The sequence below is a fragment of the Delphinapterus leucas genome, chromosome 2, assembly GCF_059928025.1.
Source record: "Delphinapterus leucas isolate spDelLeu-1000000601 "Yukka" chromosome 2, BTC_Dleu_Yukka2, whole genome shotgun sequence".
Lineage (NCBI taxonomy): Eukaryota > Metazoa > Chordata > Mammalia > Artiodactyla > Monodontidae > Delphinapterus > Delphinapterus leucas.
In genome coordinates, this window is record NC_143130.1 from 83,256,896 (window position 1) to 83,401,074 (window position 144,179).

Here is a 144,179-nt window from a genome sequence, read left to right on the forward strand (position 1 = left end):
TCTGAAGAAATTACTATCTTAAGTCACAGTAGAGGTTTGAATATTTCCTTCTGACTTTACTTTTTTGCTGTTACTTCCTACTTTGTATACCAGCCTCTCTCCTTCCCTTACTAGTCTTTTTCTCTAATAACTGATATTACAGAATTCAAATTAAATATAAAAGCAAACAAATTTACTGAGCACCCCCCTTTTATATACAAGCTAGTGAGCAAGATGAACATAATTACAATTAAGAGTAGCCAGTATTCCTTGGACATTTAATCTATATTATTTATTTAATCTTCATGAAAACTCTATGAAGCAATACTCTTTATGGTGCCATTATTTTCTAGTTGAAAAGTTAAGATGCAGAAATTTTAAGTAACTTGCCAAAGTTTACAGATACTTGATGTGTTTATAGCCTTGCTAGGAATTTTTTTTGTTTTCAAGTTACATGCAACAAAATAGGTTTAAACTATAGGTCAAGGCCAAAGGTGAAATCTCATGAGAAAGTATATGATGCATTAGTAAATGAATGATGCAAATAATTTAGTACTATGGAATTGTATAAAATTTCAGTATGTGGAAACTCTGAGTAATCTGTTTAATTGGGGCAGAGACTGGGTCAGGGATCAGAAGGTAAAGCTGAAAAAGGCAATCTGGGATGTGCTTGGGAAACGTGTCTTTTTTCCACACTAAGTAGTCGAGGCTTCATTTCATATACAATGTGGTGTCCTTGAAAGTTTCTGAGCAGGGAGTGAGCGACATGTGCCATGGTCAAGGCATTTTTTAGGACAATGAATCTGGCAGTAGTATGCAGAGCAGATGCTCAGAGGAGAGGCTTACCACAGACAGAACTGGAAGATTAGAGCAGTATTCTGGTCATAAAGGGATAAGAACTTGAAGGTGGTGACAATAGGGGAAGGAACGAATACATGCCTGGAAATGATATACAGAAGAGAAAAGAAGATTTGATGAGTAATTGAATATGGGTCATGAGGAAGTATAAGGCAGTGACAATGACTTGAGATTTGAGCCTGAGAGACTGAGGAAAAATCAGGAAAAGGAGCTGTTTGGGGGAAAGCAGAGGAGGTGAATCTCTTGACTTTGGTGGGGCACCTTGGTGTAATTCCCCTCAATGAGGTAGTACAGGCCACTAAATAAATTCAGCTCACCGAGACAGAGAGTAGAGAGAGAGGATCAAGAGAACACTCCAACTCAAGGCTAAGTGGAGGAAGACAGCTATTGATGTTCTGTGTTTATTGTAACCTGTTGTATTTATTCATCAAGCTTTATATGTCTCATTATTTACTATTTGAAAAAAATGTTCTTCACCTGCCGTCCAGGAATATTGTGGCACTTGATTAGGTATTTAACATGGTCTTCTAATCCTATGGATTGCTTTCTAAGAAGTAGCTAGAATTGAATTTTAATTTTTACATATATGAAATTAATTTACATATTTTGCCTCCTGCCAATCAACCTTTTTGGAAATTAAGAAGGAAATATAAATTCTCCTGTTTTCCCTTCAGCCATGAGAGAGCACCACAACCCCCTTCTTTCTAGCATGTTCTCAGGAGTATGCCCATCCAGAAGGGAAGACAGCCGGAAAGAGAGAGAGTAAATCTATTCAAATGTTTAAGTAGAGTATGTACACTCACTTTATTTTTAAAACCTCTCAACAAAACTGTTCTATGAACAACTCAAAGTTGTTCTAAGTACCCAAATACCATTTGTTTCTCGTACAAAATGGCAGCATTTCAACGTCTATCAAAGCTGCAGCAAATATTTTATGACTCACAAATACAGGGCCTTATACAAAATATGCAGTTACATGGAATATGAATAAGACAATACTTATCATTGCCTAATTGTTTGAAGGAAAACAAGCTGTCGGACTTCTTAGAAGTCCTAAAAGGATTCGTACCACTTTTTCAGCTTATCAGGCAGCTGGATGATATTTATAAGCCTCTAGCCTCAGGAGAAGCACATTAGAATCAAGTAATTCTGTAGCTACATTTCAAATGGAGTCAAACCTACAGAGTTTGCATTACATAGCTTCTGTAGAATTTCTAAGTCTGAGAACTGAGTCTTCAGGAGCATCAAATAAGTCTTCCATTACAGATGAGGAAACCAAAGCTAGGAAATGACAGCCCGAGTTTACCCAGCCAGCTGGAGGCTGAAATTGGATTTGACCAATACCAGTATTTTCTCCTAGATAGCAAAAAGCAAGGGACTCTCGTTAGAATGTGTGCATTAATTCTCTATCTTTATCTGATTAGCAATTTTTACTAAGTAGTTCTGGTAAACAAAGCAGTTGTTTAGGTTCTCTCAGTTATGTGCCACTTCACAGTGACATGATGCAAATCACGTTTGCTCTTCTCCCAGTTTTTCTAGGATCAGGTCAACAGTGTCCTGTCTTAGAAACACGCCTCAGTGATAGTGCCTAAGTCATCAATTCTTCCCACCTGTCAGTACGATAAAAATAGTCATCCCTTTCTGACAGCTTTTCTTTTTCTTTTCTTTTTTTTCCCCTTAGGTATAATAAGCCTGGAAAAGATACTTCTAGAGTAGGTTATTTCAAACTTCTACAATACATAAAACAAAATATTTCCATGCAAAACACTTTTTGTCTACCAACAAGACATGTTGCACCCAGATCTTCAGGAGCCAGAATGCTCAGGAAAAAAAAAAAAAGTGTTTTATGTAGGAATTGGGCCAATGGAGATTGTCTATTGGGAATAGAGACAGACCAAAGATGAGCTTGTAAAAGTCTAAGGGAAACAAGCTATTTTAGAGAGAAACCCATCTTCTCTGATTACTTTTTTTTAATACTTTGAGAATCCTGACAATTTTGACCAAAAAATTGACCAAAAACTCAACAATTTTTAATGTTGAGTTTATTTCTTACTAACCAGCATTTATATCCACCAAATATTTTAATTCTCTATATAGAAAAAATAATACAAAATATTCTCCCATATCAAGATTACAATAATTTGTACATGCTGAGGCTAAACTATACAATATAACTAGGATATGCAAAAGATAGGAAACATATATACCCCTAGTATCATTTTCACAAGAGAAAGAGAAATGACTGTGTGTCTTCATTTCTACTTCTCCTCTGGAGGACTTTTGATATTGAGGCTAGAATACCACCTGTCCTCCTAACTCTGCCTTAAAAGACAAGTTGAGCAAGCACTGCTGTGGCATCATTATCTCCATAGAGATTACGGAACTGGGAGCTCTGCCTGCTCAAAAGCTACAGACTGAGAGGGCTATTAATAAACCCACCCCCCTTTTTTTAAGCTAGAAGGGAATTGGAGCTTAGCCATCCAAGCACAGAAAATTTAAGATCCAGAAGGATTTGTAACAATAGCAATAATAACAACAGATACAAATGCCTTGATTTTACAATTATTGTCTGAATGATGTTTTAAATTGTATGGTATCAAACAAGTTGATATTAGGTATAAACCATAATATCATTAGAAAGTGACTTTCTATCTGTAAAAGTGTGTTTTAGAAATAAATTTGGCATGTATTTTTCAATCCTCAAAATTTCTGGCTGAAAATTTTTTTCTGGTGGGAAGATGATTCTCACGTTTCAAAGATTCTGGAGAGAGTTTTTCCATAGTGAAGAGAATGGGTTGGAAAGAAAGAATAACAGGTGATGGTATTAAAAGTGTAAGACAATGTACAGGGGGCAGAATGCCTCAGAAAACTCACAGTAGGTGTACGAATTGCATTAACCGAGTAGGTCAATAGAAATGAAAGTGCATGGAGTACTGGGAAAAAGATATTTTCATACCAAAAATGTACTGATATTCAAAATCACAGATTTGCCCTAAATCAGCTAAGACACAAAGGCTACTCTCTTCTCCACTGACCCTTACACACACACACACACACACACACACACACACTTCACATAATCTGTCTTTGAAAAGGGAATCACCACAGTTGTCATCTGTTTACAATGTTCCATGGGCTTTGAAGCAAGTAGGTCCGTGCATCACACACTTACTTTATTGCTTCAAAGACTAGCCACCACAGAAAGGGGTTAGGTGGCCTAGAAAGGGAAACACTTTACTTTGTTAATAATAGGCACATGGAAAGTGGATTCTCTAGGCTTATCTAACACGTTTACCTCATATTTCATGGGGGCATGGATTTACTGAATCACTTGCTAATGACAATTTCTGGAAGAAGTTACCAAGTCTCTGTAGTCTAACAACTAATAATCAGACGCTAGGAAATAAACCATACCTGCTTATCCATTTTCAAATCCAAGTCCACAATTCTATTAAAATTACTTTCTCAAAAGAGTTCCATTGTAGTATGAAAAGGTAACTTTGTAAAGGAAAAGTTCAAATATTCTTTTAAATTATCTTAGTTTATTCATTAGTTTGAAAAATAATCATTTAATGGACTCAGTAAAATTACTGTTGTATTGTTGCTATAGTGTTTCATCTACAGATATTATAATGCTCCCCATATTATAAGATGTCAACACAGAAGAAACACACAATTTTTTCTACACCTTACTAATGAACATAAATTCAACTTTTTGTCCATCTTCCAGATCACTCTTCTGGCCCAGGAATTGCCGGTAGTTGCTTACCATGTTTTGATATTGTTATTATAGTAACGTGTGGAATTTCAAAACAACTGATTTCCTCATTTTGCTATATGGCCCAAGTCAGTGCTCCAGACAGCTACGATTTGGCAAAAATGAGATTTTAGTTTTAAAAGAGCAGGGTGGTGATTTACTTTACAATATGCATACATTATAATTTAAATCCCATTTATTTCTATTCCATTTGTACTTTTAAATCATAATAAAGTAGGACCAATAATTAAAAATCAGTGTCCTAGAGCTTTGGCAGGAACCCTCTGTATTAACAAAACACTTAAAAATCTATAAAATACTTTGATATATAAAAAATGTAGCAAACTTGATCATTCTCGTTTCTCTCTTCTAGTAAAGCTCATTGAATTTAAATACACTTATGTATAAGGTACTACCAATTTCACCTACTTCTTTGAAAATACTGTATTGAAGTGTAAAAGATGTCAAGATTATTTTTAAAGCACTACGTTTATTATTAATTCAAAATGAGATAAACTTACATTCTTAGTTTTTTAAAGAAATGCAGAGTATTTTTGAAAACTCATTTTATGTGTGGTACCCACCCACCTCTTTCCTTTTTTCCTTGAAAATCCTAAGGAGGAAAAGTGACTTTTGAGCTTTGTCATCTCAGCCTAGGTACTAAAAGCAGCCAACATTACTACTGTTGCCATATCTGTCTTTCTCTCTATTATACAAGTATATCGATGATGTAATTGCAGAAGTTAGGGTTTACTCAAGCTGTTGGAGTGAGGGATTTTTTTTAGATTGCCTCCTTCAGCAGGATAGAGCAATTGTAAAACAGAGCCAAGTACACAATTTAAGCAGTTCATCTCTGGAAAGCAAATCTGCAGGATCTTCATCTTGAAGGACTGATCAACAGCTCGAAATGCAAAACCATTGGTCAAGCTCAATTTGCTCCAAACTGGATGCTGAGCTGGAAAAACACCTGGGTGACAACAATGCTAGCCTATGACACCTTGGCTTTTAACCCCTTCCAAGAAGCCCTCAACTTTTCTGTTTAGCTCTAATTTTTCCCCCAAATCCCAAGGGATTAGAAAATGTCCTGGCCTTTTATTGCAGCCTTGTTTTTTCCTAAGCAGATCTTCCCCCGAAAGTTGAGCAGAAACTAAGCAATCATTTATCATTCTGCATTTAAAATAAAACGGTACCTGAGAAGTCTATGATCCTCAGCAGAACCAACCATATTACAAACACAGGAGAGCTGAGCGTTTAAAAATCATCTACTACACTAGAACCCCCCTGGTTGTTCTTCAAAGTGCAGACAAAAAGAATCGACCAGAAAAGACAGACACAAAAATCACATGCAGATGAGGCAGCACATACCGGGAAAAGAGAACATACCTGAGGGATTCTCCTTTAAAAAAAAATGCACACACCAGCTGGGCTGTTCCTCCCCTCCTTCTGGAGCGTCTGTGTTTTCCTTTCTGGAACACCACTTGCAATGCCGTTTCTAGTCTCCTTTCCTTTTTTTCGGCCACAAATAGTTGAAGCGGAGGCTGCGTCCTAGCGATCCGACTCAAGTGCAGTGAGGCATGCCTGTGGTCTGCAACGGTGTCTGTTCTTGTCAATTCTCTCGTGCTCCCCGGGCAGCCTGCAAAGCAATTTTACAACTTAGCTGCTGGCGCCAAACTGCCTTTCACTCTCCTCATTGCCAAATTCCTTCAGCAGCTCGTTTCTCGTCTCTGTCTCTAGGAAAGCCAGAGGGGTTGTCTCCCGCGCGCCGACGAGCGCCCGGGTTCATCAACAATTGAGGGCCAGGAGCAGCGAGGCTGAGTGCGTGCTGGGAACTTCCCAAGCGCTGCCGCGGCCGCTGCTTTGGGGAATGCAGCACAGCCACCGTGCTGCCCCAGCCTCCTCTACCCAGAGCGCCTCGGCTCCCTCTGCCGCTGCCGCTGCCGCTGCACAGAGCAGCTCCTCCGAGCTGAGCCACAGCCCTTGCTCGCAGGAGATGCACTGTGGCCGCTGCCAGGTGTGGCCGTCACCACCGCACTGACAACTAACTGTGTGGGGCGCAGCTTCATATCTGGGGAAGACGCCTGTAATGCTGGCGCTTCCTCAGCCTAATTTTCCCTGTATCGCTGAGTGATGACCTAGGAGACAATCGCATGGCCAGTTCTGCTAGCCTCGTCTGCAGCCTCTTTTATAACAGAGATAATGTAATAATTACTGGTTTAGATGAGGTTAGCTGTGCTCGGAATCATGAAAAGTACAGTGCGCAGAGTGTAATTCCCAATTAGCCACCAAAAGACAACTAACAGAACACCCTATTTAGAGAGAGGAGATGCTGAGATCTCATCCCAGGTGGTCTTCTTCTTTTTAATGTGTGGAAAACCATTTGAATTAAATCCTCAAAAATCTGAATTAAAGACACATACACAAATCAAAGTGGGAAATGGTAGATAACTTAGAATGATACAAAGGTTTTGTTTCTCACTTAGAAATACTGTCTTCCCATTTGATATGAGCATTTTACAGATCTGGCTAGGAATTGAATGGCCTTGCTTTCTTTTTTAGTTTTGCAGAGCAGAGGAGGTAGGGGGAGTAATAGCTCCCACTTTCCATCAATAAAGCATTTTCTATCCTCTAACCCTCCTGTTGAAACAAACACAAAAAAGTACTGGATCTTAAAATAAAGCCTTAGAGAAGCTCAAGTCCTGGAATAATCTGTAGGTTTTAAGCTGCATCTGGTCTGCTGGCTTACTTCTATTTACTTTTCTCAGCTTTTTAGAAAATAGGAGGATGTTTCCAGGATGAAAGAGCAGTCGACTATCAGCCGAGATCAACCAGTATAAGAAGCATAGACAGATTTGTGCGTCATTTTTCAATACATTTAAGGATGGATATTCCTTGACCAACTTTACAATTGACTCTACTTTGCCGAAATATTTACTCTACAATAGTTGCCAGCAAAATGAATGGTTAACCTTGATATCACAGTTTTGGCTAAACTTGTGGCCAAACACATTCCATCGACTATATATGACAACCAAATAATATCTCTATGACTGTTTTAAAAAACTGTCCCCAAATTTAACACAATATATGTATCAGGTGCTGGTAGCCAAGTGCTTTCCCACTCCCAGCTCTCAGCCCCACCTTCAGCTCACAGCAGCACAGCTTCCTCAACCTGCTGCTTAAGTGACTATTAATAGACTTGAGCAGCTGCTCAAGGTCTAATGAGCTGCATCGGGGGGCAAACACTGGGGCAGTGTGATCCCCACCTTCAGCAGCCACCGGAGTGGCTGTCAGGACAAAACTCTGCTGCCCCAGGGTTTTAAGCACTCAACAGTAGCAAAGGAAAACTCTTAGACCTGAAAGTAGATTGTAAGGCAAACCATGACTTTTTTATACAGAAAAATTCAGGCTAGTCAAGACACAGTTTTTGAGAGTGCCCTTCAATACACAGAGGAAAGAAACACCTATCCAGAGTCTTCTTTTCTTCTTTTTCTGGTGTGCAATACCCAGAACAAAGTGCTGAGGCTATGGCCAGCTGAGAGCCCCCAGTACTCAGCATAGTACAATATATATAAGTCCTCAGTAAATTGGGGTATAATGTCAGTGTTTTAAATGTTTAAACCTACAGAAGGAAATACAAGAGGATCCTAACCCTGAGTGGTCTCCAGAATGTGTTATGCAGTGTAAGGAAAAGAGGTGTGAAAAATATTGCTCTAATTCAAATACACTCATAGAGGAAATAACAGCAGGGTTACTGATCGTCAGTCTGTTTTTAAGACGAACGCTCCAAAGCCAGTGCGTGTGTTCTGATAAATGTACTGTCTAATTCTAATCATCAGCATTCCGGTTACATATTTCAACATGGAAATTGTTTACAGCTCTGAGAGTGGCAGGAATCACGTGTCTGAGGGATACCAGCTGCTAATAAAATAGGTCACTACTGGAAAGAGTGACAGAGCTTGATGACTTCACTGACCTGCAAGGACACCACGGTTCCTAATGGAATTTCCTAGGTGCTTGTTGGGTAGTTTTCACCTGCTGAGTATCTGATTTGAATAATGTGTAATCACAATGATATAAATGCACCATTGAGTTAGAGTTCTGCACATGCTTGTCAATAAAACAGTCACTTCTGCAAAGAGCTTTTCAAATTCTTGGATTAGTGACATTAAACAACACAGGAGAGTAAACGATTGATTTCCATATATATACTTACAACTCCACATATACACACCCCAAAACTTATTCACAGATTGATTAAGACAATAAGATCATGTTTTCCTCTAAGTCTTCCAGCTGTAATTTCAGGAGGAATAAAACGTCGAGGGTACTATTCACCTCCCACGTCCCAGGACATAAGCTGGGCCAGATCATTTGCCTCATTTATGTCTCAGGTGGGAGAAAAGCAAGCTGTCTGGATCAATGGTCATTTTTTTATTGATAGTAAAGCTTGACGAAACCAAAAGGATGAAGTAAAAGGGCCATTCTTGTATAATTTTGTTATTGCCAGTGCACCTGGCTTTAAGCAACAAAGGAATTCTTGAAAAAGCATAAATCAAACTTGTGTGCACTGAATTGTATTTTCAGCTTTCTAGAAAACCTCGCTCTTTATTTCAGGGAACTGGGAACCAATCACTAGACCTCACTATTTTTTAAAAAATTGTGACCAGTCGTTGGCTCTCTGTATCCATTCAAATGAATTGGTAAAATTGATTAACTGTCAAGATGATTGAGGACAAAAACATGATTACATCTAAAATAGCAAGCTGTTGTTTCTAGCTCTGTGTAACTGAATAATACATAGGGGAACAAATATTTTGGAATAAGCCACCCAGTGCAATTTGGAAATATTTGCAAAATGTTGATTTCTTGATAGCAAAGCACACAATAAGTTCTGCTTTTAATGCTTTCCATTTAATTATGGATCACTTAAAAATTGTACCTTAGAGCAGAAGTAACTGCGTAACTTCAGAGACTAGGTCACACAAGGTACTGCAGATTTCCTTTGCCCACTCTTTCTTGCTCACTCTGGGAGAAGCTAGCTGCATGTCATGAGGACACTCAAGCAGCCCAGGAGAAAGCCAACATGGTCAGGAACTAAGGTCTCCTGCCAACAGCCAGATAGGAACTGAGACTTCCTGCCAACTGTCACGTGCACAAGCTATTATGAAAGCTGAACTTCTATAGCCACATTCAAGCTTTGACCTGACTACAGCCCCTTCTGACATGCTGAATGAAACCACCAAAGGAACCCCTAAGGCAGAAATACCCAGCAGCTAAGTTATTCCTGAAATTCTGACCCACAGAAACGGTAATATAATAAACATTCATTGTTTAGAAGAAAGAAGGAAAGGAAGGAAGGATGGAGGGAAAGGAGGAGGGAAGGAAGGAAGGAAGGAAGGAAGGAAAGAAGGGGGGAAGGGAGGGAGGGAGGAAGGAAGGAAAGGAAAAAGAAAGAAAGAGAAAGAAAGAAGGAAAGAAAAAGAGAAAGAAAGAGAAAGAAAGGAAGGAAGGAAGAAAGAGAAAGAAAGAAAGAAAGGGAGGGAGGAAGGAAGAAAGAGAAAGAAAAAAATGTACCTTTGAAATTTCCAAATGAGGAAATTAATTGACATGTAGATTTAAGTACACTTAAGTGTTTTAAGGTATAAAAATTTTAGGTTCAACAAATTCAATAACAAGATGAGCATATACCATACTTTCCTAGTCAGTATTGGTAGTTTTCTTCTCTGGGCCTTCTTAGCACTTTTATAAACCTCTATTATAGCATTAATTGATTATAAAGTAGTTAACTATTAATTTACTCATCTGCTTGCTGTTCCATGCTAGAAGGTTCCTTGAGGACAGAGATCATGGTCACTCATGTTTCTATCATCAATGCCCAGACGAAGGCCAGGCTCATGAAAGGTAGGGTGAGTAACACTGCGCTTAGTTAGTAGAGCACAGAGTTAATGAGGCTAAGGACATGAGTTGCGTCCCTGTGTAGCCAATTAGCTTTGTTCTATTTCTTGGTCCAAGTGGCACCCTTGGTTCACACCAGCTGTCTCATATATATGTGCCAGATCAAACCTTCTAACTACATACTTCAACAGTGGGGAGTCTAACACAATAATAATATCTAAGGTTAAAAGCCCTTACAAAGTGTTTTTCCACGCATTTTCTCATTTGATACTTATCTTTAAAAACCTGTAAGACATAGCAGTCCTGTTATTAGCCCCATGTTCACATGATGAAGCAGACTCAGAAAGGCTACATGACTTACCTGATTGCACAGAACCAGTAAGTGATGGAGACTAACAAATCAGCCGTTCAACTCCTATTTTAAGACTGGTTCCAAGGCAAGGAGCTGACAGGTATCTATTTAAACTAACACCATAATAGACGGCAAATGTTGTAAGTTTTTTTTTTTTTAATAAATAAAGTGAGTGAAATTATTCACGCAGATGATCTTTTAGAATATTTCTGCTTGGATAATTGTCATTAGACCTTGGGTAATGATCATTCACTACTGGGTGCTCTCTGGCATGATAGCATCTATACTCTCATTCTGATGTGCTGGTTTTTATTTTCCTTATGTAAAATTAGTTGTCAGCACTGTACTCAAGCAAATCACCAGATGAAGGTATCTTTGAAGTGGTTCTAATTTGCTGAAAAAACACAGCATATGGATGAATAGAAAGTTTTCCATTTCCTTATTCCTTTGATTTTAGTTGATTCAGGGAACTATGATTTAGTGATGCAGCACAACATCTAAAAGTTCTGACTCTGGAATCACAGTGCCTGGTTTCTAATCTGAGCCCTAACATGTACTTACCTTTCTGACTTTGGTCAAGTTTCTTAACTTCTCTAAGCTTTAGTTACTTCATCTGTAAAACTGTATAAAAATAATCCCTGTTCATTCTCTTGCTGATGAATCAAGGGAGATCGTCCTTGTAAAGCAGTTTGGTACATACATGACTTGTAGTCATGATTCAATAAATATTAGCTAGTAATAATTAATGTTATCAAATGTCTTACCAGATATCACTGTCCTCATTTTCTGCTGTTATTAGCCTGCCTTACATTCATCATGGTGAAGTTTTCAAAGAAGTAAATTATTTTTAAATTATAATAAGAATTTTTTTAAAAAATCACAGTTTTAGAATAACAAAGGGCCTATTTTTGATTCATAGCTCTGCTGCTTTCTTCCTGTATGGTCTTATACTAGTTCTGTAACCTCTCTGAGCTTCAGTTTCCTATGTTTGTATGTACTATGTGTTCAGTATGTGTATTCCCTTTTTCTTTTTCAACTTTTTTTAAATCCGACTTTTCTGGGACTAATGAACCAGGTGGTTAGAATCATAAACTCAGAGAAAGTTAAAACGGAGAGGAACGTAGCAGTTAATTCGTACTTTTCCCTTCTCATTTTATTAATATATATGAGAACAATAGGCACACTTAACTCTCCCAAGAAAGAATGAATACTGCCGAATAAGCTACATACATATTTCACAGATAAGCACAAGATAATGTCACACTACCTTTTCTATTCTTTATTGATTTCCATATGCAAATTTTAACTTGGTTTCACAAAGATAAAAATTATCATTTTAATGGTTTATATTTGCTTGCTAAACATTTTATGTCCACTAGAAATTTTTACATGCTTGATAATAAAGTTCATATATAAATTGAGCTATCTTGTTCAGTATTAGAGGGAACAAATGTCTCAGATAAAATATTTATGTATATAGTGATAAATAAATGATTCTTTGGTTTTCTTTTCTTATCTTTCCCTCTAGTGCAAAGGTTAAGGAGTACAATTTTAAATCATATTACTTGCCAGTATTTCAGGAGTTATTCAACATATGCTAATGACTCCAAGGACAGTGGAAATGACCTCAATAGAAGCTTCATATGAATGGATTAGAATCATTACCAACCAAAAACTGCATAGATTCAAAATTTGTGAAGATATATCCTTTTTCCAACCGAATTTGGCAATAAACCATATTTGGTATTAAAGAGATTTTATTTGCCCAGTTTCTGGTTATAAGCAATGGTTCATGGCTTATATTAAAAGTCCTTTCCACCTAGCTTAAACAACTCTGTACGACATATACAAACCATGAGTCAGTACAAGAACATATTTCTTTGAAATAGCCTAAAATACTTTTATCAAAAATAGATATACTTCAAGTATTTTATTTAATATAATTGGACATCATAGCCCTCCTCTTCATGCCATTTCATATACTGCTGTTTCCTTGTTGTTATCTCCAGAGAGCACATTCATATACTCAGCAAAGCCTGGAAGGAAAAGAGCAAAAACAAAACCCTGCTTGCTGGTTTGGGGCCAGGGAAAAAGGCTCTCTTATCAGAAGGTCTGACTCTATGTCAACTGTGAACTTCATGAAGTTTGGAATCAGAGCTTTTCACTTTCCCCGTCTGCCCTTTTTTGTTTCTCCTTCAGCATCTCTTTCTTTTACTTTGGCAGTGTTACTGAGAAAAAGGCTCTCTAACCAATGCCATGTTCGAAATTAATAAAGTATATCACTTGGGAGGAACAAGAAGTTAAGACAATGAACCCACAGTCTTTCAAGAATAATTCTGAAAGTACAATTGGTACATAGTACAATTGGTAATTTTTGTGTTTAGGACACCTATAAAATGAGGGAAAATAAAGAGCAGCTACCCATTTGTGTTTGTTGTGAGAGTTAAATGCATGAAAAATGTAAAAAGCTTGACAGTTTATCAGCCATTGTTGTTACCAATATAATCATTGTCTTTCTTATGGGTTCTGGAGAAGTAGAAGTTACACCTCTGGAAGTGGTAGGAGGAAGCAATACCTTGTAGTATCGGAGAAGGATCAGATGGGAGATAATAAACAGTCTTCCTCATGTAGATGGATTTTTTCCAGTTTCCAAACATATACCCTGAGAAAAAGGTATTTTTAAAGAAGACCAGAAAGATCTTCTGCTAAAAATGTCACCCTATTACAACACCTGAAATTCTCGCATTTAGTGGAGAATTTTTTAGATTGATAAGTGACCTTATATTAAGTTAAAAATAGTGTTACCTGCAAATACTTCCTCCCATTTTTTTTTAACATCTTTATTGGAGAATGGTTGCTTTATAATGCTGTGTTAGTTTCTCCTGTATGACAAACTGGATCAGCCATATATACACATACATCACCATATCCCCTCCCTCTTACATCTCCCTCCCACCCTCCCCGTTCCACCCCTCTAGGTAGACACAAAGCACCAAGCTGATCTCCCTGTGCTTTGCAACTGCTCCCCACTAGCTAACTATTTTACATTTGGTAGTGTATAAATGTCAATGTAACTCTCTCACTTCGTCCCAGGTTACCCTTCCCCCTCCCAGTGTCCTCAAGTTGATTCTCTACATCTGCATGTTTATTCCCGTCCTGTCCCTAGGTTCTTCAGAAACTTCTTTTTTTTTTTGATTCCATATATATGTGTTAGCATATGATATTTGTTATTCTCTTTCTGACTTACTTCACTGTATGACAGACTCTAGGTCTGTGCACCTCACTACAAAAATTTCAATTTCATTTCTTTTTGTGGCTGAGTGATATTCCATTGTATATTTGTGCCACCTTTTCTTTATCCATTCATCTGTCGATGGACACTTAGGTTGCTTCCGTGTCCTGGCTATTCTAAATAGAGCTGCAATGAACATTGTGGTACATGACTCTTTTTGAATTATGGTTTTCTCAGGGTATATGCCCAGTAGTGGGATTGCTGGGTCATATGGTAGTTCTATTTATAGATTTTTTAAAAGACCTCTTTATTGGAGTATAGTTGCTTTAAAATGGTGTGTTACTTTCTGCTTTATAGCAAAGTGAATCAGCTATACATTTACATATGTTCCCATATCTCTTCCCTCTTGCGTCTCCCTCCCTCCCACCCTCCCTATCCCACCCCTCCAGGTGGTCACAAAGCACCAAGCTGATCTCCCTGTGCTATGCGGCTGCTTCCCACTAGCTATCTACCTTACGTTTGGTAGTGTATATATGTCCATGCCTCTCTCTCGCTTTGTCACAGCTTACCCTTCCCCCTCCCCATATCCTCAAGTCCATTCTCTAGGAGGTCTGTGTCTTTATTCCTGTGTTACCCCTAGGTTCTTCATGACATTTCTTTTTCTTAAATTCCATATATATGTATTAGCATACGGTATTTGTCTTTCTCTTTCTGACTTACTTCACTCTGTATGACAGACTCTAGGTCTATCCACCTCATTACAAATACCTCAATTTCGTTTCTTTTTACGGCTGAGTAATATTCCATTGTATATATGTGCCACATCTTCTTTATCCATTAATCCGATATGTTCTTTGGAGAAATGTCTGTTGAGGTCTTCTGCCCATTTTTGGATTGGGTTGTTTGTTTTTTTGATATTGAGCTGCATGAGCTGCTTATAAATTTTGGAGATTAATCCTTTGTCAGTTGCTTCATTAGCAAATATTTTCTCCCATTCTGAGGGTTGTCTTTTTGGCTTGTTTATGGTTTCCTTTGCTGTGCAAAAGCTTTGAAGTTTCATTAGGTCCCATTTGTTTATTTTTGTTTTTATTGCCATTTCTCTATGAGGTGGGTCAAAAAGGATCTTGCTGTGATTTATGTCATAGAGTGTTCTGCCTATGTTTTCCTCTAAGAGTTTGATAGTGTCTGGCCTTACATTTAGGTCTTTAATCCATTTTGAGTTGATCTTTGTGTATGGTGTTAGGGAGTGTTCTAATTTCATTCTTTTACATGTAGCTGTCCAGTTTTCCCAGCACCACTTATAGAAGAGGCTGTCTTTTCTCCACTGTATACTCTTGCCACCTTTATCAAAAATAAGGTAACCATAGGTGTGTGGGTTTATCTCTGGGCTTTCTATCCTGTTCCATTGATCTATATTTCTGTTTCTGTGCCAGTACCATGCTGTCTTGATTACTGTAGCTTTGTAGTATAGTCTAAAGTCAGGAAGCCTGATTCCTCCAGCTCTGTTTTTCTTTCTCAAGATTGCTTTAGCTATTCGGAGTCTTCTGTGTTTCCATAGACATTGTGAAATTTTTTGCTCTAGTTCTGTGAAAAATGCCATTGGTAGTTTCATAGGTATTTCATTGAATCTGTAGATTGCTTTGGGTAGTACAGTCATTTACACAATGTTGATTCTTCCAATCCAAGAACATGGTATATCTCTCCAGCTGTCTGTATAATCTTTAATTCCTTTCATCAGTGTCTTACAGTTTGCTGCATACAGGACTTTTGTCTCCTTAGGTAGGTTTATTCCTAGATATTTCATTATTTTTGTTGCAGTGGTAAATAGGAGTGTTTCGTTAATTTCTCTTTCAAATTTTTCATCATTACTGTATAGGAATGCAAGAGATTCCTGTGCATTAATTTTGTATCCTGCTACTTTACCAAATTCATTGATTAGCTCTAGTAGTTTTCTGGTAGCATCTTTAGGAGTCTCTATGTATAGTATCATGTCCTCTGCAAACAGTGACAGTTATACTACTTCTTTTCCAATTTGGATTCCTTTAATTTTTTTTTCTTCTATGATTGCCATGGCTAAAACTTCCAAAACTATACTGAATAACAGTAGTGAGAGTGGGCAACATTTTTTTGTTCCTGATCTTAGTGGAAATGGTTTCTGTTTTGCACCATTGAAAACAATGTTGGCTGTTGGTGTGTCATACATGGGCTTTATTATGTTGAGCTAAGTTCCCTCTATGCCTACTTTCTGGAACGGTTTTATCATAAATGGGTGTTGAATTGTGTTGAAAACTTTTTCTGCATCTACTGAGAAGATCATATAGTTTTTATCCTTCAATTTGTTAATATGGTGTATCACATTGATTGATTTGCATATATTGAAGAATCCTTGCATTCCTGGGGTAAACCTTACTTGATCATGGTGTATGATCCGTTTAACGTGCTCTTGGATTCTGTTTGCTAGTATTTTGTTGAAGATTTTTGCCTCTATCTTCAACAGTGATATTGGCCTATAGTTTTCATTCTTTGTGATATCTTTTTCTGGTTTTGATATCAAGGTGATGGTGGCCTCGTAGAATGAGCTTGGGAGTGTTCCTCCCTCTGCTATATTTTGGAAGAGTTTGAGAAGGATAGGTGTTAGCTCTTCTCTAAGTGTTTTATAGAATTCGCCTGTGCAGCCATCTGGTCCTGGGCTTTTGCTTGTTGGAAGACTTTTAATCACAGTTTCAATTTCAGTGCTTGTGATTGGTCTGTTCATATTTTCTATTTCTTCCTGGTTCAGTCTCAGAAAGTTGTGCTTTTCAAGAATTTGTCCACTTCTTCCAGATTGTCCATTTTATTGGCACAGAGTTGCTTGTAGTAATCTCTCATAAGCTTCTGTATTTCTGAAGTGTTAGTTATTACTTCTCCTTTTTTATTTCTAATTCTATTGATCTGAGTCTTCTCCCTTTTGTCCTTGTAGAGTCTGGCTAATGGTTTATCAATTTTGTTTATCTTCTCAAAGAACCAGCTTTTACTTTTATTGATCTTTGCTATTGTTTCCTTCATTTCTTTTTCATGTATTTCTGATCTGATCTTTATGATTTCTATCCTTTTGCTAACTTTGGTGTTTTTTTGTTCTTCTTTCTCTAATTGCTTTAGGTGTAAGGTTAGGTTGTTTATTTGAAATGTTTCTTGTTTCTTGAGATAGGATTGTATTGCTGTAAACTTCCCTCTTAGAACTGCTTTTGCTGCATCCCATAGGTTTTGGGTTGTCGTGTTTCATTATCCTTTGTTTCTAGGTATTTTTCAATTTCCTCTTGATTTTTTCAGTGATCTCTTGGTTATTAAGTAGTGTATTGTTTAGTCTCCATGTGTTTGCATTTTTTACAGATTTTTTCTGTAATTGATATCTAGTCTCATAGTGTTGTGGTCAGAAAAGCTACATGATACAATTTCAATTTCCTCAAATTTTTCAAGGCTTTGTGACCCAAGATATGATCTATCCTGGAGAATGTTCCATGAGCACTTGAGAAGAAAGTGTATTCTGGGTTTTTTTTGGATGGAATGTCCTATAAATGTCAATTAAGTCCATCTTGTTTAATGTATCACTTAAAGCTTGTGTTTCCTTATTTATTTTACATTTTCGATGATCTGTCCATTGGTGAAAGTGCAGTGTTAAAGTCCCCTGCTATTATTGTGTTACTGTCGATTTCCTCTTTCATGGGTGTTACCATTTGCCTAATATATTGAATTCCTCCTACATTGGGTGCAAAAATATTTACAACTGTTATATCTTCTTCTTGGATTGATCCCTTGATCATTATGTTGTGTCCTTCTTTGTCTCTTGTAAGAGTCTTTATTTTAAACTCTAGCTTGTCTGATATGAGAATTGATACTCCAGTTTTCTTTTGATTTCCACTGCATGGAATATCTTTTTCCATCCCCTCACTTTAAGTCTGTATGTGTCCCTAGGTCTGAAGTGGGTCTCTTGTAGACAGCATATTATATGGGTCTTGTTTTTGTATCCATTCAGCCAGTCTATGTCTGTTTGCTGAAGCATCTAATCCATTCACATTTAAGGTAATTATCCATGTGTATGTTCCTATTACCATTTTCTTAATTGTTTTTGGGTTTTTTTGTAGGTCTTTTCCTTCTCTTGTGTTTCCTGCCTAGAGAAGTTCCTTTAGCATTTGCTGTAAAGATGGTTTGGTGGTGCTCTCTTGACTTTTGCTTGTCTATAAAGGTTTTAATTTCTCCATCAAATCTGAATGAGATCCTTGCTGGATACAGTAATCTTGGTTGTAGGTTTTTCCTTTCATCACTTTAAATATGTCCTGCCACACTCTTCTGGCTTGCAGTTTCTCTGAAAGATCAGCTGTTAACCTTACAGGGATTCTTTTGTATGTTATTTGTTGCTTTTCCCTTGCTACTTTTAATATTTGTTCTTTGTATTTAATTTTTGACAGTTTGATTAATATGTGTCTTGGCGTGTTTCTCCTTGGATTTATCCTGTATGGAACTCTCTGTGCTTCCTGGACTTGATTGACTATTTCCTTTCCCTTAGTAGGGAAGTTTTCAACTATAATCTCTTCAAATATTTTCTCAGTCCCTTTCTTTTTCACTTCTTCTTCTGGGACCTCTATAATTCAAATGTTGGTGTGTTTAATGTTGCCCCAGAGGTCTCTGAGTCTGTCCTCGATTCTTTTCATTCTTTTTTCTGCTCTGTGGTGGTTATTTCCACTATTTTATCTTCCAGGTCACTTATCCGTTCTTCTGCTTTAGTTATTCTTCTATTGATTCCTTCTAGAGAATTTTTAATTTCATTTACTGTGTTGTTCATCATTGTTTGTTTGCTCTTTAGTTCTTCTAGGTCCTTGTTAAACATTTCTTGTATTTTCTCCATTCTATTTTCAAGATTTTGGATCATCTTTACTATCATTACTCTGAATTCTTTTTTAGGTAGGCTGCCTATTTCCTCTTCATTTGTTTGGTCCAGTGGGTTTTTACCTTGCTCCTTCATCTGCTGTGTTTTTCTGTCTTCTCATTTTGCTTAGCTTACTGTGTTTGGGGTTTCCATTTCACAGGCTGCAGGTTTGTAGTCCCCTTTTTTTTTTTTTGGTGTCTGCCCCCAGTAGCTAAGGTTGGTTCAGTGGGGTGTGTAGGCTTCCTGGTGGAGGGGACTGGTACCTGTATTCTGGTGGATGAGGCTCGATCTTGTATTTCTGGTGGGCAGGACCACATCCGGTGATCTGTTTTGGGGTGCCTGTGAACTTATTAGGATTTTAGGCAGCATCTCTGCTAGTGGGTGGTGGTGTTTTCTTGTCTTGCTAGTTGTTTGGCAAGGGGTGTCTAGCACTGGATCTTGCTGGTCATTGCGTGGAGCTGGGTTTTAGCATTGAGACAGAGATCTCTGGGAGAGCTCTCACCGTTTGATATTACATGGGGCCGGGAGGCCTCTGGTGGACTAATATCATGAACTTGGCTCTCCCACCTCAGAGGCTCAGGCCTGACACCTGGCCAGATCACCAAGACCCTGTCAGCCACACAGCTCAGAAGAAAAGGGAGAAAAAAAAAAGAAATAAAATAAAATAAAGTTGTTAAATAAAAAATTAAAAATATTATTAAAAGTAAAAAACAAAAAAGGAAAAAAGAGAGCAACCAAACCAATAAACAAATTCACCAATGACAACAAGCGCTAAAAACTATATTAAAGAAAAAAAAAACGGACAGAGAGAATCCTAGGACACATGGTAAAAGCAAACCTATACAGACAAAATGACACAAAGAGGCATATACACACTCACAAAAAGAAAAAGGTTAAAAAAAAAATATATATATATCTATAGGAAGAGAGCAACCAAATCAATAAACAAATCTACCAGTGATAATAAGCTCTAAATACTAAACTAAGATAAACATAAAACCAGAAACAAATTAGATGCAGAAAGCAAACCCCAAGTCTACAGTTGCTCCCACAGTCCATCGCCTCAATTTTGGGATGTTTCATTGTCTATTCAGGTATTCCACAGATGCAGGGTACATCAAGTTGATTGTGGAGATTTAATCCACTGCTCCTGAGGCTGCTGGGAGAGATTTCCCTTTCTCTTCTTTGTTCGCACAGCTCCCAGGGTTCAGCTTTGGATTTGATCCCACCTCTGCATGTAGGTCACACTCTGGCATTTGTTCCCCGCCCAGACAGGATGGAGTTCAAGTAGCCACTGATTAGGGGGCTCTGGCTCACTCAGGCCGGGTGGAGGGAGGGGTATGGAATGAGAGGTGAGCCAGCGGCGGCAGAGTCCAACATGACGTCGCACCAGCCTGAGGCTCGGCATGTGTTCTCCCGGGGAAGTTTTCCCTGGGTCACAGGGCCCTGGCAGTGGCGGGCTGCACAGCCTCCCAGGATGGGAGGTGTGGACAGTGACCTGTGCTTGCACACAGGCTTCTTGGTGGCTGCAGCAGCAGCCTTAGCGTCTCATGCCCGTCTCTGGTGTCCGTGCTGATAGCCGCGGCTCACGCCCATCTCTGGATCTCGTTTAGGCAGTGCTCTGAAGCCCCTCTCCTCACACACCCCGAAACAATGCTCTCTTGCCTCTTAGGGAGTTCCAGACATTTTCCCAGACTCCCTTCTGGCTAGCTGTGCCGCACTAGCCCCGTTCAGGCTGTGTTCATGCAGCCAACCCCAGTCCTCTCCCTGGGGTCCAACTGAAGCCAGAGCCTCAGCTCCCAGCCCCTGCCCGTCCTGGTGAGTGAGCAGACAAGACTCTCAGCCTGGTGAGTGCTGGTCGGCACCAATCCTCTGTGCGGATCTCTCTGCTTTGCCCTCTGCAGCCCTGTTGCTCTATATCGCTGTTGCTGCGCTCTCCTCTGTGTCTCCGAAGCTTCCCCTCACCCAACCCCCATCTCCACTAGTGAAGGGGCTTTCTACTGTGGGGAAACTTCCTCCTTCACAGCTCCCTCCCAGAGGTGCAGGTCCCGTCCCTATTCTTTTGTCTGTTTTTTCTTTCTTCTTTTGACCTACCCAGGTAGGTGGGGAGTTTCTTGCCTTTTGGGAAGTCTGAGGTCTTCTACCAGTGTTCAGTAGGCGTTCTGTAGGGGTTGTTCCACATGTAGATGTATCTTTGTTGTATTTGTGGGGAGGAAGGTGATCTCCACGTCTTACTCCTCTGCCATCTTGAAGGTCTACTCTCCCATTTTGTATGTTGACTTTTCACTCTGTTGACTGTTTCTTTTGATATGCAGAAGATTTTTAAGTTTGATTTAGTCTCACTGTCTATTTTTGGTTTTGTTGACTGTGCTTATACTGTCATATCCAAGAAATCATTGACAAATTCAAAGTCTTGTAGCTTTCCCCTATATTTTCTTCTAGAATTTATATAATTTTAGTTCTCATGTCTAGGTCTTTAATCAATTTTGAGTTAAAATTTGTATAAAGTATAAGGTTAGGTCCAGCTTCATTCTTTTGCATGTGAATATCTAGTTTTCCCAATACCATTTGCTGAAGAGACTATAGTTTCTCCATTGTGTGGTTTTGGCATTGTTGTCAAAGATTACTAGACCATATATGCAAGAATTTATTTCTCGGCTCTCTTCTATTCCATCGGCCTGTATGTCTTTCTCTGATAAGGGTTTAATATCCAGAATATACAATGAACTCCTACAACTCAGCAACAAAAATTAACCCAATTTAAAAATGGGCAAATGACTTGAAAAGACATTTCTCCAGAGAAGGTATACAAATGGCCAACAAGCATATGAAAATATGCTCAATATCACTAATCATTAGAGAAAGTCAAAATAAAACCACAATGAGATATCACTTCACACCCATTAGGATGGACACAATCAAAAAATAAAACAAAACACCCCACAGCGTTTATGAGGATGTGGAGAAATTATAACTCTTGTGCACTGTTGGTGGGAAAATAAAATGGTACAGCCGCTATGAAAAACAGTATGGAGGTTCCTCAAAAAATTAAAATTATCATGTAATCCAGCAATCCCGCTTCTGGGTATATAGCCAAAATAGTTGAAAGTAGGATATCAAAGAGATATTCACACACCTATGTTCATTGCAGCATTATTTCAATAGCTAAGAGGTGGAAGTAACCCAAATGTCCATCAATGGATAAATGGATAAAGAAAATGTAGTACAGCTGATCCTTTAAAAATGTGGGGATTAAGGGCACCAACCCCCAGCAGTCAAAAATCCTCATACAACTTTACAGTCTCCTGGGTGTATCTGGGGTTCTGCATCTTCAGGTTAAACTAACCAAGGATCGTGTAGTATTGTAGTAAATATTTACTGAAAAATATACACGTATGAGTGGACTCACACAGTTGATGTTGTTCAAGGGTTGACTGTATACACATACAACAGAATATCATTCAATCTTAAAAAGGAAGGAAATCCTGTCACTTACTACAACATGGGTGAACCTGGAGGACATTATGCTAAGTGAAATAAGCCAGTCTCAAAAAGACAAATACTGTATGATTCCACTTGTATGAGGCATCTAAAGTAGTCAAACTTACAGAAACAGAAAGTAGAATGGTGGTTACCAGGGACAGGGGGAGGGGGAAATGGAGAGCTGGTGTTCAATGGGTATAGAGTTTCAGTTTTGCAAGATAAAATGTTCTAAAGATCTGTTGCACTAGAATATGCATAGTCTTAGCACTACTGAATGGTACGCTTAAAACTGTTTAACATTATAAACTTTACGTTATGTGTTATTAATCAAATTTTTTTAAGTACTGCTATTTGAAGGGGGTATTATGTTAAACTGCATATTACCATATATAAAATAGTTTATCGGGCTTCCCTGGTGGCACAGTGGTTCAGAGTCCGCCGGCCGATGCAGGGGACACCGATTCGTGCCCCGGTCCGGGAAGATCCCACATGCTGCGGAGCGGCTGGGCCCGTGAGCCATGGCCACTGAGCCTGCGTGTCCGGAGCCTGTGGTCCGCAACAGGAGAGGCCACAACAGTGAGAGGCCTGCGTACCGCAAAAAAAAAAAAAAAAACTTTATCAAGTTCCTCCTGGAGATGGAGGATAGAATGCTGGAACTGCCTCCATCTTGAGCTCCTAAGAGCACGACCAGTGGTTGCCCTGAGGTGCCTCATATTTCTCAAGTGCTCTCCCTTCCACGCTCTTGTCTTTTTTCTTTTCTTTTCTTTTCTTTTTTTTTTTTTGTGGTATGCGGGCCTCTCACCGCTGCAGCCTCTCCCGTTGCGGAGCACAGGCTCCGGACACACAGGCTCAGCGGCCATGGCTCACGGGCCTAGCCGCTCCGCGGCATGTGGGAGTGGGATCTTCCCGGACCGGGACACGAACCCGCGTGCCCTGCATCGGCAGGCGGACTCTCAACCACTGCTCCACCAGGGAAGCCCCCATGCTCTTGTCTTTTATAGGCTTAGTTCCAGTAATCAACTATCCTGCTCTGGCTCTTCTTCATTTCTTCTTAATCAATTTGCAATAATTGTCCCTTGGCTTCTATATAATTCGTGGGTCTGAGATCTCTGGCCCTCCAAAGTTTCTGGTTGGTAAACTCTTTCCCTGTAGAACAGAGGTGGCAAACACAAATAATTCCAATGGTCAGGAAGGTCATGTTGATGGTTTACATTATTTGAGTGTGATAAAATTCAGAGAAATGGGGACTGTAAGAAACTGCAGTGTAAAAGCCCTATAAAAGGGATAATGAGAGGCACACTGGACAATAAGATCTGCTTGTTCTTTTAAATACGCCATAAATCTGGAACTTTATATAAAAACTTTCAATTTTAAACCATTCCCATGAAGAAACGAAATAAAACAAAACAGAACTGTGGGTTCTTTGCAGTTTATTGGCCATCAGCTTCTGATTATTGCTATAAAACTGAGAGATAAGAAATGTGGATATTCTCCCAATCTCAAATTACATACAAAAAGAGGACTGATTCCTCTTTTCTTGTGGAGAGACCCAGATATGAGACCTTATGAAACCTTATGAAACCCTAGGACTTAGGCTCTTTCCTCAGCCCAACATCCCTCTTGGTGCTTCTTCTCCTTGGTATCAATGGCTTCCACAGGCTATTGTTAGTTGATAGGCTTTGATTCCAAAAGCTCCTCCCATAGTGTTTCAGTGATTTTACACACTCTCTTGCCTTTGTCAGTCATTGTCTCAGGTGTATCTGCTTCCCCAACCATCTTCCCTGGGTTCTTCCTCATCTGAGAAGTGTTTGATATCTTTCGTGTTCCCACTGTTCTTACTGGTGTCATACTCTCATGGATAGAAGGCTTCCAAAGTCAAGGACCCCTGCCAAATTCACTAAAGGCAACTGTGAGCTGAAATTTTAAAATTACTTAGGAACCAGATCTCACAGAAACAATCAGAACCCACTGAGGTTGCCTAGAGAAATGGGTGTCTAGAATGCAGCATAATTCAGTCTCTTATGTCCTCTCTAAATTATCCTCTGGTATGCCATGAGTTGGGCCACATTCCCCTCTGGTCCAGAGTGCAAGGACATTTTTCCTCTTAGTATCCAGATGCAAGTCTCCAAAGCCATGAGGACAATCCCATTTTACCATCAGAAACATTCCCATTGTGCACAGGGTGCATAAACTAATCAAAATCCAGATATAATTATCGATTCTCAGTAGTTTTTCCAAATTAAATATGCAAAATATTTTGAGATACAGAAGCCATAGGAAAATAAATGAAGCTACCTATTTAAGAACAAAGACTTTATAGGGCCTACAGATTGATTTTCTTGAAACAACCCATCACAATTGATACTGTTCCATATTATCACTGTCTCCATGAAACCACTAAAGCAATCTCAACATATTGGCTTGTATCAAATATAGTTTATGGTCAAGAAAAGCAAATACTTCATTAAAGCAAAAGAATTTAATGTAATTTATTCTTCTCCTTCCTTCCTGTCTCCGCCTTAATCTGCATGATGAGCTCCCCTTTAAGTTTAATTCAAGGGAACACCATTTAAATTTAGACAGAGTAACTAGGATAGCAAAACCAAAAACTCACAGACATAAACAAAAATAGTTGACAAGATGTCCTCATTCTAAAATATAAATGGCTATAAGATCCTCCTGGTATCATCTTGTGTATGGAAAGAAATAGAAGCCACAAGGAATGTGAAAAACTTGAGAACAGGAGAACCCCAAAATAAACAAAGGCATTCAGGTGAAAGCACAGCAGGTAATTTGAAAACAGCAGCTTCATACTTCAACTCAGGATGAATTTTTAAAAATATGTTCTTGAAAACCAATTTTGTGAAAAAGTGAAGAACAAAAAAGGAACACATTCAAACCCCATACACAATGTGTATATGAAGCAGAATAATATCCCTCCAGAAATAAAAACATGACATAAGGACAAGCCCACAAAACAGATTTTTAAAAGAGGTAAACTAATATTTCATAAAAACTAAAATAAATTTAAGAAAGTGATATAACATATGAAAGAATAACATAAATTAGAATTAGGTAAATCACAGTATGTTTATAAAACTCAGAAAAGAATTAGAACTATATTTTCTCAAATTATTTCTTAAAAGTAAAAGCAAATTTCAAAAATGAAAAAAACAGACTTTAGATACACAACTCATCCCCTTAAGAGAAATATAAGTAAAAGGAATAAATTTTTAAATAAAAATTATGGAAAACAGTAAAAAGAATTCACAATAAAATGGCAGCTATAAAAATTAGGCAAAGAAAATTGAACAGATATATAATAAGATGACCTGAAGAAGAAAAAAACAAAGTAAAATCTTTAAGGAAAGTTTCCTGAAATTTAAAACAAACAAAAAAATAAAATCTGTTGTTATGAGAGATCATACTGCCTGCCTGGGAAAATCAAACCATAAAGATTAATACCAGCACATATTCTAGCAAACTATTTGGATATTCAGACAAAAAGACCGAGTTATTTCTATGGGAAAAAGTCAGATTGTTTTCAGACTTTCTGACAACATTTTATACCAAAACAACAATGGAGTAACAAAATTAAAATACCTCAGGAAGGAAAATATGAGCCATAAATTGGACATCTAGACAAATTGACTTTCAAGCATAAAAAATACAAACTGCTTTAAACATAAAAAATTCAAGGAAAAGATCCCACATGCATGCTGCAACTAAGAGTTTGCATGCTGCAAAAAAAAAAAAAAAAAAAAAAAAATCAAGGAATATTATTCTTGTGATTTCTTCTGGACAAATATACTGTAAAAAGCGTTTCAGATAACCAAAGTAAGTGGGTGCATTTTGGCATAGAAAAACTGGTGGCAATTTGTATGGAAACACAAAAGACCCCGAATAGCCAAAGCAATCTTGAGAACAAAAAACGGAGCTGGCGGATTCAGGTTCCCTGACTTCAGACTATACTACAAAGCTACAGTAATCAAGACAGCATGGTACTGGCACAGAAACAGAAATACAGATCAATGGAACAGGATAGAAAGCCCAGAGATAAACCCACGCACCTATGGTTACCTTATTTTTGATAAAGGAGGCAAGAATATACAGTGGAGAAAAGACAGCCTCTTCAGTAAGTGGTGCTGGGAAAACTGGACAGCTACATGTAAAAGAATGAAATTAGAACACTCCCTAACACCAATACACACAGATCAACTCAAAATGGATTAAAGATCTAAATGTAAGGCCAGACACTATAAAACTCTTAGAGGAAAACATAGGCAGAACACTCTATGACATAAATCACGGCAAGATCCTTTTTGACCCACCTCATAGAGAAATGACAATAAAAACAAAAATAAACAAATGGGACCTAATGAAACTTCAAAGCTTTTGCACAGCAAAGGAAACCATAAACAAGTCAAAAAGACAACCCTAAGAATGGGAGAAAATATTTGCAAATGAAGCAACTGACAAAGGATTAATCTCCAAAATTTACAAGCAGCTCATGCAGCTCAATATCAAAAAAACAAACAACCCAATCCAAAAATGGGCAGAAGACCTAAATAGACATTTCTCCAAAGAAGATATACAGATGGCCAACAAACACATGAAAGAAGGCTCAACATCACTAACCATTAGAGAAATGCAAATCAAAACTACAAGGAGGTATCACCTCACACCAATCAGAATGGCCATCATAAAAAATCTACAAACAATAAATGTTGGAGAGGGTGTGCAGAAAAGGGAACCCTCTTGCACTGTTGGTGGGAACGTAAATTGATACAGCCACTCTGGAGAACAGTATGGAGGTTCCTTAAAAAACTAAAAATAGAACTACCATACAACCCAGCAATCCCACTACTGGGCATATACCCTGAGAAAACCATAATTCAAAAAGAGTCACGTACCACAATGTTCACTGCCGCTCTGTTTACAATAGCCAGGACATGGAAGCAACCTAAGTGTCCATCGACAGATGAATGGATAAAGAAGATGTGGCACATATATACAATGGAATATTACTCAGCCATAAAAGGAAACAAAATTGCGTTATTTGTAGTGAGGTGGATGGACCTAGAGTCTGTCATACAGAGTGAAGTAAGTCAGAAAGAGAAAATTAAATACCGTATGCTAACACATATATACGGAATCTAAGAAAAAAAATGGTTTTGAAGAACCTAGGGGTAGGACTGGAATAAAGATGCAGACATAGAGAATGGACTTGAGGACACGGGGAGGGGGAAGGGTAAGCTGGGATGAAGGGAGAGAGTGGCATGGACATATATACACTACCAAATGTAACATAGATAGCTAGTGGGAAGCAGCTGCATATAGCACAGGGAGATTAGCTGAGTGCTTTGTGACCACCTAGAGGTATGGGATAGGGAGGGTGGGAGGGAGACGCAAGAGGGAGGGCATATGGGGATATATGTATAGGTATAGCTGATTCACTTCATTATAAAGCAGAAACTAACACACCATTGTAAAGCAATTATACTCCAATAAAGATGTTAAAAAAAAAAAAAAGAAAAACTGGTGGCATTGAGCTTCAATAGTTACCCTCACAAAAAGAGAGACAATCGGATAGCATGTGTCTCCTTATGAAAAAGTATATACAACCACCTATGAAATAGTCCTACCAAAGAAGTTTGAACCTGCGTCTAATAGAGCCATTGGATTTAACTACTGATTTTTAGGAAATATAAACTTTAGATTATGTTAACTTATGCCAGAGGGATCTGATCAACAAAATCCAGGATGTGGGAAATCTATAAAACAAGTAACCCTAATATTTTCTTCAACAAATAAATTTCAGAAAAAGAAGAAAATAAGAGAACCTATAAAGTGCACGTAAAAGATATAACAAGTAAATTCAATGTTTAGGTATTATTTAGATTTCGATTAAAAAGAAGGGAAAGAGAAAGAGGAAAGGGGAAAGAAAATCTTCATGAAATAACTGGAAATTTAAACATTCAAATGGATATTCAGTGATATTAGAGGATCATTGCTAATTTATGAAGCAATGGTATGAAAGATTGTGTTACAAAGAGTTCAGATGCTTTTTAAATGTATACTGAAATATTTAAGAATGAAATGATATAATATCTGAGATTTGCTTCAAATTAGACAGGCTGAGAAGGAGTGGATAGGGGTAGAGCTGAAAGATCGGTCATTGGTTGATAGTCATTGAAGCCAGTTGACAGGCACATAGGAGTTCATTATAATAATCTGCCTATATTGTATGTTTAATATTTTATATAATAAAATACAATTCAAGTCATCTTATGCCTACTGATCACACTGTAAAAGAACCAGTTTATTTGGGGTTGTATGGCCTGTGTGAGTGTAATGAACCAAATATTTCTATACCTTCATGAATAAAAATTATTTGCGCTTTATTAGCATCATCAGAGAGAAAACATAAGGTCATTAGCCTCATTTTCTTGCACAATTGCATTTTCTTGGTTAAAAGACATGCATTTGGGGGCAGAACATAGCCAAAACTATCCCAATCTTTAGACCAGAAACCATTTTTTTTCCCTAAACGGGAATTTATTTGTTAAAGATATTGAACTTCAACAACATAACATCACAGATTTCTGATGAAACTCATCCTTAAAATATCAAATTATGTTCATCACAACATTTCGGTACACCAGGTGTGAGTTGAACAGTTTAATATTGCAGCAATGAGTACCAGTATGTTAATGAGAATTGAAAGTTATGATGATTAGAATTGCCTTTAGGGTGACCATGAAGGCATAAACCATTTTTAAATGCTTTGAGACCTGAGTTTAGAGGGTCCTGATGTGATATTTAACAAGTTTCACAGAGAAAAATCTTAACGACAACTGTGTTATGACAACAGTACTGTGAATGACAAATGCATCTCCACCATTGCGGAGGTGGGGGGAGTCTTTTCCAAGCTTTGTCTCCACAGAAAGTGTGGAAATCCAGAAATCATCTTAGTTTGTAATACACGTGTGTCATGGTAGCTGACAACATGGCTTTGAGCTGTGCTAACATCTTCCCCCCAGTGACACTGGCTCCTGTCAGATCCTCTAAGGTGCCCAAGGGTTGTAAGTTTGTTTGTTGCTTGTCAAATCTTCATCTAGTGCTGACTCGAGATAAGATGCTATTTCTAAAACACTACTCGGAGTTTTAGAAAAGTATGGCATTTCATACTTTTAATAATGAAAGTGAAGTCCTGGTTTAATGTGATAGATTTCTGGTTCACCTAAGCACTCAGGCATGTTTTATTAAGTTGTGTATTTAAATACCTGAGAAGAACACCTGAGCATCACCTCAGAATTTATTTTGCCTGATTGAGATGCCTTACATGTCCTCAGAGCATAGAGAAATATGGGATACTCAGTAATTATTTGAAGAAAGAACACTTTTATCTACTTTTCTTAGATACCCAAAGGGACAACTCTGTACAAATAGCTGTTAAAAATATAGTGTTTGTACTAAATAAAATTCTTAGATGTGAAATACTACTTCCACAGAGAGTTCAGGATTTAGGGATACAGATCAACCATACTGACTCTTTTCAGCAAGTAGATGAACATCCCTGCAAAATTGTTAATTTGCTTCCAAACCCTTTTTATCAAGCTGTTTGATTTAGTGGTCCCCTGAATACCCAGTTCACGACAAAGAGGGAGATAGTCTTTCCCCTGAGAATTCTCAAGGCACATTCTACTCCATAAATACGTTGGTCCTGTCTGATTTTATTTCCTGCAATTGTAACCCATTTTTGCTCCCCCAAGCTCACATCTTTCATCTGTCAAACCTCCAAACTCTAAAAGCGCAATGGGTAGAGACTATTTCCTTCTAGAACAGATGGGCCTGCTTGTGATTTGCCAAACTCCAAAAGATACGTTCTTCCCCAAATCCTGCCAGAAAGAACTTGGGTGCTAAAATAGATGCAGAAAATCTCTCTGTCTTGACACAATTGCTTGACTGTAAATTCTGTTTCTGGATATAAAACCATCCAGCCTGTTTTATTTCCATTTCCATGTGTAGCACTCAATTCCCCTGACAAATTCTTAGTCATTTTAGGTTTATGAACTGTGAACTTCAGTCATTGGCTCCGTATTCCTGTAGATCCACCTTTGCTAACTGAAATATGCATCAGACTTGCTTGAACATCTCATCTGTCCTTCAGTTCTGCAGACTCATCCTGTCATAAGCCTTCCCAAATCCACTCTTATTAGGGTTTCTTTAATAGGTATCATTACTATTTTTCTGTGTGCGTCTTCTCTCTCCCGGGGTCTGTACTCATTGTGAGTGAAGGATAATATTTACCAGGATTTTACCATGTGGCTTATAGAGTTAAACTCTCTACCTATATCATCTCATACAGACATCTCAACAACACAGTCAGGTAAGTACCCTTATCATCCCTATTTCACCAAGGAAGAAACTGAAGCTCAGGGAGGTCACAAAATTTACTTCAGGTCACACAGCTCTTAGGGGTTCAAATTTAGGCAGGCTCCATTTAATTCAAAACTTAATGTATTCTGTTATGCCAGCTATTCACCACGAAACTAGAGCATTTTTACAACAAAAGTCTTCAGTATAATTTTGGTGAAGTATGAAGACACAGGCTGACGGTCTTCATATAACACAATAATTTAAAAATTGAAAGCTTAAAAATAAGGTTTCATGTAAGGGAGACTTTGAGTGTGAGCATTTGCCCCTATGAAAGATAAAGCTAATCTGAGCCTTTCTCGCAGCTGATGTTCGCCCCCTGCTGGCATATTTAATTTGTGTTTCAAAAGCATTCTCTGCAAAGCCAGAACCCTTCTGTAGGGTCATTAAAACATAACCTACCTTCTGTCAGTTTAGAATGAGGACAATAAAATCAGCCTTCTGACCTTAGTAAGCCAATATGGAAAATCAACCAATGGAAAGAACTACATGAATAAGCTCTATTACGATTCTTTGCAGGTGGAGATAACCGGCTACCTTTCACTTCTAGGCAGTCTCAATTTTGTCAGGTGCAAAAGACAGCAGAAGAACTCTTATTGGTTATTCCCTTCAGGTGGTTCTGAGGAGGGCAGCAGAGAAGAAAAGGCTGATATTCTAACCAAGGGAAGAATTAATTAAAGCAGAGGTTCACCTCTGTGATTCCATTTTATGCCTGAAGAAAAAAAAAGGCTGATATTCTAACCAAGGGAAGAATTAATTAAAGCAGAGGTTCACCTCTGTGATTCCATTTTATGCCTGAAGAAAAAAAGACACTAAAATCTTTGGCATTTGCTCCAATCTATTCCTCTCTTCTCTCTAATAATGCAGGATTCCTTTTTGCAGCCAGCAGTTGATGAACACTGCAACACTGAAATGGAACAGTCAGCATCTTGTAAGTTTGTCTGCTTCTTGAGACAGATGACTGTCACTCAGTTTGCTAAGGTCCCCTTTAGAGCTAAGGGAATTAGACATGTGCTCTGCAAGAAACTGGGGTCGTTCCAGAGTGTAACAAACTCACACCTACACAATACACATTGTATGAAAATAAAATTTAAAATATTAAATCATATGCTTGAAAGAAATCATAAATTTATAATGAGACAGTGAATATATAAAAATATTAACTTGCTCAAATAGCATCAGTATGCTAAAAGGTCAATACCAAAAAATAATTAGCAAATTAGTAGCTTTCAATCTATGCTTCCTGTTCTATTTTTCACGTTTATTTGTCTGATTTCCTCATTAAAGTTGTTAGTGTGGAAAGTGATATTCCTTAATCCAGAAAAACGCTTAGCACTGTGAGATGTTAGCCAGATACTAGAGTTTAGACAATATATAATCAGGGATCTAAGATTACTCCTAAAGCTTGATAATATAAACAGAAACAAAGAAATAAGGAAAGGCATTAAAAAGAAGGAAGAGGAATAGATGAAGAAAGAGTAGCAAATAGGTTTGTAATTTCTATGACTTCTTACTTTCTCCCAAATTCTTGATGCTGTGAGGTTGGTTTGTAGATTCCTCAGGCTGATGCAGCACCCAAAATAAAGTTTATTTTGCTACAGTACATATTTGTATGAGGAGCATTCTTTCATATATTTGTGGTAAATAGGACACTAGTTACAAGGTTTTCAGGAATGTTTGTTATAGCAGTAAACTACCCAAAGATAAAAAGTGTTTTATGCTAGGCACTCACATACATTAAACAATTTAATACTCTCAATAACCTCATTTTTTCTCTATTTTACTATTAGGGAAATGAAGGCTTAGTGATGTCACACAGTAACAAAATCAGGATTCAAATGCAGTTGGTAAACCTGCTCTTAACAACTGTGTGCCATTTCTTCGAGGTCCCAGGGATAAAAGCACACCCCTGTCCATTTATTCATTCACCTTCAACATGAAGAAGTTAAGGGCAGTGTTTTTCAGACAAAATAGCTAGGACTGTAGCAACTCTTTACAAACAGGTCCAGTTTTTAGGAGGTCAGACAATTTGGAGAGGAAGACTGTCAGAGCCCAGTCCTGTGGGAGAGGAAGGACACCATCAAGGCCTCAACGATTCACAGCCAGGACCTGGCAGGAACGGGTATTCCTTCCACAGGGCCACGCTCCATTGTCAGGGGTGCCTCAGAGAGATCCAGGGAATTGTTCACTGACCACTGACTGCAACAAAGCCCCAGGGATTAAGGACAGGTTGAGGGCAGGAGACATGGGGGCCACCAGAAAGTAGGAAGTCACTCAAGAGGTGAATTTTGCTTAACTATACGTTTTAGGCAAAGTAATACATACACAAAGAGAGACTTTTGAACTTTTAAAAATAATTTTGTGATTTATCCATCACAAAGGATAATTTTAAAATAGCTACATCATATTCTTTGCCTGTTATACAATGTATAAAATTAAGGAATCTCACTTATATGTGGAAACTAAAAAAAGCTGAATTCATTGAAATAGAGAATACAATGGTGGTTGCCAGGGGATCCGGGTGGGGGAAATAGGGAGATATTGGCCAAAGGGTACAGAGTTTCAGTTGTGTAAGATGAATAAGTTCTGGAGATACAATGTACAACATAGTAAGTATAGTTAGCAGTGCTGTATTACATACTTGAAAGTTGTTGAGAGAGTAGATCTTAAATGTTATCACCACACACACACACAAAATGGTAATTACGTGAGGGGACGGAGGTGTTAACTAACGTTACTGTGGTAATATTTTTGCAGTACATACGTGTATCAAATCATCGTGTTGTATACCTTAAACTTACATATGTCATGTGTCGATAAGATCTTAATAGAGCTGCGGGTAAAAAGCAGCAAGAGAAAAAAAGCACTAGGGAAGATGTGGGAGTGAGAAGTTGGCTGCAGAGAAGATGAGTGCATCTGTGGCAGGTAACTCAATGGACAAACTTGATTTGATGTTAGCATTAATTTAAATGAATACGAAAGAACTATTAAAGTGATAAAACTGGACAAATTATGCCCCACCTAAAAACAATCTACTTCAGGATCTAAATTGTTATGGGTGGTTAGTTACTATTAAACTTGCAAGCTGAGCCGTTTCCAGACCGCATCGTTTCTTCACATTGTACTGATACATGTTTATAGTAATCTCAACTGTATTTTCATCACAGTTTATGTGTACATTCCAATGTATAGTTCCTGAGCCTCTTATTTAGAAAGTCTTTACTTAAATGGTACACTAATGACCTAACAGGTTTAATTAAACTTTGAACACAACAGAGTACAAAATAATTTTTTAAAGAATAAGGAACACTGGCTTCATTCTGGTGATCCTATGGAAGCCAAGCTACCATTCGGAGGAGAGAGATTCAATGGTGTGGGTTCCATACTTAGAAGCCTACTATAGGATCCTAAACAGTTCTCACTGCAGCCCTCTAAGGTAGTTGTCACTTTATTACACTGATAAAGACAGAGGTTCTTATCTGTCTGAAGTGACAACTGCAGCATGGGGATCCCTACCTAGATCTCATTCTATTCAGATTCAAATGGCCCTTTGGTAACTGTGTAGAATTGGTGAAAATGGTATACTACTTAGAGACAGTACATCACCTTAGAGACTGCAGTTAGCCAGGGTAAAAGTGTGATCTCAATGGTCTCTTTGAGTATAAATTATTTTTTTTAAATGGGAAAAATAATGCTTATCCAGGGAGTTTTAAATGCTGCCTTTTAACTAATTCACCACATTTATTAAAATGTCCTATTTTTTTCTCTTCTAAAATGTAATCTCTAAAGATTTGCATCTTCGATTTAATTTTATTGCCGTGATACCCAGCTCAGATTTTGTAATGAAGTCCATGGAAAAATGTAAATGGAAATTCACTTTATGAAAAACTTGGCTGTAAGATTTATTCTGATCAACACGGATCATTTGTATCCTATTGAGTTTCTACTTTAATATTGCAGCTTGGATCTGTTTTCTGTTGTCAGACTTTAATACACAAAACATTGCTGTAAAATCTCTCAAGTAACACTACCTACAATTATTTGTCAAACTGGGTTAGAAAGCCTTTGTTTGAGCCCTGAAACCCAAAGAGAGCACCTTCAGCCTTATACAACTGTGGGGAAGCTTCTAGGTGTGGGTGGAAAGTCAATAGTGAGGGTTAACTGAAGAGGCTGCCGCCATAAGGAGGAGCAAGAGAGAGAGAGAGAAGGCAGGAGGGACCCGGGATGGGGATCAAACAGCTGGAGTCTTACCAGAACGTGTCAAAGACCAGGCAAGCCAAGAACTCTGTTTCCTCATCAATACGTTGAGGTATATGCATTAGAGGTGTTCTAATTTCCCTCAGAATATGAGCCCTGTCCCTGAAAGGCAGCCCGAAGCCTTCAAGACCAGGTAAAAAGTCAACAACAGTGAACACAGGCATTCCGACCTTGACAATGAATGAAACAAGGAGACAAAGAATTTTGTAAATTAGGCAGTCATGCGGAACCATGAGGCTGAATTCGTGTGAAATTTAGCTTTTCTTTTAATTTAAGCATAGTTGATTTACAATATTGCGTTAGTTTTAGGTATACAGCACAGTGATTCAGCTATACATACATATGTATATATCTATATTCTTTTTTCATTTCTTTTCCATAGTAGTTGATTACAAGACACTGAATATAATTCGTGCGCTATACAGTAAATCCCTGTTGTTTATCTATTTTATATATGGTAGTGTGCATCTGTAAATTCCATACTCCCAATTTATCCCTCCCGCACTTTGGTAACCATAAGTTTGTTTTCTATGTCTCTGAATATGTTTCTGTTTTATAAATAAGTTCATTTGTACTATTTTTAAGATTCCATATATAAGTGATATGATGTAACGTTTGTCTTTCTCTGGCTGACTTAACTTCACTTAGTATGATAATCTCTAGGTCCAGTAACATAGGCAAAACATTCTCTGACATAAATTGTAGCAGTGTTTTCTTAGGTCAGTCTCCCAAGACAGTAGAAATAAAAGCAAAAATAAACAAATGGAACCTAATCAAACTTATAAGCTTTTGCACAGCAAAGGAATACACAAACCAAATGAAAAGACAACCTACGAACTGGGAGAAAATATTTGCAAACAATGCAACTGACAAAGGATTAATTTCCAAAATAGACAAACAGCTCATACAACTGAATATCAAAAAAACAAACAACCCAACAAAAAAATGGGCAGATCTAAATAGACATTTCTCCAAAGAAGGCATACAGATGGCCAACAGGCATATTAAAGATGCTCAACATTGCTAATTATTAGAGAAATGCAAATCAAAACTACAGTGAGATATCACCTCACATCGATCAGAATGGCAATCATCAAGAAGTCTATGAATAATAAATGCTAGAGAGGGTATAGAGAAAAGAGAACCCTCCTACACTGTTGGCAGGAATGTAAATTAGTGCAGCCACTATGGAAGACAGTATGGAGGTTCCTTAAAAAACTAAAAATAGAGTTGCCATATGATCCGGCAATCCTACTCTTGGACATCTATCCGGAAAAGACAAAAGCTCTAATTTGAAAAGATACATGCACCCCAATGTTCACAGAGGAACTGTTTACAATAGCCAAGACATGGAAGCAAACTAAGTGTCCATCAACAGATGAACGGATAAAGAAAATGTGGTATTTTATATATATATATTATATATATTATATATATATAATATATATATATATACACACAATGGAATATTATTCAGCCATAAAAATGAAATAATGCCATTTGTAGAGTTAACTTTTGAGGAGAAAGATCATTATATGTTTCTAGAGCTATCCAAGTTTGAGGTGGTTCTGATTCTAGAAACTTAACCCCAACCCTTTAAACATTGTGTAACAGAGAAGAACAAACCTGACTCCATATTGAATCAATTCCCTTAGCTCTAACCCTTGTGCTCTGTTGCCTATGCTTAGTCATGCTGGCTCTGCACCTTTCTCTAAAAGAATGTTGCCTATAGCCTGAAATCTACATGGAAGCCCTTTCTCAAGGCTCTGCCTCCCAGGCTTGACCTTTAAAGCCATAACACTTTTCCTTCATATGGAGATTAAAAGTTGCAGAACAGAAAATAACATTTGTCTTGTAGGTGGTTTATAGAAACATCATGACCTGACCTACATGGACAGCTGCACCAAGAAGTCTGCAACAGTCGTACTCCCTCCCCTTTTAGTATAAAAGAAGCCTGAATTCTAATTCAGGTAAGGTGGTTCTTTGGGACACTAGTCCTCCATCTCCTCAATCTGCTGGTTTTCCAAATAAAGTCACTATTCCTTTCCCCAACACCTCATCTCTCTCAATTAATTGATTTATTGGCTTGTCATGTGGCAAGCAATATGAGCTTGGACTCTTTTAACAATTGTTGAAGCTAGCTTGATAAAAGGAAACTGAATGCTAAACCTTGTCTGAAACTCCCCACAGTTTATCTCCTTAAGCAGTAGCTCTATAAATTTTCAGGCTCCTACTAAATTATATGGGAAACAAAACTTAAGCACTGTTTGACTACCTCTTCAAAAATGCTCTGAAAATAAGGAACAAGATCACCCTCAGTCTCTGCCTTTTCCACCCACCAAAACAAACTGTTTAAGCCCACATTGTAATATTTAACCATAGTTTGCTGTCTACGAGATCTGTATTGATGCCTCTTTGTTTCCCACTAGACTACTAGCTCCTAGGGGTCAGGGATTGTTTGGTGTTTGCTGCTGCCTTCTACACAAGGTTTAGCACTGTTTCTGGCACCTACTAAGGAAGAGCAATAAATGTGTGCTGACTTGAACCAAATTTAAAATAAGGCGAAATTCCTCTCTTTCCTTTATTCATTTAATATGTTGCTATAATTGAATGTTAAACAATAACCACAAAAAGGAGTTGGTGTTTATATCATGCTAGTCAGAATTTCTGAGGTATCAAACAAAATGATTTGCTTGGAGTGGGGGAGAATATTCTATTGTAGTACAATCCACATAACATAAAATTAACTACATTTAGTGTGTTCACAATGTTATGAGCATTTTTAAAATTAGTCTAACAAAGAAAATATTTACAAAGAAAGGAGCCACTACCTTTAAAAACACTACTTGAGCACACTTCCATTTCTGTAAATTCTCACTTTGCTTATGTTAGAATTTCAGAGAAAGGATGTCATAATTAGTATACATTTAGTAATAGTATAATAGTATATATTCTTTGGCATTTATTTTAGTGATAAAATATTCCTATGAAGGCAATACCGGAGTGTTTTGAGCCTTATGGGTAGTACTCAGAGCTCCTCGAGTGTTTTATAAGCCTGGAGTGCAGGGCATTCGTGTTTATACACACCTGCCCCCAAGCACACTCTGTAGCCCCATGAACAACCCAGCCAGCAAGGCTGCCTCTCAGTTCCATGACCTCCTCAACTTTGATGATCTTGTCCTCCATTCTACTTCCACCATCCATTCCCTGGACCATCTCATGACATTGTCATCACCTATAATTCTTCCAACTACACAAACATTCTCTGCTCAGAGTTTCCATTAGTTTTTTGGTTCAACTGCCCCCAGTATGACCAGTCTGCAAGCTCAATGAGCTATCCATCCCTTTGAGTTCCCAGGTTTGTCCCAATCCTTAAGCTTCTTTTTTTTCACTTGTCAACGTACACAGCTTAAGACCTGTCATTTCAATGATACCCTTGCCAGTCCCGTAAACTTCCTCGCCCCTCTTTGGTCTACAGCCAAACCCCATCTAAGACAGGGTCACATGACAGGTAAGGACAGAAATCTGAAGCAAGATGGTGTATGTCTGTTTTTGATCACTGAGCATTCTGAGCACCCAGCCTAGTGCCTATGTGTTGTAGGCAGTAAAGATATATTTGCTGTGTGAACACCCCATCCCTTAATATTCTTAAATGGGTGAAATCTGATTAAAATGACCAGGATTAGGAGGTAGCAGGATGGGACAGATAGGCGATTGTAGTATTACCAGACCACCCAGCTGGTTGCGTGTGTATAAAGCCTCAGGATTTTCAGTACCAACTGCTTCTCTCTCTCTCTGTGCCCTCCACCTTCCTTGTATTCTTGAGCTGTTGCCACCATCCACTTACACCCCACCACATCAAGACTGCCCCCAAATTTCTTTAGAGAATACTCTAACGGTATTTACATGTTTGGGACATGGAATTTCAACAGCCCTGTCACTTTGATTGTGTTTCAGCCAAATGAGATTGCTCTAATTACCCACATCACTTTGGCTGGAGCAGTTTCAACTTTTCTCATTTCCTCTCACTCTAATGAAATAACAGGAATATAGTACCTGAAAAATCATGTTTCTTACTAAACCTGTCTTATAATTTCGTATTCCTTAATTCAGCATGTTCAATATTGAAGATGATTCCTAGGTTGCTCTTTTCCCATTATGACTTTTTTCCTAGTTAGATTCAATATATGTAACTCTTTGGGAAAAAAATAATAACTTTGATTCCATCATATAAAAAGAGGCAGAAATCTTCACAGAGAAGTCCAGCATCTCTGTCTACACAGGTGAAATACTATAGATAATCGAAGATATTATCTACATAATTCCTGCTCAGAATATATACTCACCTGAAATTGCCTCACACATAATAGCACTGATATTTTGGTGCTTCTGTGGATGAACATATATATTCCAATTCTCTTCTTATATTTTCCAAAATATCAAAAGTAGAACCAAGAAGCTGATTTCAGATGTCCTAGCCGGCTCACCTTAGTATTATAATTGGACTGTGAAAATATGCTGATTTCTTGATCATTCTGACCTTTGATATGGACCTTTCGTTTTGACTTTGATATCACCATAAATTATGAAAGCCTTAAAGTAACAAGATAACAGTACCCTAACAGCCCAAGCAAGGCCAAGAAACACATCATTTATTTATCATAATTTTTGAAATATAAACTTGGTCGTAGCACTTTACAATTCATATACATTTTCTCCCTTAGGCTTGAGAGAGTGAGAACTACCTATCCCTAAACATATACCAAATCACTGAGGAGAAATCTTACTATTCTTTCCTAAACTTATCCTGGGAGCCATCTAAATGTTTTTTGTTCTGTAACAAATTTTGTAACAAATTTGTTCTGTAACAAATCTAGCTCATAACTTCCATTTGAAGTGTACAGTTAGAAGACAAAACCTGGAAAGTTCACTCAAGAGCAAGTTGTAAAGACGTATGGCAACATCTAATTTTGGATTACATCTTCATCAGAAGAGGCTGTCTGATAGCAGGAAAAGCTCTGAGACCTAAAGTGAGAACTTTGGCACCTGAATTCCAGGTTAATCAATTTAAAACTGTGTAATAATCAATAATGACCAACAAATAATCAATTTATACCTTGTGAAAACACTTTTAAACTTCCGTTAATACTGCCTTTGCTCACACCAGTTAGAATGGGCATCATCAGAAAATCTACAAACAACAAATGCTGGAGAGGGTGTGGAGAAAAGGGAACTCTCTTGCACTGTTGGTGGGAATGTAAATTGATACAGCCACTATGGAGAACAGTATGGAGGCTGCTTCAAAAAGTAAAAATAAAACTACCATATGACACAGCAATCCCACTACTGGGCATGTACCCAGAGAAAACCATAATTCAAACAGACACATGCACCCCAATGTTCATTGCAGCACTATTTATAATAGCCAGGTCATGGAAGCAACCTAAATGCCAATCGACAGATGAATGGATAAAGAAGTTGTGGTACATATATACAATGGAATATTACTCAGCCATAAAAAGGAAAGAAACTGGGTCATTTGTAGAGACGTGGATGGATCTAGAGACTGTCATACAGAGTGAAGTAAGTCAGAAAGAGAAAACCAAATATCGTATATTAATGCATATATGTGGACTCTAGAAAAATGGTACAGATGAACCAGTTTGCAGGGCAGAAATAGAGACACAGATGTAGAGAACAAACGTATGGACACCAACGGGGGAAAGCGGCGGGGGTAGTGGTGGTGGTGTGATGAATTGGGAGATTGGGATTGACATGTATACAACGATGTGTATAAAATGGATAACTAATAAGAACCTGCTGTTTAAAAAAAAATACTGCTGGGCTTCCCTGGTGGTGCAGTGGTTGAGAGTCTGCCTGCCGATGCAGGGGACACGGGTTCATGCCCTGGTCCGGGAAGATCCCACATGCCGCGGAGCAGCTAGGCCCGTGAGCCGTGGCCACTGAGCCTGCGCGTCCGGAGCCTGTGCTCCGCAACGGTAGAGGCCACAACAGTGAGAGGCCCACGTACCGCAAAAAAAAAACTACTGCCTTTGCAACTATCAGTCACTAATTTAAAATAGGCCTAACCCTATCCAAACCCCTATTATGTGAAATTACTATGCTAAGTAGCGATAGTTCAAAGAGAAACATTGCCTCTACCCTCAAGAAGCACATAGTTTAGTGAGACCAAGAGACAAAACACTGTATCAGCATAGATTTAGATGTGAAGCAGGCTTTGAGAATGGGCAGAGAAACATCTGACTTGGTCTTTGGCTGATGGTAATAGCTTCTGACAGGTGATTTAGATAAATGAGATGGCATATGTAAAACTGACAGGCACATAGCAGTTATTCCTCCTGCAACCCATCACTATGAGAAATTCAGGCTCTTTAAAGGATAGGTAGGAAATGATGAATGAGAAAGGAGACGATGGTAAGGGATGAGAAGAGCTGTGTGCCCTGCAACTCCTTCCATTCAAAGCTCAGAGCCAGAGCCGTGCGTAGTGACCTGGCGGTGGTGCACCTCTCCAGAGTCATGGCACGTGTCTGTTTACCAGCTCACTGACAAGAAACTCTGGATTCTGTTCTGACATTGCTTCTAGGGGATATAAGAGCAAGGGGAGATTTGTGATGAGGAAACCTATCACCACTAGATGTCTTAGAGGTCAAGTAGCAGGAAACCAGAAAGCACAAGCAAAATGAAAATCTAATGTGTCGGCAAGTGTTAACAATTGTTATGGGACAGGTAGATCATATCTAAATATCTACTCTGCCTCTGAGTCATTGCCGCCAGTCCCTGACACAGGGCAACTGCCCCCAATTTGTAATGCATCCATTTTTAGAGCAAATTTGTTCAAGCTTTAGCCTAGTCCAAAAAGGAGAATCTTTATTCTGCTTGTCCTGTAATATTCTTGGACAATGCCACAATTTTGCTATTCCAGAAATATCCCTGAGTCTAAAGTTTCCTTAGGGTTGAGTTGGACAGAAGCAGGAGACTCACTGCTAACATGACTTGACTTTTGGGGCCCTCCTAAGGGGAAACCCCTACAGTATCACACAGCAGCCGCCTGTGGCACAGCCTAACTCCCCGCCTACCTGCCATGCTCTTAGAAAGCAAGCCATCAATTTCTCATTTCCCTCGGGATTCAAGACTGCCTGCTTTGCATCAAATTAACAGAGGTTTTCCACAGAGAAATACAATGTGATCTCTGATCATCTAACCGTGTGAATCTGAGCGAAAAAAGAATGCTCAAAGTGCATTTCAAAATTCTCTCATCACATCAAAGTCTGAACCACGATATAAAAAGAAGCCTAAATTACCCACTGAGAGCAGCTGTTGTGAGGTGCTAATTCAGTAACAGTTTATTCACATCTACTATTTTACTTAATGTTTTGAACACAGAAGTGACATATATTTCACATTTTGCACTTCACATAAATACAAGGCACTCCAGCAATCTTATTTTCGTTTTGTTATGTTCTTTACCAAACCTCTCCAAAAAAAAATCAGACATTTTAAGAGACTGTAAAATTTTGCAATGTTTTATTATGCCTGCCCTGAAAGCTATGAACAGCATGGGTCCCTGTGCTTTAATGGTTTCTCTGTAAACTTGGAGTAAGAAGGAGAGGCCTTGAATCCCCTATGTCATCACAGTGCTTTAGGTCATCTTTAATTCCTAGATGCTAACTAAGTGCCTAGCACAGTGGATTCCTAATTTGGTTACATATTAGAATCATCTGGGAAGCTTTTTTAAATCCTGATGCCCAGGTCACAGCCCAGCAACTGAATCAGAATGTCTAGGTTGGCAGCCAGGAAGGAATCAGTATTTTTCAAAGATCCCAGGGTGTTCCAAAAAGGCATCAATATTTGAAACCCCTGTCCTAGCATAAAGTTGGTACTCAGTACATTTTTTCTGATAACTGATCATATAAATTAGTTGATGAGTCGGAGGGAGAATCATGAGGGAAGAGAGAACGAATGGGAGAATGATTTAGAGTTAGAAGTTCTGAGTTCAAGATCTAGCTTGTTAATTTCTGTGTAACTTTGGGAAAGCAAGTCGTTAACTGTATGAACCTTTTCCCTTTTTCATACAATTGAGATAATAATATTGTCCTAAGCAGTAACACCATCATCATCTTAACGACCATTACCACCTTTACTTCTTAACTATCTCATGAAATTCCCACTTCAATTCACATCTACACAACTTTAGGGCGATGACCATGCTTCTCCAGGCCATGTGTCCAAGGTCTTAGAAAAGATTCCTCTTCTCTTCTCAGAACAATGACAGCTCAAGGAATGATTTACTGTACCATTTGCCTTCAGAATATTATCTTAGCCCACCATTACAAGGCTCAACGTTGCCCAAGCTCCCACACTGTCCTATAGCAGATGTGTGAACCAAAGGGGCACGTCATACTGTGCAACCTCTATCCTTTGTTCTTTGCAGCCAAAGTGTTACCTTTACAGAGGCTTAAGGATAAATACACCTTGAACAAAGATAAAATCCTTGTGACCAGCTGGTCTGTAGCTCTGCTGAGACAGAGCCAAAGGAATCACTTGAACTTGCAACAAGATGGATTTGAGTTTAACATTAGGAAAAATGTCCTAGGTGTAAAGGTTATTTATATTTATAAAAATAAAGGACGTGATACCCTTTTCTGTCTTACATTTTACGTAATTTTTCCTAGCATTTAGTGGGAAAAGGTATCCTTAAAGTGTAGTGGTTAAAAACGTTAGTTTTGGCATCAGAACTGAATTTTCATCCTGTCTCCATGCTCACTAGTTTAACCTCTCAAAACCAGGTACCATGGCCTGACCGGTGAGATGAGGAGCGTAACACATACTTTACTTCACAAAGTTGTTGTGAGGAATAGGGTGACCATAGAATTTGCCACTCAGATCAAGATACTTTTTTGAGAGTGAAAAGGGGTCACCTCATTAATTAGTGGGTTTTATTTAATCTGTAACAGAGTTAATATCTGTTCCTGGCCAACCTGAACACATGGTCAACCCACATAGTGGGCATCCACTGTGTGGAAGACATGTGAAATTAGGGTAAAATGTTGAAATGAGTCAAGATGGAATTTAGTCCTTCCGATTCAGGTTGTATATCAACTCTCTGGAGGCATTTCTTATGCCAAGTCACCCATCAATGCAGGTTTATTGAATTGAATTGGGTTTAAGAAAAACGGTAGAGATTTTCACACTTGTTAAAAACATAAATAATAATTAAAGAAAGTTTGACAAAAGGGACCATGGATATTATCCAGTCTACTGCTCATATCTTACAGTTTAGGAAACAAATTCAAAGAAAAGGCATCATCTTCCCATATTCTCCTCACAGTGAGAATCAGAGTATGGAGAAAACTCCAGGGTTCTTTCCATCAGATTATTATATTAAATTTCTCTTTGCAATATACCAAAAACTGTTGCTACATAAAGACACAAAACTTTGGGGAATATGTTTATGAAGGAAATGCAGTTGCCTTAGCTGCTTTCCTGAAAGCCTCTTGGAACACAAAACATGTCTTTCGTAAGCATAACAAAGTGTTGTAGCCCTAAGCCACCCCTGAGCTGCTGTCTCCTCTGAGAGAAAAATGCCTGATCGCTGGCTGCCACTCACTGCTTCTGTGTCGTAGGTCCCGAATCCAGAATCAGACGTGACTTTCTCAAATTGGTTTCCTGTCTTACAGAAGCATCTTGCAGGAACACTCCATGTTTTACAATACAGACAGATGTTAGAAGCGGACCTACTGAGTGCAGTCCACAATTAAATATCAAAAATCTGGAGTGTCCGTTGAAGTCTTTGATTCCCCAGTTATATCGTCTGTTGTCAAAGATGAGAAATTACTACAAAATTAGGATACTGCAGAATTCTATCAGAAAAGGTTAGCATCAAAGTAGCTACTAAACATCAGATCCTACAGAGGCAAAAATCTTTGTTAGTTTCTGTCTTTGTTGTTGATGATACTTCTTCAAACAAGCAAAGGAATTTTAAGAAAGGGGGGAAATGATAACTTATTTAACAAAAAGGGAAAAAACAGAGACTTTCTCTGGGCAAATTACTTGACTTCTCAAGGTCTCAATTTCCGGTCTGTAAAATGGGAATAAATGTGTCTACTTTACATAGCTGTTGTGAAACACAAATTCATAAATATAAGGTGTGTTCCACATGGTGGGCTCTCAATACCTAATCATCTTTATTCCACCCCTTCTTTATATTTTAGGTTTAGAAGTTACAATACAGATAACTTTCAGTTCCCTGACTGGGGTTAATACGGATTTTTTTCCTCCTATGTGTACTGATAGAATATACTGAGGTAAGAACATCACAGATGTTTCTTCTAGATACACTTCTGTGTATTGACATTTATATCTTCTTATTGCTGTGTTTCTGATGTTGAGGATATGGGTGCCAAAAATATGAAAAGAACAAAAACAGATAGTGGAGATTTCTAAAGTCAAATATAATTTTAGTTAAACTTGAATTTGTTATAAGATACCTTCTCCACTCAAAAAGAATAAGTTCTTGAGTATCAGTTCAACAACCAACAGTTTATTGTCTTAAGTGCTTCTCAGACTTTAGTGTATCTAAGAATCTTTTGAGAATGGTATTTAAAATGCAAATTGTGAAAGCTTCCTAATAAAATCTGATTCAGTACGTCTGGAGCAGGTCTCCAGGAATCTGTATTTTTGCAAGCCCATCGGTGGTCCTCGCAGGATGTTTTAAGAAACTTCTCTCTGACATTCCAGGTCCTCTGCTTAGGATTCTGGAGTTGCTCATGGTCCTCCAGTCCTGAGATGTGTACTCAGAGGACTACAGTCCTGCAGGAAATACTAATGGAGGTCTACACAGGGTGCTACGGGGAAATAGAAGGGAAAATGAAGAAATACTCCAGATTCTAACTAAACAAATCCTTAAGAAATTATTCTAGGACTTCCCTGGTGGCACAGTGGTTAAGAATCCACCAACCAATGCAGGAGACACGGGTTCAAGCCCTGGTCCGGGAAGATCCCACGTGCCGCGGAGCAACTAAGTGCATGCGCCCCAACTACTGAAGCCCACGGGCTTAGAGCCTGAGCTCCGCAACAAGAGAAGCCACCTCAGTGAGAAGACCGCGCAGCACAATGAAGACCCAAGGCAGCCAAAAATTAATTAATTAATTAATTAATTAAAAAAAGAAAGAAATTATTCTACACAAATTACTTCTGGTAACTTGCAGCTTTCTTTCTTATTTCTCTCTTAAAACAGACAAAAGGGGGCTTCCGGGAAGATGGCAGAAGTGAAAGACGCGGAGATCACCTTCCTCCCCACAGATACACCAGAAATAATCTACACGTGGAACAACTCCTATAGAACACCTACTGAACGCTGGCAGAAAACCTCAGACATCCCCAAAGGCAAGAAACCCCCCACGTACCTGGGTAGGGCAAAAGAAAAAAGAATAAACAGAGACAAAAGAATAGGGACGGGACCTGCACCAGTGGGAGGGAGCTGTGAAGGAGGAAGGGTTTCCACACATTAGGAAGCCCTTTTACGGGCGGGTGGCGAGGGAGAAAGCTTCGGAGCCGCGGAAGAGGGCACAGCGGGAGGGGTGCGGACGGCAAAAAGGAGAGATTCCCGCACAGAGGATCAGGGCCGACCAGCACTCACCAACTTGAGAGGCTTGTCTACTCACCCGTCGGGGCGAGTGGGGCTGGGAGCTGAGGCTCGGGCTTCGGTCGGAGCGCCGGGAGAGGACTGGGATTGGCGGTGTGAACACAGCCTGAAGGGGCTAGTGCTCCACGGCTAGCCGGGAGGGAGTCTGGAGAAAAGTCTGGACCTGCCGAAGAGGCAAGAGACTTTTTCTTCCCTCTTTGTTTCCTGGTGCACGAGGAGAGGGGATTAAGAGTGCTGCTTAAAGGAGCTCCAGAGACGGGCGCGAGCTGCGGCTAAAAGCGCGGGCCGCAGAGACGAGCATGAGACGCTAAGGCTGCTGCTGCCGCCACCAAGAAGCCTGTGTGCGAGCACAGGTCACTATCCACACCCCCCTTCCGGGGAGCCTGTGCAGCCCGCCACTGCCAGGGTCCCAGGATACAGGGACAACTCCCCCGGGAGAACGCACGGCGTGCCTCACACTGGTGCAACGTCACGCCGGCCTCTACCGCCGCAGGCTCGCCCCGCAGTCCATGCCCTTCCCTCCCCCTGGCCTGAGTGAGCCAGAGCCCCCGAAACAGCGGCTCCTTTAACCCCGTCCTATCTGAGCGAAGAACAGACGCCCTCCGGCGACCTACACGCAGAGGCGGGGCCAAATCCAAAGCTGGGACCCTGGGAGCTTTGAGAACAAAGGAGAAAGGGAAATCTCTCCCAGCAACCTCAGAAGCAGCGGATTAAATCTCCACAATCAACTTGATGTACCCTGCATCTGTGGAATACATGAATAGACAACGAATCATCCCAAATTGAGGAGGTGGACTTTGAGAGCAAGATTAATGATTTTTTTCCTCTTTAACTCTTTTTGTGAGTGTGTATGTCTATGCTTCTGTGTGAGATTTTGTCTGTATAGCTTTGCTTCCACCATTTGTCCTAGGGTTCTATCCATCCGTTTTTGTTTTGTTTTAATTTTTTTTCTTTTTTTCTCTCAATAATAATTTTTTTATTTTAATAACTTTATTATATTTTATTTTACTTTATTTTATTTTACTTTATCTTCTTTCTTTTTTCCTTCCTTCCCTCCTTCCTTCTTTCCTTCCTCCCTCCCTCCCTCCTTTCTTTCTTTCTTTTTTTCTTTCTACTTCTACTAATTCTTTCTTTCTACTTTTTCTCCCTTTTATTCTGAGCTGAGTGGATGAAAGACTCTTGGTGCTGCAGCCAGGAGTCAGTGCTGTGCCTCTGAGGTGGGAGAGCCAACTTCAGGACACTGGTCCACCAGAGACCTCCCAGCTCCACGTAATATCAAACAGCGAAAATCTCCCAGAGATCTCCATCTCAACACCAGCACCCGGCTTCACTCAAGGACCAGCAAGCTACAGTGCTGGACACCCTATGCCAAACAACTAGCAAGACAGGAACACAACCCCACCCAATAGCAGAGAGGCTGCCTAAAATAATAATAAGTCCACAGACACCCCAAAACACACCAACAGACGTGGACCTGCCCACCAGAAAGACAAAATCCAGCCGCATCCACCAGAACACAGGCACTAGTCCCCTCCACCAGGAAGCCTACACAACCCACTGAACCAACTTTAGCCACTGGAGACAGACACCAAAAACAACGTGAACTACAAACCTGCAGCCTGCAAAAAGGAGACCCCAAACACAGTAAGGTAAGCCAAATGAGAAGACAGAAAAACAGACAGCAGATGAAGGAGCAAGATAAAAACCCACCAGACCTAACAAATGAAGAGGAAATAGGCAGTCTACCTGAAAAAGAATTCAGAATAATGATAGTAAAGATGATCCAAAATCTCGGAAAGAGAATAGACAAAATGCAAGAAACATTTAACAAGAACCTAGAAGAACTAAAGATGAAACAAACAATGATGAACAACACAATAAATGAAATTAAAAATACTCTAGATGGGATCAATAGCAGAATAACTGAGGCAGAAGAATGGTTAAGTGACCTGGAAGATAAAACAGTGGAAAAAACTACTGCAGAGCAGAATAAAGAAAAAAGAATAAAAAGAACTGAGGACAGTCTCAGAGACCTCTGGGACAACATTAAATGCATCAACATTCGAATTATAGGGGTTCCAGAAGAAGAAGAGAAAAAGAAAGGGACTGAGAAAATATTTGAAGAGATTATAGTTGAAAACTTCCTTAATATGGGAAAGGAAATAGTTAATCAAGTCCAGGAAGAGAGTCCCATACAGGATAAATCCAAGGAGAAATATGCCAAGACACATATTAATCAAACTGTCAAAAATTAAATACAAAGAAAACATATTAAAAGCAGCAAGGGAAAAACAACAAATAACACACAAGGGAATCCCCATAAGGTTAACAGCTGGTCTTTCAGCAGAAACTCTCCAAGCCAGAAGGGACTGGCAGGACATATTTAAAGTGATGAAGGAGAAAAACCTGCAACCAAGATTACTCTACCCAGAAAGGATCTCATTCAGATTTGATGGAGAAATTAAAACCTTTACAGACAAGCAAAAGCTGAGAGAGTTCAGCACCACCAAACCAGCTTTACAACAAATGCTAAAGGAACTTCTCTAGGCAAGAAACACAAGAGAAGGAAAAGACCTACAATAACGAACCCAAAACAATTAAGAAAATGGGAATAGGAACATACATATCGATAATTACCTTAAATGTAAATGGACTAAATGCTCCCACCAAAAGACACAGATTGGCTGAATGGCTACAAAAAGAAGACCCATATATATGCTGTCTACAAGAGACCCATCTCGGACCTAGAGACACATGCAGACTGAAAGTAAGGGGATGGAAAAAGATATTTCATGCAAATGGAAACCAAAAGAAAGCTAGAGTAGCAATTCTCATATCAGACAAAATAGATTTAAAATAAAGACTATTAGAAGAGAAAAAGAAGGACACTACATAATGATCAAGGGATCGATCCAAGAAGAAGATATAACAATTGTAAATATTTATGCACACAACATAGGAGCACCTCAATATATAAGTCAAATACTAACAGCCATAAGGGGAAATCGACAGTAACACAATCACAGTAGGGGACTTTAACACCCCACTTTTGCCAATGGGCAGATCATCCAAAATGAAAATAAATAAGGAAACACAAGCTTTAAATGATACATTAAACAAGATGGACTTAATTGATATTTATAGGACATTCCATCCAAAAACAACAGAATACACATTCTTCTCAAGTGCTCATGGAACATTCTCCATGACAGATCATATCTTGGGTCACAAATCAAGCCTTGGTAAATTTAAGAAAATTGAAATTGTATCAAGTTTCCTTTCTGACCACAATGCTATGAGACTAGATATCAATTACAGGAAAAGATCTGTAAAAAATACAAACACATGGAGGCTAAACAATACACTACTTAATAACGAAGTGATACTGAAGAAATCAAAGAGGAAATCAAAAACTCCCTAGAAACAAATGACAATGGAGACACAACGAACCAAACTCTATGGGATGCAGCAAAAGCAGTTCTAAGAGGGAAGTTTATAGCAATACAATCCTAACTTAAGAAACAGGACACATCTCGAATAAACAACCTAACCTTGCACCTAAAGACATTAGAAAAAGAAGAACAAAAAAACCCCAAAGTTAGCAGAAGGAAAGAAATCATAAAAATCAGATCAGAAATAAATGAAAAAGAAATGAAGGAAACGATAGCAAAGATCAATAAAACTAAAAGCTGGTTCTTTGAGAAGATAAACAAAATTGATAAACCATTAGCCAGACTCATCAAGAAAAAAAGGGAGAAGACTCAAGTTAATAGAATTAGAAATGAAAAAGGAGAAGTAACAACTGACACTGCAGAAATACAAAAGATCATGAGAGATTACTACAAGCAAATCTATGCCAATAAAATGGACAACCTGGAACAAATGGACAAATTCTTAGACATGCACAACCTGCCAAGACTGAATCGGGAAGAAATAGAAAATTTGAACAGAACAATCACAAGCACTGAAATTGAAACTGTGATTAAAAATCTTCCAACAAACAAAAGCCCAGGACCAGATGGCTTCACAGGCAAATTCTATCAAACATTCAGAGAAGAGCTAATACCAGTCCTTCTCAAACTCTTCCAAAATATAGCAGAGGGAGGAACACTCCCAAGCTCATTCTACAAGGCCACCATCACCCTGATTCCAAAAGCAGACAAGGATGTCACAAAGAAAGAAAACTACAGGCCAATATCACTAATGAACATAGATGCAAAAATCCTCAACAAAATACTAGCAAACAGAATCCAACAGCACATTAAATGGATCATAAACCATGATCAAGTGGGGTTTATTCCAGGAATGCAAGGATTCTTCAATGTACGCAAATCAATCAATGTGATACACCATATTAACAAACTGAAGGAGAAAAACCATATGATCATCTCCATAGATGCAGAGAAAGCATTTGACAAAATTCAACACCCATTTATGATAAAAACCCTGCAGAAAGTAGGCATAGAGGGAACTTTTCTCAACATAATAAAGGCCATATATGACAAACCCACAGCCAACATCGTCCTCAATGGTGAAAAATTGAAAGCATTTCCACTAAGATCAGGAACAAGACAAGGTTGCCCACTCTCACCACTCTTATTCAACATAGTTTTGGAAGTTTTAGCCACGGCAATCAGAGAAGAAAAGGAAATAAAAGAAATTCAAATCGGAAAAGAAGAAGTAAAGCTGTCACTGTTTGCAGATGACATGATACTATACATAGAGAATCCTAAAGATGCTACCAGAAAACTACTAGAGCTAATCAATGAATTTGGTAAAGTAGCAGGATACAAAATTAATGCACAGAAATCTCTGGCATTCCTATACACTAATGATGAAAAATCTGAAAGTGAAATCAAGAAAACACTCCCATTTACCATTGCAACAAAAAGAATAAAATCTCTAGGAAAAAAGCTACATAAGGAGACAAAAGACCTGTATGCAGAAAATTATAAGACACTGATGAAAGAAATTAAAGATGATACAAATAGATGGAAAGATATACCATGTTCTTGGATTGGAAGAATCAACATTGTGAAAATGACTGTACTACCCAAAGCAATCTACAGATTCAATGCAATCCCTATCAAACTACCACTGGCATTTTTCACAGAACTAGAACAAAAAATTTCACAATTTGTATGAAAACACAAACAACCCCGAATAGCCAGAGCAATCTTGAGAACGAAAAACGGAGCTGGAGGAATCAGGCTCCCTTACCTCAGACTATACTACAAAGCCACAGTAATCGAGATAGTATGGTACTGGCACAAAAACAGAAAGATAGATCAATGGAACAGGATAGAAAGCCCAGAGATAAACCCACGCACATATGGTCACCTTATCTTTGATAAAGGAGGCAGGAATATACAGTGGAGAAAGGACAGCCTCTTCAATTAGTGGTGCTGGCAAAACTGGACAGGTACATGTAAAAGTATGAGATTAGATCACTCCCTAACACCATACACAAAAATAAGCTCAAAATGGATTAAAGACCTAAATGTAAGGCCAGAAACTATCAAACTCTTAGAGGAAAACATAGGCAGAACACTCTATGACACAAATCACAGCAAGATCCTTTTTGACCCACCTCCTAGAGAAATGAAAATAAAAACAAAAATAAACAAATGGGACCTAATGAAACTTAAAAGCTTTTGCACAGCAAAGGAAACCATAAACAAGACCAAAAGACAACCCTCAGAATGGGAGAAAATATTTGCAAATGAAGAAACTGACAAAGGATTAATCTCCAAAATTTATAAGCAGCTCATCCAGCTCAATAACAAAAATAATAAACAACCCAATCCAAAAATGGGCAGAAGACCTAAATAGACATTTCTCCAAAGAAGATATACAGACTGCCAAAAAACACATGAAAGAATGCTCAACAGCATTAATCATTAGAGAAATGCAAATCAAAACTACAATGAGGTATCATCTCACACCAATCAGAATGGCCATCATCAAAAAATCTGGAAACAATAAATGCTGTAGAGGGTTTGGAGAAAAGGGAACCCTCTTGCACTGTTGGTGGGAATGTAAATTGATACAGCCACTGTGGAGAACAGTATCCAGGTTCCTTAAAAAACTACAAATAGAACTACCATATGACCCAGCAATCCCACTACTGGGCATATACCCTGAGAAAACCATAATTCAAAAAGAGTCATGTACCAAAATGTCCATTGCAGCTCTATTTACAATAGCCCGGAGATGGAAACAACCTAAGTGTCCATCATTGGATGAATGGATAAAGAAGATGTGGCACATATATACAATGGAATATTACTCAGCCATAAAAAGAAACGAAATTGAGCTATTTGTAATGAGGTGGATAGACCTAGAGTCTGTCATACAGAGTGAAGTAAGTCAGAAAGAGAAAGACAAATACCGTATGCTAACACATATATATGGAATTTAAGGGGAAAAAAATGTCATGAAGAACCTAGGGGTAACACAGGAATAAAGACACAGACCTACTAGGGAATGGACTTGAGGATATGGGGGGGAGGGTAAGCTGTTACAAAGCGAGAGAGAGGCTGGGACATATATACACTACCAAACGTAAGATAGCTAGTGGGAAGCAGCCACGTAGCACAGGGAGATCAGCTCGGTGCTTTTTGACCTCCTGGAGGGGTGGGATAGGGAGGGTGGGAGGGAGGGAGACGCAAGAGGGAAGTGATATGGGAACGTATGTATATGTATAACTGATTCACTTTGTTATAAAGCAGAAACTAACACACCATTGTAAAGCAATTATACTCTAATAAAGATGTTAAAAAAAAAACAAGTTACTATGAAAAAATCACAGACAAAACCGGAAGACAGTTATATGGATTTCCTGTGTTACCTCAATGAATAATTCTTAGGTGCTAATTTTTAAAAACACCTGCCAATCTCCCTTTCAACAAGTAGGAAGTGGCCTAGGATTTAGGACTTTCAAGTACCTGCTATGTAGCAGCAGGTATTTTACCTTATTTTTGGAAGTATCTCACATTGCCAGCCTGTAGCCATCCCCAAACTGCACCAAGTGTGAGCAATCTAAAATATCCATAACTCCATTAAAAGGGTTAAACTTCCCCAATGCAGACAAAGATAATGTAATCATTATATTTTAATTGCCTATCCATTTCTTTGTACCCCTCACCGGAGTCTAAGTGCCTGTAGGGAAGACACTGTCTTGCCCTCTCCTATATCTCCAATGCCGAGAACAGCGCCTAGCACAAAAAGTAGTGATGACCGGATTAATGGGCAATACCTTTAATGGTTTAATAAAGAATCAATTCCAAGATCTTTAAGCACAACATCTAAGGCTCTTAATTCATCTTGCTAGCCTCATTCCTCATCATTCCCCTGCCTCTGACTTTAGCCTAAGGCGTCTGTAAATATCATACTCTATCAGCTATGTGGCTTTACTCTCCCTATTTCCTCTCCTTGAAAGGCTATTTCTTTACCTGCCTAATTCCTATATATCCTTCTAGAATCATTTCGGTCCTCCCCCTTCTTTTTTTTTTTTAAATTTAAGACCCCAGAAAATAAAAGGACTGTGGCCCTATATTGCTAGAGTATAATAAGTCTACTTCTGTTGGTCTTTAGTACCTATGAGGGCTCTTTCTTTGGTAAAGGTTTCTCAAAAGGCCACTTTCTTCTAAAAGCAGTATCATTTTTTTTTTCTGTCTTTAAATGAGAACTTCAGAAAATAACATCCAGGAAACTGGTAATTTAAAAAGTTAAAAATACAGTAAGAACCTCCTGTATATATAAAAAATAATAAATAACTAAATAAAAAGTTAAAAATGAAAAGAGTAAGCAAATAAGACTTATTATGTTAGAAAGTCTAGGTAGATCTTACCTGGGTAGTTTTTGAGAGGGAAAATGATTTTAAGTCAAGATTTTGGTTTTGGTCTGAACCCTCAGCCTACTCTTTTTGTTACTTCTAGTTCTTATTTAGCTTTAGAATATGTTCAGGTACTTTCACTACTGAATTTACATAGCAAAAAAATCCCACTGACAAGGTTAAAGCTACAGCTAATTTTTTATTCAGAAGATACTGGCTGTCACTTTCCAAAATTTATGTCATGATATAATTCTGAAGACAAAGTCACTGTGATACTAAACATGAGTTTTGGTTCAAGATAATTTTCTGCCCATCTGTTCTTTGCAGTGAAACCTGAAGGGTCATCTTCTAACCCTGACAATCCTTCATCATCATCACAGAACAAGTCCCAGACAATAGCAACAACCACCTCATGTGGTCCCGATTTTCTGCAGTAGGCATTCAACGAGAGTCCCTGAGGGATACAAAACACTGTATCAAGGGCTGTGGTGACAAGATCAAAGAGACATAGACGCCCTCTTTAGAAAATAAAGAAAGCTGTAAGATCATAATAAGGCATGTGAATAAATATCTCCAACAAGAAGTAGAAAGTGATCAGTGGAATTATGGAGAACTGTAAGATTTCAGGAAAGGGAGAGACTAGCTACTTCCAGCAGGGAGAAGATTCAGAAAATATTGTGAAGGAGTTGGTCTTTGAAATATGCCTTGGAGGCTGGGGATTGGGTATAGACAAAAGATGCAAGAAAGGCTATTCTAACAACTGAGGACTGTTACTGAGCTGAGGGTTAATAAATCAGTTCTACTTCATTTTTTCATTCACTCATTTGACAGATATCAATCAAATGTCTTTTATGGGCTACACAGTGCTATGCCGTAAGTATAAAGTGGTGAAAAAAAAAAGACGCAGCCCCTGCCTTAATGGAACTTAGAATCTAAAATCCTCTATCTACCTCCTTTCCACATTTTCACTTTGCAAGTCTGGGGCAATGTACAGTCCTGGAACTAATTAGAGCGTAGATTAAAGAGTCCAGAGCAGGACATATGGATGGTTGTTGACTGACTGCACGGAAGTGATCACTATAAGCTTGAGACCAAGTTTTATACCTACATTTATAAAGATAAGAAACAAAAAAGAGTGCCTTTTCCATTTGTTTGCTCATAATCTAAGTATAACTAGCTAGAACTTTCATTTACAACCTACTAGGTTCTGTGCTCATGACTTTTTAAAAATCGAGCCAAACAAATTAAATCATCCAAATAATAAAATAACAAATTTATTTTTTCTTCTAAGAGCTGTAAGAAACACAACAATTAGGAAGACTGAAGTTATCTTACAATAAGCTATTCATATTAAATATAAAAAAATTAAATGTAAATCATCTAAATATACCAATTAAAAGACACATTGACAGAGTGGGTTAAAAAATATGACCTCATTATATGCTGTCTATGAGAAACTCACTTCAAATATAACAACATAGGCAGGTCGAAAGTAAAAACATCGACAAAAATAACTGTAAACATTCATCAAAAGAAAGTAGAAGTGGCTATATTAATATCACACAGGACTGTAAACTTCTGAGCAAATAAAATTATCAGATACTGAGACATTACACAAAGATAAAAGGGTCAACCCACCAAGAAGATATAGCAATCCTGAACATATGCATACCAAGTATAGTTCTGCAAAATAGTTCATGTAAAAATTGATAGAATTGAAAGTGGAAATAGACAAACTCATTTTTAGTTGTAGACTTTAATCCACCCTCCACCAACAACAGATAAAGCAACTAGCCCAAAAAATTAGCAAATATATAGAATTCAAAAAAGAAAAAAAAATAGAATTCAACAACAGCATCAACTAACAGAGCCTAATTGATGTTTGTGGAACAACCCCCCCAATAACAGCAGAAAATACAGTCTTTTCAAGCATCCATAGCACATACACCAAAACTGGCTATATTATGGCTGTAGAGTAAATCTCAATGAATTTAAAAGAACTAAAATCATATATATGTATGTTCCATCTACAATAAAATCAAACTTGAAATCAGTAACAGAAAGGTAACAGGAAAATCTCCAAACACTTAGAGACTAAACAACACAAGTTAGTCAATGTGTCAAAGAAGAAGTCCCAAAGGAAATTTTAAAAGTACATTGAACTGAGTAAAAGGGAAAATATCAAAATTTGCAGGAAACAGCTAAGGCAGCATTGAGAAAAATTTAAAGCACTAAATGCATGCAATCAAAAAGAAGTCTCAAATCAATAATCTAAGCTCCCACCACATGAACCTAGAATAAGAAGAGCAAAGTAAGCCCAAAGTCAGCAGAAAGACTGGAGTAATAAAGATAAGAGCAAAAATGAATAAAATTGAAAAAAGAAAAACAATGGATAAAATCAGTGAAATGAAGTGCTTGGTCTTTGGAAATATCAACAAAACTTACAAACCTCTAGCAAGACAGAAAAAGAAAAAAGGAAGACACAAATTACCAACATCAAGAATGAAACAGAGGATATTACTACAGACTCTACAGACATTAAAAGAATAATTAGGGTATACTCTGAAAAACTTTTCACCATAAATTTGACAGCTTTGATATAATATACCACTTCCTCGAAAAACACAAACTACCACAACTCTCTGAATATGAAATAAACTATTTTAATACCCCTGTACTATTAAAGAAATTAAATTTATTAATAAGAAACTTATAAAAAAAGTTAATTTTCCCAGGCTTCCCTGGTGGCACAGTGGTTGGGAGTCCGCCTGCCGATGCAGGGGACACGGGTTCATGCCCCGGTCCGGGAGGATCCCACATGCCACGGAGCGTACCGCAAAACCAAAACCAAAACCAAAACAAAAACAGAAGTTAATTTTCCCAAAAACTTAATATGGTTTTACTGGAGAATTTTGCCATACCTTTAAAGAAGAATTAGCACCAATTCTACATAATTTCTACCAGTAAATCCTTCTCAAATCACTTTACAAAGCTAAGATTACCTTGATACCAAAATTAGACAAAGACAGTACCAAAAAGAAAACTAGAAACCAATATTCCTCAGGAATTTAGATGTAAAAGTAACAAAATACAGACAAACAGAATTCAGCAGTATATAAAAATAATTATATGTGTTGACCTAGTAGTATTTATTTTAGGGGTGTAAGGCTGGTTCAGAATTTGAAAGTTAACCAATGTGATCCACTATATTAACAGCCTAAGGGGAAAAAATCACATTATCATATCAGTAGATGCAAAAAAAAAAAAAGCATTTGACAAAATTTAACATTCATTCATAATAAAAATTCAGAAAAGTAGAAATAGAGGGGAACTTCCTCACCCTGATAAAGACCATCTAAAAACATTTACAGCAAACAATATACTTAATGGTGAAAGACTGGCTGCTCTTCCCTTATGATTGGGAACTAGGCAAAAATATTTGCTTTCACTATTCTTATTCAACATGGTGCTAGAACTTGTAACCAGTGGAATAAGACCAAAAAAAAAAAAAAAAAAAGTAATTCAAAGACGTACAGATTCACAGGAAAAAAATAAAGTCCCTATTCACAAAGGATATGATCGTCTATGTAGAAAATCTCAAGGTTTCTACCAAAAAAAGCACCTAATAGAACTAATAAGTGAATTAAACAAGGTTGCAGAGTACACAAAAATCAGTTTTCTATTAAAAAAAAAAAAGTTTCTGGGGCTTCCCTGGTGGCGCAGTGGTTGGGAGTCCACCTGCCGATGCAGGGGACACAGGTTCGTGCCCCGGTCCGGGAAGATCCCACATGCCGCTGGAGCGGCTGGGCCCGTGAGCCATGGCCGCTGAGCCTGCGCGTCCGGAGCCTGTGCTCCGCAACAGAGAGGCCACAGGGGTGAGAGGCCCGCGTACCGCAAAAAAAAAAAATCAATGTTTCTATATACTAGTAATGTACAGAGGATATCAAATTTTAAGATATAATACCATTTATAGTTGCTCAAAACTTTAATACTTAGGTGTAAATCCAAAAAACATGTATGAAACTTTGTGCTGAAGACTACAAAACACTGATATAACAAATCAATGGACATCTAAATAAATGGAGTAATATGCATGTTCATAGATCAGAAGATGCAGCACAGTAGAGATGCCAATTCCCCCCAAACTGTTGCTCAGTTTTAATACAATTGCTATCAAAATTCCAGCAAGAATTTTTTATAGATATAGATCAGATTATTCTAAAATGTGTATAGAAGAGCACAGGAGCTAGAATACCTAAAACAATTTTGAAAAAGAAGAATAAAGTTGGAGGCATCAATCAACCCAATTTCAAAACTTATTATATATAATAACTTTAGTCAAGACATTTCTGCAAGGAATGCTGCCCTTAAAGGAACCAAAAGCAGTCAAACCTCTGTCATGGTCCATGGGATATTTCCCCAAATGATAACTTAGAAAAACTGGCTAGGGAAGCCCAACAATTAGTTTCAGAAAATGAAGAATAAGACTGGAAATTCAACAGTTGTTTTGATAAAAAGAGAAAGCTCTGGTTTGGACCAACTAACAACCCAGTCTTACTGGAGACTCCAACATTCCCACTCCGAATCACTGTACATGCATTAAACAATTGGTTTATTGATAAAACGATAGCATTCATTAATCAATATTGATGGGAAAACAAATATTAACAAGGCCAGAAAACATGCCTACCTCACTTGTCCCAGTTACTCGAAACAATCCAGGGAACCCTGCTCCCAGATGTTTAAAACTGTCTAATGGACCATTCAAGTTCTGGCGAATGGATTTCAGACAATTTTCTCCATCTCATGAATACAAATATGTTTTAGTCATCATCTGTATGTTTTCTCACTGGACAGAAGCCTTCCCTGGCAGACAGGATACTGCCTCCTCTGTGGAAAAGAGTATCTCTACTTGGGAAATTCCTCTCAAACATCATAGTGATAAAGGACCCCATTTTACTGGTCAGGTACTTTGACAAGTCTGAATTCTCTGGCTGGTTTTAAAACACTTTCACTGTGCTTACCACCCTCAATCCTCTGGTTTGGTCAAACACACTAATGCCATTATTAAGGCTCAATTGGCAAAATTTGTAGAAGCCCTCCAATTACCTTGGCCAAAAGCATTGCCATTGATCTCTCTGAATCTCAGATCTACCCCTTTTGGAACTCATAAACTCTCACCCTTTGAAATAGTTACAGGACACCCAATGTACTTGGCTCCAGCCTCTTTTGACCCCCAACTAATAAAAAAAGAGATAGTTCAATATTGCAAAGGCCTAATTACCTTTATTTAAAACAACCATGCTTTGGTAGAGCAGTCTTTTCACAGTGTGTTCTTGAGAGATGTAGACCTTGAGCATCGGACTTTGCAAACTGGAGACTTTGTTGAAAAAGACACCCCCAGAAAGACTCTCTTCAACGTCGCTGGAAAGGTCCCTATCTGGTACTGCTAACCAACCCTCGTGCCGCCAAACTCCAGGGAATAGAGCCTTGGATTCATGTGACACAGCTAAAGAAAGAACCCTGACTGGACCTGCGTGTCATCCAGTGACCTGAAAGTGAAGATTTCCCAGAATTGAAGCAGATGACATCTGATCAGACAGTTTTCCCAAGATATCCAGACCAGGCCTATTGGAAGTTTATTGCCAAACCTTTGATGGTGACATAATGTTTCAAATGATCTCCAGTGTCTATAATCTTGTTAACATATGGACTTTAGATAAAAAGTGCCTAAGAGTTCTCTCCCCTACCTCTCCTTGTTACTCAAACGTGACCTCAATAGGTTTCAACCTGCACACCTTCCCTCGAATGTGGGACATTATGCCCAGGAAAGTTCCTTCTGGCATTGAAGGACAAAAAGTCATTGAAACCAGAAAACCTAACTCTTGATCAGGGATGCTTTCAGAGAAAGATCTTGATCAAAAGTGGGAAATATAAAAATTAATAATCAGAAACCTCAATTAAAATAGTGAGGAGGCCAGAAGGGCATGGACTCTCATGCCCTTACACAATAGCAGAGTCCAACAGGAAGAAGAAATATTTCCTCCTCTTGCTTGGCAAGAGCTCCACCAATGAGAGACTGCCACAACTTAGCCAATGAAAAGCTACTATACTTTGAACTCTCAATTCCTCCAATGGACTCTTTGTTTACTCTAGCCCTCCCAACTTCCTTTCCCCTTTTGAAAAGAGTTCTCTTCTCCTTGCTGTGTAGGGACTCGTATGTAGCTCACCATCACTGCAGACCCTGAATTGCAATTCTTTGTTGAGCCCAAACAAACCCATTTTTGCTAGAGAAATAACTGGCAGTCTATTTGTTTTAGGTCAACAGATAAAAGAGCTCTGTTATAAGAGAGTGTAAGGTCATGTATCAGTAGACAATTATAGATACAAGCAAGTGCAGTGAGATTGTGTAGATCTTCTTGCAGAAGTTCTGTACAGAATATTGTTCGGTAAAATTGCAGGAAAGACTTCAATGATGAAAAGATTTAGGATATGTGCCATGAACATTCAATAAGCGGCCACCAAGTAGACAAGGCTGGGAAAGGTAATCCAAGCTGGGATAGCAGAGGGAGCAAAGCCACAGAGGCATGCAATGGTATGGTGCTGTCAGGGAGATAGATGCAGGGGTTCAGAATGTCTAACGCACAGTGCGCCGAGTGTGTTAAGGCAAATGGCTGGAGGAGCAGAGAGAAACCAGACCATGTAAGACTTACTGCAGACTTTGGAATTTACTTTACTTAGCATGATCATCTCTAGATCCATCCATGTTGCTGCAAATGGCATTATTTCATTCTTTTTGAAGTAAGCCAAACAGAAAAGGCAAAGACATATGATGCTACTTATATGTGGGATCTAAAAAAACAAATGATACAAATGAAGCTATTTACAAGACAGAAGTAGACCCAGAGACATAGAAAGCAAACTTATTGTTACCAAAGTGGAAAGGTGGGGGAGGGATAAATTAGGAGTTTGGGATTAAAAGATACACACTACTATATATAAAATAGATAAACAATGACCTTCTGTATAGCACAGGGAACTATGCTCAATTTCTTGTAATAACCTATAACGGAAAAGAATCTGAAAAAGAATCACTGTGCTATACACCTGAAACTAACGCAATTTTGTAAATCGACTATACTTCAATAAAGAAATTTAAAAAAAAATTTTGGAACTATCCAATAGCGCAGAGGTGTACTTGTGGGTTGTATCCACCACCAGTGCTATTATACCCAGTGCTGGAGCATGGGAAGTAAAATTAGAATGTGTGTTTATATTTATTTTAATCTGATGCTTAATTTCTATTTGTGTATATGTTTTATAATGAAATATATTTGTGTAGTAATACATGGTGGTATTTTATAAGTGAATAAATATACATATGTTAGGAACATATGTTTAAGTTTTTCTTTACTGATGAGGTAGATTATCTACAATGTTTGGAGACAACAGCTATTAAAGTATTAAGCAGGGCCATAAAGTAATGAGATTTTTGCATTATAAAGTCTTCATGGTAGGGGAGTATGGGACAGTGTGGACTAGAGATTAGAGGCAAGGAGAAGAGTTAGGTTGTTATTATAATTGTCCAGGCTGAGACGATGAGGATCTGAACGGTGGCAGTAGCTTTAGAGTTGGTGAGGAAGGAAGGGACTGCTATTGGAGAATTTTACAGAAAAATTATTAACAGGGTTCAGTCACTTATGAGATAGAAGAGATGAGGAACGGGGCGCATTTGGAATGATTCCCATGGGTGTCATTGGATTTGGATGACTAAGTGAATGTCAGCACCAGTCATCGCATTAGGGCATGGGAACAGAGAAGGTTTGGTGGGAAAGCTAATGAGTGTGAACTTTTGACATGTTTAATTGTGAGACTCTTCTCTAACAATTGGATGGAAATGTTTAGGATACAGTTGGATATCTGGGTTTTAAAGTTCTGAAAAGGGATCTAACCTGATGATCAATATACATGGGAGTTACCAGCTTATCCTCAGAAGAGTACCCACAGAGTGAAATCAAAAAACTAAAAAAGAAAGAAAAGAAAAGAAGTTGAAGGACAGAAGCTAAGGGAACTCCAATATTTAAAGGAAAGTGGTAGGAAGAAAAGACAGAAAAAGCCACCCAGAAGAAAAGCTTAGATTGCTAGGAACAGTATGAGCAGAGATAGAAGTCATGGCAGTCCAGGTGAGGAAAGAGCCTCGTGAAGACAAGTGATCTAACTGTCTTGGGTAAACAACACTCCCTTGTTCCTCCTCCTATTAACATTGTCAAGTCTTTATTGAGCACCTGCAGTTAGACAAATTGCATTAATTTTAACATCACAGAATTATAGACACAGACTACAATGTAGAACAGAGTATCTATGAATAGTATTCTCAACATGAAGCACTTTTGTCTGCCATTTAACTGAGGTCAGCATTGTTAATTCAGCACTTAGTATATGGTAAATTAAGAGCATCATGAGGTGTATGCTGTGGATGGTTAAAAACACTGATACTGATGTTGGGCTAGATGTTAACAAATGATCACGTTAATCATCTCCGTTTTAGTAAATGACCTTATTCCACTACATGAATCAATGACAACATCATAATGCCAGGGACCTGACTCTACTTGTAGGGTACATGCCAGATGTGACATTAGGCATACTTCCTATTAGCAAAATAGGAAATAGTTTTTATCAAAACACAACTCAATTGATTTCATCCTTCCTAGGAAAAGAATCCTAAAATCTTCCACAAAACTCACCCACGTGTATATCTTGGTTTATTTGTCTTAACAATGTGTTTTAAAGCTTAGGCTAGACACATAAGCCAGAAGTTGAGTGCCCTGTAAATCAACCCCTCACCTTGGGTCACACAGGAAAGCATATATGGTTAAGAACAAGGCATCGAAGACAATTTACACACACAGGTGCATATACTTTGTAATACACAGGTTATGATTAATAAACAAAAGAAAAAAAAATAACTTCTTGCCTGACATGGAAAGCTCATCTCACTTAAGCAGAAGTCATTGTCATCAAATGGCATTAGACAGTTGTCACCTGCTGGTTCTTTCCCCGGGAAACCTCTTGATTAAGTGCCCTTTCCAATCAGGCACCTTCAATTTAGGAAAAACCCATTAAACAATAACTAGATAGTATTTTTCATTCACCATGACAAAGTGTTCACTGCAGAGGTTGACAATAATTTTATTTGGGTTTAAATCTTACTTTCAGTTCATTGCTTGAGAAATCTTAGCACTGAAAAAGTATCGTAAGATCTCAGAAGTAAAATGCACAAGGGCAGCAGCTGTGTTTGCATTGTTCGAATGTGTCCCAGCACTGACCTAACATTCAGCATTTCCTCAGTAGTTGTCAAAGGAAGAAATTAGAGTACAATTTAAAATCTATCCATTATATCCGCTCTGTCAGGTAATAAATATAGTGCTTGAGTTCAGAAGGCAAAGATACAGATAAAATCCAACAAAGTCTACAGAGAAGCAATTTTTTCCCAGTACAGATGAACCAATACAGTTCTTTTTTAGTATCAGTGTTCTAGACATTTAGTTCACCACTGCCCTGGAAGGAACCGCAGTGGCCCTCTTCCCAGAAAATGTATTTTTAATGATGTGGTTGTCTCCAGAAATGGCCACCAACAATTCCACCCATCCTTCTAGCAACAGGCTACTCCTCCCATCAAGAGGTGGAGGTTATTTCCCCTCCCTCTGAATTTGGGCTGACCTTGTGATTTACTTTGACCAATAGAATGCAATGGCAGGGACATGTGTGAGTTCAGAGCCTAGCCATTAAGATGACTGATAGCATCCACTTTTGCTCTCTTGGGACTCGACTGCCATGTTATAAGGAAGCCCATACTCTCCTGCTGGGAAGAGTGTTCATGTGGAGAAACCTTGGATGATAAGACACTATGTGGAAAAAGAAGCCATATAAAACCCTGGAGAACAGAAGTAGCCCAGCTGACAGTCACCTTCAAGGCCCCAGACATGTGAGAGAGGTAGTCTTGGATATTCTAGCCCAGCCCATTTGCCAGCTGAATGCAGCCAATGGAGTAACCCTAGCTGGAGCAGAAGGATCACCAGCCAACCCACAGAAGGGTAAGAAATATTGATAAAACTATTAATGCTTTAAGCCTCTATATCTTGGGTGGCTTGTTATATAGTAATAGATAACTAAAACAAATAACATTACACTCCTCCCCTTCTATGTCACCATTAGCCTCTCTTTTTTTTTTTTTTTGATACATTTCTCATAGAAATTCTACCCTGTTTCCTTTCACTGTAGTTTTGAAACCAGTTTTTAGAATGAAGAGCTACAGTTGGAAAATGCTGGTTTCTAAAACTTTCCAATGGGTATGATGTCAGATAACCTAACTTATTATAACGGAGACAGTCTGTCTTTAAATTGTTTACAATCAAACGTACTGTACTTGACATACTCAAATGCATAGAACTTTTACTCTTAAAATTCTTATAACTCTTAAATAGTCAGTACAAGGAGAGCAAAGCCCCCATTTAATGTAGTCTGTCCCCACTACACGCACCTGAAAGAATCATTTGGGTTTAAGCTGATCCATTACACAGTTAAGTATATATCTAAATATTTAAATTTTTCTAATCAGAAATGGTTTCTTCCTCTGTCATTCTAAATGTCAGTATTAGATGTTTTAATATTACTTAGGGTAGGTACACTCATCCAGAAAGTCTCTGGCAACATCCTTTTACTCAGTGGCATTTCAAAATAATGTGGCACGATGTTGTAAACTCTCAATAAAACCTCCTGGTAAACATGGAGTGTGATCCTTGTCATTAATGACTCCTGCCATGAAGTAATCCTCATCCTTTTTGTCCAGGCTGAGTTTCAGTGTGGACTCCTCCCAAACAGAACATAAAGGGCATGACCTATTCCTGAAATCCACTGACATAAAAAATCTTTTTTACGTTAAGATTACTCATACAATGGATAAAACAGTTAAGTTCGACCTCCCAGTACTCTGTGAAAGCAGCAGTGCCTCCGGTAATGTACCTCAGCCTGCCCCGAGAAACCTATTCACTGTAAACCACACTATATTATAAATCCCAACTGCAAGCGCCTACAGTGACACTCTCTCGTAACAGAGCTAAAAGCAGATATAATCCGGTGTCTTCCCAGGGGAGTCTAAAGACAACTTTCCTTGTGAATAGTCAGACATTCTATCGCTGCGCTAAAATGTTCAGCAAGCAGACATGATTTATCCCTTCCTTTTTATAAACTATTATTTCTGCAGTTGTTAAATTCTGAGCAGTTACATATGCCTAATTTCAACTAACTGCAGGCAGAATACGCTGATAGGATTTTGCTCATTCTATCATTCTTGAAGATACCACGAGAGCTGGCTCTCCCTAGCGTTCTGTTCCAAACCCTTTGCTCTTCTCACTTCATGCCAAAAGAGGCAAACTCAAACATCTCCATCTCTAAGCTGGATCAGATCAGTAGCGATCCATTTAAACTTTCCCTGGGCATTCACATATATATTCACAGCTTCTGTGATGACTCCTAAATCTAAATTTCAGACTTAGAACTTGCCTTTGAATTCCAGCCCCTATAACCTATCTGTGGTCCGTACCTGGCCACCTGCACATTCCACAGCTGCTTCAAAATTCACACGGTCAGTTATATTTCTCCTCCCATTCTTAGTCTAGGTTCTTCCTATCTTGTTAATGGAATCATCACTTACCCCGAAACTTGAGATTCTTAACTCCCTCTCCCTTACACTCCACAATCAGCCACACCAATTACTATCAGTTCTACCACGAAACACATCCTTTGAACCCATCCATTCCCTCTGTCTTACCTCACTGATGCATCATTTCTTGTCTTGACTTTTACATCTCTATCCCCACTGGTCTCCCTGCCTATAGCCTCACCTCCTCCCCAAACCATCCCCTGCCCAGGACCAAGGGTGATCTTTCTAAAACAGGGAACGAATCCTGAGTGGCAGCGTACTGGAGTGGTTAACTCTGTGGAAGTCAGAAGCTGGGTTGAATCCTGGTTCCATCACTTACTAGCCTTGTCATCTTGGGAATGTAATTTATCCTGTCTTTGCCTCACTCTCCTCAGAAGTTAAATGGGAATAAAAATAATATCTACTTCAGTTGATTGTGATGAAGATGAAATAAACATGTATAAAGCTCTTAGAACAATGCCTAGCACACAGAAAATGCAATAGAAATCGTAGCTTAGATAAATGGATGCCACTTACCTGCTTAAAGCTCTTCTCTAGAGGAAAGGGCTTCCTGAGGGAAAGTGACCCTCCATAACCTGCCACCTGCTTCCCTGTCTGGCCTCAGCTCACTCTGTTTACCCCACATAGAAGCAGAGCTCCAGGCATAGCAGATCCTGAACCTGACCTGCTCTTTCATTCCTCCAACGCCCATCTCTCTGGAATACCCTCATCCCCACAGGAGGTAGGAGGAAACTCCTACTAATCCTTCAAGCTTCAAAAGATTAAGTGTCTCTTTCCTTGGAAAGTCCTTCTAGACTCACTCAAACCTAACTACTCAATTCATTTTTGGTTCCGTTCTGGGATCTAGTATCTATCTCTATTATTCTATCTACCACACTGCCTTGCAATTATATTTTTACAAGGCAATTTCCCCTACCAGGCATGCTCGTTCAGGTCAAGGACTGTATCATATGTCCTCATATTCTTAATGGATAGCATAATATCCATTATGGAACACCGGATACAACAAATGTTTATATTTTTTTCTCTCCATTCTTTCCTTCTTCTCCCAATAGTTTTAGTAGTAATAATAATAATAGTAATATCTTACCACTTTAATATTCATAAAACACTTTGAACTATATCATGTCATTTTGATCCATAGAATAAAACACAAAAAAATTATTCCCACTTTATCACTGAGAAAACTGAGGTCTCAGGAGTAATGTGGTTTCTCTGGGATCATACAGTCATGTAGCCATTACTCAAATCCAGGGCTTGCTATTCCAAATCTTATGTTTTTGCTTTTGGTGGGTTTTTTTTTTTTTTCCTCACAATCAAAGACCCTCCCTTCAAGATGGTCATTTTGTCCAAAATTAATTATATGGCCACCTCCTTCAAAAATATCTCTGCTTTAATGTCTGTAAGATTCATAACTCCCCAACAACAAAAAAAGAAAAAAAACAACTAAACCATCTTGTTTGAATCAACAATAGTATTGCTCCTGGTCAAATGCATTTATTTCTTACAAATATGTCTTATAAGCTCCCAGACAGGTGTCATTTTAAAATACTTTGTGTTGCCATAGGTGTGACCCCAATGTCTGTGGGTCCTAGCCAAGGGCACCAAGTCCTTGGATTCAGATAAGGAAGCCTGGTCTATGATGTCATTTCGTACTTTACAGACTCAGTCAGGAATGTTCACAAACACAAAGCATCTGGTCAGGCATGGAGATTTTTCATCAGATCTAAACAAGGAAGATCTTTCTTGAAAAAAATCGTTTTTGGAGACACCTGAAGATTAGGCTCAGAGCCAGCATCACTGGTAAATAATAGTCTGGTGTTTATGTTTTCAGTGGGGATTGTTTCCCCTGACACCACAAATTAAATGAGGCAGCCAGACTCTCAGAGCTTGTAATTTTACCAGGCGGGCTATATGTTTAAAATCTAAACAAAAGAGCTAGTCTGCCTTTACAGGGAATTTAAGAAAAGCCGGAATTTAGAATGCAAAAACACTCTGCCCTGTTCCACTAAGGGGCTTTGTACCAAAGCTCTAAAATGAGATTTTTCTCCTCCCTCAATAGTCCTTCCAGTTTCACATGTGTGGCTAAAAGCCACAGAGAAAACAAGCCTTTCCCTTGGGAAGGAGAGGCTGTATTGTCAAACACAGACCCTTTGGGGTTTGAAATCTTGACAGGCCCCAAACAAACGTGTCTTGTTTTTGTCTCTTCTTTGTAGACTGCAGTGTTTAACTTTTGTAACATGAAAAGATATAATATGATGTGCTTTATTTTATCATTATTTTTGGAAAATTTCTACCCTATGAGAGACTATCTGAAATAAGAATCTAATGTAATTGCTATAAAAGTCCATGAATACCTAATCAAATCACTGGGTGACATTTATCCCCTCCATTGAAAAAGCAGAATAATGCAAACAAATTCCATTTGTTCTGGGATATTACCCATGAAACTAAGTGCTACTTTCTCTCTATAAAAACCATTGACTGAAATCATACTCTGATTCAATATTTGGCCCAGAACAGCTGTGAAAGCACAATTTTCTACTGAAAGGTTAATTCTCATCTCACCTTGGGATTCTTAGTTATAAGCAGGCTCCCAAACACATATAGCCATACACCCTTAACACGCAGTTTACAAATAACATTCCATCTTCAAGACTGAATTAATTAAAACCATTAGTTTGTTTTAAAATCAAAGTCTATTTACTTGTGTTTAAAGAAGTCATATTTTGATTGTTATAATATTCAGATGATTCAGTGTTCAAAAGTCTATGATTTAGTCAAGTTAAACATAGGATTTCTTTGGGATTAAGAAAGGATATCTATTGCTTTTAAATTTTCTGTATGTATGGCACATCATTTTCTAAATTTGCAGTGAAAGTTAAATAATTATCTAGGTTAAACTAAGCACAAGATCACAAACCAGTGTTTTGCCCAAATTATCCCAACTAAAATTTGCCTCAACCATAAGCTCAAAATATAGTACCGTCTGTCATGATTTTCTTCATCCATGAAGTTAAGATATAACTGGAGGAGGTAAATAATAACATCTTACGTTTTCAAAACACTTATCCACTTTCTAAATTGAACCTCACCAGCAATTCCATAAAAGAGAAAGGAAGGGATCATTACTTGCGTTTAATAAATGACGAGCTGAGTCTCAAAATGGTGACGTGGCTTCTGCAAGTTCACCCAGCTGGTAAACGACAGAACTGGAAAAAATGCAGTCTATTGTCACTGAATTATGCCATGCTGCCTCTCTTGAATAAGCTTTACGAGTAACCTATAATAATCCACTTGGCTCCAAAACTGCTATTGGTTACCAATCTGCTGTGAATTAACTCTAGCAAAAGTTCTACAAATCTGTTCTCTGGTCAGCATAGGGGGAGAGTTCCTGAGAAGCAGCTATGGAGGACTTATAAACCAAGAGAAGATTCTCTGTGTGATTGTTCCACTCCAAGGAAGAGCCACACTGTCCCTCCATATGCCTTGGGCTCTGTGGGCTCATCTTTTTCAACAAAATCCTACTCTCTGCAGTTCTACATTTTAATAGTTTCCACCAGAAAACAAATAAACAATGTGAGCTACATGAGCGACAGCTAATACTGAAGGGAAATGCAATGCGTGGGGTTGCACAGTCATTCTTTAAGGTCAATCGAAGGTCACAGGGGCAATTTCCCGCAAGTCATCGAGGCTGGTGGTTATTCAGGTTGTCACAAGCCTCTTCATTATTGTTTCCACCATAAACATCACATAGAGTCAAATATGCAATGAAGCCAATCTTAGAATAAACTGAAAATTGTTCTGTTTTAGCACATTCAGTGACAGACACATGGAGGCTTACTAAATTATTCTACTCTTCTTAAATTCAGCAAATAATTACTGAGGATCTATTTTGTGCCAGGCTCTAAATTAGATCCTGAGGATACATCAGTCTTGTATAGGAGAGAGACACATAAATAACCACACTGATTCCTGGTGGATGATATAACTAAATACTTTGGGTGTGCTTGTTTCCACTTGGGTGAGTGGGAAAGTATCACAGAAATGATGTTATTTGATTTGGTTCTTATAGGTTAAACAGTAGTTCAGTAAAGGAGTAGAAAGGGTAGTATTTTATTCCTGCTGCAATTCACAAATGTATATATACAAATGAATAATCAATTCCCATGGGAAGTCCCAACCTATCTACTGTTGAAATATTTTAATAAAAAAAGAAAATCTCCAGAACAATGTATACAATGGCTTAGTAAATCACAACTATATAAGTGCATTTCACTGTTGTTAATTGCTTCTGGTGAGTAATGAACACTCTATTACATCATATATAGATTCTCAAAATATTAAGGGTATTGAAAAGTTCTTAGCTCTATCCCAGTCCAATGTCATCTTTTTCAATAAGGCATAGAAAGGTTAAGTGTCTTATTTAAAATCATACAGTTAATCACTGAAATTAAGAGACTAAAACTTAGATGCCCTGATATCCAATTTAGTTTTTTTCCCCCTGCAGTACTGCATGCTCTATTATTGTAAGTTGATCGTTTATGGTTAGAGATGTCTTTTGTAAGACATAAGAGTGGTAGTTTGAGGTCAGAGGGTCATGTTAGTAAAACTCATGGATGTTGTTATTTATTTTCTGCTTAATATGAAAAGGAATAAATCCCTAAAGAAGAGAACATAGGCAGGCAAAGAAATTCCAAAGGAGAAGGATAGGAATGGAGATAAATATGAAAGACCAAGAGTAAGGAGACCTGGATTTTATTGGGAAGTTGTCTTGAACAAGCTGCTTTCCCCCATTCCCTTCCATCCCATCACCTGTAAACTCAAGCCAGTATGGGTGGGGACCATTTACTTGCATGTTTTCCTGTCTTAGTTTGTGTGTGAACAAGTGTTGCATGTCTAATTGATATAGATTAAACACCTCCTGGGAACCTTTTTCATATGTGCCCTCAATTATTACTCAAGCCACCTCACACATTTGGTACTAGATAGGCTCCATGTAGAAATGGGGAGACTGTGTTACAGACAGTCTATGTGACTTGCCCAAAGCCACTTACCTAGTACATTACAGAGCTTTAATTTGAACACAGTTGTCCAAGCTTATTGCTTTTTCTGTTAAAAACACCTTTAAACTAAATAATCATTAAAGTCTGTTCTGGTTCTAAAACTGGACTCAATGCAATAAAAAAATATGGAAATGTTTTAGAAAATTTTAAGTGCCATGAAAATATGAGGTGACCATAACACCCCCATTAATCATATATATCCATCTGTATGGACCCAAAGCACTACAAATCCAGCCATTGCCTACATGACAGAGTGACAGGGCAGGCATTTTGAGTCCTTTAGAGCCCAGAGAAGATTAAGTCATAAATAGTTATAATTTTTCCTGACCTTTAGAAAGTTGATATCCCATTGAAGAAATTATTAGATTGGAGAGCTCTGAGATAATGGATGTTTAAGCATGTTGACTTCCTTTCCTATAAAACATATAATCTCTGCAGGGATTTGGCCAACTTTAATGTCAACCAGAATATTTATATTTGCTTTGCTTGTCTCAGAGTCATCTGGAAAATGAAATGCCTTTTATTGATATAAAATCATGGATGTAAATTTACTCTCTTAAAAAGAGCTATATGAATAATATGGCAGTTCCTTTACTTTTTGACTATAAATGGAATATTGTTTCGAAGAAGCATATAGAGATCACCAAGCAACTCTGAAAGCTATTACCAATATTAGAACCAGTTTTTACAGTAGCAATGAGAAGTCTGCAGAATGAAAAGAAATAAAAGCATCAACTCTATTCTCCCATTCACATCCAGAGTAACTATCCCAGAGCAATGTGCCTCCTGTCCCAGAAAACAGATGTCTCAATACCTGTGCTCCAGCTCCCCTTGCATGACTTTCTAACCCCCAGTGAGTCTTTCCCCTCCTGCCATAGGGTCAGTTCAAATGTTCTCCCTACTTAGAAAACACCTCAGCTTCCTAATTTACATTTTATTCACCCTTCACAACTAAGCTAAATAATACTTCCTTAGAAAATTAACCTGAGTCTTTTCCCTTAGTCACTCCCCATAGCTAAGCCTCATGGCATTACACATTTTACTGTTGTACAATATTGTGAGTTGTTATTTATTTGTGCAATTATTTGGTCAGAAGCGATTCCTTCACTAGATTCAGTCTTTAAGAGGACAGGGACTATGTCGTTTTGCTCATCATCACATCCTCAGGGCCTAGCACAGTACCTAGAACATGCAAAATACTCAGTTAATTTTTTCTTTGAGAGACTAAATCATTCTCTCCTGGAGAAGACTCCATCCACTCTTGGTCATCATGTTTCATATCCTCCTCCAAACTCTATGTCTGGGGTCTATTCTTAAAGAACCTTACACACCAAGGAGCTAATGCTTTGTAAGAATAAGACAATCCAGTTCATAATTATGAATATAATATTACTTTTTAAATTGATGCTTAGAGAAAGAATCCAAGAGAAGGGGAAAGAGGCTATGCACAAAGTAACGGGCTGCAGTGTCATCTTAACAGTAATATGAAAATAACCTTAGCATCCAATGAGAAGAAAACAGTAAAACACAATACGTCTATGCACTAGAAAGCTAGCTATACATTAAAATGAATAATTATGAGGATTATGTTATTTCAAAAAATGTGTGAGTAAATAAGGCTAAGTGAATTAGACCAAAACAGAGAAGTATATATTACCTTCTAATGTACAAAGCATATGTTTATGTATAAAGATTGATTGAAAAAGAATATGGAAAAGAAAAGCTACTTGATATGAGAGTGTCATATAATCTTACAACCTTATAATAAGATTATAAATATGGTAAGACTATAATGAATAATTTTATTTTGTTGTAATATCATCTATATCAAGACAATCGCTTAAAAGTACATATAAAGCAATACTTAAAGGCTGACTGCAGGATATTTTCCACCCATACTTTAGGTACTTACCTTGAGTATACCATATCATGTTATATGTGTCATATATTCCAGTGTAAAGAACAACTGGGTTACGCCTTTGAATGAAGGCTGAGTGCCAACAGGCATCTAGCTTTACTCTTAGAAACTCAGTGATTTACAACTCTTGAGTATACTTGGCTAGAATCTAAAATTAACATTGTTCCAACAAAAGATGGTGTCAGCTTCTTGGGATATTACATTCTGCTCCATCACATGACGGTATTGGAGATGGACATGTACTGGCCTAGAATGTAGATGATTTTTCATTCTGTTTTCTTTTTTTTTTTTTTTCATGCCAAACTGCATTCTGTTTTCAGTTGCATTCCGATGACAAAACAGCACCCAAGAGCTACAAGGATCCATCCTCTGAGAATCCCTCTCTGATTCCAGTCAGGGAATTAATTCATTATCTAACCGGGGAAGCTCTACCCTAAGAGCACTGGTTCACTGAGGCATGCATGGTCTCCTGTGAAAACAAGCAGGCCCTTCTGAAGTTCGTACCAAGGGCTAATATGCTTGGTTATGACGTTCCAGACCCGTCTCTGAGCAGGCCAACCATGCTACTCCATTCATCCTCACAACAACTCCATAGATGAGGCATTAGTATTAAACCCCACTTTTCAATGGAAAGAAGTGAGGCACCTTAATAGTTACACAGCCTGCCCAAGGTCACAAAGCCAGTAAGTGTCCGAGTCAAGAACAGAACCTAGAGCCCACACCTTTAAAGATCATACTGTGCTACCATGAAAATGTGAGATTTGTAAAACTCTAGAACAAAAAGATGGCAAGTTAGAAAATACCTGCTTCAACTCTGTAATGTAAAATTCACATGAATGATAGAGCTTTTTATACTCCCACATGTGCTAAGAAACAAAGACTGTAGAGGAAAAGAAATCCCATTTCACTTCTCCCTCCTGCGGAGTCAGGGAAGTACATATGCTACGGCTGTAGAAATGACCCTTGTGTCCCCATCTTCCTAAAGGTACGCTAAAGCACTATGCAATGCCCCCAAAGAATTCACAAGCCCGTGACTTATACTACCAGATAAACTCCATGGTGTGTGGGGTGGAGGCTCTCTGATGACAGGCACTGGCAGGAAAAAGCATCTGGCTTTGCCATCCCTGCTTTACCACTAGTCTTTGTCTTGGCAAACCAGTTTCTGAGTCCCTGTGGGTTCAGCAGTTACAGGTAATGGGAGTGTTCAGTCTCCAGGAGCCCCAGGCAGTGTGCAATATTAGCTACAAGGGCTGGGACAGTCTCTGTGCTCAGCATTGACTGGCTGTCATAGCAGGGAAAGGCCATAAACAAGACTCTCTATCCAGGGACACAAATATCCATGTCATGGACTGATGCTTCTCTGAGGGGAGGGGAGAATAATATACACCATATGAAAGGTTGAAGGTTGAGATACCATTTTTCACCTCTGTGTCAACCGAAAAGACTGTTAACAAGCTGTTAATAAGTGTGACTTGTGACAAGAGGGTGAGAAAATAAAAAGAATAAATAAAAAGTTGTTGACAACAGGAGGAAGCAACTGGGCCTGAGGCTAAATACCTTTTTCATCTCCCTGGAGCTGCAGCTTAACTGTGTTCAGAGTAACACAAGCAAGGCCTCAATACAGCGCTGATTTGAGTCCCTGCTGCTTCTGCAATTGAGTGGCTTTCACAAGCAAACAAACACAAAAACAAACAACCCCAATAATTCACGGTTGAAAAGGAATAATCACTCATCCTAATTAAAACACAATTTTAGAAACCCTTGCTGGAAGCAGGGGGAGAATTTATTGTAATAATATTCACTTTTTTTTTTTCCCTAGAGTCTCACTTTTCCTTCTGGGTTCTTTTCTTTTGATCCTACTGCTAGCACAACGCCCAGCCCCAGGAATGTCTTACTCTCTTTAGAACGTGCTAAATACTGAACAAACATCCTTCCACTCTTCCTCTTCTCTCAGTTAAGACAGGTGACTATGTTTTTGTTTTTTTTAATTTTATTTTATTTATTTTATTTTTGGCTGTCTTGGGTCTTCCTTGCTGTGCACGGACTTTTCTCTGGTTGCGGTGAGTGGGGGCTACTCTTTGTTGTGGTGCGCGGGATTCTCATTGCTGTGGCCTCTCGTTGCACAGCATGGGCTCTAGGCATGCGAGTTTCAGTAGTTATGGCATGGGGGCTCAGTAGCTGTGGCTTGTGGGCTCTAGAGCCCAGGCTCAGTAGCTCAGTAGTTGTGGCACAGAGGCTTAGTTGCTCTGCAGCATGTGGGACCTTCCCGGACCAGGGCTTGAACCAGTGTCCCCTGCACTGGCAGGCAGATTCTTAACCACTGGACACCAGGGAAGCCCTGGTGACTGTGTTTTAAGTTAGTAAAAATTTAGAAAGGGCAAAAAAGGAAATAGCAGCCAAATTTAAAAAAAAAAAAAGAAGAAGAACTCTCAAAATCAATGAAAAGAAAAACAAATAATTTAAAAATACAATTTCACAAACAAAATTAGCGAAAGTAGCCAAGAATCTTACATAGCCCCAAATGCTTTTTTCCTAAGCCTAAAAAGCTGGTTCCACTTTATATATATCGCCTATCCTATTTTTCTATCTGCTAGAGAAAAGTATGTGTGTGTGTGGTGGGGAGTGGAGTGGGGGAAGAGGACAGGATATGAAGAAGAGGCCCTTCCTATGGTATGTGTGATATTTCTGTCCACAGTCTGAATTATCACTGAGTTACATTTCCTTAAATGCAAAATTTTTCCCATGAGAGTTTTGGATGCTCATTGCCCTGGATCTCCACCAATGTCCAGCCTGCGTTCAGACAAATGACAATTAATGACCACTTGTAATCTAAGAACTGATATACTTACTGGTATAAGTTCTATCCTGGGGCCTATAAGAGAACTCAACTTCCTTTTTTCTTTTCTTTCTTCTTTGTATTTTCTTTATTGACATCTCTAGAAGTCAATGCCTTCTCACTTTGTTCTGATTTCCATCTCAAAGGCATAGCCAGCTGGAAGGAGGGTGTTTGACTCAGGCATAACTGCAGACACCTGTTAAAGAATTTCAGGAGGCTTAATTGGATGAAATCACTTTGCACTCAAGAAGTTCACAAGTCACTTCTTTGTGTGTTTACAACCTGCATGATAACCAGTAATAATGTTCTGGAGATAAGAAAGGACAAGATTCTCTCACAAAATTCTCATATTATATTTAAATATTAAACAGATTCACCAGCACTAGAGTATCATGTAAGTAAATAAACAAATAAATAAGGAATTAGGATGTCATTCTTATACTGTACTTAATACCTAATCATAGGTCATCTGATTCTTTGTTTTCCTGACAATTTTTAACTTTATTCAAAGAACCTATAACATTATTTCCCTAAGTGCAATTTGTGAACCACCTGTTTTAAAGCCCAAAGGTGCTTGCTAAAAATGCAGATACCTTGACAGCACCCCAGCTGCACTGCATCAGAATCTCCAGTCAAGGAATCCAGGAATACGTTGTTTCTTTGCAAGCTTCCTGGTGATTCTTAAGCATGCTGATGTTTGATGGTTCTCAAACTTTAAAGTGCATGAGAATCACTTGGAGAAGATGCACAAAACGCCTACCCTCACAGACTGGGATTCAGTACTTCTTAATTAAGCTCAGCAATCTGCATTTTCAGAAAGCAACTCAGGTAATTCTGAAATTGGAGCACACTTTTCACAACACGGCATAGTTTCTGAGCATTCAACCAGGCAGGCAACTCTACTTCCCGATTCTTTGACTGCGGATAGGTCTGTTTTCTTTATCTTGCAAGTCCTGGCCTTTTCCATTCTCTCTCTGGTTCCTTCTGAGACAGGAGGGAAGCTGGCAGGGCACAACTTTTAAAAGACTGACATAGCCCTTGAGGATATGACATAAACTGGTTAGAACCCACAAGACCCAAGATGGCAGAAGATTCAGCTTCCAGAAGACCTTGAGCCTCATTATACACTCATTGTAGTATCAATACACTAGCTAAATGACACAACCACAGGTGCCATGACAGTTCTGAGGCTGACCATAAAAGGCCAAAAAGTGGGCGATGGCCCAATTCCTGGAAATCTCTGCCGCTTCCCCAAAATAGTTGGAATAATCCTCCTGCCCCTTAGCCTATGCAATTACCCAGCCCATAAAAAACTAACCATCCCATTTTTGGGCCACTCTTACCTTCTGAGGTGAACTGCATTCTACCTATGGAATGTGAATCTCTAAATAAACTTGCTTTCACTTTACTATGGCTCTCTCTTAAATTCTTTCCTGCACAAAGCCAAGGACCTCACTTGGTGAGCCTGTCCCTGGGACTTGTCAGAGACCTGGGACATGACCCTCCTCTTATGCCACATTCTGCAATACTTCTCCACTACTACTTTCCCCCCATCCTTTTCATTTCCGGCCAGCCAACTCTTCAGACACAAGGGCAACTAGGCCCTGACCTGGGTTATCTTCTTAGGGAAGGCTCCTCTAGACCACTCTCCAAGCTTAATGACTTAAGCTGTACTGGAGGTCTCTGCCCTGGGCTGCCAGCTCATCTACTCCCATTTCCAGAAATGTGACTAGTCTTGACCTCAGGCTACCCTGTTACACTGCCACTTTCTTACAACCATTTTACAAGGTGTCTATTCTGCAGCCCTTATTTTATAGATTTTTATTTCAACAGTATAATACTACAACAGAAATTTAGGGGAAAAGGGAAACTTGGAAAAACAATTTAAATAAAAGGAAGGAATATTAAAAGTAATTGTGTGAACAACACAATAAACGAAATTAAAAATTCTAGAAGAGATGAATAGCAGAATAACGGAGGCAGAAGAACGGATAAGTGACCTGGAAGATAAAATAGTGGAAATAATTATGGCAGAGCAGAATAAAGAAGAAAAAATGAAAAGAATTGAGGACAGTCTCAGAGACCTCTGGGACAACATTAAATGCTCAAACATTCGAATTATAGGGGTTCCAGAAGAAGAAGAGAAAGAAAGGGACTGATAAAATATTTGAAGAGATTATAGTTGAAAACTTCCTGACTATTGGAAAGGAAATAGTTAATCAAGTCCAGGAAGCACAGTGAGTCCCACACAGGATGAAACCAAGGAGAAACATGCCAAGACACATACTAATCAAACGATCAAAAATTAAATACAAAGAAAAAACATTAAAAGCAGCAAGGAAAAACACAAATAACGTACAAGGGAATCTCCAGAAGGTTATCAGCTGATCTTTCAGCAGAAACTCTCCAAGCCAGGAGGGAATGGCAGGACATATTTAAAGTGATGGAGGGGAAAAACCTACAACAAAGATTACTCTACCCAGCAAGAATCTCATTCAGATTTGATGGAGAAATTAAAAACTATACATACAAGCAAAAGCTAAGAGAATTCAGCACCACCAAACCAGCTTTACAACAAATGCTAAAGGAACTTCTCCAGGCAGGAAACACAAGAGAAGGAAAAGGCCTACAATAAGAAACCCAAAACAATTAAGAAAATTGTAATAGGAACATACATATTGATAATTACCTTAAATGTAAATGGATTAAATGCTACAACCAAAAGACATACACTGGCTGAATGGATACAAAAACAAGACCCATATATATACTGTCTACTAGAGACACACTTCAGACCTATGGACACATACAGACTGAAAGTGAAGGGATAGAAAAAGATATTCCATGCAATGGAAATCAAAAGAAAGCTGGAGTAGCAATTCTCATATCAGACAAAATAGACTTTAAAACAAAGACTATTAGAAGAGACAAAGAAGGACACTACATAATGATCAAGGGATCGATGCAAGAAGAAGATATAACAATTGTAAATATGTATGCACCCAACACAGGAGCACCTCAATACATAAGGCAAATACTAACAGCCATAAAAGGGGAAATCGACAGTAACACAATCACAGTAGGGGACTTTAACACCCCACTTTCGCCAATGGGCAGATCATCCAAAATGAAAATAAATAAGGAAACACAAGCTTTAAATGATACATTAAACAAGTTGGACTTAATTGATATTTATAGGACATTCTATCCAAAAACAACAGAATACACTTTCTCATGTAACATTCTCCAGGATAGATCATATCCTGGGTCACAAATCAAGCCTTGGTAAATTTGAAAAAATTGAAATTGTATCAAGTATCTTTTCCGACCACAACGCTATGAGACTAGATACCAATTATAGGAAAAATTACATAAAAAATACAAACACATGGAGGCTAAACAATACACTCCTTAATAACCAAGGGATCACTGAACAAATCAAAGAGGAAATCAAACAATACCTAGAAACAACTGACACTGAAAACACGACAACCCAAAACGTATGGGATACAGCAAAAGCAGTTCTAAGAGGGAAGTTTATAGCAATACAATCCTACCTTAAGAAACAAGAAACATCTCAAATAACCTAACCTTACACCTAAAGCAATTAGAGAAAGAAAATCAAAAACACCCAAAAATTAGCAGAAGGAAAGAAATCATAAAGACCAGATCAGAAATAAGTGAAAAAGAAATGAAGGAAACGATAGCAAAGATCAATAAAACTAAAAGCTGGTTCTTTGAGAAGATAAACAAAATTGATAAACCATTAGCCAGACTCATCAAGAAAAAAAGGGAGAAGACTCAAATCAACAGAATTAGAAATGAAAAAGGTGAAATAACAACTGACACTGCAGAAGTACAAAGGATCATGAGAGATTACTACAAGCAACTCTATGCCAAAAAAATGGACAATCTGGAATAAATGGACAAATTCTTAGAAATGCAGAACCTTCTGAGACTGAACCAGGAAGAAATAGAAAATATAAACAAACCAATCACAAGCACTGAAATTGAAACTGTGATTAAAAATCTTCCAACAAACAAAAGCACAGGACCAGACGGCTTCACAGGTGAATTCTATCACACATTTAGAGAAGAGCTAACACCTATCCTTCTCAAACTCTTCCAAAATATAGCAGAGGGAGGAACACTCCCAAACTCATCCTACGAGGCCACCATCACCCTGATACAAAAACCAGAAAAAGATGTCACAAAGAAAGAAAACTACAGGCCAATATCAGTGATGAACATAGATGCAAGAATCCTCAACAAAATACTGGCAAACAGAATCCAATAGCACATTAAAAGGATCATACACCATGATCAAGTGGGGTTTATCCCAGGAATGCAAGGATTCTTCAATATACACAAATCAATCAATGTGATACACCATATTAACAAATTGAAGGAGAAAAACCACATGATTATCTCAATAGATACAGAGAAAGCTTTTGACAAAATTCAACACCCATTTATGATAAAAACCCTCCAGAAAGTAGGCATAGAGGAACTTTCCGCAACAAAATAAAGGTCATATATGACAAACCTACAGGCAATATCATCCTCAATGGTGAAAAACTGAAAGCATTTCCACTAAGATCAGGGACAAGACAAGGTTGCCCACTCTCACCACTATTATTCAACATAGCTTTGGAAGTTTTAGCCATAGCAATCAGAGTAGAAAAAGAAATAAAAGGAATCCAAATCAGAAAAGAAGAAGTAAAGCTGTCACTGTTTGCAGATGACATGATAGTATACATAGAGAATCCTAAAGATGCTACCAGAAAACTACTAGAGCTAATCAATGAATTTGGTAAAGTAGCAGGATACAAAATTAATACACAGAAATCTCTGGCATTCCTATACACTAATGATGAAAAATCTGAAAGTGAAATTAAGAAAACACTTCCATTTACCATTGCAACAAAAAGAATAAAATATCGGGCTTCCCTGGTGGCACAGTGGTTGAGAGTCCGCCTGCCGATGCAGGGGACACGGGTTCGTGCCCCAGTCTGGAGGATCCCAAATGCCGCGGAGCGGCTGGGCCCGTGAGCCATGGCCGCTTAGCCTGCGTGTCCGGAGCCCGTGCTCCACAGTGGGAGAGGCCGCAACAGTGAGAGGCCCGTGTACTGCAAAAAGAAAAGAAAAAAAAAAAGAATAAAATATCTAGGAATAAACCTACCTAAGGAGACAAAAGACCTGTATGCATAAAATTATAAGACACTGATGAAAGAAATTAAAGATGATACAAATAGATTGAGAGATATACTATGTTCTTGGATTGGAAGAATCAACTATTGTGAAAATGACTATACTACCCAAAGCAATCAACAGATTCAATGCAATCCCTATCAAACTACCACTGGCATTTTTCACAGAACTAAAACAAAAGATCTCACAATTTGTATGGAAACACAAAAGACCCCGAATAGCCAAAGCAATCTTGAGAAAGAGAAACGGAGCTGCAGGAATCAGGCTCCCTGACATCAGACTATACTACAAAGCTCCAGTAATCAAGACAGTATGGTACTGGCACAAAAACAGAAATATAGATCAGTGGAACAGGATAGAAAGCTCAGAGATAAACCCAAGCACATATGGTCACATTATCTTTGATAAAGGAGGCAAGAATATACAGTGGAGAAAAGACAGCCTCTTCAATAAGTGGTGCAGGGAAAACTGGACAGCTGCATGTAAAATAATGAAATTAGAACACTCCTTAACACCATACACAAAAATAAACTCAAAATGGATTAAAGACCTAAATATAAGGCCAGATACTATTAAACTCTTAGAGGAAAACACAGGCAGAACACTCCATGACATAAATCACAGGAAGATCCTTTTGAACCACCTCCTAGAGAAATGGAAATAAAAGCAAAACAAAAAACATGGGACCTAATGAAACTTAAAAGCTTTTGCACAGCAAAGGAAACCATAAACAAGTCAAAAAGACAACACTCAGAATGGAAGAAAATATTTGCAGATGAAGCAACTGACAAAGGGTTAATCTCCAAAATTTACAAGCAGCTCATGCAGCTCAATATCAAAAAACCAAACAACCCAATCCAAAAATGGGCAGAAGACCTAAATAGACATTTCTCCAAAGATATACAGATTGCAAACAAACACATGAAAGAATGCTCAACATCACTAATCATTAGAGAAATGCAAATCTAAACTACAATGATATATCATCTCACACCGGTCAGAATGGCCATCATCAAAAAATCTACAAACAATCTGGAGAGAGTGTAGAGAAAAGGGAACCCTCTTGCACTGTTGGTGGGAATGTAAATTGATACAGGCACTCTGGAGAATAGTATGGAGGTTCCTTAGAAAACTAAAGATAGAACTACCACATGGCCCAGCAATCCCACTACTGGGCATATACCCTGAGAAAACCAGAATTCAAAAAGAGTCATGTACCACAGTGTTCATTGCAGCTCTATTTACAATAGCCAGGACATGGAGGCAACCTAAGTGTCCATCAACAGATGAATGGATAAAGAAGATGTGGCACATATATGCAATGGAATATTACTCGGCCATAAAAAGAAACAAAATTGAGTTATTTGTAGTTAGGTGGAGGGACCTAGAATCTGTCATACAGAGTGAAGTAAGTCAGAAAAAGAAATCAAATACCGTATGCTAACACATATATATGGAATCTAAGGGGAAAAAAAAGGTCATGAAGAACCTAGGGGCAAGATGGGAATAAAGAGGCAGACCTACTAGAGAATGGACTTGAGGATATGGGGAGGGGGAAGGATAAGCTGTGACAAAGTGAGAGAGTGGCATGGACATATATACACTACCAAATGTAAAATAGATAGCTAGTGGGAAGCAGCCACATAGCACAGGGAGATCAGCTCAGTGCTTTTTGACCACCTAGAGGGGTGGGATAGGGAGGGTGGGAGGAAGAGAGATGCAAGAGGGAAGAGACATGGGGATACATGTACATGTATAACTGATTCATTCTGTTATAAAGCAGAGACTAACACACCATTGTAAAGCAATTATACTCCAATAAATATGTTAAAAATATTAAAAATAAATTTGTATTTTTTGAATAGAAATTTGAATTAAAATGTATTTTTTCTCCAGATGTTTAATAAATATACCATTCTATTTTATTTTCCTCTTAATGTTCACTTAATCTACTAGACTTTGGGATAAGGCTCACATTTGCCTCAGAGTTTCTCTTTTCGCCTCTATAACCCCTGAGACATTGTCTTCTCTACAGCATGGTTATTGCATTCTTCTTCTAAAACCCAGTAGGCAAAAGAAATAAAGAGTGTTCTCTCTGTATTATAGGTAATTATCAATGGGTTGAAATTCTTGCTTGAGTGTGAGCTCCTGGGGGTAGAAACTATATTATATTCATCATTCACCCTGCCCAACCACCCTGCCTACTGTAACCCCAGCACAGAGACTTATACCAAGTATGTCATCAAAACTATATTTATAGAATGAATTCAAAAGCAGGATCCATTGGCTTTGTCAGATATTTTCAATATGTTAAATCCTAACGGCAATAAACTGTAGCACTCTGTTGGAAAGATGGTATACCTCTAAATTCACAAATATATGTAAATTTAAATGGTGTTTTGCTAAAGATACCAAGAAAAGTTTGCATAGAGAAGTGTGGTTATTTTGTTGGAAGCAGTTAGATGGTTAGTTAAATCTGTAGATAAAATTTACGACAAGATCTAGAATTTATGACATAGATCGTGGGTGAGTTGATTTGGCCCAGAGGAAGTAAGGTGTTAAAAATATACATATATAGAAAGTTATTGTCTCCTCAGTGTGTTTGATAAAGCAATATGTCCATGGATTTTTTAGTTTATAAAATATTTTGCCTAATTAGGTAGAATGGTTCTGTGAAAAGTGCCCCAGGAACTCGGATTGGTGCACTGGGCTGACCTGGGCCCCAGGGCTCAGGCTCAGAACTGAACAACCCTCAGTGGAATTGGCCTGGGCTCATCGGGGCTCAGTCAGGCTGTGCAGCTAGAGAAGGGGGAGGAGGAATCCCTCTCCTTTCTGCTGGCAGACAGAAAGCTAGTAATTGCAGAAGCATCTAATTTCCAAGGCCTCCAGGTATCTGCTCAAGGTTTTTATCAGTAACTGAGTCAGAAATACAAGCTGCTTCAGGCAAAACTTTTAGCAAAGGGCTTCTAAACATTTCTCAATTGAATAGAGTGACTGGCTCAACGTAATTACCACTTTTGTAATTTTTTTCTCCTCCTTTCAATATTTTACTCATCTGCCTGCCCCATGCCCCAAGAAGGAAATCTTCTAGGAATTCTGTGAATTTAACCCCTAGGGTATTATGCAAAGTTACAGGATTAAGAATCAGACTCCCTGCTCTGTCACTGTCTCATTTTCATATTACCTCCTTGAGTCTCAGTCTTCTCACCCATAAAATGGGGGAGTTGGACTATATCAGCACTAAAATTATGTCCTGGTGCTTCAAGGTTTCTACTACATTTTGATTCATATTTCAGTGTTAGGTACGTAATTTAACATGTGTTGATATAGAATAAAATCTCCAAGATAAGGTGGTTTAAAAAAAAAAAAAGCACAGGGCCGAAAAATGTTCTGATATGGAATTTTAAAAAGAGATACACATAAATATGCTTAGATCCATTAGGTATTTCTACAAGAATGCAGAGAATAGTAGTAGTGGCAGTTTTCTCTGAGGAGTGGGACTTGGGCACTCAGGAAGCAAGATGGGAAACTCACTTTACATCGAATACACCTTTAGTGTTTGAATTTTTATCATGCACACGTTTTAAATTTTCAATAAAACATTTATGTGTGTATACAAATGTGTTTTTGATGGATTGAACCAATTATTAGCACTGTTTATGTTAATGATAAAATTATGTTTAATATTTCACCATTTTACTACTATACTTTTATTGTTCTAAAATCAGCACGCATGCTTTATGTTGTAATACTCAACCAATGTTTTTAAAAAAGTATTAAGTATTTTAAAATACTAATTTTTGAAAACATGTATGAAACCAAATGTTTATATACTACAATTTTAACATGGTGGATACTTCCCAATGGGTCATGTGCTGCTAACCTGACTACTATTTTGTGTGAACCCTGGAATCAAGTTTCTCCTATTAACTCTAAGAACATATTTGAACTTCTATATGTGCCATTAACTAGAAGCTTTCCAATACTGCCTAAGTCTTTTTTATTTTTTAAAAATTTTTAAATTTATTTATTTATTTATTTTTGGCTGCATTGGGTCTTCGTTGCTGTGCACGGGCTTTCTCTAGTTGCAGTGAGTCGGCTACTCTTCATTGCCGTGCGCGGGCTTCTCGTTGTGGTGGCTTCCCTTGTTGCAGAGCACAGGCTCTAGGCGTGTGGGCTTCAGTAGTTGTAGCATGCGGGCTCAGTAGTTGTGGCGCACGGGCTTAGTTGCTCCACAGCATGTGGGATCTTCCCAGACCAGGGCTCAAACCCTTGTCCCCTGCATTGGCAGGTGGATTCTTAACCACTGAGCCACCAAGGAAGCCCCCTAAGTCTTTTTTAAATGCAGGTCTCTGCAAGCTTGGTAGGGTACAAATAGGACAAACAAGGGCACTAGGACCAAAAAAGAAGGGCTGTGTTCAGTGACAAGGATGTATGCATGTTCCTGCACAGGCTGTGGATAATGAGTGCATGCCTATGGTCAAGAACCTATTCTCATTTTTACACTTATGATAAGAAATGCTAACAGGTAGAAGAATATTCAACTACTTAAAGGAAATATATCCTCCTACTTCTCTTTCAAACATCTTAGTTTAATTGAAGTAAATCCTAAAACTTCAAGATACATGTATTTTTTAAAATGTTATCTATGAAAATTAGGAATTTCTTAATTCTGACTAAACAGAACAAAATCAGAAACAAATTGAATGATAAGGGTGATATAATCTCTAATGGTTCTGTTTATCATTTTGCTTTTATTTTACTCATTTATTCAACAAATATTTATTGAGCACCATTTATATAAGCATTATGTTTAGAACTAGAGATAGAGGGGTAAAGAAGATAGATAAATCTCTGCTCTTTGGTAGAGGAGAAAGACCTGAATGCTTAATTAGATAATAATAAATGATAATTACAGAATTCTAACCGTGAGCAAAGTTCTGTGCCACTTTCATATGCATCACCTTAGTCGATAATTATAGTAATTATTTGCCAGAGGTATTATTATCCCCACATTACAGATGAGGAAACTGGCTCAGAGAAGGAGATTAAGTGACTTGGTCAAGATCCCCAACAAGAAACAAACAGAGAAATACTCAAGTTGAGGAAAATTTTAAGTAGAAGTATTCCTATATGTCTTTCTCCCCATTTTAGGCATCATCTACTATTACTAATATTTATTACAAAAATTAAATATGTTCTTTCTTTTGAAAGGATTATTATATTATCAATTCACTATTTATAGCAACTATCAGAAAATAGGCAAAATCATGTAGTATTCATGCTAGTAAGTAGATACTTCCTGATCTTAGGAGTTTTTTATTGCATAAAACAGAAATACATCTTAAATTAAAAATAGTGACATTAACGGAAGATGTTGATTCTTTCATATACTTGATAAAAAAAGTTCAGGAACAGTCTTTGAATAAAGGAGAAAGCAGAAGGGTTCTGGTGTTCTTGGTTGAAAAAAAGAAAAGAAAAACAGACAAAAAACCAGTCTCTCCTGGGTTCCAGGTACTGCCAGCTGTAGAAATCAGCAATAATTAAGTTCTTGAATCAATTGATTCAAGATTCAATATCCTGGAGTAAAAGTTTAATTGTCCTGACTAATCCCCCAACCAAAAGTCTCCTTACTGAATCTTCAAGATTTAAAATCATAATTCTCAGGCTTGCATTTGGTCAAATAAACCAATCAATCAGCCACCCAATCAATTAAGAATTATTAGGTATGTGGATATTCATGTTAAAGACCCACTAAGGTTCCAGTTTTTTAACCTTTTATATCCCTGCACAATGTCATCTCTATTTCACAGGATCTTTCTTTTTATATGTGCTGCCAAGGTCTAAATACTAAGCACTCCCTATCTCAAATGGAAACTTCATTATCTCCCTTTTCTTTCACAATTCCACAACTACCAAAGCAGCTCTCAGAGAGGTCTTCGGTCACTAAATACCTTCTCATTCACAGCCAGTTAGGCTGCACATATGATTTTCTACCTGACCTAGACGTGAACACAGCCCCTCCACTTCCAGTTTTCCAATACCAGATCATGCCTGCTACCTGCTTTCCTTTGCTTGCTCTCAGGCCACAGAGCATCGCTAGGGAAAGTCATTGGACAACAGTGTACCTGGTCTGATCATGGTTGATAGATTGGAGATTGATAAGAATTGCCATTCTATTGATTTGGCTGAGGGCAATGGAATTGAAGAAAGGCAAAATTATCTGGTCAGCCTTGTGGTCATCCAGTTTCACAGGGAGCTATCATCACAATCTTGTATTAGTGAGAAGGACTCTGATCGAACTTGTCTTGCTCTGGCTGGATTTCAAATTCTGGAAACTTAATTAGAATGGAAATTATTTTCTCTTCAGAGATTATACTCTGAAATATTTCAAGTGACATTTGATGGATGTGCTTCTGATGTATTTCAGTAGGCACCATGAAAAAATCTTGTAATGTAGAACAGTATGTCTGGGCCCTTTTATTTACACTAGGAAATTCTAATGTGTTACATCTGTTGAGGTCAAGGCAATCTTGAAATCTGAGTTGATCTGATGTCATGCAGTTTGCATTAGCTTTAGAGTTCCAAAATACAGACTAACATCTATGTATCAACATAACTTACTTGAATTTTTATGAAGACTTTATCCCCTGCATTAGGGAATACTTTTTAACCAATTTATTGCATCAGCATTGTCTTGTATTTATTTCAAACAGAGTAAAACTTCAGATTGACTACATGATTTCACCGGCATCTTCCAAAGATACTCTTATTAGGACCCGTGTCCCACCATTCCAGCCTCATCCCCTGCCACTTTGAAGCTTCTACTGCTTCTGAATTTCCCTTCTATCTCTCCTAGAATCCCTCTTATACCATTATTTCCTCGCTTCATACCTGTATTATTCCAAAATGGGTTTCAGTTGCCTTCTCTTGTGCTGTTGATACTGGGATGCACTTAGGCTACAGCCACTATGCATCCTTGTCCCCCTAAATTCCCTGAAGACCCCTGACCAATCTGTTTCTGTGTTAGCTTCTATAACTATAAATTTCTTGCTTTGCCATTACTGACAATGAATTATCTACCCCTTGAGACACTATATTGCCTGTGCTTAGCATGTAGGAAGTGTTTAATAAGAGTTAAATAAATAAATGAATGAATAAATAAATCAGACTTGTTAGTCTCAGCTATTTTCTGGTCCTCATCTGTCATTGCCTTTGGTTTCTTCTATCCCTAATTATTCTTCCTGCTACTATGTTAGGTTTCTGCTGCCCCAAACTACTCATGATAGGTCCTCATGTTCCAAAAACACCAGCTGATAACATTAGTCCTTTCATCAGTGTACTTTCTGACCATATTAGTCTTTTTCTCTTCCATTACTGCCAATTCTTGGCCACAACTGATAACCCTATTGAGGTAGAAATTTGGCTATAACTTCCTCCAATCTTTCTGTCTCCTATCTCTAGAAAAGTACACATAGATGGGAATAGGGTAAGGGAGTATTAAAGGATCATATAGGACAAGTAAAATGAGTTGTAAAAAGAGACCATTGGATTTATACATGGTAGATCACTCGTGATCTGAGCAAAACTTGTTTCAGAGAAATAATGCCATTGGTGCCCAGAAGAAGGCTGGAAGTGGAGAAAGTTAAGGTTGGGTGTTAAGACCACTCTTTCAAAGAGATTGGCTTTAAAAGGAAGAAGAGAAATAAGAGTACAACTAGAAGGGAAAACTAGGATGAAAGATTTTTAATAAAATTGAGAATTATTATAAGCCATAAAGAAAGAACCAAAAGAAAGATATTGAAGATACTGATATAGTTTCTTCAAGATATTGAAAATACTAAAGACAGGGTAATGGCTAAGAGAGCATGATCTTGGAGGATATAGAAAGAGATGAAAGATAAAGTGCAAGTGAAGGTATTGACCCAAATCAAAAAGGTAATTTCTTTTATTGAGGCAAGTGGGAAGGAATAAGAATGAGTGTGGCTATGGGTAATTTTGTAGATAGAGGGACAGGAATCCTCAATTTTCACTTTAAAAAGGAGCGAAGGTCATATGTAGAGATAAGTCAGTGGCAGAAGAGAAGACTTGAGGGGAGGAGAGAGACATGGAATTACCAATTACCATAAAATATTTTTTAATGAGAATATCCAGATGTTCTGGATGCAGTAAAATATACACTCTCAAGCTCCTGGCAGCATTATAAATTGGAAAAGTGTATTTAGAAATCAACTTGGCCTCAAAAATATTTATATATTTGAATCTATTGACTTCATTTCTAAGAAAATAATTCAAAATATAGAGAGACGTTTATGTACAAAAATGTTCACTGCAACATTATTCATTATTGGGGAAACACTGCAAACAACCTAATTATCCAATGATAGAGAAGTGGCTAAATAAATTATGATGAATCCAAGCAATAGAAATTTATGTAGACCTTAGAATAATGCTTATCAAGAATTTTTAATTTCATGGAGAATTTCTTTTATAAAAAAATAAACCCAATGCTTTTATTATGTTAACTAAATGTTATAGGCTAAAATAGAAAGAAAATAAATAAAAATAATAGCAATGTATAGAATTATTCTTACATTCTTATGTAAACAAACCTTCAGTATTTTCCAAATTTTCTACGAGGGTATATATTACTCTTGTCATCAGAAAGCACATACTAAATGTTAAAAAAAAAAAACCTTTGGTAAATTATGAAGACTAGTGTTGGAAAGGAGAAAAAAGAAATATTTGAAATATTTGTGAAAATGAAGAGAAATTGGAGGGAATGAAGTACAGATTCCTGGAACTCAGTTAATTAACAATATAGAACATTTTTTGAGTCAGCATTGCGAAAGTACAAAATAAAGTTTGCAGATTTGGGCCTCAGATGTGTTGAACTTTTAAAAATTGGCTGATTTTTTATATATATCTACATGTCTTTAATCAGTTGACTTTTCTGTGTCTTAAACACATGTTTTTCCTCTTCTCTAATTTTCTGCTTTTAATCTGTGAATTAGAAAAATCATATCTATAATTAACAGAATTCTATCTGAAGTTGGAATAATTAGTCAATGGGTGATATTTAAAAACACAGAGCTTTTGACCTCTAGTTTTGCTTCCTTGAGCTCTTTAATAAAACACTTTGTTTCCCGGAAGAAAAAAGGTAAAAAATCGGGTGATTTAGCATAAAAGATATGCATTTCTGGTTTTCCTTAGCGGGGAAAAAAAACACAAAATAAAAACATAAAAAAACCAGGGTCAATGAACAGTGGGCCTCTGTTTTTATACAGTAATAATTCCCTGGACATGCGCCGTGGCCGCCCTCCTTAGGTGAGTTATGTGACTGCAGTTATCCATAACGCTCACCACCATACCCTATTGTTTTTCTAACAATGAGATCAAATATCAGTAGCTTTTTGTCATCACCCTTGCTTTTTTATATTTATTATGATAAATAGGTGTTTACAGTAAATAAATGTTTTTCTGTCACCATGTCTATTGAAACTGGAATTAAACAGATATACTTTCTGTGGAACGTTATGCTAGGAGGATGAGGAGGCATTTAATATTCAAATTCGGTCTTTCCTTTGGGGGGATAACCTACACATAAATAAAGTAGTATAAGGATCTGTTACACCAATTTGATGACAATATAAACAATAAGAGATATATAGAAGGAAAGAAAAAGCTATCTATAGGCTGGAGTACTGCTTGGTAGGGGAGGGGAAATTGAACCATGTGGAATTGGGTGAAAATTTATAGTTGGAGGAATATAGCAAAGATGAGAGACTGGAAAGAGACTTTCTCAGGGAGAGGGAACTCAGTCTTCCAGCCCAGAGTTCATTTAGGGGAAAAAGTTTAAAACTTTGGGGGTTAAAAAGTTTGGGTTAAGAAAATTAGCATCTTGAAATTCAGGAAGAGGAGTTTGGAACTTTATTCTGTATGGAAGCTATTATGTGCTCTTGAACATAAGAAGTTAACACTTTAAGAAGTTCAATTGGGAAGGAAAGTGATTTGAAGGAAGAGATTAGAGAAAAAGATGACAATGAAGTATTTTTAAGGATCCATATTTATTCAGACAGTCAACAAGTTCTTACAGAGCACTTGTTATGAGAGGCTCTTTCTTAGGTACAGTAATAAAATTCCTTGACCTCAAGGGTATATGCCAGTGGACATAGACAGATAACAAATATGTACAGAAATAAGTATAGCAGTGCAACAGAATAGACTGACTTGTGTGCACAAGATCCTACTGGCGTTAATGTGATCACAGAAGACCTGAGAAGTGACAGTGACCTGAGTCTTCAGTAATGAAAATGATATTGTTACATGGAAACACATCAGAAGAGTATTTTAAGCAGAGGAAATAACAAGCGCAAAGGCCCCAAGACGAAATGAGCATGGTGTATTTAAGGGAACAGAAAAGAAAGAAGCCAAGGTTGCAGAAATGTAGTAAGCAACAGGAAGAATGATAGGAAATACAATCAGAGAAACACGTAGGCAATTACAAGCCATGATAGGGACTTAGACATTCTTCTCACTGACCTGTGAAGCCACTGAAGAGTCTTAGGCACGAGAGTGATATAATGGCATTCACACCGAGAGAGGTTACTTTGGCTGTATGGAGAGTGGACCATGGGAGGACAAAAGTGGACCCAGGAGGACCATAAAAAGGCCGTCGTAATAGTCCAGAAGAGACATAATAAAAGTGGCTTGGATTAGGCTTTATCAGTACAGATGGTTTTAGGTTGTCAGATTTGAACACATTTTGGAGGAAGTATTGATAGGACTCATTAATGGACTGGGTATAGACTAGAAGGAGAAAAAGGAGATCAAAAGTTTGATCAGTCAGGGTCCTGAGCAACTGGGTTTGGCCCTTCCTGAAATGGTGAAAATGAGGGGAAAGAGTGATGAAGCAGACCATAGAAATTAAGATTTCTGTTTAGAAAAGCTTAAACTAGACATGTCTATTATGTTTCCAAAGAGAGGCGGCACTATCTGTGAGGAGACACTTAGACGTGTAAGTCTGGAGCTCAGGAGATGCTTGGAGATGTCCATTTAAGGGTAATCAGGCAGTGTTTAAATGCGTGGTTCTGGGAAAGAACAAAGAAAAGCCAAGCGTAGAGCCTTGAGGTAACTTAGCATTTTATTTGGGGAGAGTAGTAGATTAAAACTCAGATGTGTCAGAGCCTTTTAACAATATTCTGAAAAATTAATCTATGGATATTCCGGCCTAACTGCTCATCTAAAGATCAATATTCTTTGTCAAGTCATTACTGGCCTACAAAACAAATGCTACTGCATTCTCTTAAGACACGTGGACTATCCATTCCTGAAACCTGTTAACTTTAAAATAGCCCAGTCAACAGTATGCTCCTTCAGTAAGCTAATGCTTTTTGATTCTTTTCCTCTTCACTAGGGAATCAGAAGAGGCCATGGTGACCTCCCTCTTTAGGCTGCCATAGAGCAAGCCAATTTAGGAAAATGCTAATTTGAAGAATACATATGGCTATTAGGGGGAAAAAAGTGTGTGTGTGTGTGTGTGTGTGTGTGTGTGTGTGTGTGTATCTGTGGGCAAGAATCATTTAAAATAATTTTATCAGAGCCATGTTTAAAAGATAAACGTGACTGGTTTAAAAATAATACCATAGTTGTCACTTTAATGTTAGAAGAAGATGGTGATGATGATGATAGCCATCAGCTTTGTGTAAAAGGAGAATAGGCTGCATTTTTAGAACTGTAAGAGCCAGCAGGAGGAAGCGATATAAAAAGTCTCATATCGAACTGAGCAGCATGAATCGCACAGCTGGAAAAGTTAGCCCCAAAAGAGAATACTTGTAGAGAGTAGGGTTTTCATCATCAGACACCAATGCTCATCAAGGCTTTTATTATAAGAAATTGAAGAACATAAAATACCCAACTTGAACTACAGTGGTCAAGACTCCCAGTTTTTCAAGGTACAGCATTAATTCCTTGGGACTTTAGTAGTGGTTAGCCCAAGAATGAAGATAGACAGGATATTCAGATAGAAAATAAATTTGGAAAGTATTAAGGTAAAGTTAAATCAATTTTTTAATTATAGTGCCTATAAGAATCTTTAATATTCTAAGGTGTTTTGTAATTTTTCCAAGAAAGCCATCATGTATAGAGCCCTTTAAGGGAGAGCTTCTAGTCATGGCAATTCAGGAACGGTGGCAAAAATGGTATTATATGAGGGACAAGTCTGAAGAGGTGATGCTATAAGAGTTTGATGACATTGTGAGTAGATTCAATTGGATTGTAATGTGTTTCTGTTAAATGTGTATACAGAATTATCACTGTTACCCAAGGACTTAAAAGAGCACCCAAAGCAGTAGTGCAATGAAGGATTACTGAGCTGGTTATCAGGCAAATGGTTTTAATCCCTATTACACATTTTCTTAATGTAGTCATTGGACCCCTGTGAGAGCTCACTGATTCGTACATTTATTCAATGAACACTGAGTATGTCTGTTGTGTGAGACATGGTCCTAAGTGCTAGGAATGTAGCAATAGACAAGAAAGATGTAGTCCTTAACCGTGGGGAACTTACATTCTAGTGTGGAAGACAGACGGTAAATAAATACATAATTTTAGCTGATTTGGGGCACCATGAAGAAGAATCAAGTTAGATAAGGTGTTATAAAGTGAAGAAGGAAAGTAAGCTTCAGTCACTTGTATAAAATGAGGAGGCTGGACTCCATCAGCAATTTTCACAGTTTTTAAGTAATTACATGTAAGAGAAACCCAAACAAATTAACTATGGCTTTCCCAAATAAAAGTTTATTTTCTGATTTAAGAAGAAAGTAGGAGGTAGGCAGTCTAGGACTGGTAGAGTAGTTTCATGATGTCACTGGTATCCTGGCTGCCTTCAGTGTTTCTACTCACTGTCTTTAGGGTGTGGTTTTTATGCTTATGGCCACACTGCAAGATAGCTGTGTCTCCCATTAACACTCCAAGCATGGAAAAGAAAGAAGTGCCAAGGAACACAGAATAGCGTCTGCATTAGGAAAGCCATACTTCCCTAGAAATCCCTGGCAGACATCCCTTGCACCTTTAGAGAGGCTGGAAACACGAGTATTTTTCAGATGATTGAGGGTCTTCACTGAATAATATTCAGTTGCCCTGAACCTGGTTCACTTAAGAAAGAAGGATAAGAGTAGAAATTCGGTAAGCAATTAGTCTGCCATAATGCTCAGGGGTACAAATGTATGCCATTTGGAGGGTCTGTTTTCAGCTGGAATTTCAATCAGGAAGTTAGTGTTTCAGCCAAACGGAGTAACTGTTTCAGCCAATAGAGCGACATTTAACCATTCCCATTCCCACATCCGGAACACATAACAGGGCAGAATATTGAACACAGAGTCCCAAGAGCATAAAGCAGGGTAGTCCTAGTATCAGACAAGCCCAAAGAGGGAAGTCTCATGCATTAACACATAATTAAAGATAATTTACAGAGCAGATTAATGGGAACTAGAGTGCCCTAAGCAGTGTAATTTGCAATGATTTGTCACTAAAATCTGAGCTTTAAGCAGTTCAGACTGGGACTGAAAGGTGTCATGGAAAGAGAATGGGACTTGGATATTCCTGGGTTTTAACCTCAGCTTACACTTAGCACCGTGAGATGATGGAGACATGATGTAACCTCTCTGAGCTTTGATTTCTTCAACTGCAGGGCAGGAAAATACTCACCTTAAAGAGCTGTTGTGTGGAGTGCATGAGCTTGCTTTTAGAAAGTGCTAAGCACAGCACCTGGCAGAAAGTAGTAACTGGATAAATTGTGGTGGTGGTGAGAGCAGGATGGCAGCTGCTGTAGTGGTAAAGGCCAGCAGGTGGAGAGGGAGTCCTCAAGGTCATCGGCAAATAAAACCTCTGGAAGGGGGCTTCTCTGGTGGCGCAGTGGTTGAGAGTCCGCCTGCCGATGCACGGTACACGTGTTCGTGCCCAGGTCCGGGAAGATCCCACATGCCGCGGAGCGGCTAGGCCTGTGAGCCATGGCCGCTGAGCCTGCGCGTCCGGAGCCTGTGCTCTGCAGCAGGAGAGGCCACAACAGTGAGAGGCCCGCGTACCGCAAAAAACAAAAACAAAAAAACCTCTGGAAGGATATGTCCAAAACCACTCAGAGGATGCCAAGACTCGAGGTGGGGAGATTCCACACAATCAGTAGAAGCAAACAGCAGGATTGAGGCTATAAGAGTAGCCTGGTCAACATCAGGGGCCAGTGGAGGAAGTGGAAGGGAAACAAGTCAAGGATGAAGTGAAAAGGACCCTGGGAAATTACTGAGAAAACGGCTGAATGGGAAGTCAGTCTGCCTGGAGCACAGCTCTGACACTAGCTGATTGTATGACCTTGACAGGTCCCTTCACCTCCCTGCACCTCAGTTTCCCATTTGAAAAATGACAGGATTCTATAGTTGATTTGGACCATCGCTTCCAGCCTTAAGCACTTATGAAGCTCTTTCACTAACAGCAACGATGGTCTCAGCTGGCCTCGTGGATCCTAGCCCAGATGTGCTCAGGACCTGGAGCATTTCCCCTGACCTCTGCATCAAGGCAACTTGGAAAACTGGAAACAACGAAGAGAAAATGGACGAAATCTATCTTCAGACTTTCCCTATGACTTTTTTGCCCAGAATTATGAAAAAAAAAAAAAAGATAAATACCAATACCCTGAAATATTTTATATGCTTATTCCAAATATTATAATGCTTTATGAAAGTCTGAAGCTTTCAAAGACAATAAAACCTATTTTGAAAGAAAAAAATTTGCTCTTCAGGTTTATGTACTTTTTTTTATAAATTTATTTTATTTTATTTATTTTATTTTTGACTGCATTGGGTCTTTGTTGCTGCACGTGGGCTTTTCTCTAGTTGCGGTGAGCGGGGGCTGCTCTTCGTTGTGGTGTGCAAGCTTCTCATTGTGGTGGCTTCTCTTGTTGGGAGCACGGGCTCTAGGCGTGCAGGCTTCAGTAGCTGTGGCACATGGGCTCTAGAGCGCAGTCTCAGTAGTTGTGGTGCACAGGTTAGTTGTTCTGCGGCATGTGGGATCTTCTGGGATCAGGGCTCGAACCCGTGTCTCCTGCATTGGCAGACGGATTCTTAACTACTGTGCCAATAGGGAAGGGAAGCCCTTTGCTTTATGTACTTTTTAAATGTAAAATGCTGCCTGGGAATTTTTCCTCTAAGATTTCTGCAACAGTCAAAACCAAATATATCTTCTTTGACAAATAACGGTTCAGTATTATGACCAAAAAAACAAATCTTGTCATAAAAATCTAATCTGGGGAAAACACATACTCTGTCTGCATAATATAGCAATAGTGGGACCAGTATCTACCATTTCTGTCATTTGTGCTTTTAACTGCTTTACCAACTCTATGAGAGGACATGTGATAGACCTGAATTGGCATTTTCCTCTTTCTTTTTGGGTTAAGAAAATTAAAGTCTTGAATCTGATGCAACAAAGACAGTTATCTTTTAAGAGTTATCTTTTGCTCATGACTCCACCCAAAAACCTGAGAAATGTGTTCTACTTGTCTGCCCTTGTATTATCCCTACCTCCTATGATGTTTGCTTCTGGTCTTTCCTTTTCCTTCAAAACTAAGCTGTGCTGACTTTTGAATCAAAACTCCAAAAGGTTGCTGACTAGATAATCAAGATAATTAGTGTTAAAGTGATCACAGGAGTGAGAGGCTGGATGTACAGTTCTTCTGCATAATATTTGTATTTTAACAGGATCCTGTATGGTTTTATGTAGTGAATAATCCATTCTAATTATCATTATTATTATTTTATTATTATTCTAATGTAGAAATAATTCACTTACTGGAAGCCACTGAAAGATTTTTGAGAATGTAAGCCCTCTAAATACTCCCTAAATGGATAAATGTATTGGTCAAGACTTTGATTGCAAGTGACAAAATCAACTTTCAAACCTCACAATTTCTGTAACAAGAGAAAAATGACTAAAAGACCTCCTAATCAGGCGGTTAATAGTTCTGATTGGCGGTTTAAGTCAGACACCCACTGCTGGATAATTAAACTGTGAGACCAGGGAAGGGGATCTAGAAGTTGACAGCCTCTATTCATTCTCTAAAGGATATTCTTTACTTTATTTCTCATTCATGTTAATCTGGTTTAAAGTAGCTGAAAGTGACTGAGCAAAACTTCATTAAAAATTACATGAATTTGATGGGCTTCCCTGGTGGCGCAGTGGTTGAGAGTCCGCCTGCCGATGTAGGGGACACGGGTTCGTGCCCCGGTCCGGGAGGATCCCACGTGCCACAGAGCGGATGGGCCCATGAGCCATGGCCGCTGGGCCTGCGCATCCGGAGCCTGTGCTCCGCAACGGAAGGGGCCGCATCAGTGAGGGGCCCGCGTCCAGCAAAAAAAAAATTCAAAAAAAAAAAATTACATGAATTTGACTTCCAATGTCTTCAAATCAGAAGTTATGGTCCCAATACAAGACAAAGCTTTTTAACTTTAAGATATTTAAAATGACCATTTTCACAATGGGATAGTGTATGTATCCACAGACTTAGACACAGTGTTCAACCCTAGCATTCCCTAACCATGGAAACTTGAGTAAGCAGCTACCTTTCCAACCAGCATGGCAACTTTGAGGCTCAAAAGAACTTAGACATTTAAATAAGTTCCATTTCTCCTTCACAGAGCAAAACAAAGAGAACTAAATAGATTTAAATTTACACCTACACCAACACCCCACCCCATCCCACCCCCCGCCCCCCCCACCCCACACACACTCAACTTCTCCAGCTGACTTAGAGGAGTCGATGCAGCCCGTAATGGATGGGCTTATTCCTTGCTACAACCCAGACACCGCTGAAACTTGACTCAAGCTGTGATGCATTTGACAAGGCCAACATTACTTGGGGCGATACAGAAGAAGGACTGATTATTTTCTATTCCACTTCCAATTCAGCCCCAAGTTGCTTTTCTCTCTTGATATGTTTCTTTATTGCCTTCCAAATTCCGATGCTTACTCACAGGCTCCTTCTTTTATTCATGAACATTAAAACCAAGCCATTGTTATCCTAAAACTCACTTGGGTGTTCTCTAAAAGGGAGTGAGAAGCAATGGTGTTGGGAGGGGGCTGTGAGCAATCACCCACATCTTATTTTACCCATTATCTGCTGCAATGTCTTAAGCAGAACGACTCCCTCTCAAGCCCTTCTTTTGTGATGATTTCCATAAAGGATGACAGCGCAGCTTGCTTTAAAAAAGAGGAAAAAGAGGCCCTGGTTAATTCCTGTTAGAAATCTCATTTCAAGTTATCCTGATCATAGATGGGGATGTGGTCCCAGGAGAGCCCTCCGCTGACCTCACAGAAGCTTCTTGAAGCTCAAGGCTTTTCAAGCTGTCACCGAAATGCTGACCCACGGTCGTACTCTAAAACACTGCACACAATCCTCTCTGAAAACCAAACCTGCAGTTCGAACATTATAGGGCGATTTCTTCAGCTCTTCAGAAAACAATTGCAAAGCTGCTGCAACACAAATTAAGTTCTCTGAAATTTAAGTAATTGGTCAATAAAGTTTATTCTGGATGAATACTGATTTGCCATCTAGTTTTTTCAGTTTTTATAATACAGACAGCTTTTTCAGCCAGCTTTCTAGTTCTCAGATCTGAGTAAAATTACTGTTCATCCAGAGCTCTCATTATACCCTTTGCAGACCCTTTGTGTTCTTGGTTTTGCGCCTGGTCCTCTCCGTGGGTGGCTATGCCAAAAACTGAAAAAGATAGGCAAAAAAAAAAAAAGTGTATAGGGGAGAGCGCTGAAAAATCTCTCAGAGGGGCTGAATTTTCATTTTAGCCTCACCTCTTCCTAGCCACTTCATATTGCAGGATCAGCATTCCATATCTGTAAAATGGGCACAGTATTTGCCAATTTTACTTCAGCAGCCACAGGATGTAAACAAAAATACCAGCCATCCTTGGTAAAATGTGTTGCCTGAAAACAGAGAAAAATAACACGTGTGCACGCACATACGCAGCACAATAAATTTATTTAAAATTTGAGGGTACTTTATATTTTATATTCCATGGCCCTTATATATTTTTTTATTTAAAAAGAGAATCAGGATTTACTTTCCAAAAAGTCACAGAAAGACCTAAGGGAGCTACAAGCACAAAGCTCATTATTTACTGACAGAGTCTATAAATAACCATTAACACAAATGCTATGTCCACACATACATTTCATAAAAATTGAACTTATTTAGAATCATGGAGGAATATTTTCCTTGCTAAAATATTTTTCTTTTATTTTTCAATATGCTTCTTCTACCAAGGCAATCAAAATGTACAAGGCATGTCTTCTTTACAAAGAGAGTTTGGAGGCAAATCTTTTCCTGGGGAACCATGACCAGATTTGGTTTAATTGTTCAAAAACAAAAACAGTGGACTTCCCTGGTGGTGCAGTGGTTAAGAATCCGCCTGCCAATGCAGGGGTCACAGGTTCGAGCCCTGGTCCAGGAAGATCCCACATGCTGTAGAGCAGCTAAGCCCATGTACCACAACTACTGAGCCTGTGCTCTAGAGCCCACATGCCACAACTATAGAAGCCTGTGCTCCTAGAGCCCATGCTCCACAACAAGAGAAGCCCACGCACCGCAACAAAGAGTAGCCCCCTCTCACCCCAACTAGAGAAAGCCCGGGTGCAGCAATGAAGACCCAATGCAGCCAAAAATAAATAAATAAATTTATATTTTAAAAAAAAAAGCAAAAATAGTTTTAAAATGAAAGTTAAAGATCTTTTAACATAATATAGTAAATTTTCTAGAGGTCATCACTTCTCCAGATACCATGCAGTTTGTATTAGCACGTTCATTGTTCGAGAGGTTCATTTATTGGCTGGTTCCATGACATGATACTAAGTAGTCCTTCAGTAATGCAAAAGGACACTTATACAAAACTTTTTTTTTTCTTAAGTGATTTCAGAACTAAATTGAATGGAAAATACCTTAAAGCAGCTAGGTCTTTCATTTATTTTTTAGAACAGGTTTTAAATATTCCTTACTTTTATTTTTAAATTAGTTTTTTATTGAAGTATACTTGATTTACAATTTTTTTTTAAGAAACAGCTCACACAATTCAATATCAAAAAAACACACAACCCAATTAAAAACAGGCAGAAGACCTGAATAGACATTTTTCCAAAGAAGACATCCAGATGGCCAAGAGACACATGAGAAGATGCTCAGCATGACTAATTATTAGAGAAGCACAAATCAAAACCACCTCATAACTGTCAGAATGGCTAACATCAAAAAGCCTACAAATAACAAATGGTGAGGACATAGAGAAAAGTGAGCCCTGTACACTGCTGTGGGGAAGGCAAATCGATGCAGCCACTATGGAAAACAGTATGGAGAGTCCTCAAAAAACTAAAAGTAAAACTACCATATGATCCAGCAATTCCACTCCTGGGCATATATCTGAAAAAAATTAAAATGCTAACTCAGAAAGATACACGCATACCAATGTTCATAAGCAGCATTATTTACAATTGCCAAGAAACGGAAGCAACCCAAGTATCCACAATAGATGAATGGATAAAGAAGATATGGTGCATATATACATAAAACCATAAAACCATAACCATAAAAAAAGAATGAAAGTCTGCCATTTGCAACAATATTGATGCATCTAGAGGGTGTTATGCTTAGTGAAATAAGTCAGACAGAGAAATTCCTTGCTTTTAAAAAGCAATGTGTAAAAGACCAACCAGCGGTGAACAAAGAGCAGCACAGACAAGAACTACATGGTTATAAACAGGCACACTGAGCAGGGCAGTAGAGTTGGCTGCATTGAAACCCTAACCAGATCTTATGGACACACAGAGAATCAGTAATTCTTATTATAGTCCCAGAGAAATTAGAATTTGGGGGGAAGGGAACAGGAAGCCCATGTACCTGACTCTCCATTTCAAAATCTGATATCTAGAAACTATCAATGTTGATCAAGGTGAAAGAAAATGCTGTGTATAAAGATGCTTTATAAACTGCAGAATTATGTGTAAATGTGAAATACCACTGCCAAGTAGATTTGGGCACTTCAGAGGACATTAGCTTTGGTTAAAATTTGGTAGTAAGGAGATGATAATAATCGGCACAGATGAAGTTTCCAAGTATTCAATTATTATTCGTTTCCAAAGGATCTGGTCCCTCATCATGTGGCACATGTATGCTCAGTTCAAATATTGAAATTGCGGTAATCAGAACCAAAATGAAAAACCAAATATCACATAAGAAAACAGGAAGACAATTTTCATGGGTAAACAAATGTGGTATAGTCATAAAGTAGAATCATACCTAGCACTATGGACGAATCTCACAAACTTTATATGAAACAAAAGAAGCCAGATACAAAAGAGAACATACTGTATGATTCCATTTGTATGAAGCTCAGGAACAGTCAAAACTAATCTACAGTGACAGAAATCACCATATTTGTACGGAGGGTGGAACATACACTGGAGGTTGAGTAAAGAGACTCTCTGAGGTGAAGGAAAAGTTCTATATCTTTACTGGGAATTATTTATACAGGTACACATGTGCTAACCCTCATCTGATTCTCCAATTAAGTTCTGTACACTACTCCACACACATTTTTAACATATATATATATATATATATATATATATATATTTTTTTTTTTTTTTCAGCGGCCATGGCTCACGGGCCCAGCCGCTCCGCGGCATGTGAGATCTTCCTGGACCGGGGCACGAACCCGTGTCCCCTGCATCGGCAGGCGGACTCTCAACCACTGCGCCAGCAGGGAAGCCCTAACCTCAATATATTTTTAAAAGGTGAGCACTCCTCTCCTCTCTCCTTTTCTCTTCCAGTTTCTTCTCCTTCATGTGTCCCTCTCCATTTCCCTCCTATCCCCTCCTCCTCTTGGCTTCTCCCTCCCTTCCTCCCCCTCCCTTCCTTCTTCCTTTTCTTCCTCTTCTCCTCCTTCTCCTCTCTCCTCTCCCTCCACCCCCACAAAACAAATGAGCCTTTCTGTTTAACCTCATCTCTCTCAATCACCTGTCTTAGTCCCTGAGGAAGTAAGTCCTTTCTCTTTAATTTCTATGAATATTGACATAGGTTTTAAGCTGGATTAAGCATAAGCAATCCTCTGACACTCAGAGCAGAAACCTCCCTGAACTACTTTCTATCTTCTCTGAACCTGGGATCCTAAGAGCTTCTGCTCACCCTGAGGGAGGGAACATGGCAATGAAGGGACTGATGGGGCAGGAGACATTGGAGAGTGTTAGGTCAAAGAGATCAGGAGTTTTTCTAGCTCTTCTATAAACTACGTGTGGAACACAGAAATATGTTTGCACGATTCATCTAACCAAATTCAATAATTATCTTAAAAGGACTTGTTTCACCTGGACTTTCTGACATGTTACTATATTATCCCATAGGGAACTTATCTTGACAACTTCCTAAATTATCCAGGGAACCACTTCCAGAATGTTTAAGACCCAGCAAGTTACCCACAAGCTTAACTCAACCACTGATTTAAATTATTGCACAGAACGGTTTAACAGCCTGAGATCTATACTTTAGTGAGTGAGCAGTCTTTTAATCGCCACAGAGTTAAGAAACATCCCCCACTGAAGTTGCTGGATCTTAAACCAAGGTAAAATCCAAACATGAAATAAGTTGCCTCAGTGGTTCCTGAAGGATAAATATGCCATAGTTGGATTTACAGAAATACCATTGTTTACTCTTCGGTTCAAACCACCAAAAATCCCATTTATCTGTTGTCTATCTATCTACCTACCTATCTACCTACCTGCCTATCTACCTACCTACCTATTCCATTAGACAGCAAATGGTGAAAGAGTTAACAGTGGTTATCTCTTCCTAATCATAGGAAGCCTTCTTTATCTCACTCACCTCTGAATTTGTTGTTTTGTTTTTACAATTAGTATATTGTTTTTGTACTCACACAAAAAAGACTGAAGGTGTAACAAAAAGTATTTCTAGGATGAAACAGAGATGAATGAGTAATAATAACAGTCTATACTCACTTTGTTGCCCATACTTTATAAAAAAACGTAAACCCGGCCATACCCACCATTCGGAGCAAAAAGCCACTTGACAGAAAGCCCTGACATCGACAGCAGTCTCTGCTCTGGTCATTTGATTTCCAAGAAAACATGTTGCGTGAACACTATGAGACATGAGGCTTTTTGATAGAAGAAATCAATCCATATCTATAGCATTTTCTTAACATCTAAACATTCTGGTTTTATAATGTGGTAGATAACGTGGGACAGCTGAACTGCCAGGCCCGTTCACTATTCCTACAAAGAGTAACATACCACTGAGTCAATCCTTCAAGCCTTCATTTTCAACATAATGTTGAAATTAAAAGTTTCAGTTTGAGAAGGGCTCAATTAAGAAGGTACCTCCTTGAAACTCAGTGGAAGCTTTAGTACTTGAACTTAAAGGTTTTAACTTTCCATTTAATCAGGAAAACAGACTCCAATGTATTCATGAGTGAGTTTAGCACCACTTTATGCCAAGATGTCTATGCATATTGAACTTCAAAATGCAACATAAGCAAAAACTGAAAACACTTAATTCAGATCACATCATGTGTGTTAGAGTAGAGAAAAGAAAGATATTTTATCTTGAAGAGAAAACATTATTTAGCATAAAAGGTCATTATGTGGGTCTAGAGCCAAACAAAAGCATTAGAACACATGTCCTGTGCTCAGATACATGAAACAAATTCTTTAATAATTTAAATTGACATGGCATGTGAATTAATGTCCCTTCCTCACCCCTTCTTGTTCCAGAGAAGTAACACCGAGTCTCCAGTAAAACAACTGTCCATGGACTGCCTGCATGTGTCAGACACACAAATGATAAAAGGCATGACCCCAGATCTCTAGAGCTTGAGTAAAGAATGCTACAACAGGAAAACAGTTGGAGAACACAGGACAGTGTTAAATTGTGTAGTGCAGACCACAAGAATTATTGGAGACGTATAACTACCCGGGCCTGCAAGGAAACAAAAGGAACATTGATTTCTTGATTCTCACTTCTTTCTGCTTCAGTCTCACTGCCAGATCCATCGTCCCAAAGTGAGGCTCCAATCACATCACTCCTTCGCTCAAAAACTTGAGTGTCTCCCCCACGACTTGTTTGTTTGAAAATCTTTCCACTGACCTACCACTGTCCTCCAAGCCACCTCACCAGCATCCTCCTGCTATACCCATCACTCAGAAGCCTTCAGGGTCTAGGGAGGCACGGAGAAATGTATAGCAGCCTGTTAGAAAACTAAGAGAAAATGAAATCTAGACAAGACCCACCTAAAAGCATTCATATTATAATTGGAAAAAATAATCTTATGCTGGTCAAACAAAATAAAACTGTAATCTACAGTCAACCTGCTTGGTCACACACTGCACCCCAGGGAGGCCACAGTAAGCCCTTTACCTGAGAGCTATTTGCCTTTCTCTTTGCTTTTTCTTGCTTTTTCCCCTCGGCCTTCAATGCTCATAATTCCACATCTTCACCTTCAGGGCCATCTGCTTCCTCTAAGAAGCCTCCCAAATCCCCTCAAACCAATGCAATCTGTCCTTTTAAGTTTCATAGCTATAGCATTTATATAACTTGTTCTCGTAACACTAAAATTTGTACACTTACGTTATGTTCTTTACTAAGTAGAAAGAAAGTTCCTTGAGATTAGGGATTTTCTTACTCATCTCTAGGTACATTGTGTTAGGTGCTCAACACAATTTTTTAAACTTTTTATTTTTCTTTTGAAGTATACACTACTCGTTTGAAAAGCAAGCACAAAGATCGGCCCTGTCTGTGCTCCCACCGTGGCTGCAGAGAGGAATGTCAGGCAGTTTTGTGTTTCAGTCACTGTATGGCAGCAGCTACACAGGGAATATTTTTAGGCCAGCTTTTTAAAACTCTGAGTTAGGGTAAACAAAACAAGAAATTGTAACACCTTCATCAAGACTCCATTGGCATGTCTGAGCGCCTGTTCCCAAAAGGGCCACCAATAGATAATAGACAAACTGAACTAAAATTACAACATGAGGGAGGGAATATTTTTTAAAGTAATGCTCATGTTGCTGACAATCTATGTGAGGGAGGAAGTCATGGGCACATGAAATGATTTTTTAAATTAGTTACATGGCAACAAAGGAAATGCCAAGACAGTCTACGTGGGCGTGTCATGTGCGTGGTACCAGCAGAAAGTGGCATGAGTTTCAGAGGAATGTGAGACCACTGAGGACTGGGCTGGACAGGGAAGTCTTCGGGAGGTGGGATGGGGTGGAATCTGAGGTAGGCGTTGAAGGCTATGTAGGGTTTGGATATAAAGGAGAGTAAAGAAGGCATTTGAGGAAAGTTCTGATGTGTGGCCTTGACAAATTCGCCTGCCCTCTCTAGGGGAAGGTTCTCCTCTGTATGATGGAAATATCTAACTGAATACTCTCTCAAGTCTAATGTCAACAACAGGAGCAAAGCCATAGTGCATGGTGTGTCTGGAGTCAATATGTCATACAGGTTACAGTCACATGGACCTGGGCTCCAGTCCTGCTACTGCCACTTTCCACACAAGTGACCTTAGAAGAACTGTGTAATTGATTTAAGCCTCAGTTGCTTTCATCTATAAAATGAGTATAATACTGACAATGCATACTCCATTGGGTTGTCAGAGGACTAAATGAGATAATGCACTGAAGTGCTTTGTACGGCACATAGGATCTTAGATGCTCATTAAATTTCGCTATTATTTTTATTAGGAGAAATATGCCTATCTGAGAACTTGTAAGAAAATAGTCAGACCTTTCCTGTTTTCTCCAGAATTGGGACTACAACTTAAAGCTAGGGACTGACAGCTGACAAGAACATTCTGAAAACTCTTGAAAGAGCAGACACCTCTTTAAGGCTTTTTAGAGGTAACTGATAAGCCATCTCATCTCCCCTACAGCCAGCACCTCATGACAACTGTCCCATCCAATCCACACAAGCAGAGGAATGTGCAATGGAGGGGGTGGGGCAGTGGAGGAAATGTCAGAATGTAAGTCATCTGCCAGGGCAAGAGTTTTATATTATTTTTCCCCTCAGTTCCCCATGAAGGGGGAACAAGGAGATCAATCCTCCCTTAAAGCCAAGTGAGAGGGCCTTCAAGACATTCAGTCTGTATATAAGGGTAAATGGTATTCATCCCATAATCAGAAGTAGGTTTATACATACTTTGACCTGAGGAAAAGGACAAAGAGAGAGGGTGGGGAAGGGGGGAAGGGATGCAGCCATGGAGCAGCTCAGATGCTCACAGCTGGACAAGGAAAAGCTGCTGTGTGGTTTCCTGTGGGTCAGATGGACGTCAAGGAAAAGGAGCCAAGTGAAGCCATCCTGCAGGCAACAGAGGAGGGTTACTCCAGCACCAAAGGCTGCAGGCATACTGCTTTGTCAGAGACTGAGACAAAGGAAGATCTGAGAAAAGGTAGATCCAGAATGGACCTTCTCCAAGAACCCCAGCTTCCACAGGGAAGCCCAGACACTCATAGCTCCCTCTTGCCGGAGCTAACACTGGGAGGCCTGAAACACAGACAGCGTTGACGTTGAGTCAGTGTTAAGAGTAATAGGGACAGCCCCCGAGGGAAGACCACACCACACCAACGGCCACACAAGGAAAAGGGACTCATCCCTGACCCTCTCCCTACTGCTTAACACCAGAGGATCTAGAATCAGGGGAGAAAGGAAAAGAAGAAGGGCAAGAGCAGACAATATCCTACCATCCTGAAGATCCCCTGGGACACAGATGGAGCCTGTGTTAAGTGGAAGGGAGGAGATAAGACTAAGTTTAAATTTGTACTAGACGGGACTTTTTGAGAATGAGAGCGACCAAGACGCCGTGGAAACTGATGGAGCTACCATTTAAAGAGCTTTAGCTGGCTGAGGAAAGTGAGTGGAGAAAAAATGGGGGTTTCACATGCATGTGTGCCCCCAACAAGGTCAGTTACAAGTATAGTCAACCTAGAGGAATAATGAGAAAGGATATCAGAAAGATAAACTGCATCCAGATTGTGAGAATCTTGATTTATTTGCAATTGAAATTTATCCTGACAGTAACAGGGAACATTCAGTGTTTCGGACCAGGTCAATACAGCCCTTTATGAGGGTTGAATGAGCTGTGGTGTGTAGGGTAGTTTAAAAGATGCTGCACCTAGAGACATGGAGACTGGAGAGGACACCGCTACAATAATTCTGATGACTCTGAGTCACTGGGGCCTACACCAGTGATGCCTGTTAAAATGGAATATAAGAGACAGACAGCAATGGTGTTTTACGTGCAGAATTTAAAGATCTTGGCAACCATCTAAATCTAGGGAGTAAGAATAAAGGATAAGTAACTTGATTTGAAGTTCTTGAACCTAGATCATGATTACCATTGGCCACTACTCTCTCACCCCACACTTTGCAGGAAAGAAAGAAAAAGCTGTGAATGGTGGTCACTTTAAGAGAAAATATGAAGAGCTCAATGTGGCCTAGAGTCGTTTCTCCTTTCCAACTCATCAAAAACTTCTTCACTCCTTATCCCACAACTTCCTCCCAAAGATGCTGTTCCTATCACCGCTAGTCCCCCCCACCCTCTGAGAACGGAGCTGGTGCAGCATGGCTGGACTTACTGAATGTTGGGGCAGACGCACGGCTCCCTAAGAGATTTGGCTGTGAGCCTACAAACAAAAACAATAACCCAGATTTCCTGACTCTTCGATCAGAGGTCACTGTAGCACATCACAATACTTGTTCTGTGTGTTCACCCTAAAAGTGTGAGGTTTGGGGCTTCGTCTACCCCATACACCCAGTGCATGAACACTCCCAACACCACCAGCTGCAGAATCCAGCAGCAGAGAAATTGTTTTCCTTCACAATTTTGGGCGGGGGGGTGGGGTGGAGAAAGGGATGCATAATTACAAGTTGAAGAGTTAAAACACAAGCACTCACCACCCTAATAATCACTGTCTAACCCTAATGCCTTCTACTGGTAACAGGCTTGATGTATCATCTTGCTTCAACTGAGATACTTAGGTAAGCATGTAGAAGACACAAGTTCTATTTCCAATGCCTGGAGTTCAAAATTTCAGACCTAAACCAAGGCCACAGGCTGAGCCCTAGAGAGTCTCATGAACATCTGCTGACCCCTCCCAATTTCATTCACTTATTCAGTCATTCAAAATATATTTATTAAAGGCCTACTCTGTGCCAGGCACTGTGCTCTTAAATATAATAGAGCAATAAGCAAAACAGACCTGATCTCAAGGAGCTCACAGCCTTGTCAGGAATGCATCAAAGACATAAAAGCAGAATGTTATACCTGATATAAATGAGCAGAGGTTGCTATGGAACTGATCAGCCAGCAAAGACTTGGAGAGTCAGGGCATGCTTCCCAAAATTCAGGCATAAGCTGAAGGTGAAGAAGAAGTAGTCAACCAGGGAGAATCAAGAGGTAAGAGTCCGAGCAATACAAAAGCTCCACGGCAAGAATAAACATAGCTGAACATGGGATGGGCATGGAAGATCAATTAAGTGTCACTGGAACCTAGAGAATGGAGGGAAGGGAAGGGGTTGGCAGGTGTAGTGGGGCAAAAACAAATAATACAAATGAATGCACATGCAAAAGAGAAACAGATTCACAGATATAGAAAACAAACTACTGGTTACCAATGGGGATAGGAAATGGGAGAGGGGCAAGTTAGGGATAAGGGATAATAGATACAAACTACTATGTATAAAATAGATAAGCAACAAGGATATATTGTCTAGCACAGAGAATTATAGCCATTATCTTGTAATAACTTTTAATGGAGTATAATCTGTAAAAATACTGAATCACTATACCGTACGTACACCTGAAACTAATATTATAAATCAACTATACCTCAATTAAAAATAAGTAAATAACTGATTATAAAACAAAATTATACTTTACAACTGCAAAAAAGAAAAAGAAAAGACATTCCAGGAGCCATATCATAAATGAAAGCTTTTGTAAAATAATTCGACAAGGAATTCAAAGGCAACACACAGCAGTCGAATTTATTTGGAGGGGTGGGGCAGGTAACTTTGTAGGCTAAATGAGAATGAATCAGAATTAGAGAAGAATATGACTGGCAACTGGGAAAACAATTAGGGGGAATAAGGATGGTTGGTGGTAGTAGGGCTGGAGAGAAAGGAAGGGAATAAGATTATGAAACTATCGTCAAGAGGGATTGGCAAACCATGGTCTTAATTATACATGAGGAATGGAAGAAGGGATGGAGACATCCCTGAGTAGATGTATGGCATGCTGGTTCAGAGCAGAGGCTCTAGTTCTCTCACTCATTAGCTGCGTGACCTTGGCCAAACTTCGTAATCCTCTACCCCTAGGTTTACTCATTTGTCAAATGGAAATAAGGACAAGACCCACCTTATAGAGTGATTATGCAAATTAAATGTGATAATGCACTTTAATAAAGTACTCAGCTGTTAGCCGGCACATAGTAGATGCTCGTATTAGTTAGGACGCAGGCTCACCTGCTATAACAGCATCCCCAAATTACAGTGTCTTAAATAAAATAGGGTATATTTTCTTTTAAATATCCAGATTTAAGTAGTCCAAGGAAAGTTAGCTAGATGAACGAGGACTCTTCAATCTTGTTGCTCTGTCATCATTAAGATGATTCGCTCACTTACATGGTCCAGGCCACCTCCATCCAGCTCGCGGGGAAAAGAAGGGAGGTGAAAAGGACGTACAGCTACAGTTCAGGAGTTGTGTCATTATAGATAAGGAGAGGATGCATATCAGGAGACAACAGCTAGCAATATTCCATGTTAACATGATACAGAGATAGAAATCAACTGCTTGAGTGAGAGGAGAAAAGTGGGAAAAAAAGAATTTCTGGTAGGTGAGACTTGGTAAGCTTAAGACATAAAATATTTCCAATGTTCCTTTGAAGAAGGAGGACTTAGATGAAACAATATTATATAAGGATAATGAGGAACCCAAAGGATATGATCTCCATGTAAAGGGGATATTGAGAGAATTAAAATATTTGGAACAAAGCTACAGGAACCACAAAATATTATTAATGAACTGTTTTTAAGGAGAGGGGAAATATGTTCTAATATTGAGAGAAAAATGAGTAAGCTCACAACGGAATTTCTAAGTATTCCGTTTTTTATGGAGCAATGCATGATATCGCGGAGAGAAATATTAATGATTTTCTTCTACTTATGAGACGTCTTCTAAAGAAAACAAAGTCATGAGTATTTACTCCAGTGTAGGAACACCCTTGCTTTTAGGTAGCTCATGAGACACGTGATAGCTCATCCAAGAGAGAGTCACAGGACCTTGAAGCAAGTGGCGCTTGCCACTTCACGATGGCAAAGGTTTGCCACCCCCATGTGGCAGTCCTGTGTGACTGCAGGGATTGCTGATCCTAGACTGCCCTAAACTTCATGCCTTCAAATCCCACACCCTGATATCTCTGTCCATCTTGCATCCAAAATAATGGACTATCAGTTAGCTTCCTGTCTTTGTTTTTAAATCTGGCCCTCAGTGAAGTGTCTATAGAAGACCTCAAAGAGCATTTCTGCCCCCCTGAGTAATGGAATGGAGTCTCTAGAATTTATTTTCATCCCTCCACACCAGTCATTTTTAAGCTCTTTATGGTTTGGCCAAGAGCAAAATCAGCAATGCTAACTGCCTGTGGTTTAAACAGGAGGAGATATATGACTTTTTCTGGACAGGGCACTATCCCAAGTAAGAATAAGTTGTATTGTACGCTGAGCCAGAGATAAAGACCCTGCTGGAGCAGGGTGCACAGGCTATTTTGACCCCTGCAGCACAGTCAACACAGCCTCCAGATCTAAGAAAGATAACCCAGGGGCTGATTTTCAGATGGATTCTTGGACCTACTTTCTTGGTTTAACTTAGTCCTTTTATTATTAAAGGACCATAGACTACCAGTTCGAGTGGACCCTGGCTGCAGTTTTCTGTTGATCAGTTCGAGCATATAATGCAATTGCTTTTCCAATGGCTCCTGAGGTGGGAGTGAATTGAAACGTCCTCCACCCCATCCTGCCTGCCTGCAAATCCAGTAAGGTGGTCAATGGAAACTTCTGGGTATCAGAGAGCAGCAACTTGGTCATTTTCTATTCATAGACAGATTAATGTGACAAAGGTTTGTAATTTAACCTTGAACAAGGAGGGAAAGAGTGCACCTTCGCAAAATAACGTTAAGGGTTTTTTATTCTACAGGAAATAAGATACACAACATGTTAATGGGAAGGAAGGAAGGAAATCAATCTTCACAGTGGCAAGCTGTGTTTATTCTTAGATACTTCAGGAAAAAACCACCACCATCCACAGGACCAGAGCTCTCCTCCTACCCCACCCCGCTCTCAATTACTCAGACCCATCTGCAGAGTTTTGTCCAGAAGAGAAATCCACTGACTTTTAGAGGATGACTTGAGGCTTTGGGGTTAGTAAAGACCTAGTTATAAAGTAATTTTCAGTAATCCAGAGAGAAGTGGGAGCACAAAGAGAGGGCAGGATGTGGTCACCTCTGAAGGTGTAAGAAGGGCGTAGGTAATGGGAGCAATTTCATCAAAATCCAACACTATTCGTGTTTTATCCAATGTAAAAATTTTGTATTTTATAGAAGTTTTAGTTTTCATTCCTATTAGTGTGACCAACAAAAGCATGTTTTCTTATGCTATTGTTCATTGGTAATTTGCATTTCTTCTTCTGTAACTGCCCACTTACATCCTTTGATGTCCAGTCTGATGTTAAATAATAGTAATGAGAGTGGATATCGTCGTCTTTTTCCTAAATTTACTGGGAATTCCTCCAGTATTTCTCCATGAGTATGATTTCTACTGTTAATTGCTGATTTAAAAAAAAAAACCTTTCAAATTAAGCAAAATTTAAAAATTTCCAAGTTACTAAATTTGTTCCCCAGAAATGGATGTTGAACTTCATCAAATGGCCTTTCTAGCATCTATAATATACTTTCTCTCTGTAATTACTGATGCAGTGAATTACTTCAATAGATTTCCAAACGTTGAACCGTCTCTGCATTTGTGAAATATGGCATAACGTTATTGTAATACTCTTCTAGATTAGATGGCTCTTTTTAATATTTTTGCTTCTATGTTCATTTATCAAATAAGTTTGTGAATTTTTTTGTGGACCACTTTCAGAGCATTAATTGCTTATTTGTATATCTTTATCTATGCTTTGCAATAGCTTAAAAATCTCAATTTCTTGTGCTTTGAAGTTTGGAATGGATTTATTGCCCAAACATTTGAATCTTGTGCCTATGAGCCAGGGATGAGATGGAGGAGAAAGCTCTTTGACTATCTTTCTTTATAGTTTCTACCAGTTCTTGAATCCAAATTGCTATTTTTTTTCAGGAAGGTTATTCACATCTTTTATATTTTCAAATTCATTGGTATAAATGTATATTTAATATTCATTTTAAATGATTATTCATTATCTGAGTAAATACCACCTCATTACTGAGGTTGCATATATGTGTTGTCTTATACCGTCTTTTCAAAGAACTAGCTCTGGCAACAATATTTTTTATTTCCATTTCATTAATTTCTGCTCTTCATTAATTTCTTTATTCTTATTTCTTTAGTATTGCAATTTATCTGCCTTCTGAGACTGAATGTACAGCCCATGTATTTTGATTTTTTTCTTTTGAAAAATATAAAGGTTTAAAATGCCATTAATGAATATTAATCTATTATTACAACTGTGACATAATAACATCATAATTTCAGAGCACTGAAGAATAACAATTGAAAAGGTTTTTTTTTTTTTACTACCCTTGTCTACCACATAGTTTTTTACTTGCCTTTTTTTTTTGTTGTTGTTGTTGCATTGGGTCTTCCTTGCCACACGTGGGCTTTCTCTAGTTGTGGCGAGCAGGGGCTACTCTTCGTTGTGGTGCATGGGCTTCTCATTGCGGTGGCTACTCTTGTTGTGGAGCACGGGCTCTAGGCGCACAGGCTTCAGTAGTTGTGGCACGTGGGCTCAGTAGTTGTGGCTCGCGGGCTCTAGAGCGCAGGCTCAGTAGTTGTGGCGCATGGGCTTAGTTGCTCTGCAGCATGTGGGGTCTTCCCGGACCAGGGCTCGAATCTGTGTCCCCTGCATTTGCAGGCAGATTCTTAACCACTGCGCCACCAGGAGAGTCTTACTTGCCTTTGAACCTGAGTTTTTAGAAGAGTTTCTTTTTAAAAATGATTTCTTTGTGGTTATTTTACTGCCTGCCTTTGCTTTGCTTGTTTTGTTTTTACCATCTTTTAGTCATTGATTTTTTTGCCCTATTGCTTTTTAGGTTCGGGATTTATACTTTGGGGAATTTATTGACATTTTTCTTTTCTCCTAATATGTAAACAATTTTTTGTGTGTGAATGTTTCATAGTCAACCGACTTCTAAGTGGAGCCAACTTTTAGCCAATTTCTATATTTACAATTTAAAAGAAAATAAACAGATAAATAGAAATATAATTTTAGATATATATTTTCAAAGCTATATCAAGAAAAATATACGCTAAGATTCAACATAGATTTTGATGGATCATTAAATTATGGAGTTCAGTGGTTCTCAGAAATTCTGAGCCCTTATCATTCTTCTACCTTCCTACCTAAGTCACTGGCACGGACTGAATTGTGTCCCTCCAAAATTCATAAGTCGAAATACTAAGCCCCAGTACTTCAGAACGCAACCTTATTTGGAGATAAGATCTTTCAAGAGGTGATTAAGTTAGAATGAGTTGATTAGGGTGGGGTCCTAATTCAATAGGGCTGGTGTTATTGCAAGAGGAAGAGACACCAGGGACCTGTGCACAGAGAAACAATGAGAAGGTGGTCATCTACAAGACAAGGAGAGAAACCTCAGGACTGGGAGAAAATAGTTCCTGTTGTTTAAGACAACCAGTCTGTGAGATTTTAGTATGGCAGCCCTAGCAAACGAGTACAATCACCCATGGACCACAGTTCTCACCACACCTTTGTAAATGAGGCTAAGTGCATTTGCTACTCATTAGTCACACCTCCACTACTGCTTTTCTTGGGGTAGAGACACTCTTCTCAATACCCATGTCTTTATTAAATGTAGAAAAACAAATAACGGTCCAAGTTTGATCACTCATGTAACTTGTCTGTTCCCAGGAGACATGAACTCATTCCTTTAATTTATTCATCTTTCTCTCTGCTTGAAGTTCACCACACCCACATCTGAACAAACAGGTCAGTAGCTGGTCCAAGCCTATGAAATCAGGTCTCCTGATTCTTGTTTCAATGCCCTTCCCTACTCACTACACGACTCATTTTATAGACTCAATGATTTGTCTAGAGAATTTACTTTTCTCTATCTCTACAAATAGAACTGCATGATAGTTAAACAACTGTCCTTCAAGCTTTTGTGACAATGACCATTTCTGAAGTTCATCATAAGGTCTGATACCTTTTTATCTAGAAGGATTCAGGATTACTTCATGATAAATAATATAACATAGGAAGAAGGTATTCTTCATGGATATCTATACCTAAAATTCTGCAGGTTAATTCTCTTTTGGTGAAAAAGATTTCTCAGCTCTAAAATATTTAAAGATGTAGTCAAGGCAGGGAGAATATTGAAAGTTTAAAATTGAAATTCACTTGCTGCAGGAACTGCCTGTATTACCTTTAATGTTCCTTTGACTGAAAACCATTATATAATTATACAATAAGTCTTTGCACTGTGAATCAATGAAAGTCATATTAAGAAGCTTTCCTTTGAAGGGACTGAAATAAGAATGGGATTGTGAAAGAGAGAACAGGCGATAAAGTATTTGTTAATTTTTCCTCTTTAAAATAACTTTATTCTTAAAAGCTATTTTAAAACTTCATTAAAGATAATACAAATAAGTAAAAATACCCACCAATAATCTCACCATCCCCAGTAATAACCAATAATGCTAATTCAGTCTAATTCAATCTATGCATTTTCAGTCAGTGTTATATAGACATGTTATTTTCTATTGAAATTGTTTGAATTTGTGTTTTAGGTTGGATTTCCCTAGCAGAAGACCTTCAGACAAGTATTCGAGTGGTAGTAGTTCATTTTAGTGATGATGTCAGGAAACCTAGGTAGGAGAACAGAAAAGTGAGACAGAAAAGGGGAAGCAGCCAGTGAAGCAGGTGTTACGCAGGAAGTGACCACTGTGGGCAACAGGAGCTGATCCCAAGGAGGAACTCTGGCTCCCACAGTCAGTATAGGACATGGGCCTCAAAGTTATCTCAGCAAAGTGGTGTTGACCTGGGCTACTTATACATGAATTCCGTCAATTACTAGGTCAGTGCTCATCCAGGGGCATAATTTTTCAGCACTTCTGGCCCGATAAGCACATGGATGAAAAAAACTCAAGCAAAGAGAAGTAGATGCTGGCAACTGGAGGGACAGCAAGCATACACCAAAATAGTGAGGGTGAAGGTATACAGCTGTGGTACCTGTAGCATCTACCATAATTGGAATATTGTTTGGTACCCTGCTGTATTCATTTATTTTACCTTGAATCATTTTCATGGTATTAAATGGTCTGAGTATGATACTGTCACTCCTTTTGGTTGCATTCTAGTCTATTGAATGACTACATCAATCTCTGATTGCTGGCATTTGGGGTTTCCTCTTTTTTATTGTAACTGTGATAGACATTCTTGTGTTGAAATACTTTGTCCAACTATAGAAGTATCATTATTATAAATAGCCAGAATTTGAATTACTGCATCAAAGAATATGTAAAGTTGTATAGCTTTTGACTTGCATTGCAAAGCTGCTCTTTTGAAAGATTGCACAGATTTACACAATTAGCAATGTGTGTTATTTCTATTGTTTCCAGCCCAATTTTGAGCCAAAGGGTCAGGGCTGCCCCAAGAGCCATGGGGGTGATGCTGCCACTCCAGTGGACTTGGAAGGCAGAGCATCAAACCACAGAGAATTATTCTTGAGACTTAAAATCTAAAGCAGGGCTTCCCGGATGGTGCAGTGGTTAAGAATCCGCCTGCCAATGCAGGGGACACGAGTTTGAGCCCTGTTCCAGGAAGATCCCACGTGCCACAGAGCAACTAAGCCCATGTGCTACAAGCTCTAGAGCCCGTGAGGCACAACTACTGAAACCCGTGCGCCTAGAGCCTGTGCTCCCCAACAGAAGAGGCCATGGCAATGAGAAGCCCGCGCACTGCAACGAAGAGTAGCCCCTGCTCGCCACAACTAGAGAAAGCCCGTGCACAACAACGAAGACCCAACGTAGCCAAAAATAAAAATTAATTAATTTAAAAAGAAATCTAATGGAATTTGCCTTGCTAGGTTTGGGACTTGGTTGGAAGCTGTCACCCCATTCTTTCTTCCAATTTCTCCCTTTTTGGATGAGAATATTTATCCTATTCCCATCCACCATTTTATTCTGGAGGCACATAAGTTGCCTGGTTTCACAAGTTCATAGTTGGAGAAGAATTTTGCCTCAGGATGTACTGTATATTGATTCTCACCCATATCTGATTTAGATGATACTTAGATGAGACTCTGGACTTTAGACTAAATTTAGAGCTGATTTAAAAGTTTGGGGCACACTGGGGTGGAATGAATGTGTTTTGCATGAGAGAAGAACATGAACTTGGGTGGTGGGCAGGTGTGGATGCTAAAATTGAATTGTGTTCCCCAAAATTCATATGCTGAAGCCTTAAGCCCCAAAGTGAGGATAACTGGAGATGGGGCCTTTGAGAGGTGATTAGGTACAGATGAGGTCATGAAGGTGGCCCTCATGATGGGATTATTGCCCTTAACAGAAGAGACACCAGAGAGCTTTCTTTCTCTCTCTCTCTCTCTCTCTCTCTCTCTCTGCCTGCCAGGTGAAGACACAGCAAGAAGGCAGCTGTCTGCAATCCAAAAAGAGAGCTCTCACCAGAACACAACCATGCTGGCACCCTGACCTTGGACTTCCCAACCTCCAGAACTGTGGAAATAAATTTCTGTACTTTAAGCCAGTCTACGGTATTTTGTTATGGCACCCTGAGCTGACTAATACACCTGGTTTAATTCCAAGTTTGAGATTTGATGCCACCTAATCATGTACCTGCTAGTGCAGATATGTCAGCTGAGGGACAAGATAGCTGAACTGGAGGGAATATGCGGAGTTAGTGTGTGTGAACCTGAACAAATGCAAAGCAGGAGAGCACAGAGCTAGGCTCTCCCTTTTAACTCTCTTCCACAGACTACTCTGAGGTGTGATTCCCTTTTACAATCCTCTGGCAAGTGCTGAATGCCAAGTAAACATGCCCATTGAGCAACCTTCTGAGTCTGTTTCCAGCTCACTGTCTTTCATGTCTTTCTTTGCCTCTCTTCTCTTTCTTCCTCTATCTTACCACACACGTTTCCACCTCATTAGGCAGCAACGTTTTGTTGCCTCAGGCTCTGCTTTCTAGAGAACCCAGAATAAAAACACATTTGATGAAGACATTATATATTAATTATAACAGAAAAAAAGTCCAATGAACTTATAGAAAACAAAAATAACATATGCAAAAATTATTGAATTGGGTCATTTTACATTTGAGATGGCTATTTGGACACCATTATCTTTTAGACTACAAGCAATAAAGTTTCCAATTATACCCTTGTATAAAAGCATGGTCTGAATAATAAAATATACTTAATTGGATTCATGACTTTTAGACAACTACCTAAATAATATGAATTATGACAGCGTAAACTTGGTGGGAGGTCTAAAATATAGAGTCCTTGAACAGATTCATGTTAATGTTTATCATTGACACAGATTTGAAAAACTAAGCTGAATGTGTAAATAATAGGAAATGGAGAGAAATATATAATATTATAAATTATAAAATTAAAAATCAATATTCTCATTCTATAATGTGAAGCATCTCCATCTTACAGTGAATGATAAATATATTGTCAAGGTCAATTTTAACAAAGATAAATCTAAAAGCCCCAAATTTTGGTTCAGAAATTCAAATGTATAAGAACTGGTTAGAAAGAACCTATTTCAGCAGCAAAGATTAAATCTAGGGATCTTAGTTGGTAAAAAAAAAAAAAAAAAAAAAACTCATGTGAACACCTTAAAGAATCAAATCCAGTCTTATATCCTATTATTAGGAGTACTTTGTCCAGATGATACAAAAGAAATAGTCTACCATTCTATGTTTTGTAAGACTGTTTTTTCAGAAATACTTTGTCCAGCTTTCGGAGTCAAGGAGAATTGGAACGTTGTCAAAACAGTCGACATATATAGGAAAATTAAGTCTGAAAGATTAAAGATCTGAAAAATGTCATATGAAAAATAAATGGTTGAAGGGACTAGGAATATTTAATCTAGAGAAGCAAAGACTCCTGGAGGATTTAACAGCTACCTTGAAATCATCAAAGGGCTATTATTAGAAAAAGATACAGACTTACAGACTTCAGGTCATTCTAGAGAAATTTCCAATGATGCTTTAGGTCATTCTAGAGAAATTTCCAATATGATGCCCAATCTTAAGTGGCGATGACCTCCTCATCATTAGAAGTATCCAAATAGAGGTTGGCTGGCCATTTAATTCAGATGTTATCACTATGCAGTATGAGTAGAATAGTGGAACAATGGCCTCTAAGGCTCCCTTTAACGCTAAGCTACGTGCTAGAGGATCCTCAAAATATCCTCCTTTAATTTTGAAACTTTGTGAATCATTATCATGTGAGGCTCACCTCAGTAAATTATTTTTTAAGTAATGAAAAAAGTCCCACAAATTTTCAAAACTTAAGACAACTAGTGAAGTATTTCATACAATTGAACAAAATATATATATTTTTAAATGTCATGGGCAACAAGAAAGCATTAATATTCAGGCAGAGACTATGCACAGTGCTGATATAACTAGCAGAACTGAAATTTGGTTCAGGTGGGGAAAAACATGTCTGAATTTTTAATTAAAGTTGAGGCTATCACAACTAGGGTGGGGATTTCAAGGGGCAAGAGGGTAGCACAGGGATTTCTCGCCCTAAATATCAGAGAATGACAAAGCCAAGGGCATGTGTATAACCCAAAAACCTAGGTCACCAAATCCAGGAGTGGAATCAGAAGCATTTTGCAATAGAAAGACATCACAAACAGCTATCAGAAGTGAAGTATGACGCCAAGACTCTGGCCAGGGAGATAAAAACAGGGTCTGGGTAACAGCCAAGAATTGTATTCCCTGGATGCCCATTTAGAAGTTTTCTGAGATTGGAAGCTCATAGCATGAAAAATTAAAAATCAATGAGACTGAGGAAGATAATTTGTTTTATAAACTGTTTTTCTCAAGTATATGAGATTATAACCTTCCTTTTTTTGTGGGGGGGTGTGGGGTATTTATGTATCCTTTTATAAAATAATGATAATTGCAAATTTTGTTTTGTTCTGTCTAATGCTCTCACTGGCAACAGGGAGTACTAACAAACCTGGGCCAACCTCTTCATTTGTTTTCCTTTTAATTTCACCAGTCTGTGAAATTTAAAAATCGGGAAACACCTGGCTCAGAACATCAGTTTGTGTTTGCAGTTTGATTTTGTGAGGCAGTCAGGGTGATATGTTTAGACTAAAAAAGAAGTTTGAAAAGAATCAATTCATCTGGTAAGTGCAATCAATAAGTGTACAAATTATTTCCTACATGTCACAAAGCTTTATTAATTTTCAAATATTCAGATTTTTTAAAAACATAAGAATATTATAAATACTACATAGGGTTCTTTTTCATTCCATTTTGTTTTACTGTGTTCATTAACTGCTTTGATGAATGCGTGGTAACTGGCTTTATTGTTCTGCGAGTAGTACATGCTCATTTACAGCACTTAGGTGAGGACAAAAATTAAAGTTAATCATTTTCAGTACTTAAATTTAGCAGACAAACTATTAAACATCATTACCCACATATACTTCTTTTTTTATATATAAACTTATTGATTTGTTTTTATTTTTGTCTTCGTTGCTGTGCACGGGCTTTCTCTAGTTGTGGTGAGCAGGGGTTACTCTTCGTTGCGGTGCGTGGGCTTCTCATTGTCATGGCTTCTCTTGTTGTTGCAGAGCATGGGCTCTAGGTGCACGGGCTTCAGTAGTTGTGGCACACGGGCTTAGTTGCTCCATGGCATGTGGGATCTTCCCAGGCCAGGGCTGGAATCCATATCCCCTGCATTGGCAGGCTTCTTAACCACTGTGCCACCAGGGAAGTCCCCACATATATTTCTAAATGCATAAGAACTTAATATTTGAATCTCAAATAAAATGTACCTATGGCATAAAATTATAGTTTAAATCATGCAACTGTGACTGAATCCTGCTGGGTACTTATTCCAACCACCGTATCAATTCTTTTGAAGATTAAAATAAATCATTAATATGAACTCTATGTATACTTACATTTGTAAAATTTAAGAGGCAGTATGTTAGCCATTGGGCCACAGATAAGCATTATTTTTCTGAGCCTGTTTCCAAATCTCATTATGAGGAAAAAAATAAGATAATGTACAATACACAACTGTGACTTATTTTTATCACTGAAAATTATAAATTTTCATGTCATGTCACAATGCTAAAATAAAATCAAGCATAATTTAACTTATAATACTCCTAAGAAAATAATTCAAAATGCATACCAGGGCTTCCCTGGTGGTGCAGTGGTTGAGAGTCTGCCTGCCGATGCAGGGGACATGGGTTCGTGTCCCTGTCCGGGAAGATCCCACATGCCGTGGAGCGGCTAGGCCTGTGAGCCATGGCCACTAAGCCTGCGTGTCCGGAGCCTGTGCTCCGCAACGGGAGAGGCCACAACAGTGAGAGGTCCGCATACCAAAAAAAAAAAAAAGTCTTACAGTGTTTTACATTGTTATCTTCAGTTCTCATTGTGTGTAAATACGCTATAAAACAGAGTTCCAATTGATAGAATACTAGATAATATGTTGCCCACTCTTATTTCCATCTAACCACCAATATTAGATGTACATATCAAAAATTAAAAAATTAAAATATGACATAACGTTCATATGAGCATAAAAATACCATTTCTGCAAGAGCTAAATTAGAAGCCCTAAAATTATATGTGTCATTTTCTTATACTAACATGTTCCAAATTAAGAAAACAGCATGTTAAGTATAAATCTTAATTTATGAACTGCCTTTGGGAATGAAATAAATTCTGGGTGACTAAGTTTCTTTAAAAATAACTTTGCATTTATTATTTTAAGCAGTATTGAAGAAAACCTTCACACCAGCTCACCACCATACTTTCAGTCTGATAATGCAAGTGTCACCCAAAAAAAGCTAGTTTATCATATGACATTTATATTAAATCCTTTCATTTTTCACATAATTTTCCCCCTAATCCTCTGCCAAAATACGAGGAAGAAATATAATCTTTTCTCTGCATAATTTTCCCCCAGCAGACTGCCATTGCCAGCAGCAGTAGATTAATAACAGATGCTCAGTGACTCTTGGAGTCTTACTGGTGTTAGGCAGCACAGAGCCTAAGGTTAACACAGAGGTCACAGGTCCTTCTGCTCAAAAGACCTACAAAAGTATTTTGCTAGATCTCCCTTCCATGAAACTTAAAAAATGTAATGTCTTCTCTCAGATTTATGAAAATTCCCAGGAGTTTATGGTCACAAATCTGACTCCAAGCTTCTTTTCCCAATACTAACTCAGTTTAGAGAAGCATTTCCATTTCATGCATGTTATTTTGTTTTGCCTGGTGCCAATCCAAATGTAGAAACCAATAGTCTTCCTTAATTTCTACAAAATTTCTACGAAACAAATGGTCTTTAATTTCTACAAAATTCTACAGAATTCATTCACTCAGTTTTTTGTGTGTCTAGCAAATTCTACTAAAGATGGGAGGTATTAGAAATATTTACATTACAGAAACACAAACAACATTTTTTATTATTAGGCGGTCTCTTTTCTCAAATACCTTCTCCTTCCTTAGTCTTCTTGTCTCCCCCTTCCTTCTCCTCCTTATTACGAATTCGCAACTTTAAAAAATGTATAATTGTGGCTCTTGCCTTCTACCCTACTAGTTTCCCTCCATTCTAGCTTCCGTTTTTCCTCTTCTATGCTCTTTCCCCTATGCTATTTCTTCTTTGTCCCTCAAGGGAGTAAAATAGAAATAACTCATTTTTTAATGCAAATTAGTTCAAATTCCTCTTAACAATACTGCCTATTACAGTGACTCTAAAAGCAACATCAAAGTAATTCATTTAGAATTCAAAAGTGTTTCTTAGTTTAAAGGTCCCCATCTAGACTTCAAAATTACTTGGAATAATAAAACCTTGAGTCGCTATGATTCAAATATCCCCTGCTAAATGACCTTGATAGGGAATAAATTCTCTGTAGATGACTTCAGGCAAGTAATTCCTACCAAAAATTACACATATCTCAGAGAGTTAGAGAGATAAGCCAGTTAGAGGCACAGCATATAGGCAGAAATCAAGGTTCATGAGCCCTGGATGTGCTTATATCTGTGTTCATCTGAATCAGATATTCTTACTTTTCCTTTGTATGTGCAAACAGTGAGTTGCAGGGAAAATTAGTTATTAAGATTGTCCTTTAAAGTTCCGATGAGTTCTTCAGCAATTTACTCATATATATATATATAAGAACTCTTTTGTCTATTGCACTACAAGCAACCAAAAAAAAAAAAAAAGCAGGCAAGTTGATTACCACTTTCAAGCATGAAGGACTATCATGATTCAGAATTAACCTTTCTGGTTGTCATAAACAACCAGAAAACTAGAAAAATATATGAAAAAAAAACTATTTGCAGATATTGGACTGCAGGTAGTATAGGACCACGATGCCAGAGAGAAGTAAAACAAATGAGGTAAACCTTATAATTTCCCATACTTTCTGCCTTGATGTAACTTCCAGACAGCAGAATAGAAAGGGATGACCTGAAAAGTCTAGAGAAAGAGCTCAGATTTCAGGAAGGTAGAAGTGTCTAAAATTCCCAAGGCAGAATACCTGAGAGGAAAAAGCTATGCACAGAAAGTGTTCTATAAATTTATTTTGGGGTCACTAAGTCTGTGGCTGAATAGCAATCCGTGCACATGGGTGGGGAAATCCCATGGGGCCAAACTAGGAAAAACTTCTAGAGAAAGAACAATTTCAGAAAGCTGTAAGATGAGAAATTCCCAGAGCTCACATAGGGCCTGGAATTATTCAGGTTGGCAACAGCAAGAGTAAATGGCCTCAGTGAACACAAAGTGTATTCATTAGAAACTACACAGAGGCCAGACATTAGAATTGGGGCTAAAGTAAAGGCTATTCTATCTGTACTCACACTAAAGGGACTTTAAAACGAGCTTCAGGGGCTTCCCTGGTGGCGCAGTGGTTGAGAGTCCGCCTGCCGATGCAGGGGACACGGGTTCGTGCCCGGGTTCGGGAAGATCCCACATGCCGCGGAGAGGCTGGGCCCGTGAGCCATGGCTGCTGAGCCTGTGCTCCGCAACGGGAGAGGCCACAACAGTGAGAGGCCCGCGTACCACAAAAAAGAAAAAAACAGCTTCAAAATGATCAAACTGATATATGAGTTAACCTTATTATCTGCCAGAACAAATTCCAGCACTCTTTACAGGAAAGCAACAAAACCTCAGAAAAATAATAGAGAAAAGCAATCCAAAAGATGAATATAAACCTCTAGATAGACTGATCAAGAAAAAGGAATGAGGGACTTCCCTGGCAGTCCAGCGGTTAAGACTCCGCACTTCCACTACAGGGGGCATGGGTTTGATCCCTGGTTGGGGATCTAAGATCCCACATGCATGCGGCCAAAAAGAAAAAAAGAAAAAGGAATGAAAGAGAGCGAGAACTTGAATTACCCCATGTCAGTGATAGAATGAGAGGATATCACTAGAGACCCTACAGATACTAAAAGTGTAATAAGTTATGAACAACTTCATGACCATTAATATGAGAATTTAGATGAAATGTCATGTGCCCATCCTCAACCAATCACTTTAAGGTTAGAGAGTGTTTTGATTGGCCCAATTTTGGTTACATGTTTACCTCTCTCTTTGAGGGTTCTGATTCACTCAAACCACATGGATTATGCATTTAAGAGAGGTACTGACAATGTTTTCTTAGGCCAGTCTCCCAAGACAATAGAAATAAAAAAAGTAAACAAATTGGACCTAATCAACTTATAAGTTTTGCACAGCAAAGGAAACCGTAAAAAACAAACAAACAAACAAAACCAAAAAACAACCTATGGAAGGGGAGAAAATATTTGCAAATGATGCGACAGACAAGGGCTTAATCTCCAAAATATACAAACAGCTCATACAACTCAACAACAACAAAATAACCCAATCAAAAAACGGCAGAAGACCTTAATAGACATTTCTCCAAGGAAGACATACAGATGGCCAGTATGCACACGAAAAGACGCTTAACATCATTAATTATTAGAGAAATGCAAATCAAAACTACTATGAGGTACCACATTATACCGGTCAGAATGGCCATTATTAAAAAGTCTACAAATAAATGCTGGAGAGAGTGTGGAGAAAAGGGATCCCTCCTACACTGTTGGTGGGAATGTAAGTTGGTACAGCCACCATGGAAAACAGTGTGGAGGTTCCTCAGAAAACTAAAAATAGAATTACCATATGATCCACCAATCCCACTCCTAGGAATATACCCGAACAAGACTATAATTCAAAAAGATACATACACCCCTATGTTCATAGCAGCACTGTTCACAGTAGCCAAAACATGGAGACAACCTAAATGTCCATCAACAGATGAATGGATAAAGATGTGGTACATATATACAATGGAATACCGCTCAGCCATAACAAAGGTTGAAAGAATGCCATTTGCAGCAACATGGATGCAACTAGAGATTATCATACTAAGTGAAGTAAGTCAGAAAGAGAAAGACAAATATCATATGATATCCCTGATATGTGGAATCTAAAATATGGTACAAATGAACCTATCTACAAAACAGAAACAGAATCAAGACATAGAGAACAGACTTGTGGTTACCAAGGGGTGGGGAAGGGAGGGAGAGGGATGGACTGGGAGTTTGGGGTTGGTAGATGCAAACTATTACATTTAGAATGGATAAACAAGGCCTGAATATACAGCACAGGGAACTATATTGAATATCCTGTGATAAACCATAATGGAAAAGAACATACAAAAAGAAGGTATATATGTGTATAACTGAGTCACTTTGCTATATAGCACAGATTGGCACAACATTGTAAATTAACCATACTTCAATAAAAAAAATGTTTTTTTAAAGAGAGAGGTACTGAGTAGGCAAAGAAAACATACGTCTACTCTACAACAATTGTCCATGTTTAACCTTACCATTTCATCTTCTGCATTTGTATCATTGGATAGTCACTGTTTTGAAGTGAATTTCTCCATGCCTAAAGGCCACATCCTTCCTACTTAGGAAGGATGTAAGAAATTAGCCAATGAAATGCCTTGCCTAGTTCATGCTCCATAATCTTTCCAGGGGCCTTTGACATCTTCCACAGTTCTTGACACAAACTGATAACTGGTGAAAGTTAAAAACCTGCAAGTCCAGCTCCATCCAAAATCTAGGATCAATCTTGGATTTGGTCAATGGAAAATTAAGAAATTTAAACATTTTAGCATGAAATCTCTACAGCTAATTGTTGTTTTTTGACCTTGGGTTCATGTACATCTTTCATATGCATTTTCTTTGTTCTTGACATAGTGGCCCAGCACTGCACTCAAGTCCCTAGAGTCTAGGAAATGGCTCTACCTAGGTCTTTCTAGTACTACTATTCTAAACCCTCAGCTTTATAGTTGGGCCCTACCCCATGAGACTTGACTCCTCTGAGGACAGCTCATGTTCTCATAGTCAATGAGCCTTGCTCTCGTACTGAGACATTCCGGGATGTATCTGACTGTTCCTCACAGTCTAGATTTTATACATTACCAAGATATAACTAAAGGCTCTTCCTCAAAAAGCTTAGGATTATTAAATGACCTACCTTCCTGGAAATTTTATTTCTGAAAATAAATTGAATTAGGATGTAAGAGTATGAAACTTTTGTACAACTGAAACATTTTTTTTTTAATTTGTCATTCTTTAAAACTACCTAGGGGACTTCCCTGGTGGTGCAGTGGTTAAGAATCTGCCTGCCATTGCAGGGGACACTGGTTTGATACCTGGTCCGGGAAGATCCCACACGCCGCGGAGCACCTAAGCCCGTGCACCACAACAACAGAGCCTGTGCTCTAGAGCCCAGGAGCCACAACTACTGAGGCTGCGTGCCACAACTACTGAAGCCTGCGTGCCTAGAGCCCGTGCTTTGCAACAAGAGAGGCCACCGCAATGAGAAGCTCGTGTACCACAACCAAGAGTAGCCCCCCTCGTTGCAAAGAGAGAAAGCCCGCGCACAGCAACAAAGACCCAACACAGCCAAAAATAAAATAAATAAATTTATTAAAAAAAAAAAAAACTACCTATGGGGCTTCCCTGGTGGCGCAGTGGTTGAGAGTCCGCCTGCCGATGCAGGGGATGCGGGTTCATGCCTCCGTCCAGGAAGATCCCACATGCCGCAGAGCGGCTGGGCCCATGAGCCATGGCCGCTGAGCCTGCATGTCCGGAGCCTGTGCTCCGCAACGGGAGAGGCCACAATAGTGAGAGGCCCACGTACCGCAAAAAAAAAAAAAACTACCTAAAAATGTCTTAAAGAAAATGACTATCTCTATATTAATGCATGAATATTCCTGGCTTTGGCTACGAGGGCAGACTAAAACACAATTTCATTTGATCTCCATGCCACTCTGCAAGGTAAATACTAAAACTCTCTTTTCATAAATGTGTAAATTAAGTAACTTGACGAAGTTCATAGACTATTGAAATTCAAACTAAGTTTGTAACACCACTAATTTCATGGATTTGTTATTATAAAAATTATTAAATAAGATACATGTAAACAAACCAAAAAAGAGACTACCATAAAATTTTAATTCTATTTAAACAAATGAAGAGCATCACTAAATGCTATGGACTGAATGTCTGTACCCTCAAAATTTCATTTGCTGAAATCCTAACCCCCAAGGTGGTGGTATTAGGAGGTGGGGCCTTTGAGATGTGATTAGGTCTTGAGGGAAGAGCCATCATGAATGGGATTAGTGCCCTTATAAAAGGGAACCCAGAGAGATTCCTTGTTATTCCGTCATGTGAGGACACGATGAAAAGATGGCTGTGTATGAACCAGAAAGCCAGCCATCATCAGAAACTGAGTAAGCCAACACTTTGGTATTGGACTCCCCAGCCTCCAGAACCGTGAGAAATAAATTTCTATTGTTTATAAGCCACAGAGTCAATGGTATTTTGTTATAGCAGCCCAAACAGACTAAAACAACTGATCTCATGCATTCATTAGTTATGGCTTCTAAACGTCATCAAAAAGCAAAGATCAGATGAAATCATTTCAGTATAAGGATTCTGGCCAGTAAAGGAATGATGGTGCTGACTGCAAATAAATGTCAGTTGGATCTGCTACAGTTCAAATATGTCTCATTAACGGGACCTAAAAGATCTCTTTGAATTCAGGACATTATGGGAAATAAAAATATTTATTAATAGAACTTCACCACCTCATGGACTGAATCACACACAGTTTACTGACAGTTATAGTAAGCATAAATATATACAAATACACAATTAATATAGTTACAACTACTTATATTAAGCTTTTCATCCTCAGAACAGTGTTTGGCATACTGTAGACGTTTTATAAATCCCATGAATGATTAAAATAAATGCATGATGAAATAACATGCTCTGATATTAAAAAACAACTCTGTATTACAAGACTTTGTTGAAGGCTGTAGGTAAAGTGTGACTTCTATAATCCCTTCTTAATCCCTTCTTAATCCCTTCCATAATCCCTTCTTCTATGATTCTAGTTGTGTAGTTGAGTACTTTTTACCTATTTGTCTGTTCCATATTGCTCTAAACTAAACACTCTGTCATCAGTTTTTATATGATCAGTTTAGAGAGCTTTCTCTGAGATTGCTTAAACCTGTCTATATATCAGTCTTGCTGCTTCATCACCTTCATACACCTGAATCATGTAAGTCAATATGACCTGAGAAAGTCAAACACCAAGAGAGTGGTGACAAGCACTCTCTTCCTGGCTAAATTCTAGACAGGCTTCTATCAACTCAAGGCCATGTCCCTCGGTTAATGAGTCCAGCTCCTTTAAAATGCCTGCTTGAGAAAGCTCACTGCTACCAAAAGAATTTGCTGATTGTTTCAATCAAAACCTCACTATGAGCTTATCGCCTTTTTCTTAGAGAATTTACTTTAGAAAATTCACAGTTGTAAATCTTTTCTCTATACCTTTGAGACTGGTCTTCTACAACCCAGGAATGTCTTTCTCAAGGACCTGGAAACCCTCCCTTTGAAATGTGATCATCAAGAAAGATAGGGCCCCTGGCTTCCAATCTCAGTGCAGGGTAGGAGCCTGACTTCCTTAGGTGCCAGTTAGCAAACAGAGCTAGCCTAATCACATAGATCAACCCCCTCCCCCCACAACATTCCTTTAGCACACTGTGGCATTTTAAAAGCCTTTCACCTTTTGCTTCAGCAAAGATGAGCTCAGTTTACACTGAAGTCTCTCCGATAATGCAGTAGCCTGAATAAAATCTGTCTTGCCACCTTCAACAAACATCCAGCTCTGTTTCTCTTTTATCATGGCCAAATGTCTTTGTCTCATATACAACCTTGCCTCCTACTTCACTCAGGAAATTTATATTACCAGCTTTCTGATTCCTGATCAACATACTTGTGTACACTAAGACACAATTTTGGTCTTCTGATTTCAGAGGTGGCATCTTTCCAGTTCAAGGCTGCCACATTTACATAGCAATGGCATTTACTTATCTTTCTCTCAGCTGGGGCCTAACTTTATCAAGTCCTCCCTTTTATATATTACTTCTCCTTTAAACTGGCTTATTCTTCTTCTTCAACTATCAATATACATAGGGCCTTCCATTCTGAAAAGATTTTAAACTCTCCCTGATTCTATGGTCTCCTATTTTCATCATATTTCTTCTCTTTTTAGCCATGATTCTTCATTGAGTTATCTCCACTTTTCAACTCTCATTTTTTAATAACCACCCATTTATCATTTCACTGAAATAGAGCCTCTCAACAAATATCATGGAATTGCTCGCACTAATTACTATAAGCCTCCTAAATGCTGATCTCAAGGGAAAGTTAACAGGCCCTATTTACTGGGTCTCTGTGTTGCATTTATTTATTTATTTTTGACTGTGTTGGGTCTTCGTTGCTGTGCACAGGCTTTCTCTAGTTGCGGTGAGTGGGGGTTACTCTTCATTGTGGTGCACGGGCTTCTCATTGCAGTGGCTTCTCTCATTGAGGAGCATGGGCTCTAGGCTCACGGGCTTCAGTAGCTGTGGCCCGCAGGCTGTAGAGCTCAGGCTCAGTAGTTGTGGCACACGGGCTTAGTTGCTCCACGGCATGTGAGATCTTCCCAGACCAGGGATCCAACCCATGTCCCCTGCACTGCCAGGCAGATTCTTAACCACTGCACCACCAGGGAAGTCCCTGTGTTGCATTTAAATATGCAGAACATTAACACATTCATGAAATGTTTCACTTACTCCCTTGACTCTGTGAAGCAATACACTTTGCCTTCATTTTCATTCTCTTTCAAGAACTCTTCTTCTCCACATACATATAACAAATAGCCTTCAAACTTCTAACCGTGGTCCAATTCTCATCCATTGAACCCTCTGTGAACAATATGACTAGTCTCATAGTTTTTTACTTATTGTAAAAAATTAATTAATTAAATGCAAGCAAATAAACTAAAAAAAAACTTAGAGAATCCACCTTAAAAGGTTAATTGCATTTACCAAGTAACTGACCTCAATACATTGTTGAGAAATAGAAATATTAAAATGGCAACAGAAAATTCAGCTGAGAAACATCTAAAGGGCATGTGACATCAAAGTCAGAGATGGCTGAATTTTGACCATTCTAGTTATGAGCAAAATTCTAGTTATTTAGCCAGTTTTAATTTAAAATAACCTGTGTATATATGAGTATACTGATGATTCTGGTATTCAGAATTATTTTCAGTTTCAAATGATAGAAACCCAACTGAAATTGGTTTTAAGCAATAAATCAGCTCACTTAATTTTTGAAAAGTTAAGGAGCAGATGTTTGAGTTCAAGCTGTCAAAGCGTGCCATGTCTCTTTCTCAGATCAGTTTCTCTATGTGATAGGGACAGAGTAAAGGGTCAAAGTAGGTAATTAAATAGTTAACCGCACTAGGAGATTGTAAGTAAAGAAAAAAAGTATGGGAGACCCCTGTAAGTTAATGATCACTCAAGAAAGCAGGCTTGCCTAGCAACAATCCATGTAACAGAGGCACGAGACATGCCCCAAAACAATAAAACATTGGTGGCATAAGATCCACATCCTGCCAAGTGAGCTCAGTAAGTTAGTGATCCCTAGGACATGCTCTCTGCACACATAAAAAATAATTCATGGAAAGGTGACATTTCAAAGTGAAAGATCCTCATTGTACTGAGACCTGAAATAATTTCTCCATAGTGCTATGACACTCCAGCTTCACCATGTAGGGACAAGAAAACTCCCCCATCTGACATAGAGGAGGAACTAAGGATGGAAGCATGGTGTCTACTCAAGAATGAGGAAGAAGGTGGTCTTTTCCCGCTCCCCACGTTTCTTTTGATTATAAAACTGTAGCCTACTAAGTTCTTGGGACATGGCACCCTTCCACCCGCCCTCTTGTAAGCCTCACGAGCATCCTACTGTAATAAATTACTTCTTATATATCACTTTGCCTCTCGCTGAATTCTTTCTGCACTGAGACATAAAGAACCGGAGCTCCTCAGAGCCCCCTGAAATGCCACCCAGCAGTTTCATATGTATCAACTTCATTTTCACGCTGAATATCCTCAACTGGTAATCAAAGTATGGTCAACTCAGGTTTATATCTTATCAGCTAAGCACCTATACCTGAAAGAGAGTGTAGTTCTTTCAATATATTCAACAGAAGTTTCAAGAAGGGTTCTCAACAGCCTGGTCTGTGTCATGAATCCATCCAGGATCATTTTCTATGACCAGAGGGTCACAAGTTCTGAGTCACAATCTCAGTCAAAGTTTGAGAAAATTGTTAGCCTGGATTAAGGAAAGTGGAGAATAGTTTCCTCAAAGGTAAATCAGGGTGCTGTGTTGTCAAAAAACTAACCTATGATGATACCTGGAAAGTCTTGTTTTATCTTCTCAACAACAGAAATTATTCACATCTTATGAAGGATAAACCAACATTCAGAGGGAATAAATTCAGTCACATAGTAAAAAGCAGGATTGGACTTTAGTTTCTATTTTCCACTCTAAAGTCAACATTCTTTCCACTATTCAATGCTTCCAATTCTCCTGCTCAATGGAAATCAGAGACCCCACATTTTTCAGAGGAAAGAAAAGCACTTTACTTAAAGCTTCAATTTATGCAAATGCAAGTATATAGTTCTTAATTCTCATGTTCTCACTTACCAGATTATTACAATGTACATCAAACTAGAAAGAGGTACTAAGACAGTCACAGAGTCAATATTTTAATGAACAGCTTTATGCCCTTACCCTGGCTTTAATATACATAAAAATCTTCCTCAAATGGTCTAGAAATTCTTCCTATCTTGATCTTGCCATAGTCTACAGGTAAGAAGCAGCATCCTCTGTGCAAAGCTTGATGTCATTAACATCACCATAGCAACACATCCCTGCAATGTGGAGACGCAAATTTTTTCCTGAATGTTAATCAGCGGCAGTGACCATCTTATTTACTATCTCTGGCAAGTAGTGCAGATCCACCTAAGACCACTAACGAACTTCTGGTGCTTGTTTCCACTAAATAAGACCATACGATTTTATTAAGAAAATAATTTTTCCCAAACCAAAATCTGAAACCTTCTATTCCTAGAGCCTATCATGGGATGTACACATTTATCAAGTGTACTCTAAACTTTTTTTAACTGCATTCAGGTTATATTTCCACATATTGGTTCCCAGATAACTTTTTTTTTTTAACTGACTCCTTTAAAGGCTATTGGTTGCTGAAAGATTTATGCTTAATAAAAATGTCTTGAGAAAGAGGATGTGAAATGAGTAAGAAATAAGAAAATCCATCCAAATTATATTTTAAATAAGTAAAAACGCATATTTTTCAGGCAAACCTATGGTTGGAGCTCTCAGGACTCATTTAAAAGGAACAAGAGTTCATTTTATTGAGAGAGGTAAAAGTGTAGTGGAAAAAACACAACTCTGGAGTGAAATAAACTGCTATTTAAATCCTAGAGATGTTAGAATGGTTTAATATATAAAATCAATAGGTATAATTTTCCAATGAAGTTTGAAGAAGAAAATGATATAACCATGTCAACAGATAAGTTAAAGCATTCAATAAAATCTAACATCTACTCCATAAAAATAAAGTCTAGAAGAGAACTTACTCAAACCTGATAAAAACATACCTACGAAAACCTACACTAAACATTATAACTAATGATAATAAAAATTATTTACAATCAAGAACGAGGGCTTCCCTGGTGGCGCAGTGGTTGGGAGTCCGCCTGCCGACGCAGGGGACGCGGGTTCATGACCCGGTCCAGGAAGATCCCACATGCCGTGGAGCGGCTGGGCCCGTGAGCCACGGCCGCTGAGCTTACGCATCCGGAGCCTGTGCTCCGCAGCGGGAGAGGCCACAACAGTGAGAGGCCCGCGTACCAAAAGAAAAAAAAAAAAAAAAGAACGAGACAAGTATGCTTGCAAATTTGCTGGTATGAAAAGTCTTCCAAGAAAATAATAAATGAATGAATGAATAAATGGCATAATGTGTGATGGTTTTATGGAAAAATTATAAAACTTTAGTGAAGTATTAAAGAAGACAAATAATGGGTAAACATATTCTACTTATAGACATGAAGGTAATACTTACAGATATTGATCCTTCCCAAATTGATCTATAAATTTATGTAATTCCGATCAAAATCCTAACAAGAAATTTTCATAGAAAATAAGCTAATTTAAAAAATTTTATAGAACAGCAAGAAACAAAAAAAAAAAGAAGAAAAATATTCCAAAAACTGATGATTAAAGAAGGGGAACATTACCCAACAAAATAGCAAGATTTATTAAGCCAAATTAGAGAGCTGGTAGTAATTAATTGATTTAAATGTTATACACTCATTTTTTTAAAAAATAAAACAGACCAATAGAACACAATCTAGAACTCAGAATCTGACCAACACTCGTGAAGAAATGTGCTCTCTAACAAAGACGGCATTGCAAATCAGTGGGGAAAGGGTAAACTATTCAGTAAATGGTGCCGGGGGAAAACTCCATATAAAAAAGTGAATCTGGATTCCCTACCTAACACTATACATAAAAACCAATTCCAGTTATATTAAACATGTAAATACAAAAGTAAAAATGCTAACTTTCAGAAGAGACTGTCATCTCCCTCTCCTGCTGTCTCTGAAAGCCATCTGTGTGCTAGTTTGGTGCTGCCTGCCACCTCTTTTGTAAAACGGCAGCTAAAACTACTCCAGCATTCACCTTGGCCAATAAAAAGCCCATGTGTGGAGTCAAGACTGAGAACAAGGATCAAGTTAATTTGAAGTGGCAAGGCAGACACTGCAGTGCAGTTTAAAATTAAAATGTTTATACCACTTAGTAGACTAATGAAAACATATTGTGAACAACAGGGCTTTTCAATAAGGCAGATCAGCTCCTGATTTGGTGGGCAGCCAATCAATAAAACAGACACCCCTGCAGAGCTAGAAATGGAGAATGAAGACATCGTCAGTGTGTTCCAGCAGCAGCCAGAGGGTGTCTAGTAAACGGAGAAAGTGCTTGCTACTTTTTTCTAGACCTGTGCTCCCCGGTAAGGCAATGTATTCTAAATTAAAAAACCACGATTTGGTTTCAACACACTGACTGCTATGGTAGGTTTTCTTTAGTCTTTTATTTTCCCCTTCTTGATTCATTTTAATTGTATATAAATAAGTAATATATGCAAACAGGTACACTGCATTTTATTTCCCAAATAGATAATGAAATGCAAAGCAGGGAATAAAAAGTGTTACTCAGCTCTTATAAATTCTGATATAACCTTTACTCCTTTAAGCTTTTGTAATTAGTCCCTTGCAAATAAACCCTTTTCAAATTATCCTAATTTGAGTGAGACATCTGTTTTCTCAGACTCTGATTTATACACCCATTTTTCCCAGGCTTGGTACCAAATCAGAATGTCTGGTGGCAAAATCTGTATGATTGTCTGCTGGTTGGTGTAATCTGTTCTGGCTGAGGTCTGGGATTCTGAATCCTCAGAGAAGAGACCAGAATTAGATATAACGCCCTAAGTGAGTTTCTAGGAATTAGGAAGAGAGGTAATGAAGTGAGTTTGGGGGAACCACAGTTCTATACATAGGCATATATTCACATAAAACCTACATGTAATCTATAGGTAACCAAATGGAAGCAAGCATATTATAAACACCTATTTATTCTGGCAACAAATTTCTTACTTTCTTGCATAAACTTGAAATTTTATACAAATAAACTTTCTGGTTGTGCATGAAGACATTTGTTAATAATAAGAAATTTATTTGTGGAGTAAAGTATAAAATCTTATTGTTTATATATTTTAACATAAAAATATGAAAACTAACCAAAAATTTTAAAAATTAAGATGCTATATTTCTCTGTTCTAAAGGTCTCTTTAACTTCAGGCATTGAAGATGATATAAGCTCTGTGGTTGCAAGGTCAGAAGCAAGGATATCAGACCCAGGAAGTTTTAGTTCCTGAATGGCTTGTGAACTTCAAGATCCTTAAGCATGCTGATCACATCTAGGAGGATTTGTTTTGCTGTGTTATTTTTCTTTGCTGTCAGATCATTAGCAGTATTTAAATTGTATTTCTTAAGCACTCTGCTCTTCTCCAGCCTGTGTTTTTTTTTAATTTGTTTCTAATATAAATGACAGAAGACATTTCACAACCCAGCTCCAACTACTTTCCCAGTGTCATCTCTTGTTTATCCACCTAACATCCCTTCCCCAGACTCTCCCTGCTCCTGGTACAGCCAAACCTCAATACTTCCATTGCGGGCCATGTCACTCATCTTTCTTACCTGTGTAGTACATCATGTCTCCTTGTCTGGAAAGCTCTCCCTCTCTTTTTCACTAAATCCTTTCCTAGCAGCTGCCCCTTGATATTTTCCTTCCACTCCTTTTCACGTGGAATTGTCCTAGGGTTCCTATATATGATGGAACCAGCAACTCCTTCCTTCTTCTCTATATCCTGTCCTGGGCAGGTATTGTCTGCTCTGCCCTGATATATCATATTGGCTTTTAAGTCAACATGCCACACATGTTGTGAGAACCAACTGTACGCTAGGTACCCTGCTAAGCTCTGGCAATACGAAGATTGCCGGGGTGACAGAGTAGAGAAGGTGGGAAACAACAGTGACCCAGCAAAGAAGCACATTACAACGGTCCATCCTGGAGGCATATGCAAAAGGTTACAAGTACACAGATGCCGTCAACAAGCAAGATGATCAAAGGCCATGCCCAGTGGGCAGGAAGGAGTGAAAGACATTTCCTGCTGGTCCCAGTCTGCAGTCTACCATTGCAAAGTCACATTCATACAGTTTCTTTTCATTTGGGAGAGAAGACAAAAAAGTATCTTAGAGCAAGTAGTGTTTTCTGGTGGATACCAATCTTCCTGCAGCCCTTTTCAGAACACACAAGAGCCCCCTCTGTGGCTACATCAAATCCCCTATGACAGGGCTCACTGCACTAGGTCTCTCTCCTTCCTAGCACGTGGTATAGCTGCAATTTTGAATTTTTCAAAACTTGATTGCTTGATGATTTTCTATAATGCTGAACTGAACAGCCACAAGGCCAGGTCTGTGCTTATTTTTCCCATCTTTGTATCTTCAGCACCTATCGCAATGCCTGCCCTGTTAAAATGCTCAATAAACAGGTCTCAAAGAAGAGCCAATAAATAATAATACTATTATCAGCTAAATAGCTACATAAATTTAGATACACTGTCTCATGTAACCCTTACAGTAACCCTATTTTAAATATTAGGTAACTCAGCCTTTGAGAGCTGGGAAATGGCAGGTTTAATATTTAAATTCGGGTTTGTCTTGCCTTGCTGAAACCACACTCTTAGCTCTACCATCGTAGGATAAGATCCATGTCCTTAATGAAAAAAGGGGAGATAGCCGATACAGCAAGTCTCCAGAAACAGCAGGAGCCGGAAACGACAGACAGAATGAAGGGTCATTTTTAGCAAGTCCATCTTGATACCAAATACAGAAATGCTGAATTCCTGCCACCTCCTATTCTACAATGACAAATTGGAAACCACTTAAATATCCAAAATAAGAAAACTGTTAAATTATGACACATCTGTGTGACAGAATACTCATCATTAAAAGTCATAAGAATACAGAAAATGCTCAAGATAAATCATTAGGTAGAAAAGGCAGGTTATAAAACAGCCTGTACACTATAATTCAATTTTCTTAAAGTACATATTGCATATGTTTTAACATACACACACACTCACATTTTAGAACAATATACACCAAAATGTCAATAGTGTTATGGGTAGTAGAATTATAGATTATTTTAATTTTCTATTTTTGATTTTTCCATATTTTCTATAATTATCACAGCCTACTTGAAAATTCTTGCAAGTATAATTTATGGTAAACATATAGGTAAAATAAAAGAAACTAAGCCAAAATGTTAATAGTGATTTTTCTCTGTATGGTAAAATAATGATTTTATTTATTAATAATCTTTCTGTATTTAAAAAATTAAAGCAACAGAAGAGGTTTATAAGACTGAAACAAATTAAATTCCCCCTCAATATGCTTTGATAATACTCAAGTTGCAAATAGAAGTATTCTCTGTTCCTTCCCACTCCTTCCTATGTAATTCTGCTACCCAAATTGATGTTCTTAGCAACTTCTATAACATATGTTCACAGTTGTTTTAACTTTGGAGTTCCAGTCATTTGTCTAACATATTTATATATCTCAATAATGTGGACCCTAAAATAAACAAATGGTTTGCCTCCATAACATTTCTAACATCCTAGAGTCCCTGAGGAAGTGCTAGTAGGTTTACTTTCACAGCCAGTTTTTGCCTTTGGCTGCTCTGGGTCCTGGCTTCATTCCCAGATTAGGTCTTGGCTCCTGCTAGGAGTCAACCAACTACTGAAAATGCAGAGACTTAGAAGCCAAAAGACTGGAAAAGAAGAGCTTGAAGAGTCAGCCAGCCTGTCAGCTAGCCAACAGGCTGTATCTGGGAGGGGGTGGGGTAGGCAGAACAGAACCACTGCCAACCATCAAAGGGATTCCAGGGTAGACCCCAGAACATCTGGGACAAGCTGCAGGAAGGTCAGGGGTGGAACTGTTCCGAACCTGAATCCTGCCTATAACCTAACGACAATTCTTCTTATTTGATTATGTTCCACAAGGGTCTTAGCTTTTATCTCCTCCGTCCATCACGCTTTCTCCTTTTTCACAGGCTTCAGTGATAACTTCTGCCATTAGCAGGTAATAAATGTCCTTTCTGCCTTGTTAACTGCCCCAGTAGAACATGAGTTGGCCTAGTTGCCCAGAAGTCTGTATTCAGGGTAGAGTGTATGCCTGAGATGTTTATAAGTTCCTAATAAGATAGCAGGCTGGCCCTCAACCCTCCTACAAACTCTGGAAATCAGGCCTCCTAGGAAGTCCAAGAGCTTTACTAAAATATGAGGGTTGCCTCAGTCAGCTTTCTTGCGTTCACAGATGCAGAGTATTAAGCAATAAAGAACAAGAGTGTTGAGCAAACAACATATAGATGTGGGGTACTGAGCAATAAAGAACAGAGAACCAACCTGTCCCAGGAATCAGAGGCAGCAGTTTCAAGTACAGCCTTCCCACAATCACCACCTCTAAGTGCAGGTGGGAGGAAAACCTCTCCCAGTGGAATCACTGGGTTAATACAAGCATTTTTTTTCAGGAAGAGTTTTTTCCCTTTCAGATGTGTCCTGCATTCTGCTTATAGATAGGAAGGCAAGTAGTGAGATCCACCTAAGACCACTAACAAACTTTATTTTACTCTAAATTTAGATGTATTATTTTACTCTAAATTTAGTCTAGGCCAAACATTTAATTTTAATACTACTCCCCCTCATTTTCTGGTATGTTCTATGTATCTACATATTTAAAAGTAAGTCCACAAAGAATCCCTGTGGTCTTAGAACTGTTTAGTGTCTTGACTGTGGTAGCAAATACATGACCTTACACAGGTGATAAAATGTGTAGAACTTGGGCTTCCATGGTGGTGCAGTGGTTAAGAATCCACCTACCAATGCAGGGGACATGGGTTTGAGCCCTGGTCTGGAAGGATCCCACATGCCGTGGAGCAACTAACCCGTGTGCCACAACTACTGAGCCTGCGTGCTACAGCCCGCAAGCCATAACTACTGAGCCCACAAACCACAACTACTGAAGCCTGCCCGCCTAGAGCCCATGCTCCACAATAAGAGAAGCCACCACAATAAGCCTGCGCACCGCAACGAACAGTAGCTCCCACTCGCCGCAACTAGAGAAAGCCCGCGTGCAGCAACGAGGACCCAACACAGCCAAAAAAAAAAAAACGGTATAGAACTTAAAACACACATATTAAATACCAATGATTGCAAGTAAAACTGGGGAAATCAGAGTATGATCTTTGGATCGTATATATGTCAATATCTTGGTACTGATATTATTGCTACAGTTTTGCAAAATGTTACCATTGGGGGAAACTAGGAAAAATGTACAAGAGATCCTTTTACATTATTTCTCACAACTGCATGTGAAACTGCAATCATCTCACATTACAAATAATCTTTAAAAATAAATAAATAAAGCAAACAATCTGCTAAATAAAATATATTCCATCCCCCCCAACCTTGAAAAATGTATGTCATAACCACCTGGAATTCCGGCTTCAAATTTCAAGTTCTCTCATTCCTTGGAGTTTCACACAGGAGTGTGGCTGCCCCAGGATACCCAGAGATCCCCAGAGTACCCATTCCAGGTGCACCCCTCTTCTTACCTCAGGCTCCACCTGCACTATGCAAGATGCCTGAAATGCACATTTGTGGCCAGGAACACAAAAGCTCTGTTTACACCCCTCCCATCCCTCAAGCAGAGCCCCCATGGCCACCACAGGCAGGCTCCGAAAACAGGCTCAGAGTCCTATGCATGTGAAATTCTGGGGTCCTACGTGTTTGGAGGTAGTCTTTGGGGTGGAGCCAGAGTGCGGCAGCCTCTAGATGGGCAAATCCCCTTGGCCCTGCTAACTCTTCACATCTTGCCAAGCAGCATAGTCAGAAAGGGCCAGGAACTGTGTCCAGGGCACCGGCCTCTCCTATCAAAGACTAAGGTGGTGTCAATCATTATTACCATTTTATAAGTAAGAAAATTGCGACTTACAGAAATTATGCCTCTCGCAACGATAACTGGTAGCAGCAGGTTTCCCGCTAGATCTGTCGGAGTCCAGAGACCTGTTGAAATCTGAGTGTAAGTCCATTTTACTGTCTTTAAGGAGTCGACGAAGGACCTTCCAATCCCCTCACAGCTGTTGTAGTCATAAGCCAGATATATAAGCTGCCTTTTCAGGACTCGTGCAATTCATTTAATGGGACAGATTATCATTGAAATTGAATTCAACTGGCATTCATTGAGAAGCTACACCAGTCCTTCAGATGCTGCTCATTATTTGCAGGGCCAGCTCATTAATCTTGATTAATTCAGGTGCCAAGGCTGCAACATTAAAAAATAGATGCTAAACTTAAATAAATGTTATACAGTCACCAATAATAAAGAGTAATACTTTAGCAGGCATTTGTAAGACACTTCTAAGCATTTTTCTCTATTTTTTCATTATTTCCAGAATGAAAGAATAGATTAATTAGTTCTTAAAGAATAGATTAATTAAATAGGATGATACCCAAAGAATGCCCTCCCTTGCCCAGGCAGGGAAATAGAAAAGGGACAAAGATAAAGGTAGCCGTGGAAAGAAAGAGAAGTGGAGGAGAATAACAGGAACCTTAAGAGTTTTAAATGCCTTCTAATTTGTCAACTATAGCCATTCCAGGACCTCTTACTTCTAAACTTTAAAAAATGTCAGGGGCTTCCCTGGTGGTGTAGTAGTTGAGAGTCTGCCTGCCGATGCAGGGGACGCGGGTTCGTGCCCCGGTCCGGGAAGATCCCACGTGCCGCGGAGCGGCTGGGCCCGTGAGCCATGGCCGCTGAGCCTGCGCGTCCGGAGCCTGTGCTCCGCAAAGGGAGAGGACACAAAAGTGAGAGGCCCGCGTACCGCAAAAAAAAAAAAAAAATGTCAGATACCCTTGCTCCTTCACGTCAGAACGCCCCAGTCTGTTCCTTCAGGTGTCCTCAATATATCCTACTGATAAAGTGGTTTTCACATTGTGGGACTGACTTCACCCTATATCAAATTGAGTGAGCTGAGTGGTCCATCCTATCAACTGGAGAAAGACAAATTCTTCTTCAAGCTCAGAGGTAAAATAACTGAGATCCCCAGAAATAAGAAAGAAGGGAAACTCTCTGCCACAGAGCACCATGTGTGACCGAGCAAGACCCTAAGGGGCCTTCCTGGGACAGACCACCCCCACCACAGCTCCTCATGGCCTCCACCTGCCTCTTGTTTGTAGAGAAACTTTAGCCTCCTAAGCCTTCCCTGAGTTCCAAAGAATAAATTGAATCAGGCAAGTGAGAAAATGCAGAGACAAAGGAAAACAGTCAAGCAAGACAAAATAATAATAGTTTAGCCATTAAACAAAGTCAAGGACTTTTAGTTCCTCCTCAAGGGCTTCAGATAATATTCTGAGTCATATCCTTTGAGCTGTTTTGCAGATACTAAAACCCCACCAGATGGAAGAAGTTAACTGTATGCTGACCATAAGCAAGTAGACCCAGACCGCTTGGAACCAGAAGATTGATGATGTTGACACCCGATTACCTCACCACCAGCCAATCAGAAGAGTGTGCATGAGCTGATCACATACCCGTAACACTCTCCCTCACCCTGTCTTTAAAAACTTTTCCCTGGAAACCATAGGGAAGTTCAGGTCTGTTGAGCAGTAGCCACTCAGAATCCTTCTCTGGTGCCTTACAATAAACGCTGCATTTTCCTTCACCACAATCCAGTGTCAGTAGATAGGCTTTACTGCACATGGGCAAGGGGACCCAAGTTTGATTCAGTGACACATGGACGTTTATCATGTGGCTCTTCTAATGGTCATTTGTGGAGATGAGCCTCTAAGAGGAAAACATGAGGACTTTAGGGCATGAATTGCAGCACCTTTTCTGGCAGCCTAGAGGTGTTTTTTGTTGTTGTTGTAGTTTTCTGAATTCTCTCTGCATTCCATTTACATGAGGCTATGGAGTCAGAATCTCCGGGTAAGAAAAGTGTTACTTTAGTAAGGTAGAATCATACACATTTAGGAAATTACTCTCAGGATAACTTATTTAGTTGGCAGAATCCAGGAATGTTAAATTATTTGAAAGATGTGAAGAGAGGTCACCTGCCATGTTTTTCCAGGTATAAAACAGGCTGGAATGAAATCAGTCAATGACAGGTGCTGGATCACAAAAGATTAAATAAGTAGCGAGGGGAGTGGTACAATGTCAAGGAAGAGATCAGAGCAAAGGTCAGGAAGCAGAAATGTGGGTGATACATATAACAGTGAGGCAGAGATGAGTCTTCTGGACTGGATGGGTGACTGCTAGAGCCAACAGTGCCTCCTGTCTCCACACCTGCCTGCTACCTGCTACTCTCAGCATAGCCATCAAGCTCCCTCAAAGGGCTTTTTCCTACCTACTTGAAAGGGTTACCAAGTCCAAGCTCGCTCTGCTTGCTGCACGACAGGCCAATAAATCGGAGACGAGGTGCTGAGGCAAGGAATATGACTTTATTCAGAAAGGCGGCAGACCCTGAAGATATCAGACTAATGTCTCCAAAAAAAACCATCTTATGGGGTTTGGATGCCAGCTTCTTTCTAGAACGGAGGAGGTGAGGAGGTAAAGTAAAAAGGCCATAAGATTTGCAAATGTTTGCAGGAATGGCCTGCCTCGAGGAGAGGATGTGTTAATTTCTTCCTTCTTGCAGTCAGGCACAGGTGGACAGGGTCAGGATGCTTCCCTGAACAAAGGCACTTTGGTTTAACATTCAGGCAGAAAAGCAGGGTTTGCTGAGGCAGGCTATTGTGTACAGACAGTATCCTTTTAGTGAACAAAAGCAACGGGAAGCAAAGTAAAAGAAACAGATTCAACATGTAGTCAGATTTGGTTCCTCCCTGTTACAATTCCCCACTGTCAATATCCATTCCACAATCTTGTGGAAAAAGGGGTGATGACTGTTCTAATTGCTTTGTCAGATGGATCTTTCTGGGAGTGTCCATCATTGGCACCAGTGTTCCAAATGTTGTGTCTTTTGTTCCTCTCTGGAAAGTGTCTCCTTTACACCTCTAGACTTAAAATATTCACAACCTACAAGTTGAGAGTTATGATTTATTTGGTGGGAATTTTGAGGGCTTCAAGCCCGGGAGACAGCATCTCAAGTTAAGGAATTTAGTGCTTTTCTATGTATGGGAAGATGCAAGAGTCTGGGCTCACTGAAATTGTTCCCTTGATATGGACCTCAGCTATCTGGGGCCTGTATCCTGTGTTTTCACATCCTGAGTTTCCTCAGGGCTCACCGCAGGGAGTGGCTGCAGTCTGCTGGCTGCTAGATGGCAGGTATTCTTTTCCCTCCTGAATTTCCTCAGGGCTCACCGGCTCACGCTGGAGGGCTGCAATCGCTAATGACTGATGTGGCAGGAAATATTCCATTTCTCAGATCCTTTCCTCTTGGTCAGGAATTTGACCGATATTTGGGAGACATTTCATGACCAACGTTTGTCCCACAGTGCTGGGAGGCTCATCCCAGATCAGACAAAAATTCTTGATATGCCACTCTAGGTGCTAGTTTTTGGATTAGGCCCTACTGATAATTAAAGATTCTCTGGATCCTCTATCTAATTATGATCCAGGAGACATTTTCCCTTGTTGCTTCTTCCCATACCTAGAATCGCACTATTACAATTATTTTATGTTATAAATGTGATCTATTTCCTGAAGATGTTTAGCCGTAGAAGTTTTGTTGGAGGCCTGGTTACACATTAAGTACTATAAGAGACAACATCTTATAAAATAGACGGGATATATGTAATGTAGCTAGTAACACTGACAAAGACATAATGCAGCAGGGAGACACAAAGCACAAACAATTTGGAAACAAAGAACAAATTAAAACAATGATTAATATAACTAGTTATAATCCAGTGGCAATAACAAGCGACCTATTTAACTGATCTGTCTGATTTAATGAGCCATCCGCAGTTTTACTGTACTGGCCGTGCATACTTAGACATGCATGGCCTAATCTTCCAGACAAGCATATGCTACTGGCAGGATCAACCAGGAAGAGAGAAAAAAATAAATGTTTCAATTCTGCTTACAAAGGTATAATTTAC

The 144,179-nt window shown here is 38.7% G+C and overlaps 1 pseudogene; it reads left to right on the plus strand.

Annotated features, from left to right (window-relative positions):
- Positions 1 to 134,088: 134,088 nt before the first annotated feature.
- On the plus strand, positions 134,089 to 134,817 carry LOC115802756 (small ubiquitin-related modifier 2 pseudogene; annotated as a pseudogene).
- The last annotated feature ends 9,362 nt before the right edge of the window (positions 134,818 to 144,179 follow it).